The sequence below is a fragment of the Oncorhynchus masou genome, chromosome 8 (genome assembly GCF_036934945.1).
Source record: "Oncorhynchus masou masou isolate Uvic2021 chromosome 8, UVic_Omas_1.1, whole genome shotgun sequence".
NCBI classification, from domain to species: Eukaryota; Metazoa; Chordata; class Actinopteri; order Salmoniformes; family Salmonidae; genus Oncorhynchus; species Oncorhynchus masou.
In genome coordinates, this window is record NC_088219.1 from 36,945,292 (window position 1) to 37,088,657 (window position 143,366).

Genomic DNA, 143,366 nt, shown 5'->3' on the forward strand with positions numbered 1-143,366 from the left:
AATAGGAGAAACTCCCCACATCAAATCAAATCAAATGTTTATTTGTCACAGGTGTCGACATTACAGCTTACAAGCCTTTAACCATCAATGCCGTTTTAATAAAAATAAGTGTGAAGTAAAAAATAGAGAAGTAAACAATTCAAATAAAATAACAAATCATTAAAGAGCAGCAGTAGAAAAGCAGTACGAGTGTGCCAAGCTTGTAGCGTCATACCCAAGAAAACTCAAAGCTGATATCGCTGCCACAGGTGCTTCAACAAAGTACTGAATGAAGGGTCAGAATACTTATGTCAACTTGACATTTCAGTTTTATATGAAATAAATAAACTGTGCAAAAAATGTCTAAACCTGTTTTTGCTTTGTCATTATGTGGTATTGTGTGTTGATTGCTTTAACACTTAATCCATTTCAGAATACGGCTGTAAACGTGACAAAATGTGTAAAAAGTCAAGGGGTCTGAATACTTTCCCGAACGTTCTGCATATTAGAATGAGTTATGTGAAGAATGAAGTATGGACACACGGCGTGTAAACAGTATAAAAGAAGCGTTCCAGTGTTATCTCCATATACTGTACGTGGGATAGCAGAGTTCGCTGTGTGCGAGTTTTGTCTATGTACGTTTGTTTGTGAGTATGGACATAGGCGTGCGTGTGAGTGTATATGGGATTACAGGTGTGTGCATGTGTATGAGGTGTGTGTGTGAGCTTACAGTATGTGTGAGTGTATCTTTGTCTCTTAGTACAGTAGATTGTGCGATCGCTTGTACAACAGTCTGATGGTCTGGAAATAGAAACTGTTTTGCAGCCTTTCATTCCTTTGATGCACCTTTTCTGTCTCTGTCTGCTAGATGGTAGCAGAGTGAACAGACCGTGACTCGAATGGCTGAGGTCCTTGATGATTTTTGACACAGAGTGCTGTAAAATGTCCTGGAGGGCAGGCAGCATTTAGCCTCTGGAGAGCCATTCAGTTGAGGGCGGTGCAGTTACCATGCCAGGGCTTGATGCAGCCCGACCGAATGCTCTCAATGGTGCATCTGTAGAAGTTTGTGAGGGTCTTGAGGGCCATGCCGAACTTCTTCAGAGCCTGAGGTTGTAGAGGCGCTGTTGCTGTGTGTGTGCTTGTGTTTGTGTGTGCGTGTTTGTGTGTGTGTGTGTGTGTGTGTGTGTGTGTGTGTGTGTGTGTGTGTGTGTGTGTGTGTGTGTGTGTGTGTGTGTGTGTGTGTGTGTGTGTGTGTGTGTGTGTGTGTGTGTTAGTACCTATTATTTGATCCACATCACCTCAATTTACCCAAGGTGTCAGACAGGACTGTATGATCAATCATACTACGCTCATAACAATGTGTACGTATATCTCCATAGACATTAAATGCAAGCAGAGCATATTAGTATTCTTTGACATTGTGTTTTGGGTTGTTCTTCAGCCCAGCACAGTTACCTTATTATACACATTAATCAAGCATTTTGGGATTATTTTGGCGGTTATCTCTACTCTTCCTGTAGTCTGGAAGAGTAGCTGATTGATTATCAATCAATCTTGATTAGCTAAAGCAGGTGTGTTAGTGCTGGGCTGGAACTAAAGCCTGCATATCCTGAAGACCTACGCGCTGGATAGATTTCTTTTCGGCTCCCTCTTGAGCCACCCACGGCCCTCCTACAAAGCAGCACAGGAGCAGAACCATCTGTGTGTGTGTGTGTGTGTGTGTGTGTGTGTGTGTGTGTGTGTGTGTGTGTGTGTGTGTGTGTGTGTGTGTGTGTGTGTGTGTGTGTGTGTGTGTGTGTGTGTGTGTGTGTGTGTGTGTGTGTGTGTGTGTGTGTGTGTGTGTGTGTGTGTGTGTGTGTGTGTGTGTGTGTGCATATGGCTGAAAGAAGTAATCCATTAAAAGCCGCAGTTACACACAACACCACAGCTACTGTGTAACCTCACCAGTATCGTAATATAAGATTGCGTCGTACTGTATGGCGCCGTACTGTATTTGCTATTTTGGGATTATTTTGGCGTTATCTCTACTCTTTTTACACTACTTGTATTTGCTATAATTTCTTATGAACGACAAAAACTTTAAAACATCAGATTGGCAGTGACTAACCTACATTTCAGCTGCAACTTCGACCCATCCGCCCTGGGCTCTTTATGTACCTCTGATCCAATCTTTGGGCTAGCCAAGAGGAATCGCTGGTGAAAAAAAGATGCAAAAGATCTTCTGTTGATACTAATGCGATTGGAATACCGGCAAACACTTCCCTCCATTCTATTGGCCAATGTACAGTCACTTAATAACAAGATGGATGACCTCCCATCACAGATTTGCTACCAGCAGGAGTCTCGTAACAGCAACATGTTATTAACAAAATGTCTCTGTTACTCTGAAACACGGCTATCAGACAAGACACCCCCCATGGCTATCCAATTCAATGGATTCTCCATTCACTGAGTGGACAGGACATCGGATTCAAGGAAATACAGAGGGGTATGGGTATGTCTCTTTATCAACAACAGATGGTGTACAGACTGAAGCGCAGTGGAAGTCTCAACCTATTGTTCACCTGTCTTGGAATACCTGATGGTCAAATGCAGACCCTTCTACCTCCCGAGAGAGTTTTCATCTGTTATCGTGACTGCTGTATATATTCCAACTCAGGGCACACTCTATATATTCCTCAACAACAACAAGCTTGGCAAATCAGATCATGTCTCTATATACCTGCTTCCTGTAAATGAACAGAAGCTTCAACTTGTGACTCTATAGAGAAATGGTCCTCCGAAACAGAGGCTAAGTTACAGGACTGTTTGCTAGCTCTGACTGGAATATGTTTTGGGGACTCCACTGACAGCGTCGATGAGCTAACCACCTCGGGTTTCATCAGGAAAAGCATCGCTGGCTTTGTCCCCACAGTGAAGGTTCACTGCTTCCCCAATCAAAAGCCCTAGATTAACACTGAGGTATGCGCTAAGCTAAAGGACAGACACACATAGGGCCGTTGCAGCCAACTCCGAGGCGACAGCTGCGGACACGAACATGTACCAGAACTCTCGCTACGACCTCCGCAGATCCATCAAACAGGTAAAAGGACAGTATAGGAACAAGGTGGAATCCTATTACACTGGCTCCGACGCTTGACACGTGGAAGGGGATACAGTCCATTGTGGATTACAAAGGTAGCCGTGATCTATCCAACAATGGCTCTCTACTAGACGAACTCAATACATTTTATGAACACTTCGACAAAAACAACACAGAGCCGTGCACGAGGGCCCTCGCCATCTCAGAGGACTGAATAATCTCTCTCTCCGGGGCCAACGTAAGGTCAACACTCACAAGGCCACAGGGCCAGACGATATTCCAGGGGGAATTCTCAGAGCATGCAGACCAGCTGGCAGGCATCTTCACGGTCATTTTTGTGGGTGCACACCCCTTTCCACATCGACAGGGCCACAGTGGGTCAAGAGCTTCAAGTTCCACGGTGTCCACATCACTGAAGACTTAACATGGTCCTCTCACACCCCAGAATAGACCCCAGAAACCGAGACATGAACTATTCTCCATGCTCCCATTCTGCAGGCGGTACCGGTATATCAAGGCTCAGACAAACAGACTCCCAAACAGCTTCTATCCCCTTGCCATAAGACTGTTAAATGGCTAACAACCACTCCCTCTCCCACAGACTGTCCACAGTGAATCTATACCCATGCACAGGTCTCTACCCACTCAGACACAACCTACAATGCTGCTAAAATGATTATTGATTGCCATAACCATTAGTATTTATCTATTTATCCTGCTACTGGTGACCATTACTCCTGTTTACATATAGATTTCACCATTAGTATATTACCATAAATATTTATATATTCCAGCTACGAGTCTCTTTTCAGCCCTGTTTACATGTATTTCCTACTACTAGTCAATTGTCAGTCCCCCTGCACATTAAATAAGGTACTGGCACTGGCCTGCATTCTCGTGTTCTCATCGTAGTTCTTCTCTGGTTTAATTCGTACTTTAAAAGAATATACACTACCGTTCAAATGTTTGGGGTCACTTAGAAATGTCTTCATTTTTATAAGAAAACAGCTTTTTTTGTCCATTAAAATAACATAGAATTGATCAGAAATACAGTGTAGACATTGTTCATGTTGTAAATGACTATTGGAGCTGGAAACTACTGATTTGTAAAGGAATATCTATATAGACGTACAGAGGTCCATTATCAGCAACCATCACTCCTGTGTTCCAATGGCATGTTGTGTTAGCTAATCCAACTTTATCATTTTAAAAGGCTAGTTGTTCATTAGAAAACCATTTTTCAATTATGTTAGCACAGCTGAAAACTGTTGTCCTGATTAAAGAAGCAATACAATTGGCCTTCATTAGACTAGTTGAAACTGAAGATCTTGTATAACGCTGTGCACTACTCCCTTCACAGAACAGCGCAAACTGGCTCTAACCAGAATAGAAAGTGGGAGGCCCCGGTGCACAACTGAGCAAGAGGACAAGTACATTAGAGTGTCTAGTTTGAGAAACAGACGCCTCACAAGTCCTAAACTAGCAGCTTCGTTAAAAAGTACCCGCAAAACACCAGTCTCAACGTCAACAGTGAAGAAGGCGACTCCGGGATGCTGGCCTTCGAGGTAGAGTTGCAAATCAAGAGCCATATCTCAGACTGGCCAATAAAAATAAAAGATTAAGATGGGCAAAAGAACAGGAAGAGGAACTCTCTATATTTATGTATTCATAAATATATGAATAAATACATGAAACAGAAAACAAACAGCAAACGCGGTTTCTAACTTGACCGTGGTTAATCTCCTCCACACTTTTCTCTTGTTCCCATTGATTTGTTCTCTTGGCCCCTCTCTCTGCTTTGCCGGTAGTGGGTGAATGAGTGCGCGTGTGTACATGAGCATGCGTGCGTGTCAGGGCCTTAACTTCTCTCCCTTGCTTGGCCAGTGGTGTATCTGCTCCAGCTTCTTCACACAGATCTGTACAGAATTATCCTCATTAAACTGGATCCCATCCACATTAAACGTATTGATCTCCCCTGCACCATCTCCCAGCTCAAGACTTCCTCCTCCACCTCTCTCTCACTCTCTCTCTCCCTCTCTCTCTCTCTCTCTCTCTCTCACTCTCTCTCACCCCCCTCTCTCTCTCTCTCTCTCTCACACCCCCCTCCCTCTCTCTCTCTCTCTCTCTCTCTCTCTCTCACACCTCTCTCTCTCTCTCTCTCTCCCTCTCTCTCTCTCTCACCCCCTCTCTCTCTCTCTCTCTCTCACACCCCCCCTCTCTCCCTCTCTCTCACTCCCCTCTCCTCTCTCTCTCTCAGTCTCTCTCACACCCTCCTCTCCCCCCTCTCTCTCTCTCTCACTCTCTCTCACCCCCCTCCCTCTCTCTCTCTCTCACCTCTCTCTCTCTCTCTCCTCTCTCTCTCTCTCTCTCTCTCTCTCTCTCTCTCTCTCTCACCCTCTCTCCCTCTCTCACCCCCCCCCTCTCTCTCTCTCTCTCTCTGTGTGTCTCGCTCTGTGAAGCCAAGAGCCCACCTCACCTCCGCTCTGTGTTGTTTGCTCATTTATAGTCACGGTTCCCAAAATGCAATATCAACGCCCTCTACTCTGAACTGCGTGGTGCTAGCATCCCACAAGCTATAATTACGCACACACACATGCATTCAAAAACACACACACACACACACACTAATTACCCTCCTTTCTGGTACAAATGTACTCAGACACACAGGGGGACGGGAGGCATGTTTTAGATTCCATTCAATTCCAGGAAAACATTTTAATCACAGACCTTTAATTGTGGTGATGAGTGTGATGACTGAACCAGAGGAGGGAAACACAGACCTGATTGTTGAGTGTAACAACCTCACTCTCTCTTACAGGCAAACAAACGGTGAGCGTATGGATGGGTCCAAATGGCATCCTGTTCCCTATATAGTGCACTACTTTTGACCAGAGCCCTGGTCCCTGCATTTGGGAAGCATCCAATGAGTGGCCCCTGCGACAATCCTTCATCTGAATAACTGCAGTTATTCTAATGAAGCATAATTACAGCAGACACTGTTAATTAACAGGATCATCATGTGAGCACATTGTATCTGTTCATTAGCATTATCCACAGACATACACAAAGTGGAGGAGACCCTCTGGAAAATTAAACTCAATCAGCAACCCTTAGAAGGTGCTTAGTTTTCTCGGAAAACCAAACAACTTTCTTGGACAACCACAGAAACATTAACACAAACAAATTACCTTAACCTCTTTCGAGGAACAACACCTTGTGACCCCTACTCTCCCTCGTCATGTAGTTATAGCGAGAAAGAGAGAGAAGAGAGAAAGCAGGGAAAAGAACGAGAGAAACAGAAAGAGAGAGGGCGGGAGAGGAATATCTAGAGAGAGAGAGAGAGAGAGAGAGAGTAGTTCATATCATTATATCATTAGCATCAGTCTCAGGCACAGGAGGTCGGCGAGAAGGGTTTGTTGTAATGGCTGGAGCGGAATGAGTGGAATGGTATCAAAAACATCAAACACATAGTTTGATGCGATTCCATTTGTGCCATTCCAGACATTATTATGAGCTGTCCTCCCCCCAGCAGGCTCCACTGGTCCCAGAGCACCATCAACCTTAAGCCCAAAGGCCGGCAGATGGCGATATTGAGTCTTTTAATATTACCATCCAAATTGAATGCATGCAGTCGGCTATAAACTTGTATTCCCCGTGGACCAAATTGTACATTCAGGCTGCTCAGTGAGGGCTACCGAGTGGTTGTTATGTGGAAAGAGGAGCCGAGGTTTAGCCTTGTTTCGATGTGCTGGCGTTTTCTGTGTCTGATTATTTTTGTTTCTCTCTTGCTCCTCTTCTGGACTGCCCTCTCACTCCCTCTTTATAAACGGGTCATTTGAAAGCATGATTATTATCGAAAATAGTATTATGAGGTGATGTAATCTTCCAGTCTCCAACTGACAGTGGAGTACCTGTCCCTCCAGCGCAGCTCTCCACATGAGTCTACAGCGCCCTCTACAGCATGGCTATGGCAGCACACGTGTTACGTGTGCCTATGGCTCTTTTTAACCCTTCATCTTTCTCCCCTCGTGCGCTTTATTTGGAATGTAATTACAGTTTTTTTTCCCCTGAATGCTGAAACACCAGCGGTGATTCTTGAAGTCTCTGAAACCATTTACACTTGTCGCCAATGCGTTTTCCAGGTGTGCCAAACTGAATGCACGATCTCTGCTTTACACTCGGGCTGTAATTTTTAGAACTCACTTTTTTTTTGTTGCAAAACTGTAAACACAACTCACTGCTTTACAGTCAGTTTGCAATTTGATAACGCACTTCTAGCAAAACCGTAAACATGGGCCTCTACGTTGCTACGCTATTTCGCCACTTGCCTTTCCACATTGACACGTGAAAAGACTTCTAGATAATGAGTTCACTTACAAATCAGAGCTTGAGCACTATAAATAGGCCACAGGTAAACATTTGGTTTGGACAACAATGGAGGCCAATATTGGTCAGAGAGTAAGAGGGGTGAGAACTAGAGGAGGAGGATGAGGAGATGAAGAAGGAGGAGAAGGAAGGTGAAGTAGGACGGGGAAGAGGAAGGGGAGTCAGGAACACAATAACTGATTAATTCAGAGCGACTGTGGTTGACCATGTTGTCAAGCATGGGATGAGCATGAGGGAGGCTGGGCAACAGGACCACATAATGGCAGATAACACCATATTCCAAAACGTCGACAGAGTGAGTCTCTCTGCACTGTCTCGTCTACTGAAACACACTAGAATGAGGATGAAGCAGCTGTACAGAGTCCCTTTTGGAAAAAACTCAGACCGTGTAAAACAATTGAGATATTTGCAGGTAAGCTATACTATCCTATCATTGGTACTGGATCTGGAAGTGTATGGTGCTACATCGTATTGACTGATCCCTGTCTTTTCGTACTGTGCTACATTTGTTTTTTCTTGTCTCTTTCAGAGTGTCATGGAGCTAGAAGCAGATGCAGTGCATCATGAGATAATATATGTGGACGAGGCCGGTTTCAGCCTTGCAAAATCAACATCCCGGAACAACGTGGTGGCAACATAACAATGTGTGCAGCTATTAGTCAAAACACCCACTTCTACAGGCAATGGAGGAGGCTTTTGCAAGACATGCTGGTTTGGTGTAAGGTTTTGTGGTTAGTATGTAGAGTTTTGTAAAAAAAAATAGCCTATATTTTCAAAGCAATCAGGAAAAAAAAACCTGCACACTGCTCTTTAATAAGCTCATCGGCTCACGGCTTATTAAATTTCTGGACACCCTACACAACAAACTAATCCTAATGACCAAGAGCCAGAGTGTTATCATCTGGGACAATGTTAGTTTCCACCGGGCTTTGGTCTGGCAATGGAGGAGGCTTTTGCAAGACATGTAGTAGAGTTTTGTAAAAAAAAATAGCCTATATTTTCAAAGCAATCAGGAAAAAAGAAACCTGCACAGTGATACTATCAAATGTTTTCCTAGTGTGTTTTGGTTTATTTCAGTGATACTAACTCAGTGTTTGGCTCAGAAAGCAGTGATGAGCATTGGTTTCTTTTCCCCCTGATTTTATTCAACTGTTACCATGCACTTGCAAAAAAGATAGATGTACTCTAGCGTGTATGCGGTGTGAGTGTGCACGGGCCTGTCCTTGTTCTGCATTGCTTTTATCCTGTAACCACTTTTTTTCCCTCTTTCATAAATAATAATAAAAAGAACCATAAATGTACTGTCTGTTTGTGGTTCCGGGATTGTAATGAACCTTGGTTCACACCCCCAGAGGACTAGACGTGACTACGTTAACCAGATATTGAGTCCAAGACAACCCCAGAACAGTAATGACATCTCATTTTATATCGCTGATGTACAAACCTGTTTTCATTCTCATAATGAGCACCATGAACACTTGCTGTTCTCTTATCCCCCCCCCCTCCTGAGGGGGTAACACAGCCTCAGACCGGTAGGGGAGAATACAAGAGGAGAACCTGCAAAGGGATACATTAAACTAGATGAGATTCAAACTGACCTGGTCCCAGATGGCTGTCTTCTAAATTCATTACCTACAGCTGTTGGAATTGCAAGTGCATCTCTCTAAAGTTGATCTCCTATAATGTGTAAGGAGGTACAGCAGGCAACCATATTAGCAAAATGGTACAGTAGCTATTTGGCACATTGCAGTGGAACTGCAGTACATTAATACTAGGCAGAGAGGAGGCAAGCAGTTCATTTACATACCGCCCACCTTATATCCCTCACACTGTGGGCACAGCTAGGGAACAGAAGGGACTGCGTACGACACACACTTGGCTGGGTGTATTGTTCCTGAGGCTTTGCTTTGTCATCAAATTAGCTGTAATTACTAGACTGTACAGTATATTCTCACAGATCTAGGCACACTGCCTGCCAATGTTAGTTTCACCTTTTTAATATGGCCACTGCTGCCTATGTTGCTGTTTATGGGGCTTATTGTAAATACCGCACACACCACAACAGTCAACTTTTCATTGCCGAATTGGTTGAGAAGGTTTTCAAAAGCAAGACAAAACAGCAGCAGAGCAATAAAACTAGAATCTCATTTGGATTGGATTCCGTCAATGCCACGACCAGCTCAGTATGTGTGTGTGTATCTTCTAGTGCATTATGAAAACCTCACATTGAAGCTGTTTTGATTTGATGACAGCCATAAAGACAGAGGCGTTATGAAGCGAGGAGATAGGCTTTTTGAAACGAGGAGATATGCAGCAGGGATTTGGCCCGAACTCAGTGATTTGTTAACTTATTAATTCACCATGACTGACCGTGTTGCACCGATGTGGATTTGGTGGAATGTGAAGCTTTGAAGAGATGAACAATATCAACTTCGGGCCTATGGATGATTCCTCACGAGACTAGAACAACAAAAGGAACATTTTTGGATTTTCACAAAAAGTCATCTATAGACGGGTCCTTCGGACGAAGGATTTTTTAAACATTGTTTTGACATTTTAGTCTTACCTAGACCTTTAAGACTCCATAATGTTTCATCTGTGTGTGCTCTGTAGTATTTGGAATTCAATAAACATTTTCTTACATTAATATATTAGTATTGAAAAATATAAACATGAACATTGAAAATACAATTTTATATTTGGCTAATATTTCCATATACTGGCACAAATGTTCCAACTTCAATTAATGATTTCTGAATTATGCTTTAAGACAACAATCCTTCCTCTAAAACGACCCTTCTGTGGATACAATTTTGCGAAAATAAAAAAGAATCATTGCTTCATGAGGAATCACCCGTATCTAAGGCTATAGATCCCTGTAGTAGACACTTCTCTAATTCGTAAGTGTGTGTAACATGATCTCAAGTCAGTTCTTCTTTATAATGACGGCCTACACCGGCCAAACCCAGACCACGCTGGACCAATTGTGCGACGCCCTATGGGACTCCCAATCACAGTCGGTTGTAAAACAGCCTGGATTCGAACCAGGGTGTCTGTAGTGACACCTCTAGCACTGAGATGCAGTGCCTTAGACTGCTGCACCAATTGTGGTTGGTTCGGTTTCGGTAATTATTCTGAATAGGGTCAAGGTTTCGGATAGGGTTAAAACAAAACAAAATAAAACTAGTGCCTATCACTAGGATTCAACACAAGACCCTTGGAGCCGCCCCTGTCCACAACACACTAGCAAAACCCAAGCCTGCTTGATGGTAATAGCACTGACTGTTGCCCCCATTGGCCGGTTCTGAAAGCATCTCCCGACGTCCTGGGTACCTGAACAGACAGCAGAGTTGGAAGTGGATCTTGAGATACCTGACTGGTGTGTGTGTGTCTTTGATCTGTGTGGTCTATTGGTTCCCTTTCTCAGTGGGTCATCATAACAGGAGAGAGTGAGGGAGTGAAGGACAGGAAGGGGACTTCAAGGGACACGTAACTATTCCTTTCCTCCTCCTCCTCTTCTCAGACACCCTGGGAGAATCCCAAATGGTTTTGCTCTTTTCCTTTCTCCCGTCCTCTCCTTGCCTCTTTTTTGAAAAAGGTCAAAGGCTAACCGAGGAGCGGAGGCGAGGAGAGGAAACGTAGAAATAAATACTCTTGAAATGAGACTCTTCTTCTCCGCTCGCACGTCACCAGACAAATTACGTTTGCAGGGGTTGGAATCCCCAAATAAATGTGTAAAGTGATCAAAACAAATGTAGCTAGTTGTGGCAGACAACAGCATATGTTTTTAAATGTGTGCATGCTCTTCTCCATTGAGAAAACAACAGCTTGTGGTAGATGTAATTCATTGGACATGATTTGGAAAGGCACACACCTGTCCATATAAAGATCCCACAGTTGACAGTGGATGTCAGAGCAAAAACCAAGCCATGAGGTCGAAAGGAATTGTCCGTAGAGCACCGAGACAGGATTATGTCGAGGCACAGATCTGGGGAAGGACACCAAAACATTTTTGCAGAATTGATTGTCCGCAAGAACACAGTGGCTTCCATCATTCTTAAATGGAAGAAGTTTGGAACCACCAAGACTCTTCCTAGATTTGGCCGCCCGGGGAAACTGAGCAATCAGGGGAGAAGGGCCTTGGTCAGGGAGGTGACCAAGAACCCGATGGTCACTGACAGAGCTCCAGAATTCTGTGGAGATGGAAGAACCTTCCAGAATGACAACCATCTCTGCAGCACTCCACCAATCAGGCCTTCATGGTAGAGTGGCCAGGCGGAAGCCACTCCTCAGTAAAAGGCACATGACAGACTGCTTGTAGTTTGCCATAAAGCACCTAAAGGACTCAGACCATGAGAAACAAGATTCTCTGGTCTGATGAAACCCAGATTGAACTCTTTGGCCTGAATGCCAAGCATCACGTCTGGAGGAAACCTGGCACCATCCCTATGGTGACGCATGGTGGTAGCATCATGGCTGTGGGGATATTTTTCAGCGGCAGGGAATAGGTGACTAGTCAGGAGTGAGGGAAAGATGAATGGAGCAAAGTACAGAGAGATCCTTGATGAAAACCTGCTCCAGAGCACTCAGGACCTCAGACTGGGGCGAAGGTTCACCTTCCAACAGGACAACAACCCTAAGCACACAACTTAGACAATGCAGGAGTGGCTTCGGGACAAGTCTCTGAATGTCCTTGAGTGAACCAGCCAGAGCCCAGACTTGAACCCGATCTAACATCTCTGGAGAGACCTGAAAATAGCTGTGCACTGACGCTGCCCATCCAACCTGACAGAGTTTGAGAGGATCTGCAGAGAAGAATGGGAGAAACTCCACAAATACAGGTGTGTCAAGCTTGTAGCGTCATACCCAAGAAGACCCGAGACTGTTATCTCTGCCAAGGGTGTTTCAACCAATTACTGAGTAAAGGGTCTGAATACTTATTTAAAATGTGATATTTCCGTGTTTTTTTTGTGCAAAAATGTCAACAAATCGGTTTTTGCTTCGTCATTATGGGTTATTGTGTGTAGATTGATGGAGGGGGGGGGGAAGCAATTAAATCAATTTTAAAATAAGGCTGTAACGCAACAAAATGTGGAAAAGGTCAATGAGTGTGAATACTTTCTGAAGGCACTGCAGATTCCATGTCACAATAAGTTGACAAATTAGGTTGAAACAACGTTGATCAATCAGTTTGTGCCCTGTGGGTCCCTGCGGTCCAAAATCGTCTCTGGTTTGATCATCAGGGCAAGACTTGGAAGTCTCCTCCACACCTGTCGCCACAAGTACCTCATCCAGGTCAGGCTCAACTTCAGAGCAATCACTACTGCCGAACGACTCTTAAATTCTCAAGGTTCTCAAGAGAGCGATTAGATTCATAAGTAAGTTTACTTGATTTGTACTCAGGAGACAATGGTTTGTAGTTAGTGCCATTGTGTCGTCACACTTCTCTCTCCACAATACCTGTCAACCAGAGCTTCTTCTATGATATATTGACGATTGCACATTTTAATGTACTTCCTGCCACCTACTGTACGGGATGGAAACAGGATTTCCCCCAGAAACTTGAACAAACTACATCAAATAAAATACATCAAACAACTTTACTGTTAAAAAAATCCCTGCACAGGCTGAAGGGGAGCTTGGGAGGGCGGGCCGTTTTCCAGCCCCAGTACCCCTTGCAAGTCTTCAGATTTAAAATCCTTAAGTTCCAAAAACTTTTCTGCCACAGCCCCAATTTTCAGTTTCTTAGACTTCTTTGAGACTTGAGCCGTACAGTTTACAGCTGTGGCAATGAGTGCCACAAAATCCACCTTTTTAACACACAGGGTATCTTTTGACTGGCAGCAAACATGTACTACAGCCTGTGGTGCTTCCACTATCATATCTTCACTAGCATCACTTGTTTTCTCAATTCTTTTAATCGCCTTCGCCTCTGACATTAGATTGGCCGCTCTAACTTTTGCCACCTCAATCTCCTTCACAGGGCACTCCAGGAACTGATCCCCACCACAATTGCAACACCGTCATCCTTCCACGCACTGTTCTTTAGTATACTCCGTCCTTCTACACACGGTTCTTTAGTATACTCTGTCCTTCTACACACTGTTCTTTAGTATACTCCGTCCTTCTACACACTGTTGTTTAGTATACTCAGAGCAGACAAGCCTAAGCTGGTGACAAGTTTAGCCCCCCCCCGGCCCCACACACACACGCTTCGGGTTGCAACCATTTACCTACAGTTCTATTTTACTTCAGCACGCTAGGTGGCGGTATGATTCGTTTGTGGCGTGGAGACACGAAGTCAGAAACCGGAAACACGCGACCATCGTCATCTGCAGGAAAAATAACAACAAAACATTTCGTCACTGTGTAGCTTTGTTGGAGACATTTTAACAGTGTCGAGCGCTTTTAATCTTTAACTCGTGTTCTGCCCTCGCTTCATGGTAAGCTTTTAAACACCATATTCGTTGTTCAATAACATGATACAGCTGTTACGATGAAAAATAACTGCAGCAGATAGAGAGCCAAATTTGCTTGAGTTATTCACTGGCTGGGTTTGTTTACCAGGCTAGCTAACTTATTTTCGCTTGGGGGGGAAAAAACACGTTGACGGTGCCGCTTCTAAACCGTGGTCGGTGATGTTTCCTTTCTCTTTCTCTTTTGTTTCAATCAGGGTGCCTAGCCCTGGGTTTTCTTCTAAGCTATATCTACCTGGTAACATCAGCCTAACGTCACTCCTCCAACATGGCCCAACCGAGAGGAGTCAACAGTCTACAGTTCAACCAGGACCAGAGTAAGACGAGAGTAGTCTACTCTGTGAAGCCAGACAGAGATCTGTAGAGTACATTACTTGTGTCAGTCTTATTCTTGTTTCAGACAGTGTACATTGATCAGTGTACCTACCCCTCCCTCCCCAGGTTGTTTCTGTTGTGCCATGGAAACCGGTGTCAGGATCTACAATGTGGAGCCTCTTATAGAGAAGGGGCACCTTGGTGAGTGGAATTCAGACCTGTGGTACGAGCGATCTGTGTGTTCGCATACTGTGTGTGTGTGATCATCCTGTGCTTGTGTGTCAGACCATGAGCAGGTGGGTAGTGTGGCCCAGTGTTCAATGCTGCATCGCTCCAACCTGCTGGCTGTAGTAGGAGGTGGAGTCAACCCCAAGTTCTCTGAGATCTCAGGTGAGTGGATGAGCGGACCACATATTTGATTGAATTACTGATTAGACTTGATTTTCCAAACTACTAAGGGTGTTGAAGAGCAGAGATAAACTTTACACATGCTCAGATACTCCGTATGACTGTGAGAGCAAATTCCTGCATTGCGCTCATCTCAATGTCTGCAGTGCAGGTCATGGAAATGTCAAATTGCTGGGTCTCAGTTTAAATTATGGCAGTGACTGGGACTGATTGTATTTAGATTTTAGAACATGTTTGATAATGATTCCAATGTATTGTTTTCATTTAATTCAAAACCGAATATATTTTTTAAAATCCTAGTGTTGATCTGGGATGATGCTCGGGAGGGGAGGGACCCCAAGGACAAGCTAGTGCTGGAGTTTACCTTTACCAAGCCTGTTCTGGCCGTACGCATGAGACACGACAAGTGAGTTACTATCTGTTTAGTAACATTCTCCTGAACAAGCCCCAACTTTCCATAGAGCACCCTGTAGTGTGTTGTTTTACTACCCCTTTTCTCCCTCTGCTTTCTCACACTTCAACCCCTCCCCTCGCTTACTCGCTTTCTCTCTCTCTCTCTCTCAGGATCATCATTGTGTTAAAGAACAGGATCTATGTCTACAGTTTCCCTGACAACCCTGTGAAACTGTTTGAGTTTGACACCAGAGACAACCCTAAAGGTACAAACACATACACACATATACGCACATGCTCCTGGTTATGTTTATCTGATAGACGTGTAGATACCCCCCTCTCCCTCTCTGTAAGGACTGTGTGACCTGTGCCCCAGTCTGGAGAAACAGCTGCTGGTCTTCCCTGGACATAAGTGTGGAAGTCTACAGCTTGTGGTAATTAATCCATTTCATTTAAAAGTGTATTGCATGGTACTACACTAACTATGTTGGTTTATAAGCTGTTCATAAAGCACACCTTCACATGTCATTCCATCGACTGATGGATTCCTAGTGTTGAAGACTATCTGCCCTTTCGAAACTGCTCTGTGTGTGCTGATAATTTTTCACATTACACATGAGGTCCCAGTCAGTCAGTGTTGAACTCTCTCCCTCTCTACGCTCCAGGACCTTTCCAACACCAAGCCTGGCACATCGTCCGCCCCCTTTACCATCAACGCCCACCAGAGTGAGATCGCCTGCCTGGCGCTCAACCAGCCTGGCAGCGTCGCGGCCTCGGCCTCCCGCAAGGGTACCCTCATCAGACTGTTTGATACTACCACCAGAGACAAACTAGTGGAGCTGCGCAGAGGAACAGACCCTGCTACACTCTACTGGTACTGGGGGCGGAGAGAGAGAGGAAGGGGGGGGTGGGGTGGAAGTGATGCTGAGTGTCTCATCACTTCTCTTTCTTGCTCTCTCTTACCAGCATCAACTTCAGTCATGACTCTTCGTTCCTGTGTGCCTCCAGTGACAAGGGCACTGTTCACATCTTTGCTCTCAAAGATACTAAACTCAACAGACGCTCAGCGTAAGATGCACGCATGTGTGTGTTTGAGAGAGAGTTTCGTTGTGTGGTTTAGCATTCCATTTGAGATAATATTTCAATCCTTGTACTCAGTGTCATATGCCAATGACAGATGACACGGAATACAAGAAGTGGAATTTTAGCTAAAAAGACTGGCAACCAGGCTAGTGTTTGTGCGTACCTCAATTCCAAATTTGACAATTTACTGTTCATGGCATGTTTATGCCACTATCACCACTCTTCCCCTCTCTACAGGTTGGCTCGTGTGGGGAAGGTGGGCCCAGTGATTGGTCAGTATGTGGACAGCCAGTGGTCATTGGCCAGTTTCACCGTTCCGGCAGAGTGTGCCTGTATCTGTGCGTTTGGGAAGAACACCTCTAAAAACGTCAACTCTGTCATCGGTCAGTCCTCTAAGCAACTAGAGAGCAATGTTTCATATCTATCAATCAATATAGTTATTGTCCTACATGTAGTTGGAACATTCATTGTACTGTGGGTATTAACAGTATATTTATTTAATTTATACGATTAAAGCTGTGTCGTGTAAAATTGTAATAATAGTTTTAAATATGTTTTTTTTTCTCTGCATTCCTCCCGTTTCTAGCTATCTGTGTTGACGGGACGTTCCATAAATACGTGTTCACCCCTGATGGTAACTGTAACCGAGAAGCCTTTGACGTTTACCTGGACATCTGTGATGATGACGACTTCTAAGAGGATGGAGAGAGGGAAGAAGGAGAGAGGGGGGGGGGGGGGCATGGGAGAAGAGATCTGGTGATAAATGTGATAATGGTAGGTTGGATTTAGAATCAGACAGAGGTGAAGCAGATGTTGTACAGAACAAAATACAGGCGTGTGAAAAGGGTCTGTTTAACGTGATTGCATCGTGTTCTTATTGTAACCAAGTGTATTTAAAAATGTATGAAGATTAAAAACATTTTACGATGACTGATGGCTTGTCTGTGGTCCCCTTTTGAGTTAATAAATTAAGCCTGTTCAAATGTGGTGTAGTCACTTCCAGGACACGCACAGATACAGGGTGCAATTCATATTATAGGAAAATAATAAACAATTGAGGCGAATATTTTTAAAGGGCGTTCATTGGTTTCGACCTGGGGACACGTCAACCCCTCGTGACTGCCATGTTGAGCAACAGCGTAACAAAAAGCGGATGTTCTTAGCTAGGACAATATTTTATCAAGCTAGCTAACGTCAGTTGGTCAGATTTTTCCACTTTCACTTCTTGAAAAATAGTAAGTGATCCCGGAAAAACTGACATCGAGGGACTTAAGTTGTTAAAAAAAATTGTTCCGGTGCCGTAACATCGTCGCTTGACTATTGAACAGGTAACGTTAACTGGTCCACAATTTGTATTTATTTATATTCTTACACTAGCTAGCTCGCTAACGTTAGAACATTGTTTTCTGTGACAGTCCATATAACGTTAGCGAGCTAGCTAGTATTTCGATGATAAATGAGTAAAGTTAGCTAACGATTTTGTCGTATATCTGCGTACTTGGTTGGCATCAATCAACATGAGCCGTTAGCCTAGCTGTTTGACAGTTCTTGATAGTCGGCAGTGCAGCGTGACCAGTCAGCAGATGGCTAGTTCGCATACACTGCCTGCTAGCCAAAATAGATTCCGACCCTATTTTTGCTTACAATTGCACTGGGGTCTGACCGTTTTCCTGTTTAGATTAAGACACAGCGGAGCAAGTGCGAGATTAAGGCTCAGAAAATGTACCTCAATCCAGGGATGAGAAATGCATTATACTCCGAATTGTCTCATTATCCTAACCATTACAATAAGATTGAACTACTCATAGTTTTCTCGGAAAACTGCCCTTGTCATCATGCTAGGTAGCAGAAGCCATTTTGGGATGTCAGTGTTAGCCAATCAGCTCATTTGTTGTTAAATGCAACGTGCCATTCCATAATGGCTGCTGTGGCTACTGCTAGTTAGCATGAGGACAAATGGCAGTTTATTAAAAACTAGCAGTCTTTCCGGTGTAACAGTTGGAATAATGGGACAATTTGGAGAAAAACTAATTTCTCATCCCTGGATTGAGGTAGGTTTTCCGAGCCATACAATTGTGCTCACTCAGCTGTCTCTAATCAGGAAGTCTGTCTGACCCTAACTCAATTGTGGACAAAAAGAGGGTTACCTTAACGTAAACTCACTCACTTTTGTACATCGCCTTGGTCCGTACAACTGTCCTTATTTTAGCGCCCCAAAAACGTAATACTTCCAGGTCAACTGTAATGTCAATACCATTGTAAAGCACAATTTCTCCCCATTCCAACAGAATCAATTACATGACCTAAACGCTGCCCGTTTCTGCACGATTCAAGAAGGCAATGAGCCCCGTCGGGTCTTTAAAAAAATGGCGGGTGGGGAAGCGAAACTAATGCGTGGTAGTGAGAAGGAGCGATGTCGTGTGGGAAAACGGCTTTTTTTTCACTCGATCTGTCCAATTTATCACCTTATCGCCTCTAAAATGCAAATAAAACACTATAAAGAGTTTATATAATGTGTCATTTACATACCTATTTGTCGAATTTGAATCGGGTTTTTAGGGCTGTACTAAAGTGATCTTAGAAGTAAACAACGGCTTTGAGAATGATGATGCATGCAAAAAATGACTAGGTATCCCCCCTTAGGTCACTGTCCATTTCTTGTTTTTGTAAGGATGATAGAAGTGCTACAGCTGGTGGAGAGATTGTAAGACAGAAATAGTTGCTTTATGCGTGCTGTATGTTACGACATGACACGTTGGAGGGTCCGTTTTTAAAAACTTTTCTCCAATACTATAGAGCCATTACCATGTCGATCAAAGCTTGAATAGAAACCTAGTTCACACCCCCGATTTTGAAGTCAACACAGTCGCTACAGTCCCATTTAGTTTTCTTTGTAGCCTCATTTGAATGTTGCAGTTGTGCACATTTGTACAGAAGGGGGTGAGTTTACTTACCTTATACTCCAAAGACCTTGCAATTTCTGTTTAGAGATGAATTGGCTTTGGCAGCCAAACACTCCATCTAAGTGTGAATTAATTCTCAAGTGCGGTATGGTTCTGGGAACATAAAACCCTCTACTTTCATATCACATCAAAATAATTTCCCAAATGCAAAATATACACTTACTGTTTCAACTGGATTTATTTTTCAGTGACAACATGTTTGTGGCTTCAGTCTTATATTTAAACACAGGTGTTCGGAGACGCAGATGGCTAATTAGCACAGGTAGGCCTCTGTCTTCAGGCTGTTTTCCATAAACAAATGCTGTGACATGGAAATATGACTGTGTAGGAACCATAACCCAATAGACGGGTTGGTTGTTTAGCAACAAAACCGACGAGTGTGTGCAACTATGGGGCAAAACAAGCGGGCTTAGATTGACAACATGTAAACTATATTTTGTCTCCAGCGTTTATTGAAAGCATAAATACATTTGCACAATGAGCACTTGTTGTTTCTCAAATACCTCGTTACAGTTGTTGGTTAGCTGGCTAGTGAATTTTTGCCATATTAGCATAGGCGTGCCATCTGTCAAAACGGCTCAAAACAAAACCTTGGTATCCAGAACAAGATAAAACTCAAACGTGCCACCTACGATTCCCCGCGTGGCAGCTTCTTGCCATTTTGTTTCTCGCTGATGAGAGATATGTTTTTAACGTTCAGAACGAGCATTGGGGCTCTGAACAAAAAATCCCCCAGCTAGAAGATACTATCATCAATAGGTGCTAAAGGCAAAGATTTTTTATAACTTACCCAAGATGGACCACAGCCTCTCATTTCCAATGGAAGCAAATTTATTATAGTGGGCAGAACAAGCAAGGCGGTGGACAGAGCCAAGCATGAGCTAGTGAGATCCGTTCTTGCATTTATTTGCATATTTCTGTTAGGGAATGCCGACTCTGACGTGTGCGGGTGCAATAACTCAATTCGCCCTTGCACTCCTTCTAACCAACACAATTTTGTAAAACTTTGGCAAAGGGTAAAGTCTACAAATCTTGGTCTAGTCTGTTCGTAACAGATTCTAGTACAGAAAACAGTATTGAGATCAAATGTTTCATCAATGACAAAATTAGCAGAATGACAGCCAAAATCCACATCTTCTTCCACAGCTGGCAACTGTGCTTCCTCTCAACACTATATTTGGTGACTAGTGGTAATGCTAACCAGATGCTTCAGATTTATTCATTCGGTGAAACATCTGGCTCATTGTTCTCAGTGCTAAAGGTAGTTAGCGTCTGAATGAGTTAATCTGACCCCAGTGCAGCTGTAAGCAAGAGTAGGGTCAGAATCTATTCTGGCTATAGTGCCAGCCTGGTAACATTACGGTCATGTTTTTTAGCTATTAGCTACAGTTAATATGATCACAATTTTAGTTGGGCCTACTTAATTAGGTCTTAACTCGCTATTCCGTTTAACGGTTTCCAGATGGCCAGTCTATTGCATTTCAATTTAGCTTTGTACATATTTAGCTAGATGGTATGCTAATTTACTAAGGGTTCTTAGGAAAGGGGTGATGGGTTTTGGATTTCTGAACTTAACATGGTATTAATCATTTGTTATAATAGAGACCTGAGGGGTGCCATGAATGTATTCAACTGAAATGTTAGTTGGGTTAAATGCGGAAGACAAGTCTGTGTTCCGTGTAAATAAGGATGTTATTGCAATTAACCCAAAAGCCGACTGTTTCGTGATGACTGACTTCCCAGTTCCAGATCCAGCTAGTTCACTCAACAGTCCTGTCTGTCTCTTCTCAGAAGAGTCACATCCCCAGGGAAGGATGGCCTCCCGTAAGAAGGTGCTGCTGAAGGTGATCATCCTCGGAGACTCTGGGTGAGTGATCGGAAGATCGTCATGGTGTTTACACAACCAGATGTCACTCATTTTGGATATTCCCAACAGACGTGTATAGGTTCTGTAGCACCCTTGCATGCGAGTGTACAACAGCCTCTGTCAAGAAGTCAGGATCTTTCTGGCACATGTAGCTGTGCAGGTCGTCAGTGGTTTCGAAGCCCTTCTCTGGCTGTTACCCTCAATCGCTACAGTTCTATATGTGCAGCTAAGTGTTTGTGTGTGTGTGTGTGTGTGTTCCTTCCCAGGGTAGGGAAGACTTCTCTGATGAACCAGTATGTAAATAAGAAGTTCAGTAACCAGTACAAGGCCACTATAGGAGCGGACTTTCTCACCAAGGAGGTGATGGTGGATGACAGGCTGGTCACCATGCAGGTGCGTCTCGTGTGCGTGTGTGTGCTGGTATATTTAAGGCATGAGAGGGTGTGGTATATGTCCAATATACCACAGCTAAGGGCGGTTCTTATGCATGATGCAAAGTGGAGTGCCTGGATACAGCCCTTAGCCGTGGTATATTGGTCATATACCACAAACCCCCAAGGTTCGTTATTGCTATTATAAACTGGTAAGAAAGTGTAATTACAGTAGTAAAAAGACCGGATTTGTCATACCCGTGGTATACTGTCTGATATACCATGGCTGTAAGCCAATCAGCATCCAGGGCTCGAACCACCCAGTTTATAATATTAGCCTAGTCATGAGTGCTTACCTCTGCTGGCTTGTCATAGTGTGCTTAAGTCGGAGATTGGGCAACTCATTCTGTGACGAGTCATATGGTTTCATTCTCTCTTTCCTTCTCTTTATTACCTCTTATGCATCTCTCACCCTTTCCCTCTCCCGCTTTCCTCCCTCTCTCCCACCCTTAATCGCTGTTTCCCCCCCTTTCTCACCCTTTCTCTTTTTCCTCCTCACTCCGATCCTCTCCCTCTCTCTCCTTTTCTCTCCCTCTCTGTGTAATCACCTTTAAAAATGATACAACAAAATACTAAAATGCCAAAAACATGGTAATCATCGTCTCTTCTCTTCTGTCAGATCTGGGACACGGCGGGGCAGGAGCGTTTCCAGTCTCTGGGCGTGGCGTTCTACCGCGGCGCTGACTGCTGTGTGCTGGTCTACGATGTCACGGCGCCCAACACCTTCAAGACACTGGACAGCTGGAGGGATGAGTTCCTGATCCAGGCCAGCCCCAGAGACCCAGACAACTTCCCCTTTGTGGTGCTAGGCAACAAGATTGACCTCGAGAACAGACAGGTTGGTATGTCTGTGTCCGTCCATTGGAGAGCCAGAACAGGCAGGTGGTGGGGCGTAGGCAGTACAGAGTCAGACTTGGTCAAATGTTTGTTGTGATTTCTACATCCCTTAACCTTCTCATGCATGAGTTCCAAATATCTCTCTAACGGTCACCCTAGCGTGAGTTTAATTTTTATTTTTTTATTACATTTATTCAATTTTTATGTGCGTGAATGCACTGTTCCAAAATGTGATCGTTACGCAACAGGACCGGTCCAACCAAGGCACTCTGCCTGCTAAATATCTACAGGCTCTGTTTTGTCCATTTTAAAGTAATTTTCTAGCAAGTTTTATTTTGTAATAAGATTTTGAATTGAGACGTGTTCTGCCCGCTCATCAATTCACACAGATGTCTGCCCTTTCACTGTATATTGTGTTGTCGTTTCTACTGTAGCACACCGTATGGAGCATCATGTATTTAACTGTTATTCACATTTTCAAGCACTGGTGACAAATAATGCATTCCTGTTCTTGCATAGATTATAATGGACACATATAATGTGTGTAGTGGAGGTCAACCGATTATGATTTTTCAACGCCGATACCGATTTATTGGAGGACCAAAAAAGCCGATACCGATTAATCGGCCAATTTTAAAATAATAATAAATAAATAAAATATATATTTTATTTTTTAAATGTATTTATTTGTAATAATCACAATTACAACAATACTGAATGAACACTTATTTTAACTTAATATAATACAATCAATTTAGCCTAACGTAAATAATGAAACAACATGTTCAATTTGGTTTAAATAATGCAAAAGCAAAGTGTTGGAGAAGAAAGTACAGGTGCAATATGTGCCATGTAAGAAATCTAACGTTTCAGTTCCTTGCTCAGAACATGAGAACATATGAAAGCTGGTGGTTCCTTTTAACATGAGTCTTCAATATTCTCAGGTAAGAAGTTTTAGGTTGTAGTTATTATAGGAATTATAGGGCTATTTCCCTCTATCATTTGTGTTTCATTAACCTTTGACTATTGGATGTTCTTATAGGCACTTTAGTATTGCCAGTGTAACAGTATAGCTTCCGTCCCTCTCCTCGCTCCTCCCTGGGCTCGAACCAGCAACACAATGACAACAGCCACCATCGAAGCAGCTTTACCCATGCAGAGCAAGGGGAACAACAACTAGAAGGCTCAGAGCGAGTGACATTTGAAACGCTATTAGCGCTCACCCCGCTAACTAGCTAGCCATTTCACTTCGGTTACACCAGCCTCATCTCGGGAGTTGATAGGCTTGAAGTCATAAACAGCGCAATGCTTGACACACAACGAAGAGCTGCTGGCAAAACGCACGAAAGTGCTGTTTGAATGAATGTTTACGCGCCTGCTTCTGCCTACCACCGCTCAGTCAGATACTTAGATACTTGTATGCTTGTATGCTCAGTCAGATTATATGCAACGCAAGACACGCTAGATAATATCTAGTAATGTCATCAACCATGTGTAGTTAACTAGTGATTATGATTGTTTTTTATAAGATAAGTTTAATGCTAGCTAGCAAATTACCTTGGCTTACTGCATTCGCGTAACAGGCTACTTGTGGAGTGCAACGAGAGAGAGGCAGGTCGTTATTGCTTTGGACTCGTGTAAGGTTGCAAGAATGGATCCCCCGAGCTGACAAGGTGAACATCTGTCGGTCTGCCCCTGAACAAGGCAGTTAACCCACCATTCCTAGGCCGTCATTGCAAATAAGAATGTGTTCTTAACTGACTTGTCTAGTTAAATAAAGGTATAAAAATAAATGTCAAATCGGTGCCCCAAAATTCCAATTGTTATTAACACTTGATATCGGCCCTAATTAATCGGCCATTCCGATTAATCGGTCAGACCAAAGATGTTATAATAAAATGTGGTAAAGAGATGGTTCACTCATCTTTCGAGTAAACTTCCAGAAGTGATGGTAAATGGACGCAACTCATCTTGTAACCTTTTTAGAAATAATTGAGTAAAACACTTTCAATCACTGGTGAGGTTCCCCGTGGTGTGATGAATTGTAAATAGTAATCACTATTAGCTAATTCATATTACGGTTTCTGTCAGGGGAGAGTTGGCTAAATATGACTGCTTGTGTTGGGGTTACTCTTTCCTCAGTTAGCGCTACGACTAATGTAGCCAAAATGTTCCCGTTTTGGATGGAAATTGTGTTGTGCTGTCTTCTGTGAATGTCTGAGCATTGCATCCAACAACAAAAAAATGCTCACATTGAGGACATAACGCTGTAAAGACAAAATGCAAAATGTTTCTGTGAGAGAAAAAAAAACTGTGGCCAGCTCGAACGCTGACTGTTGCGTCAATCGTAACTAGGGCGTTCTAAATAAGTGTTCTAGTTTGAGCGTACGCCGTAGGAACCACTGTAGAATGATTACACACCCGTGTGTTCGTACGTGCTAAAAGGATGAGTATATGCCACAGGTAGTTCCATGTAAAATGAGGAAGTATGTATGAGACACAATGGCGTTAATAATCTTCTGTTGTGTAGGTGACGACAAAACGTGCCCAGGCCTGGTGTGCCAGTAAGAACAGCATCCCCTACTTTGAGACCAGTGCCAAGGAGGCCATCAACGTAGACCAAGCATTCCAGACCATTGCTCGCAATGCCCTTAAACAGGTACACACACGAAATATAGACTCAAGCAGCCACAGGTAAACCTGTAGGCAGAGTGCCTCCAGCTGTTCAGAAACCCCCTTTCTCTCCCTGGCTGGGAAACACCTGTTAGACTGGTTCACTGAGGTTGCTGTGGAACTCATGATGTCATAGTCAAACACTGTCATCCAAAGAGGAATATTGTTTTTTGGGGGGGGGGGGTAGAATTCTTGTATTCTTGATTTGTGCACACTGTTCGTGGCTGTGTGTAATCCCGTGCTTTGTGTGTCTGTAGGAGTCTGAGGTGGAGACATATGACTTCCCAGACCAGATCAAACTGAGAGACGACCGGCCCGCCGACCCCAGCGACGGCTGCTCCTGCTGAGACCAACCAACGACGGATGGATAGAGGGGACCAGGAAGACCATGGGGTGCAGCTCAACAATTCTCCTGGTCTCTTTTACCTCCTCTGCACTGGTGTGAAAGACTGGGACAGGTGAGGCTAATTCGGAGGCCGTCTCCCACACAGCCTTCCCGTGTTTTCACGTCAGTGCAGATGAAGATGAGTCGAGGGGAGATTGAGATGCACCCCGAGGAGAGAGCCCTGGGACACACCCCCAGTACTCTCCCCTCAGTCAGCTACAGAAGACTCCAGATGAAAAGAGAGGAAAAAAAGGAAACACTTATTTTTCTTAAGTCCCTGTCTCCAATGGCGACCTGGCCGACAGGAAGGAGAGAAAGCCCCTCTTGCACAGCATCACTTTTTAACAAGGTAGAAGAATCATTGCTACTATGGAAAATACAATCATGATGCTCCTATTATAATGATTTCTAATGATGTTTTCTTGTCTTTTTGTTCTGGTTTTAATTGTTCCTTTCTATAATACTGAGGTACAGACTGCTCATCTGTCTGTTTGTGATCCAGGTAGACATTCTCCTTAACTACAGATCTAGGATCAGATTCTTGTTTTCCACAGAACCTAACCTTCACCATTGGAGGGATTAGAAGCCTGTGTCAGTGTTAAGGAGAAATGTCTACCTACTCGACTCGCTCTGTGCCTTTCATCTCATGACAAGTATTACTGTGGCAGATCTCGTATGTATGTGTGTTATTTTTCTGCAGTTCTTATGTTGCCAAACTTTGTCAACCCTAGACCTTTTCTTTGACTTGTTTCTCGGTGAGCCAGTTCTCTTCAATTATTTAGTGTTTTAAATCGTTGTGTAGAGAGTGATAAGCTAACCAGATGCATTGAAAGTCAATCTGCAATTAGAATATTCGGTCAACCCAACAGCAACTCTCGGCAGTATCAGTTCTGCGTTTAGGTTCTGTTCTCCTTTTTTATCTTGTATTAAGTTCTGTACTTTTTTGTTTTTGTTGCCTTATCCATACTACACACGACTATGTCCCTGTACATTGGCTATAAATTCTTGAGTCCAAAGTCAAACCTAACCTCAAGGCCCCTAATAAATCTAAACATATCTGATTTGTGTAAGCAGTATAGTACTACAATAGTTTCTGCCATATTATTTTCCACCACTTGTCAGGTCTGGGCGGCTCTCTCCAAGTGTCTCGGGAAAGAAATGGGGTCGAAGTGTTGATTTGGGATGTCCTCTGCCCTAACAGTAGTCCCAGGCCAGACTTTCATTCCACTGTATCTTGAATCTGCCGATCTACACCAACTAGTGTTGCTCTATATTCATGTAACAGAAATGAACATGTTCTTAAACCAATTAACAAAAATCCTTAGTCCTATGTGGTGATTTTTTTTTTAGCACAACTCCTACTTCAACTGTCACCTTTTGTTGAATATGCTCTTTCTCCACTGTAAACAAATAAATGTTTACTTTATGGAAATATGTCAGTTGTCTTTCTTTAGTTATATTATTGGACCTGCAGGGCCCACTCCTCTAAATGTTATTTTAATCTGTGACAATGTTTGCAATGAACTACACAATGTACCAAACATTAGGAACAGCTTCCCTACTATTGAGTTGCACATTTTGCCCTCAGAACTGCCTCAATTAGTTGGGATGTGGACTCGACAAAGTGTAAAGCATTCCACGGGGTTGCTGGCCCATGTTGACTCCAATGCTTCCCACAGTTGTCAAGTTGGCTGGATGTCCTTCGGGTGGTGGACCATTCTTGATACAGAACCCAACAGCATTGCAGTACTTGACAAACTCAAACCAGTACACCTGGCACCTACTCCCCATACAAAGGCACTTATATTTAGTCTTGCCAATTCACCCTCTGAATGGCACACGTTCAAAATCCATATCTCAGTGGTCTCAAGGCTTAGAAATCCTCCTTTAACCGGTCTCCTCCCCTTCATCTACACTGAAGTGGCTTTAACAAGTGACATCGATAAAGGATCATAGCTTTCACCTGGTTAGTCTCATGGAAAGAGCAAGTGTTCCTAATGTTTTGTGCAATCACACTATCTGATTTTGAAAAATAGAAAGTTTATTCCACAATACAACCAAATGAATACATAGACTATTTCTTTGTTTAGATTTGTCTATCCATATGTCACTGAAATGAGGCAATTCCCATGTGTCTAAATAAATAGCACTTGTACTTCTGTTGTTTTTTGTTCCAGTTCCCTTATTTAAATAGAATGATGGAAATTGGGACACGGAGGTCCCTCTGTACTGGGGATCATTACAGCTCATCCTGGGTTTCTCTTTCCCTCTGGTCATCATGTCATCGTAGAGCTGACGGTGTGCGTTTGTGTGGTCACAGAGACCGGGGGTCCAAAGGCCTCCATGGTCTCCATCACAAGGGAGAGGTGGTCCATAAACGACCCCACAGAGACACGCAGAATACGGGCCTCATCGGCTCTCCACCTTCTAATGGAAAGAGGGAGATTCACATGGACGGTCAGCATGATACAACTTAACAACCTCATACAGTGGTACCACCATACACACTTACACCATTGATTACACTTGGTGGTAGTACACGCGAACACACAACAGACACTCACACAGACAGCGTGCAGCCGGACACCGTGAGCTCCTTGCTGATGCCTCCTTTCCGGGGCTCACGGTCTGGGGAGAGGGACTGGAGCGCGATGGACGCCTCGCGACTTGATGGGAACGGGACGTCTAGTACACTGCGGGACTGTCAAGGAAGTTTTCACTGATTCATGCAAAATTATCAAAATATGCATACAATATTAAAGAGGCAATTTACGACCAAGCGTTAATGTCAATAACCGTCATATTGACGTCTTATGTGGAGTACATAGGATACAATTCCAATTTGCCTTGCTTGTGATTGTTTTCCGTGCAGGGCGCCGCCATGATGGTTTTTCTTCTAAGTAAATCAAGATGTGGCGACCGCAGATTCGTCTGGATGCAACAAATATATATTTACAATCTGATGTGAAGATTCGTCACGGTTGATGAATAAAGTTGTTTTTACATATACAAAAAACGTAACGTGGATTTGTCTACATAAAAAAAGTTTTAAAAGTTGTTAACAATCTTATTAGCAATAGACCTATTCAACATATTGAGCTTGACACATCTCAGGCAAAACATGTGAATCCAATATGTATGTTGTTAAGGATATTATTTAAATGATGTAAACTAATCACCCATACGTTTATGTAAAAAAAAATATATCTACATTTGTATGCCAATGGACGCGCGCGCACAGCTCCGCGTATGGCTACATTGAATACTCTAGAAATTGTCATTTGAGCGATCGGCTCTTCACTCGAGCGCAACCGGCAAGGGGCGAGAATGTGTCTGGTTGGTATGTCTATCTTCATGATCTGAAGTGTCTTTATACACCTTTAAAACTTCCGTTTTTAATTAACATTCGTCGCAGTCTCATTTCGATTAGCCTGTCCTGTTTGATTTTCACATCAGCTATAAATCCATTCACACACGATGAGATCGGAGATCGGAACATAACTGTGAGTGCAGCATTAGCAGTCGGTACGCGCATCTTCTTCACTTACACCCAGACAAGCGCTTGGACAGGTAAGACAGCATGTTTTACATCTTCAAATATATTTTTACTGCATTAACGCGACATTCCCAAAGTATCAGTAAGTGATTTGTGTGTGTTAGATATTTCCGTTTTATAGTAACCTGCATATGTGCATATAGTTATTGTATTTCACTGTGTTTGTGAGGATTAAGCAATAATGAATTCAGCATGTGGTGGAGTCGCCAAAACTCACTAGTGAAACTCTTTATTCCCCATTCCTGTGGTGTGTGCCTCTGTCTGACTGCCTTTCCTCCTGCATGTAATGGGCATATCAGGGCTATGGGTACTTTGAGGGACTTGCAGTTTGCACTGCAGCTGAAGATCGAGGAGCTCCGCCAGAGAGACAGTCTGATAGATGAGCTGGAGTTGGAGCTGGACACCAAGGATGATCTCATCCGACAGCTGCAGACAGAACTGGACCGCCATCGCACCGCTCCTCAACACGCAGGGGCCACTGGGAGCACAGAGAACACAGGTAGGTTGCTACTCGTTACACCCTTCCATGACATGAACATGCACCTCTAATACAACACAGACCTAGGGGAAACGGAAAACAACACAGGGTACCAGACCAGTCATAATGCACCTGGAGGTGTTCAAGTGAATTCAAGGGTGGTTAGGCATGAACCTGTGAGCCATCACTCTCAAGGCTAATGTGACAGATTGGGGTTGAACGCGGTCTCCTAACTGCCACAAGACTGTGTTAGCTCGCTGAGGTAAAGCCTGACCAAAATGGGTGTCTGTCAGGACCCGGGCTGTCCCCACCAGTGCCTGATGAGCCGCAGAGGACTAAGAGACAGGCAATATCAGCAGAACCCACAGCCCTGGACCCTGCCCAACTCGCACACGTCACACTCACCAACTACAGCAAGAGTGAAGAGTGAGTATGCGCACACACACACTCACACGCACACGCACACACACACACACACACACACACACTGATCATGTCTCTGTACATGTGTACAGGTCTAGAGAGCTGATCCATAGAGCTCTGTTGGAGAATGAATTCATGAAACACCTGGAGCAGGGACAGGTACTAGTATTACTACAACGGTATAGTATTACTGTGGTACTACTGCTACTCTCACTGTCTATTCTTAGATATCCAATTATTTATTCCCCCCCCACTCTCTCTCTCACATACTCTCTCTTTCTCTCTCAATTTAATGAAACAAGTGCTATATTTTTATTAACGGGTCTCTTGCTTTGTCTCTCTCTCTCTTTGTCTCTTTCTCTATGTCTCTCTCTCTCTCTCACTCTCACTCTGTAGATTCAGACCATAGTTGACTGTATGCATCCCACTCGTCTGGCCCGGGGCTGCTGTGTCATACAGGAGGGAGACGACGGATCTCTGGTCTATGTGCTGGAGGGTGAGAGGCATGGAGGGGAGGTGGAGGGGTGGGGAGGAGGGAGGGATGAAGCGAAAGAGAGGACGGGGGAAAATAGGGCAATGACGAGGGATAGAGAGAAGGGGGAGGGAGGGTGAGAGGTGGAGGGAGGGAGGGAGGGAGGGTGAGAGATGGAGGGAGCGAGGGTGAAAGAGAGGAGGGCGAGACTGTGAGAGAGGAAGGGGGAGGGAAGTAGATAGGTGAGAAGTTATGACAGTCTAGGCGAAAGGGGAGGCAAAGGAGGGGCAGATAATACCACAATGAGACAGATATTTCATAGAATGTATAAATGTGAAGCATCCGGTTGGTGTTTCACTACCAAGTATGGTAGTGAGAGGAAGCCCAGTGGCCGGCAGTGGGAGATGATGGAACAAGATGGATTTTGCCAGACATTCTGCTAATTTACTCATCAAACATTTGATCTCAATACAGTTCTCTGTTCCCAAAACTACAATTTGTTACAAACAGAGTGGACTACATTCTTTAGACTTTACCCTTTGCCAAGATTTTTTAAATAGAAGGTGTGGAAATGTGAATTGAGTTACTGCACACGCGCACTTTAGTGTACGAGTTCCCCAAATGCTAGAAAACGCCAATAGGATCTCATTAGCTCGTGTTTGGCTCTGCCCACCTCCTTGCTTGTTCTGCCATCTATGGCTCATTTGCACCCATTTGAAACAACAGGCTGTGGTCTATCTTGGTTTAGTTATAAGAATCTTTGATTATACTATATATATCAGGTGATATCATACAGTGAGCTCACTGTAGCAGAGGCAGACAGGTCACACACACACACACACACACACACACACACACACACACACACACACACACACACACACACACACACTTCTTGCTCTCTCAGGCGCTTTGAAACATCTGTTCCTGACACCTTGACTCCTCTCCTCTGAAAAATATCTAATCTGTCCTCTCTCTTTTTACCACAGTCTCTTTGTCTCTCTCTGTTTCTCATTCACACACACACAGACACACACAATTAGACCATGTTGATTATACAGTCCATTCACTTTGTTAAACATCCATCTAGAGAGTATGGGTGTATTACCATGAAGAGATGATTAATATTAATGCAGTCCTTTACAGTTGAAGTCAGACGTTTACATACACCTCAGCCAAATACATTTTTCACAATTCCTGACATTTAATCCTAGTAAAAATTCCCAGTCTTAGGTCAGTTAGGACGACCACTTTATTTTTAGAATGTGAAATGTCAGAATAATATTAAAGATAATTATTTATTTCAGCTTTTATTTCTTTCATCGCATTCCGAGTGGGTCAGAAGTTTACATAGACTCAATTAGTATTTGGTAGCATTGCCTTTAAATTGTTTAACTTGGGTCAAACGTTTCGGGTAGCCTTCCACAAGCTTCCCACAATAAGTTGGGTAAATTTTGGCCCATTCCTCCTTACAGAGCTGGTGCAACTGAGTCAGGTTTGTAGGCCTCCTTGCTCGCACACGCTTTTTCAGTTCTTCCCACAAACTTTTTGTAGGATTGAGGTCAGGGCTTTGGGATGGCCACTCCAATAACTTGACTTTGTTGTCCTGAAGCCATTTTGCCACAACTTTGGAAGTATGCTTGGGGTCATTGTCCATTTGGAAGATCCATTTGCGACCAAGCTTTAACTTCCTGATTGATGTCTTGAGATCTTGCTTCAATATATCTAATACATAATTTTCCTGCCTCATGATGCCATAGATTTTGTGAAGCGCACCAGTCCCTCCTACAGCAAAGCACCCACACAACATGATGCTGCCACCCCCGTGCTTCATGTTTGCAATGGTGTTCTTTGGCTTGCAAGCCTCCCCCTTTTTCCTCCAAACATAACAATGGTCATTAAGGCCAAACAGTTCTATTTGTGTTACCAGAGGACATTTCTCCAAAAAGTACGATCTTTGTCCCCATGTGCAGTTGCGAACTGATACTTTTGTACCTGTTTCCTCCACCATCATCACAAGGTTCTTTGCTGTTGATCTGGGATTGATTTGCACTTTTCATAGCAAAGAACGTTAATCTCTAGGAGACAGAACGCGTCTCCTTCCTGAGCGGTATGACGGCTGCGTGGTCCCATGGTGTTTATACTTGCGTACTATTGTTTGGAAAGATGAACGTGGTACCTTCAGGCGTTTGGACATTGTTCCAAGGATGAACCAGACTTGTGGATGTCTACAATTTTTTTTCTGAGGTCTTGGCTGATTTCTTTTCATTTTTGCCATGATGTCAAGCAAAGAGGGACTGAGTTTGAAGGTAGGCCTGGAAATACATCCACAGGTGTTTCAGAAGCTTCTAAATCCATGGCATAATTTTCTGGAATTTTCCAAGCTGTTTAAAGGCACAGTCAACTTCGTGTATGTAAACATCTGACCCACTGGAATTGTGATACAGTCTGTTAACAATTGATGGAAAGATTACTTGTGTCATGCACAAAGTAGATGTCCTAACCGACTTGCCAAAAGTTTCTTAACAAGAAATTTGTGGAGTGGTTAAAAAAAAACGAGTTTTAATGACTCCAACCTAAATGTATGTAAACTTCCGACTTCAACTGTAAGTGTGAATGAGTGGGGAGTTGGGGAGTTCTGTTCAGGCAAGTTTGATGATGTAATGTTGTTTATGTGCGTGCCTGAGTGTGTGCGGTTGTGTGTGTGTGTAGAGGGAAAGGTGGAGGTGACTAAAGGGGAACAGAAGCTGTGCACCATCAATCCCGGGAAGGTCTTTGGAGAACTGGCCATCCTCTACAACTGTACCAGGACTGCTACTGTTACAGGTAACACACATACACATCGCTGCTATTTTAGGTAAGACACACAAACACTTATTTGATTGAGTTCAGGATTAGGAATTGTTTTTGCCTTCATCCTCCTCTCTGCCACTGACGTTTAGTCTGATGGATTGAGGTGAGATTTGGTGTCAAACTAGTGTGTGTGTGTGTGTGTGTGTGTGTGTGTGTGTGTGTGTGTGTGTGTGTGTGTGTGTGTGTGTGTGTGTGTGTGTGTGTGTGTGTGTGCGCGCGCGCGTGTGTTTAGGCTAAGTGATTGGGGTGAGGCGTGGTGTCAGATCTACGCTGTGCTAAAAGTATTTATTTAATTTCAGCAGAGAGATACAGTAATAATTGAACCCCCACACACACACACACACACACACACACTCTGTAGGCGGTGACTGTCTGATTTGGGCTGTAATATGCCAGTCCTGTCAGTCGGCTGCCTGCCTGTGTGTGTGTGTGTGTGTGTGTGTGTGTGTGTGTGTGTGTGTGTGTGTGTGTGTGTGTGTGTGTGTGTGTGTGTGTGTGTGTGTGTGTGTGTGTGTGTGCGCGCGTGAGTATGTGACCACCTCCGCAGTTCACAAATCATCCTCTGACATCTTCTACTCTTTCTTCTTTTTTTGTCTCTCTCTCTCTCACACTCCCTCTCTCTCTGAGTGGTGAAGTGTTTACTGTACAATGCTATTCAGGGTCAGGCAGGGTCAGGCAGTTATTGGTCTGCTGAGTGAGAGAAGGAGGGAGAGAGAGATGTGAACTCCTCTGACTACTTTCTCAGTCCCTCTCCTTTAGCATCTCTCCCCCATCCTTTCCCCTCCTCTGTCCTCTCCTCTACCCGCAAGTCTTTTGATTTGACAGCGTTCCGTTTTGTCCCTTCATTCTTCCTCATGTCTCTGTCTCTCTCCATCACCGGAGTTGATTGACAGGTAGTGAACATGTGGGCGGAGGGGGTGAGGACAGGGTCTGTGAGGGGCTGTAGGAGGAGGTGAAATGTGTGTGTATATATATATATATTTATATAAATATAAATATAATCTATATAATTACCCTCTTATTAGAATAGAGAGAAACAGTGTGTGTGTGTGTGTTATAGCAGATAATTAGAGTGGGAATGTGAAGGCTCTCATCTCTAGAAGGAGAACTGTTGAGATAATGGCATTTCCTATCAATTGCTATGTGTACTGTGCTGTCGCGTGTTGTTGCACATGTGACTGTGTGTACTTTTGTCCGTGTATTATTGTGTGTGTATGTTTTTCATAAAGTGTGCAGTACGTGTGGTTGTAAATGTGTGTGAGAGAGAAAGAGCGAGACCTTGAAACTGTGCCCTGTTCATTCCTTTAGCAACCACGCACACACACGCACGCAGGGCCTGCATCTCTCTGATTGTTTGTGTATGTAAGTCTTTCATTGAGATTCCCTCTACTGGCTACTTGCTAAAGGATTGAATCATATTAGCGTCTTTTTTTGTGTGTGTTGAACAGGATGGAGAGTGTTCCTGTGAGCAGTAGGTGTGAATATGGAGGCTTTGAAATTCATTGAAATTGTCCTGCTCTTCTTTCACCCCTCTCCACTTCCTCATATCTCTCTCTGAACCCTTCTTTCTGCCTTTCTGTCCCCCTCTCTTCTCTCTCTCTCTCTCTCCCCCTCTCTTTCTCCTCTCCCTCTTTCTCCCCCTCTCTTTCTCGCTCTCCATTTCTCCCTCCAGCTCTAACGGACATTAAGCTGTGGGCGATAGACAGACAGGGTTTCCAGACCATCATGATGAGGACTGGACTCATTAAACACTCCCAGTATATGGAGTTCCTCCGCAGGTAACACACACACAAACGCAGGCACGCACCCACACACACACACACACGCAGGCACGCACCCACACACACACACAAACGCAGGCACGCACCCACACACACGCAGGCACGCACCCACACACACACACACACACAGGCACGCACGCACGCACCCACACACACACACACAAACACAGGCCCGCACGCACCCACACACACACACACAAACACAGGCACGCACGCACCCACACACACACACACAAACGCAGGCACGCACCCACACACAAACGCAGGCACGCACCCACACACACACACACACAAACGCAGGCACGCACCCACACACACACAGACACAAACACAGGCACGCACGCACACACGCATGCACACACACACACACACACACACAAACACAGGCACGCACGCAGGCACCCACACACACAGGCACACACGCATGCACCCACACACACACACACACACAGGCACGCACGCACCCACACACACACACAATCACAGGCACGCACGCACCCACACACACACAGGCACGCACGCACCCACACACACACACAAACACAGGCACGCACGCACCCACACACACACACACACACACACAGGCACGCACCCACACACACACAAACGCAGGCACGCACGCACCCACACACACACACACAAACGCAGGCACGCACGCACACACGCATGCACACACACACACACACAGGCACGCACGCACCCACGCTCCCACACACACACACAAACACAGGCACGCACGCACCCACACACACACACACACACACACACACACACACACACACAGGCACGCACGCACCCACACACACACACAAACACAGCACGCACGCACCCACACACACACACACACACACACAGGCACGCACGCACCCACACACACACAAACACAGGCATGCACGCACACACACACACACACAAACACAGGCACGCACGCAGGCACCCACACACACAGGCACACACGCATGCACCCACACACACACACACACAGGCACGCACGCACCCACACACACACACAAACACAGGCATGCACGCACCCACACACACACACACACAGGCACGCACGCACCCACACACACACACAAACACAGGCACGCACCCACACACACACACAAACACAGGCACGCACGCACACACAAACACAGGCACGCACCCACACACACACACAAACACAGGCACGCACCCACACACACACACAAACACAGGCACGCACCCACACACACACACACACAGGCACGCACGCACCCACACACACACACAAACACAGGCACACACGCACACACACATACAAGCACAGTTCGCTTCTGCTTGGAACACACTCTTTATTATGCAGCTATGCAGACTTCTGTGAGCCTCGTTGGATAGACAGATGATTAAGATTCAGTTGCCACAGAACACAGAATGTTCGCTAGCTTCTGTCACGTCTATGGTTGCAAAGCTACAAGTCATTTACCAAAGTTACTGGAATACTCTGTCATTTTGGTATTTAACAGGTAATCTATGGTAATTTGGGAAATTTATACTAAAATAACTATTTTTTTAAATAAGTATTTATATTATTCATTTCTTATATCCGTGTCCTTATCGCGTGTAACTAACGTACGAGCGGATGGACGGATGGAGACAAGATACACATTCCTTTCCACGATTTCATCTGAGGGACAATAAAGTGCTGAAACTCTCATATTAAATGGTATTCACTAAGTTGATGGTTTATATTGAAAATAATGTATTACAGCTTCGTCACTCTATTTTTTATTTTAAAATCATCTTTTTTGATTATTTGATATATTCTACGTGTGATAAATCCACGCAGAGGGCCAGAGATAATTACAAACATCTGAGATAATCTGAAGTACCCACTAGATGTTGTGGCCACTAGATGTTTTGTAATAAATTACATTAAATTCTTAAAAGTTACCAAAATTCTAGTAGTTTACTGGTAAACTTAGAAAGTTTCAAGTAATATACCCTCCCTTTGCAACCCTTGTCACGTATTTTCAAATTATTATTCACACAATTGATTTTGGCAAGCATGTTATTGTTGTTCTCTCTCCATCTCTCTCTCTCTCTCTCTCCCTCTCTTTCTGTCAGTGTTCCCTCCTTTCAGTCGTTGCCTGAGGACGTTCTTAGTAAGGTAGCTGATGTTCTGGAGGAGGTGAGGAGTGCACACACACACACAAGCATGGTCAGATGGAGAGCAGCTGGTGGTGACAGTCAGTGTGGGTTTGTTTTAAGAGTTTGTGTGTTAGTGTGTGTGCATGAGGGCACTTGCGTGCATACTGCCATAGTCACATGCCTTCCAGCTTTTAGAGACACGCAGACTGTTTCTCCTTTCTGTGGTAAAGTGCTTCTGTCTGAGAGCCATGCCCCTCTCTCTCTTTTCCCTTGCTGTCCCCTCTCTCCATCTTTCACTCTCTCCCTTTGTCTCTCTGCCCTCCTCTCTCTCTCTCTCTCTCTCCTATTCTGCTGTCCTGTCTCTGTCCCTCTCCCTTGTCCTCTCCTGCTCCCCACCTCTCTCTCTCTCTCTCTCCTACTCTGCTGTCCTGTCTCTGTCCCTCTCCCTTGTCCTCTCCTGCTCCCCACCTCTCTCTCTCTCTCTCCTATTCTGCTGTCCTGTCTCTGTCCCTCTCCCTTGTCCTCTCCTGCTCCCCACCTCTCTCTCTCTCTCCTATTCTGCTGTCCTGTCTCTGTCCCTCTCCCTTGTCCTCTCCTGCTCCCCACCTCTCTCTCTCCTCCTCTGCTGTCCTCTGTCTCTCTCCCTCTCCCTTGTCCTCTCCTGCTCCCCACCTCTCTCTCTCCTCCTCTGCTGTCCTCTCTCTCTCCCTCTCCCTTGTCCTCTCCTGCTCCCCACCTCTCTCTCTCCTCCTCTGCTGTCCTCTGTCTCTCTCCCTCTCCCTTGTCCTCTCCTGCTCCCCACCTCTCTCTCTCCTCCCCTGCTGTCCTCTCTCTCTCCCTCTCCCTTATCCTCTCCCACTCCCTTTCCTCATCTCTCTTTCTCCCTCTCTCTATCTCTCTCCCTCTCGCTCAGACTCACTACAGTGAAGGTGATTACATCATCAGGCAGGGCGCCACAGGAGACACCTTCTTCATCATCAGCGAAGGACAGGTGAGGAAGAGGAGTTGGAGGAGAGAAGTGTATAAAAATCACAATCACACTGCCACCATGTGGACACAATCAGTAATGCAATTAAAACATACCAGTAATAATCATAATTTAAGTTCACAGACTTCCTCGCAAAAACTTCCTCTCTCTTCCCCTCTCCTCTCCCCCCCTTTTTTCTTGTCTCTCCTGTCTGCGATCAGGTAAAGGTCACGCAACAGAAATCATCCAATGAGGAGCCAGAGTTTCTGACCACACTCTCTAGGGGGGACTGGTTTGGAGAGCAGGCGCTAAAAGGGTGAGACAACAGCACCTCTAACAACCAAACAACAACAAGCAGCTTTAGATAACAACCAAACAACACCTCTAACAACCAAACAACACCTCTAACAACCAAACACTCCCCTCTAACAACCAAACAGCACCTCTAACAACCAAACAACACCTCTAACAACCAAACAACACCTCTAACAACCAAACACTCCCCTCTAACAACCAAACACTCCCCTCTAACAACCAAACAACACCTCTAACAACCAAATAACACCTCTGACAACCAAACAACAACAAGCAGCTTTAGAGAACAACCAAATACTCCCCTCTAACAACCAAACAGCACCTCTAACAACCAAACAACAACAAGCAGCTTTAGAGAACAACCAAACAACACCTCTAACAACCAAACAACACCTCTAACAACCAAACAACAACAAGCAGCTTTAGAGAACAACCAAACATCACCTCTATCAACCAAACAACACCTCTAACAACCAAACAACAACAAGCAGCTTTAGAGAACAACCAAACATCACCTCTATCAACCAAACAACACCTCTAACAACCAAACAACACCTCTAACAACCAAACAACAACCAAACACTGCCCTCTAACAACCAAACACACCTCTAACAACCAAACAACACCTCTAATAACCAAACACATCTAACAACCAAACAACACCTCTAACAACCAAACAGCACCTCTAACAACCAAACAACAACAAGCAGCTTTAGAGAACAACCAAACATCACCTCTATCAACCAAACAACACCTCTAACAACCAAACAACACCTCTAACAACCAAACAACAACCAGCAGCTTTAGAGAACAACCAAAAACACACCTCTAACAACCAAACAACAACAAGACGCTTCAGAGAACAACCAAACACACCTCTAACAACCAAACAACAACAAGCAGCTTTAGAGAACAACCAAACACACCTCTAACAACCAAACAACAACAAGCAGCTCTAGAGAACAACCAAACACACCTCTAACAACCAAACAACATCAAGCAACCAAACACACCTCTAACAACCAAACAACAACAAGCAGCTTTAGAGAACAAACAAACACACCTCTAACAACCAAACAACAACAAGCAGCTCTAGAGAACAACCAAACACACCTCTAACAACCAAACAACAACAAGCAGCTTTTGATAACAACCAAACAACACCTCTAACAACCAAACAACAACAAGCAGCTTTAGATAACAACCAAACAACACCTCTAACAACCAAACAACACCTCTAACAACCAAACAACACCTCTAACAACCAAACAACAACCAAACACTGCCCTCTAACAACCAAACACACCTCTAACAACCAAACAACACCTCTAACAACCAAACAGCACCTCTAACAACCAAACAAAACCTCTAACAGCCAAACAACAACAAACAGCTTTAGAGAACAACCAAACACTCCCCTCTAACAACCAAACAACACCTCTAACAAACAAACAACAACCAGCAGCTTTAGAGAACAACCAAACACACCAACCAATTGCCTAAGTAAACATATAGTCTCATAGGATTAGAGTAGAGTTGTGTTTTGCAAAGGAAGATAATAAAGATGACTGCTTATTTATGTTTATAATGAATGAATGAATGAATAAATATTTCTCTCTCTCCCCAGGGAGGATGTTCGTACGGCCAGTGTCACAGCAGTAGGGGGAGTGACCTGTCTGGTCGTGGACAGAGAGTGAGAGACCCCTGGGGGGAGAAAGCAAGAGTGTGTGTGTGTGTGTGTGTGCCACAGGAGGCTGCTGAGGGGAGGATGGCTCAAAATAATGGCTGGAATGGAGTAAATGAGACCGTGTCAAACACATGGAAACCACGTGTTCAATGAGTTCAATGACCATTCCACTCCGGCCATTACTATGAGCCCGTCCTCCCTAATTAAGGCGCCACCAACCTCCTGTGGTGCGTGTGTGTGTGTAACTGAACCCTTCTTCATTTGTAGATGCGGGGTTGTGTAACCCTAACCCCTCCCCTGTTCCAGGTCGTTCATGCAGCTGATAGGAGGGCTTGATGACGACAGCAGCAGACACAACGAGAGTGACGAGCTCAAGGCCAAGTAAGTGTCGCTACACCTCTGAATTCTCTTCTTTCGCTCCTCCTTTCTCTTGTTTCATCCAAACTAAGTTTAGTACATTTAGTTTGGGATATATCCAACCACACAGACTCGCTAGTTTCAGTGAAAAGATATTGGGCAATTGATTGACCCCCCTCCATCTCCAGGTTGGAGGCAGAGGCAGTGTTTTTCTCCAGCGTGTCTCTCAACGATTTCCACGTCATCTGCACCCTCGGAATTGGAGGCTTCAGTCGCGTTGAACTGGTGGGTGCGAGTGTGTGTATAACGTGTGTGCGCTAACAGGACTGTGTGTGTGTGCAACGCCTGTGTGTGTGTTTAATATGTGTGTGTGTGTGTGTGTGTGTGTGTTCAGGTGCAGCTGAAGAGTGACACCAGCAGGTCGTTTGCTATGAAGGTTCTGAAGAAGCGTCACATTCTGGACACCAGCCAACAGGGCCACATCCTCTCAGAGAGACGCATCATGATGGACGCACACGGCCCCTTCACCGTCCGGTACAAACACACACACACACCACACAGCCACTTCACTGACAATTACGCACACACACACACATACACTGACGCTGTGTGTCCTTGTCCAGGTTGTATCGGACGTTTAGGGACTCTAAGTATCTGTACATGCTGCAGGAGGCCTGTCTGGGAGGAGAACTGTGGACTCTACTGAGTGCCAGGTGTGTGTGTAGGTCTAGAACGACTGCAAATGAAACCTGACTGTACACAAACTGATCAGCTAGCTCTCCACTAACCCTCAACCACAACCCACAACCTAACCCTAGCGTCATGCCCACATCTCGGTTCAACTCTAACCCTCAACCACAACCCACAACCTAACCCTAGCGTCATGCCCACATCTCGGTTCAACTCTAACCCTCAACCACAACCTAACCCTAGCGTCATGCCCACATCTCGGTTCAACTCTAACCCTCAACCACAACCCACAACCTAACCCTAGCGTCATGCCCACATCTCGGTTCAACTCTAACCCTCAACCACAACCCACAACCTAACCCTAGCGTCATGCCCACATCTCGGTTCAACTCTAACCCTCAACCACAACCTAACCCTAGCGTCATGCCCACATCTCGGTTCAACTCTAACCCTCAACCACAACCCACAACCTAACCCTAGCGTCATGCCCACATCTCGGTTCAACTCTAACCCTCAACCACAACCCACAACCTAACCCTAGCGTCATGCCCACATCTCGGTTCAACTCTAACCCTCAACCACAACCCACAACCTAACCCTAGCGTCATGCCCACATCTCGGTTCAACTCTAACCCTCAATCACAACCCACAACCTAACCTTAGCGTCATGCCCACATCTCGGTTCAACTCTAACCCTCAACCACAACCCACAACCTAACCCTAGCGTCATGCCCACATCTCGGTTCAACTCTAACCCTCAACCACAACCCACAACCTAACCCTAGCGTCATGCCCACATCTCGGTTCAACTCTAACCCTCAACCACAACCCACAACCTAACCCTAGCGTCATGCCCACATCTCGGTTCAACTCTAACCCTCAACCACAACCCACAACCTAACCCTAGCGTCATGCCCACATCTCGGTTCAACTCTAACCCTCAACCACAACCCACAACCTAACCCTAGCGTCATGCCCACATCTCGGTTCAACTCTAACCCTCAACCACAACCCACAACCTAACCCTAGCCTCATGCCCACATCTCAGTTCAACTCTAACCCTCAACCACAACCCACAACCTAACCCTAGCCTCATGCCCACATCTCAGTTCAACTCTAACCCTCAACCACAACCCACAACCTAACCCTTGCGTCATGCCCACATCTCGGTTCAACTCTAACCCTCAACCACAACCCACAACCTAACCCTAGCGTCATGCCCACATCTCGGTTCAACTCTAACCCTCAACCACAACCCACAACCTAACCCTAGCGTCATGCCCACATCTCGGTTCAACTCTAACCCTCAACCACAACCCACAACCTAACCCTAGCGTCATGCCCACATCTCGGTTCAACTCTAACCCTCAACCACAACCCACAACCTGACCCGAGCTTCACGTCCACCTCCCAGTTCAACCCGAACCAGAACCCTCACCCTGGCAAATTGTTACATATCAATAGTCGCGGTTGATAGTCTGAGCACCCCTGGATCATCTATGGGCCTAAACATGTTCATCTGACTCTTCTAGGGGTTCGTTTGAGGACGGCACCACACGGTTCTATACAGGCTGTGTTGTAGAGGCTCTGGCCTTCCTCCATGTTCGAGGCATCATCTACAGAGACCTCAAACCTGAGAACATCATACTGGACCAACGAGGATACGCCAAACTGGTACTAGTGCACGCACAAACACCTCCGATGCGTCATAGAGGTTTCGGGAATAAGCAGGCAGTGTGGTTTTTCCTTCGTCTTCAGTTGATTGAATCTCGGGGAGCGCAGACACACAGAACAAAAAGCACCATATTTAAGTGTGCGTGTTTATCTATCAGGTGGACTTTGGCTTTGCTAAGAAGGTGGGTCTGGGTCAGAAGACGTGGACGTTCTGTGGGACTCCAGAATACGTGGCCCCAGAGATCATCCTGAACAAGGGACACGACATCTCTGCAGACTGCTGGTCCCTGGGGATACTCATCTATGAACTGCTCAGCGGCAGGTACACCATGTGTGTGTGTGTGTGTGTGTGTGTGTGCGCTCAGAGATGGGATCTTCTTATTGGTCTCAATACCGAGATTGTCTTTCTCTATCTCTCTCTCCCTCCCTCCCCACCTCCTCTCCAGTCCTCCGTTCTCTGGTTCTGACCCTATGAACACCTATAACATCATCCTGAGAGGAATCGATATGGTGGAGTTCCCCAAGAAGATCTCCAAGAGTGCTGCCAACCTCATCAAACGCCTCTGCAGGTTACACGCCCACACAAACAAACACCCACACACACCACGCACAAACACAGAGCGTAGAGACCTCATCAAATGGTGCTTGCTGCAGAGTGTGTATATGTGACTGTGTGTGTGTGTTTGTGTGTGTGATTGTGTGTGTGTGTGTGTGTGTGTGTGTGTGTGTGTGTGTGTGTGTGTGTGTGTGTGTGTGTGTGTGTGTGTGTGTGTGTGTGTGTGTGTGTGTGTGTGTGTGTGTGTGTGTGTGTGTGTGTGTTGCCCAGGGACAACCCATCTGAGAGGGTGGGGAACCAGAAGAATGGGGTGAAGGACATCCAGAAACACAAGTAAGAGTTACCGTGGTGACGAGGACTGCTGGACCTACTAGCCAATAGGACTGCATGGAACAGAAATAGCTATATTCTCTGAAAGGACGTTTTGTTCTTCAGCTCCCATGCAGATTATTTTGCCTCAATTAGGGTGCCATTTTTGGACACAGCCACGGTTATCTTGATACAACAAGGAGAGCTGAGTTGTCCTAGCTGTGATTCTTTTTTTATTTGTCTTCAGGTGGTTTGAAGGTTTCAATTGGGAGGGCCTCCGACAGACAACTCTGGTCCCTCCTTTCACTCCTACTGTGAGTATACACGTTAATACACACACACACATATATACACACACACACACACACACTCAGTCGTGTCTCCTTTTTCCCAGGTGGAGGGTCCACTGGACACCAGAAACTTTGACTGCTTCCCCGATGACAGCGAGGCCCCGCCCCCAGACGAGGAGTCCGGCTGGGACCTGGAGTTCTGATTGGACAACATACATTATGTAGAACAGACATGCCCTTTCTGACATGTAGATTAAGGCATCGCGTCAGCTCCAATAATGGCATTTCTGTCTGCGCCCTCCCCAATGCGAACCTGGTTGTGCTAGGTTTAAAGTGTTGGGTTTACCAGGTGAGTTAGGAGTATCTGACAGGTTACCAGGTAAGCTAAGTATGTCAGGTTGTGGCTCTGCCAAAGTGCGCTGGGGGAGTCATAGAACCCCTCAGGTAGCAGTGGCCAATCAGCTGCTGCTGTCACCGACTCCTCCTCATGAACAGTTTTCTACAATATAATAAGAGTTTTTGGATTTGTTTGTGTTCATCTGTTTTGACTGGGGAGATTGTTAGTTCCCGCAGTATTTGGTCGTAAAATATATAACCAAAATAAAAAACATCTATCAAAAAACATTCAACTTTGTAGCAAATGTCTGAATAACTCGACAGAGCGGCGTCGTGCAAGAGCACCCAGAGGGAGAGAGATGTGACTGTGCATGTCAAGGGAAGAATAAGGGGAAGAGTGTGAGAATGAATGAGGGGAAAGTTAATGAAAGCTAAAACAGAACCATTTCCTCTCTCACATGTCACAGCTCTGAGACCCTTAACAGCCATTTGAACCTCTAATGAGCGTTGACATGTTATCAGATCCAAAATAGGTCGTCGACTGTTACTCCATGGCAACACAGGTCATCATGGAGACCCTGCCACCTCCACGAACCCCCCCCCCCCCCCCTGATAACACACACACACACCAACACGCATGCCTTTCACAATGACTGATCGGCCTTTCTACATGACTGAACCACATGAACATGAAACATGACTGGAAAACAACTCATTACAGTTTCCTAGGCCTAATTTAACTAGGGAGGTCACCTATTCTAAATCAAAACTTGAGCCAATCGTAGTCGTATTACAATGCTGAAAGGTTTCTGATTTTGCAGACAAGTCAATTTTCCTACAACCACACCTGAACAGCTGCTTCTCACATGAGCAGACCCACTGTAACCTCGCCCGATGCATTTTGAAATAAAATAATCACTTTGGTTTCAATTTCCACAATGAACGTTCTTACATGAATAAATACGAGCAGACGCACGGAAAGTTCCAAAGCGCTCAGTGGAAACATTTGATAAATTAGCCTAACGCACGCACCGCGACCCCCACTGGAGATGCCGCTCGCTGATTGGACAAACCCGCTGGGGGTCCAGTGATTTGTGTAACAAACGGCTATAAAAAACAGCTCGTCAACGTAACACTAACCAGGGAACAAACAGAGAGCTACATCCCAAGTGTTCTCCACCAAAAACGAAGCCGACCTCTTCTACCTCTTGCACCCGATGAACATCACCATATTTCAACAAGATGCTAGCTAAATTCGGCCTGTTTGCGATCTTCCTCGTCCTGGGGACCTCCGCCTTCGATGCCGAACCGGAGGAATCCTCTCCTGGCCGTGCACGCTTCTCCTCCAATAGCCCCTGTGAGTACCGTTGATTAGCCTAAAGTGCAAAAGACGATGCAAACTGCAGTTCTTATCCTAAAAAGGCTGTAGATACAGAGTGCGTTGGGTTCATGCACAAGAGTTGCCTCCTGTAATCAGACCTTGCTAAAATAGTTGCATTCCCATGAATAGAGACAGGCACTTCCTTAATAAATGTATGTGAGTGTAGCCCACTACAGCCTCTGTCAATTGCTGAAGTTTGATGTAACCCCCCCCCCCCCTCTCTCTCCAGCGGATGTGGCTGGGTGTTTGAATGGTGCTCCAGCTGTGGGATGTGGGACATTTGCCTGCCTGGAGAATTCTACCTGTGACACGGATGGCATGCACGATATCTGCCAACTGTTCCTCCACACCGCAGCTACCTTCAACACACAAGTAATCTGTACACACACACACACACACACTTTTTTGACGACCCACCGCAGTGTCTCTAACCCTGTGTGTGTGTGTGTGTGTGTGTGTGTGAGCGCAGGGTAAGACATTTGTAAAGGACAGTCTGAGATGTATTGCCAACGGCGTCACATCTAATGTGTTCCAGACCATCAGACGCTGTGGAATGTTCCAGAGGATGATCTCTGAGGTCAGTCCCTGGCTTTATTAGAGATTCACTCAGTGTCAGCCGTCATGTCTTCCTATCGGCGCCAAAGTGATCCCAAATAACCTCTACTGTGTGGTAGGATGCTAGTTTCTGAGAGTTAAAAGGGTTGTGTGTGTGTGTGTGTGTGTGTAGGTCCAGGAGGAGTGTTACAGTAGACTGGACATCTGTGGTGTGGCTCGCTCCAACCCTGAGGCCATTGGAGAGGTGGTACAGGTACCTGCACACTTCCCCAACAGGTGAGGCAAACTGTGCGCGCGCGTGACTAACCCGGTGTATTTGTCTAATACGACGTGTTTGTTCCAGGTACTACAGCACTCTGCTTCAGTCCCTGCTAGCCTGTGATCAGGAGACAGTGGCGGTTGTCAGGGCGGAGTTTGTTTCTAGGCTGGGGCCAGACATGGAGACCCTCTTCCAGCTGCTGCAGAACAAGCCTTGCCCCCAGGAGTCTAACCAAGGTGCTAACGCCGCCCCCGTCGGCTGGCACTGGCCAATGGGGTTTCCCCCCTCCTTCAAGATCCAGCCCAGCATGAGAGGAAGAGACCCCACCCACCTGTTCGCTAGGAAACGCTCTCTGGAGGTGTCGGATAGAGAGATGGAGTAAAGAGGAGACAAACACTACCGGTCAAATGTTTTAGAACACCTGCTCATTCCAGGGTTTTTCTTTATTTCTACTATTTTCTCCATTGTAGAATAATAGTGAAGACATCCAAACTAGGAAGTAACATATGGAATCATGTAGTAACCAAAAAAGTGTTATATTTTAATTTGAGATTCTTCATAGTAGCCACCCTTTGCCTTGATGACAGCTTTGCACACTCTTGGCATTCTCTCAACCAGATTCATGAGGGAGTCACCTGGAATGCATTTCAATTAACAGGTGTGCCTTAAATGATAATTTGTGGAATTTCTTTCCTTAATGTGTTTGAGCCAATCTGTTGTGTTGTGACATGGTGGTGGGGGGATACAGAAGATAGCCCTATTTAGTAAAATACCAAGTCCATATTATGGCAAGAACAGCTCAAATAAGCAAAGAAAAACGACAGTCCATCATTAGTTTAGACATGATGGTCAGTCCATACGGAAAATGTGAAGGACTTTGAAAGTTTCTTCAAGTGCAATTGCAAGAACCATCAAGCACTATGATAGAACTGGCTCTCATGAAGACTGCCACAGGAATGGAAGACCCAGAGTTAACTCTGCTGCAGAGGATACGTTCATTAGAGTTACCAGCCTCAGAAATTGTTGACCAAATAAATGCTTCACAGAGTTCAAGTAACAGACACATCTCAACTTCAACTGTTCAGAGGAGACTGTGAATCAGGCCTTCATGGTTGAATTGCTGTGAAGAAACCACTACTAAAGGACACCAATAATAAGAAGAGACTTGCTTTGGGCAAGAAACACGAGCAATGGACATTAGACCCGTGGAAATTGTGAGATTTTTGGTTCCAAACAGCCTTGTCTTTGTGAGACGCAGTGTGGGTGAACGGATGATGTCTCTGCATGTGTATTTCCCACCGTAAAGCATGGAGGAGGAGGTGTTAGTGTGTGAGGTGTTAGTGTGTGGGGGTGCTTTGCTGGTGACACTGTCTGATTTATTTAGAATTCAAGGCACACAACCAGCATGGCTACCACAGCATTCTGCAGCGATACGCCATCCCATCTGTTTTGCTCTTAGTGGGACTACCATTTGATTTTCACACCTCAACACTGTGTAAGGGCTATTTTACCAAGAAAGAGAGTGATTGAGTGCTGCATCAGATGACCTAGCGTCCACAATCCCCCAACCTCAACCAAATTGAGATGGTTTGGGATGAGTCGGACCACAGAGTGAAGGAAAAGCAGCCAACAAGTGCTCAGCATATGTGGGAACTCCTTCAAGACTTTTGGAAAAGCATTCCAGGTGAAGCTGGTTGAGAGAATGCCAAGAGTGTGCAAAGCTGTTGTCAAAGCAAAGAGTGTCTATTTGAAGAATTTTGATTTGTTTAACACTTTTTTGCTTACTACATGATTCCATGTGTAATGTCATAGTTTTGATGTATTCACTATTATTCTACAATGTAGAAAATAGTTTTTAAAAAATAAAGAAAAACCCTTGAATGAGTAGGCGTGTCCAAACTTTTGACCGGTAGTGTACATGCACACCGCTCATACCTTATACACACAAACACACCACAGCTACCTTAAACACACAAACAGACAGTCATGAATGCTTCAACTCTCCATGCATGCTGACACGCACATCCGTGCACATGCACGCACACACACAGGTTTCCCCTCAAATGATTAAGGCTAAATGATTAAGGCCATATGATTAAGGGAAGTTTGGAGCTGCTGTAATGTAGTAGTTGATTTGGGGAAGTGTCGATCTCTAACTGCCATTGAAAGCGTTTCTGTGCCGGCTGACGCTTGATGAGAGGGGGATGAAACTTGTTAGCTGGACGTTGAATGTGGAGGATGACATCCACTTAACCCAGAGAGCTGTTGAAAAGTCTCTGATAATTTCATGTGAACCGAATGAAACATTTCAAAGGCTATCTAAGAAGACGAACCTTCTGATTTCAACATGGCACAGCAGCCATAACGTCCCAGTTTTGACCAGCGATTACCAAGAGAAGCCTATTTAAAAAGACCCCTGGATATATTACCATAATATTATTATTGATATTTATTTTCTCACTAAATGTTTATTTATGATGTTGTGATTGGTTTGAGTTGTCGGCAGCGGGCGGAGCTTGACATCTAGATGGAACGTCAAATTCTGATGCCGTGCTGTTATGCCGCTCTACGACGATGTCACCACCCCTTCACAGGGACATGATGTCAACGCGCTGGTCGTGGGGCTCACCACGTCCTTCTCTGTCACTGTCTGTGTTAATGTATGATCCTATACTCTGTAAGAACATGACAATAGTATGCTGTGGAAGATGTGGCTAAATCGTGTATGATTTGAGATCCTGTGTGTGTGTTAGTTATAGTGTAGTCGAGTCTGGTACTCTACACTATGGGGGCTTGGGGGTAATTCTCTCTGCTACAAATAAATGTTGTGATCTGCATCATATTGACTACAGAGATTTCAAATCAAATGTTATTTGTCACATGCGCTGATTGCAACAGGTGTACAGTAGACCTTACAGTGAAATGCTCACTTGCAAGCCCTTAACCAACAATGCAGTTTTTAGAAAAATACGTGTTAAGAAAGTATTTACTAAAATAAGCAAGTTAAAAATAAATAAATAGAAAATAAGAAAATAAATAATTAAAGAGCAACAACAAAATAACAGCGAGACTATATACAGGGGGGGGCACAGGTTAGTTGAGGTAATATGTACATGTAGGTAGAGGTAAAATAACTGCATAGACAATAAACAGAGAGTAGAAGCAGTGTAAAAATGTGGGGAGGGGACAATGAAAATAGTCAGCGTAGGTAAAAAAAATGTTTAACTAGACAATTCAGTTAAGAACAAATTCTTATTTACAATGACGGCCTACCCCGGCCACACCCTAATCCGGACAACGCTGAGCCAATTGTGTGCCACCCTACGGGACTCTCAATCACGGCCGGTTGTGATACAGCTTGGAATCAAATCAGGGTCTCTAGTGAAGCAAATGTATTTATATAGCCCTTCATACATCAGCTGATATCTCAAAGTGCTGTACAGAAACCCAGCCTAAAACCCCAAACAGCAAGCAATGCAGGTGTAGAAGTACGGTGGCTAGGAAAAACTCCCTAGAAAGGCCAGAACCTAGGAAGAAACCTAGAGAGGAACCAGGCTATGAGGGGTGGCCAGTCCTCTTCTGGCTGTGCCGGATGGAGATTATAACAGAACATGGCCAAGATGTTCAAATGTTCATAAATGACCAGCATGGTCCAATAATAATAAGGCATAACAGTTGTAACTGGAGCAGCAGCATGGCCAGGTGGACTGGGGACAGCAAGGAGTCATCATGTCAGGTAGTCCTGAGGCATGGTCCTAGGGCTCAGGTCCCCCGAGAGAGAGAAAGAAAGAGAGAAAGAGAGAATTAGAGAGAGCACACTTAAATTCACACAGGACACCGAATAGGACAGGAGAAGTACTCCAGATATAACAAACTGACCCTAGCCCCACGACACAAACTACTGCAGCACAAATACTGGAGGCTGAGACAGGAGGGGTCAGGAGACACTGTGGCCCCATCCGAGGACACCCCCGGACAGGGCCAAACAGGAAGGATATAACCCCACCCACTTTGCCTATCCTCCTCGTGAAGCCCCTAGTACCGCAATGCAGTGCCTTAGATCGCTGTGCCACTCGGGATCATTTTATTTGCTGTTTAGGAGTCTTATGGCTTGGGTGTAGAAGCTGTTTAGAAGCCTTTTGGACCTAGACTTGGAGCTCAGGTACCACTTGCCGTGCGTTAGCAGAGAGAACAGTCTATGACTAGGGTGGCTGGAGTCTTTGGCAATTTTTAGGGCCTTCCTCTGACACTGCCTGGTATAGAGATCCTGGATAGCAGGAAGCTTGTTCCCAGTGATGTACTGGGTTTCCATACGCACTACCCTCTGTCATGCCTTGCGGTCGGAGGCCAAGCAGTTGTCATACCAGACTAGTGATTGAGCGATCCTAGTTTCACACATTGGTGATCTTTAATCGTTTGCATTGGTGTTAGATTTGGGCTCCTGAGTAGCTCAGCGGTCTAAGGAACTGCATCCTCAGTGCAAGAGGGGTCACTACAGTCCCTGGTTTGAATCCAGGCTGTATCACATCCGGCCGTGATTGGAAGTCCCATAGGGCAGCGCACAATAGGCCCAGTGTCGTCCGGGGTAGGCCGTCATTGTGAATAAGAATTTGTTCTTAACTGACTTGCCTAGTTTAATAAAGGTTAAATAAATAAAAAATATAGAGTGTGAGGTTAATGTATTTTCAAAGTTTATTCTGTCATTTCTATCCACTGGGTGGCAGTATACTCCTGTCGTTGATGTGGCTGGGCGTCTTTAGGACAGTCTATCCTCCAACGAGATTATCTCTGGTACAAATCTCCAGTCACAGCCAAACTCCCCAGGCCTATGACTTTACCAGACCTCTGTACATACAGCCAGAACCAGCATTCTAAATCACAGGCCTGTAAGCCCTCCTACATCCTTCTTACCACTTTCTCAGTCAGTTTCTCTGCTTTGCAAACTCGTCTGTTAGATGACTTAGGGCTGGTTTACCAAACGGGTTTGTATCTGGCAGACCAGCCCTAAGTGTACAGCAGTGGTTTAAAACATGCCGAAACATGCCGAATTTTTCTAATTGAGGCAACGATAATAAGTCTCCCCAATCAATCCGTGTGATCAGTTAGGAGGTTGTTGGCCCAGACAGTTTGAAACGGAGGGGAGGTGTACCAGAGGAAAGGATCTGCTAATGGCCCCCTAAGTGTTCCGTAATGACATAGAAGACTTTATTTCTCTCGCTCTCTCTCTCTCTGTCTCTCTCTCAGGAGTACATGCGGTAACACTTACCTGTTTCAACTGCTTCAGAAAGAAACTATGTTATACTAGAGAGTTGCGTTTCTAAAATGGCGGTTTGGGTCACAGCTGATCCCATTCCCTCTGGGTCGTTATTGGGGCCAGAAACGGAAACCGTGGTGGTTGTGGTTATTGGGTCGCAGCAGGGAATTTTGGAAGGCTTTAGATGGGTCACAGTACAAAACAGCCTGACTTGAGGGAAACTTGAACTCTCTGTCTGTCTCTCATGCAAGCTCACACACACACGCACGCACACACACACACACAATAGGAAGTCTGGGGGGACAGGGGGAGCAGGTAGCTGACTAGTGGTGGCTGTTCAGTAGCCTGATGATCTGTGTGTAGAAGCTACTGACCAGTCTTTCAGCTTTTGCCACAATGCTCCTTTGCCACAATGCTCCTATACTTAGTGAAGGAAGTGGGGAGAACAGGGCGTGGCTGGGGTCCCCGATGATCTTGTCCTTCCTGTGACACAGACAGTGTGCACCTGTCATGCATAGCTGTAATAGGTGGCAGGGAAGTCAGGCGCAGGAGAGTCAAACTGAGTGTAAAATGGAGTCTTTTAATAAAGTTCCAAGAGTATGCTCCATAACAATAAATGTACAAACCAACCAAACATGGGTACGAGGACCCGACGCGCACCTATACAACAATCACACTATACTGACAATAAAACAATCTCTGACAAAGACATGAGGGGAAACAGAGGGTTAAATACACAACAGGTAATGAATGGGATTGAAAACAGGTGTGTGGGAAGACAAGACAAAACCAATGGAAAATGAAAAAAGGATCAACGATGGCTAGAAGACCGGTGACGTCGAACGCCGAGCAACGCCCGAACAAGGAGAGGCAACGACTTCGGCAGAAGTCGTGACAGCACCCAATCGTGCATTCGGCTGAGCGTACCACCCTCTATAGCACCTTGCGGTCAGCGGCGGTGGAGTTGCCGTACCAGGCTGTGACGCAGCCCGACAGTAGGCTCTCGATGGAGCTCCTGTAGAGCACTGTGAGGGCCCTCGGGGACAGGCTGAACTTCTTCAGCATCCTGAGGTTGAAGAGTCGCTCTCGTGCCATATGCACCATGGTGTCCGTGTGGTTTGACCATTTCAGCTCCTCTGACGTGTGTACGCTGAGGAACTTTGCACAGTTAATAGCCACCCTGTCAATAAATCTCCAGCGTTTTTTTTTTTTTTTTTACAAAAGCCTGATAACCCTGACAGCCTCTGTGGTTCCCAAGGCTGATCCTCCGCTAGCTCCGACAGGTGTCGATAACAGCACCATACTGGATGCCAGTGACTCTGATGCCCCTCTGAACCATCTGTCTCGGGTGGAAACTGCAGCCCCATTATGGCTCCTCACACCCAGTAACGGCAGCTCACGGCCCATAAACCCCAATAGAGCCCACATACAGCCAGGAGAGCACTTAATGGAGAAGGGTGGCAGGGGTGGGGTGTTTGCATTAACACCTTGGTGGGGGACATTGATTGCCGTCATTGTGTGCGTTTGTGTGTGTGTGTGTGTGTGTGGTGGTCAACATATAGGGCAATAGGGCAGATGGCTGTGCTAACAGCCCTCATTTCCAGGAATACGAGCAACCCTGAGAAAACACAATCCTCAACACGTTTAGACAAGCCCATATTTACACAGTGACACAGGAAGAGCCCAGGGAATATATCCCTATTCAGGGTAATCAGGTTAGAATAGGCTACTTCAAATTCTAGAGTGAATGGATTTATCCTTACGTCTCCGGAGAAGTTTCTGGAAAATTCCTATCTGAAACAATAGGGATAGGATCCGTATGAAGTGTTTTTGAATTCAACACATAGTTAGCTATGAGCTGTGGCATAGAACACAGAAACAGCTGACATCTCAGCAGAGAGAGAGAGAACGCAGCCAGAAGTTTAACCCAATGTCTCCTCTCCGAGGAAGACATGCTCTCCAGACCCTGGACCTCAGCCAAACAAGCTGCCAGCTATGTGTGCGCGTGCGTCTGGCAGGAAGCTGCTGTCTGTGCTATAAGGTCCAGATCTCAGGGTGATTGATAGAGCGAAGTTACCAGCCAATACTCTCTTCCCACCATTAAATCACACACACACACACTTACCATTTTCTGGAGAGAATGCTTCCTCTGCAGTCAGCAGCAGAACCTCTCCTCCCTCTCTCCCATCACACACTCTTTCACCAGTCCTTTATTCGACCCCTGAAGTCCTGGAGCACGACAACATTTGGCAGACTGATCACTTCAGCATGCGCTCTCTCTCTCTCCCCCTGATTTTCTCTCTCATTCAAAAAGACTTCGGTGAAGTTTTGTAACACTGTTGTCTTTTATTTACAGTCCTTCAAATAAAGGCATCCTCTGTAAAGGAAGGTAGACCTCCATTGGCAATAAGTGCATTTGCCACTGTTTTAAAACCATTTACATTACCATTAACATTATCCTCAGCAACATCATCATTACCTTCAACGTAACACTGGTGTCCATAGAGTCGAGACTAGAGGGTGATACGGTAACTGTAGCCCTGACTAACACTGCTGGTATGATATTAGCTTATTAAAACACATAGCATCTTTACCTACTTCTTTCCTCTGATTCGAACACATAGCATCATATCCACGCCACTCTGTCATTGACAGGGATAAAAACAAGCAACCATCTCAACAAAAAAAGTAACCCTGGAAATATATTTTCAGATGACACAATTCAGAATATATTTATATAAAAGAGCCCCCATCCCCGCAGGAGGCCTTTTGGTAGGCCGTCATTGTAAATAAGAATTTGTTCCTAACTGACTTGCCTAGTTAAATAAAGGTTAAATAAAAAATAAGTGAATTATTTGTTTTCCCTTGGTAAGATTTCCTTTTTAATAGCCTGTATGGAGTTATGGTATAATATGGAGATGAAAATCATGTTTAGCAGCCTCCTCCTCTTGCTCCTGTGTGAGTATCCCCATATTAATAGGGAGGAGAACAGAAGAGCCCTGTCTTTGTGAAAAGTCTATTACATGTCTTATGACTCTGTTATATGACCCTCTGTCTGTCTATCTTTGCCATTGTCTTCATCTTTGTTAATGAGCCTCTCCCCAGAAATGCCAAGCAGGTCAAATGAACCCCGCTCCGGGGCAGACTGGAGAACAAGGGGCTCAAGCACTCAGGTAGTGTCCTCCCCTCTGGTAGGTAGGCCTCCCAGTCACCAAGGAGGGGCTGGGGGTAGAAGTCAGGGGGTAGGAGGGGCTCCGGGGCAGACTGGAGAACAAGGGGCTCAAGCACTCAGGTAGTGTCCTCCCCTCTGGTAGGCCTCCCAGTCACCACTGAGGGGCTGGGGGTAGAAGTCAGGGGGTAGGAGGGGCTCCGGGGCAGACTGGAGAACAAGGGGTTCAAGCACTCAGGTAGTGTCCTCCCCTCTGGTAGGCCTCCCAGTCACCAAGGAGGGGCTGGGGGTAGAAGTCAGGGGGTAGGAGGGGCTGGGGCCAGACTGGAGAACAATGGGTTCAAGCACTCAGGTAGTGTCCTCCCCTCTGGTAGGCCTCCCAGTCACCACGGAGGGGCTGGGGGTAGAAGTCAGGGGGTAGGAGGGGCTGGGGGCAGACTGAGGAAACAAGGGGTTCAAGCACTCAGGTAGTGTCCTTCCCTCTGGTAGGCCTCCCAGTCACCAAGGAGGGGCTGGGGGTAGAAGTCAGGGGGTAGGAGGGGCTGGGGGCAGAGCTCATGGTAGGGACTGACTAAAAGGGAGGTGGATAGGTTAAGGTGTGTGGCAAGGGTTTGGTAGATCAACGTTGGCTGTGTCCCCGGGTGGTGGTGTGCCGGGTTGGTATGGTGTAGGTCAGGGTGGACATCCGGGAGGGAATATGGTGGTCGTAGGCCAGGGTAGAGGCCCGAGAAGGGGTCCTAGGGGGGGTGTGCTGGTTGTAGAGCAGGGTGGAGGTCCGGGACGGGCTCCGGGAAGAGTACTCTGCTCCGTGGGTCGGCTCCCTGGAGAAGACCGAGTCAGAGGAGCTGCTGGTGTCTGGACCCACTAGGGAATACTGGACCGCAGGGATGGACAGATCCAAATACTCCTAGAGAGAGAGCAGAGACAGAGAGGACATGTTCAGGGGAACAATTCAAATTATACGACAATGACACTGTGTGTGTGTGTTTTTACCTGGTTGGCCATGAGTGAGAGCATGCGATCCAGATCCTCTACCAGTTGCTTGAAGGTTGGCCTGTGAGACTGAACAGCATGCCAGCAGTCTCTCATCATCATGTACCTGGGAACAAACACCACAGGGTCAGAACAGACAGTGCATTTGCATTGCTATACGTGCAAGGACATTGTACTGTCTGTGTGTGTGTTTCGGCGCGTACTCACAGCTCCTCTGTGCAGGCGGCTGGTCTGTCCATACGATGTCCCTCCTTCAACAGTTTGAACAGCTCCTCCACGGGGACACCAGGGTAGGGAGAGCCTCCTAGAGTGAAGATCTCCCAGAGCAACACACCAAACGACCACCTGCAACACACACACACAAACACACACACACAGAATTCAATACAGTGAACTATCACTTTATCAGGGACAGTTATTGCTGGGCTTGAAAAGAAACCTACAGGTATATAACATGATGGATCAGCGCAAAGCCACGGCGCAACAGAACGTAATGTCTATGACATGTTAGGAGGGCGAGACTTACACGTCACTCTGGTGTGTGTAGATGCGGTCGAACAGAGCCTCCGGTGCCATCCATTTCACTGGCAGACGACCCTGGGAGGAAAACGAGGGGTTAAACCACCTATATGTCCGTCTGTCTGTGTTTAAGTCACACCTGCTCCATTTTGACCAAGTCACTCACGTTGGTGGTCTTCTTGTAGTAGTCTATGTGATGGATGTCTCTGGCCAGCCCAAAGTCTGCGATTTTCATCACATTGTCCTCTGTCACCAACACATTCCTGGCTGCCAAGTCCCTGTGGATACACTACAAAACAAACAATTGATTGATTAATTGATTGACAGGCACAAATGTCCACACTTCAAGGAGAAAGAGGGAAGTAGAGTAACAGAAGAGAATAGATGCAGATGAAGAGAGAGTGAGAGAGAGAGAGACAATAACACTAGTCTCTTCTCTGACCTTCTGTGAGGCGAGGTAAGCCATGCCCCTTGCCACCTGATAGGCAGCAGACACCAGCTCCCTGACCTCCAGGGTGTCCAAGGGGGCCTGGGTAGGCCCAGACCAATACTCCAGACCCACAGGCCTCCGACACCGCAGGTACTCTCTCAGGTTGCCCTGAGATGCATACTCTACCACCACGTGGAGAGGACCTGGAGAGAGAAGAGGGTTATAATTAGGCTCGGGCGGTATACCGTATGTAGCGTATACATAGGTATTCTGAAAAAGACAAGATAAATTAAGAATATTTGTAGCTACTTTTAAAAACCTGCAGTCAACTCGCTCAATAATCTAGGAGATAAAGCAGATTGCGTTCTTCATTTCACCTGTCGCATTGTTTTACATTATGAAGTTTACCGTAGTTCCCCAGAAATGTTCAGCCAGTCATGTGTTTGTTTGTAAATAGCACAATGGGAGAATACAGGAGCTGGTGAGTCCAGCTGTGTATTTGGTTTAATTGGCTAATTAGCTCAGTAAGTGGCTGAGTTAATAAAGAGACACGTTCTGTCATGTTTGAGAAGTCAAAGTGCTTTGGATGAGTTATCTGTAAAGCTGGCACTGCTGCCATCTTGATTTCTTTGCGTTTATTTTTTCTCCCCTCCATTCGCAGCAGAGCAGGCAGGCCATTTACCATAGCAACCCCAAACTCCACACAGACACAGCGTGGACACATACTGCTCCAGAGCCAGTTCGGTTCTTCCTTCAGACAAGCATGCGTCAAAACTTTGCTCATTTTCACAACGTCTCTATTTCACATGCGTGTGGACTTTTACAAGCGAAACAGAAATTACATTCAGTAGCTACTACCTATACTTGTATAGCGGTATAAGCTGGATTGCATGTCTTTGCAATTAGTTTATTTTGTTTGAGCTCATTAGCATATTTATTAGCTAACAGCCTCTATTGAAATACGCTATTAGTTTGTACTATTTTTGTTAGCATTCTGGTAATGGATGCAAAATGGCCTTTTTTAGCTCTAAGACGGTACTAAGACGGTAATACCATAAATCCAGAGATGAGAGAAGGCCGGTATGACGATATTCAAATCTGGATACCGCCAAACCCTACTTGTAATGTAACATTTGGGTGTTCACCAAGGTTCAGTGCTTGGACCTCTGTTGTTATCTTTATCCCTTTGTACTGTGCCTCTTTGTACTTATGGTTTGCCATTCTGCTCGTACGCATGCACACACTCACACATGCACGCACACACACATGCATGCACACACACAGCACCAATCTTACCGTCCTGTGTGCAGGCTCCAAGCAGGTTGATGATATTCTTGTGTTTCCCGATCATCTTCATCATCTCCATCTCAGAGATCAGATCACTCAGGTCCTTCTCTGTGGCATCCGCTACACAGGAAATAGGACGTGACATCACATCAATATCAAACAATACGCACACTGTTTTCAAGGTTAGAAATGATGATACCAAAATCTACGTTTATTCTAATATATCTAATATATTTCAAGAAGTAGTCAGCAGTAGTCTCACGAACATTTAAGCATCTTCACTGCGACCATGGTGAGACGGGAGGGTTTTTCTCTGTCCAGACCTGCAGCCTCTGCTAGCACCACCTGACCAAAACATCCTTCACCCAGTGGCTTCCCCAGAGACAGCCTACAACACAGACACACATGGCATATTGTTATTTGTATTTTTTGCTCCTTTGCACTCAAGTATCTCTACTTGCACATTCATCTTCTGCACATCTATCACTCCCGTGTTTAATTGCTAAATTGTAATTACTTCGCCACTACGGCCTATTTATTGCCTTACCTCCCTAATCTTACCTCATTTGCACACACTGTATATAGACTTTTTCTATTGTGTTGTTGACTGTACCTTTGTTTATCCCATGTGTAACGCTGTGTTGTTGTTTGTGTCGCACTGCTTTGCTCTATCTTGGCCAGGTTGCAGTTGTAAATGAGAACTTGTTCTCAACCGGGTTAAATAAAGGTGAAAAATAAATAAAATGAATGTCTTGTTCATGGAGGTTATGAATCCCCTTGGTTAAGTTATAAGCACCTTATGCAGATGATGTATGCCATATGCAGGGTAATGTATTCCCTAAACTATAGGCTGTGTATTCTCTATGCAGGGATATAAACCTTCTAGTACCTGTCTCGTGACAGCTCCCAGAGCGGGTCCGCAGGCAGCTCATATTCTGACACGCCGGCCAGGTTGGGCGTGGCTCCGCTGGAGAGGCGGTAGGGTCTGACCAGACACACCCCGGACTGCAGAGAGGAAGAGGAGTCTACTGACACCTAGAGGAAGAGAGGGGGAGGCTGTGAGAGAGGACATGGTAAGCGGTCCGCCTGCTGAACTAAACCCAGGGATTAGTTCTCAGGCAAATTTTACTCATCATACGGTCGTGGTTTACGGGCATGTGTGTATATGTGTGTGTGCGCTACCTGTCTGCGTAGGGGAATGCTCTTCGCCAGTTTATGAACAGCCAGCTGGCTACTAAAGTCGCTCTTCTTCGGGGAGCAGCGTAATCGGCAGGCGGTCGCTATGGCGACTAGGAGCATGATGACGAAGAAGCCGACACAGTAGATGAAAATCTGCAGGTAGGCCTGAGACGGTACGGGGGAGGGCGGCACGTCTGCAGAGGAGGAAGTCAATGGTTTTTATGTTATTGTCATTTTTGTTTGTTTCTTCTCTTCCATTTTGAGTGCACATTTGTAAAGCACATTGGTCTGCAAAGGTTTAGAATAATCGAGTACATTTATGTGTGCGTACCTTTGATCACGCTGAGCCAGGCAGAGTGGTGAGACATTCCTATAGAGTTTCCGGCCAGACAGGTGTACTCTCCCTCATCCTCCACAGACACGTTCCTCAGAGTAAACACCTCCATCTCCCTGTCTGTGGTGTTAAACCCTGCAGTCTGAGGGCGATAGAGAGATGTTTATGTGGGGTAGCCCTCGTGGGTACAGTGTGTGTTAACCTTCAGAATTTGTACGTAGATATGTGTGTGTGTGTGTGTGTGTGTACCTTCAGTACACGTACGTAGGGTAGTCCGTCTGTCCCCACTTTGCTGCCGTTAATGGTGATGCGTTTGAGCCACTGGATGTGGGGCTGAGGGTCGCTGAACACTCTACAGACAAACTCTACGTCACTACCCACCACTGCCGTACGATTAGCTGGCAGGCCTGCCTGGAGGATGGGCCTGTGAGGGGAACGTTCTAGAACACACAAACACACATGCAACATGAGTGACGCAAACACACACATATACGTACACATCTCTCCATGTACGCATATCAGAAGTAAACACACACACACACATACTGACCCACTACGTCCAGCTGGTAGGTGTGTGTGAGGCTGCCATGCTTGTTCTCCACCAGACATGTGTAGTTGCCTTTATCAGACGGAACCACTGACTCCATTATTATAGTCCACATGTGGTCTCGGAGCTGAAAGAGGGAGGGGGTGAGAGAGAAAGTCAGGGAGTGAAAACACAAGAATAACCAAGAAAAATACACATTTGGTGTGGTGTTTGTGATTGAAATTTGGTAAAGTAGAAATAAGTGACATTTGTAATTCCCCAAGGTTCAGTGCTTGGACCTCTGCTGTTATTTTTTATACATTCTACCCCTTGGCACTGTAATCTAATCTTTACTTTTAAGGTATGCTATTTACCTGCTGACTTTACTGATGATGCACTATACAGACAACACACTATGTAGCAGAGGGCTGTACAAACATACATACCTTGAAGCCTCCAATCCGCTGGTCTCTCCTGAACTCTTTTCCATTCCTGTACCACCGCAAAGTTGGAGTGGGATTACCAGTCGCCTGGCAACGGAATTTAACAGTCTTACTGGCAGGAACGGCATGGAGCCTCTTTTCCATCTTGTCTGGAGTCACCCACTGAGGAGCCACCGCTAGAGAGAGAGAGGTATTTATATTTCTAACTTTGGATTCAATATAAAAAAATTTGGGCTCCTACTTTTTCATACTAATCAAGTTAGAGGGAGCGACGGGTGAGTGACAGGCAAGGTTTGGGGGAAAGAGGTGAGAGGAAGGGGCTTACGTTGGAGCTTCTGGTTGTTGTACAGTTTATTTTCCTCTGAGGAAGACTCTTCATCATCATCTTCATCCTCCGACGATGTAAGCATGTCAGCTATGGAGAGAGAGAGGAACCAGAAGTCCCCACAAGAATAGCGAGAATAATTTTTTTTGACCAACTGGAGACATTTTGTTGGTCATGACAAGATCAAATGCTATTTTTAGGAAGTTTAGGGTTAAGCTTAGAATTAGTGTTAGTATTGCATTAAGGGTTAGGAGCTATGGTTAGTTTTAGGGTTAGGAGCTAGGGTAAGGTTTCAAATCAAAATCTAATTTTGTTGGTCACATACACGTTTAGCAGATGTTATTGCAGGTGTAGTGAAATGCTTGTGTTTCTAGCTCCGGCAATGCAGTAGTATATAACAAGTAATATCTAACAATTCCACAACATATACCCAATATACACAAATCTAAGTAAATGAATGGAATTAAGAATATATAAATATGGATGAGCAATGTCAGAGACATGGACTAAGATATAGCAGAATAGAACAGAATACAGTATATACAAGGCAGTTAACCCACTGTTCCTAGACCGTCATTGAAAATAAGAATTTGTTCTTAACTGACTTGCCTAGTTAAATAAAGGTTAAATAAAATTTAAAAAATAAAAATAATACATATGAGAAGAGTAATGCAAAATATGTTAACATTATTAAAGTGACTAGTGTTCCATTTATTAAAGTGGCCATGTATATATGTATCTATGCATCTATGCATCTATGTATATATGTATATATGTATCTATGTATATATGTATCTATGTATCTATGTATATATGTATCTATGTATCTATGTATCTATGTATATATGTATCTATGTATCTATGTATCTATGTATATACAGTATGTATCTATGTATCTATGTATCTATGTATATATGTGTGTATATACAGTATGTATATATGTATATATGTATCTATGTATCTATGTATATAGGCAGCGGGCTCGAATGTGCTGGTGATGGCAAAATAACAATACATAAATAATACATTTAGAGTCAAGGTTAGGGTAAGAGTACGGGTTAGGTTTAGGGAAAATAGGATTTTGGATGGGACTGAATTGTGTTTCCCCACAAGGTTAGCTGTACAAGACTGTGTGTGTGTGTGCAAACAGGAAGGGCTGAGACAAGGTTACTCTGTGGGGGTCTGCTGAGTGGGAATGGAAACGGCATAAAGATTAACCTTTCACCCCTTTTTAAGGTGCCTCGACTGTCGCCACAGCGCACGCACCACCGCTCCTTCAGAGTTCCCACGTAGCTCCCTAACCCCAAGCTCAGAGATAAACAAACACACTAATCGTCAGCACCTTCATCCTGACAAATGGCTGCAAACAAAAGGGCAAGGATGGGTGTGAGGGTGAGTTGAGGGGCTCCAGAGCTTTAATAATGGGTCCTGTTTGAATATGTTGAATTAAAAAAAAGCCATTTTCCTTCTCCCATTAGACACAGTCTGATAGGGTTCCAGTCCACAGCATTCACAGATCCAGCCACGTCAGATCAGTGATTACTATAAGCAGGGATATATTCTACCACACATCCCTTTCCATCTCCCAGCAGAATGTATATATTGATTACTATACAATATAGAACTACAACATTACTAAGGGCATTTTCTGCCGCAGATCCCTTCCCTCCCCACATCTCAGCAGGACTGCGACCAGAGAAAGCAGGACTCATCATCATATCTACTGTAATCTAGAGAGATTAGGTCCATAATCATCACCACCACAGAGTGACATAGACCATCCCAGAATCCCAGCTCCCAGCCTCACCACAGCAGGTCTGTAATCTACAGGAACTGCATTATGGGAAGTCCTGAATACGGTCTGCTTATGGCAGGGGGAACATTCCTAATGAAAGGTTGTCAAAGATAGACAGAGAGAGAGAGAGTTGGAGAGAGAGAAGAGATACAAACAAACAAGGATAAAATAACTGAAAAGAAGAACGGAATCCACGAAACAAGAGCAGAGCAGGGGGAGGTGGTTGAAATCCAAAGACCAACAGCTTTATTTGAAAGAAGCAGCGAGACAGAGATAGAAAATTGTTTGCAGCCTTCGTGTATTATGGCAAAATAGTTTCCAGCCGAAGTGACATTTTTGGTGTTTTTGACTGAGAGAAAAACAAGAATTGATGCGTTCCAAAACAACAGTATCAAACACACATTCGCAAGAACGCACACACACACACACACACACACACCATGGTGTTAGGGCTGGTTTAGGATGGCCGATGGTTACACGACTCGCCAATAGAGGGAAAAAAACACCTCCTTTCAGACAGCATTCATCCTCTCCTACCAAACACAGCCTTTCTGTTCCACATCCAACCGACTGTGTGCATGTGCGTGCGTGGACAGGATATGTAAACCATAGCCAGTGGTAGAGAAGCTGAACCGTGGTTGCGCCATGAAAGAATCCCTGTAAACATCCTCAGTTTTTTTAACTAAATGGACAAACCTTGAAGACTGAGGTCCTTTCTAGACCAATAAAGAGCCTCCACATCCCCAAATTGAAGAGTGTGTTCTGTCCTCTGTCTCAGAATAAAGACCCACTGCTAACTGAGCAGGTCCAGACAGCGGAACAGAGTCAGTGGGATTGAACCACCATGGAAGCAGCCTGAACCCAGAGCCCTCAGCCTGGCATGAAAGGGATCAAATAAGAAAGAGGGAGAGAAAGCAGACGTTAAAACGCACACAAGCGAGCAAAGTGGAAGCGCACGCACACACAGAAGGCTAATGAGACGCAGCCCTGCCGAAAGAGAGAGAGAGAGAGAATTTAAGATATTTTATGTGGTCCATGTCTCTTACCTGTGTCACTGTCAGTGTCACTGAGGGAAGCAGCTGGTCTGGACTGGGAAGCAGCTGGTCTGGACTGGGTTAGGGGGGACAGGACCAGTAGAACCAGTAGAGACCAGAGTAGCAGCAGAGACCAGCGAGACAACAACATAATGGCACTGGTATAGCTTAACTGGTGCAGTACTGGAATGGCAAGGGCTACTGGTACAGGGCTGGCTGTAGAGGGCGCTCCAATGGATCAACCCACAACCATCAACTCTTCAGGTGGGGAACTGTAAGAGGGGAAAAAAGAGAGGGTCAAGAGGAACAATAGTGGTTATGTAAAAAAAATAAACAATTATGAAAAGAAAAGGTGAGAAAAGGTTGCGTCACCACTACCCTGTAAGCCCATGCTGTCGCGAGCAGATGGGTGGAGACACATGCTCTAGTGTCTCTTTTCACAGGTCTGAGATGGGAACTCAGCTTCCCACACTCCTCAGCCCCTTTAGCTCCTGTCCCCGAGGGGAGGTGAGAGAGGCGCACCTACCACACACACACACAGACACACACCTTTGACGCCTGTCCCCTGTCAGATCACCGGTCACACCTTAAATGCCCATCGAACGTCACAGAACAAAAACGGTGTTATGTCACAGTTACGCCATACATCCTCTTCGCAGGGTCTTGCCCCGCACCCGAATGGACAAGTGTAGTGTCTCACGTCAGAGATCACATTTATTCTGGGACAATGCAAAATATGACCTTTTTATTCAAGAGAGAATAAATATATTGTTTCAGGTGATAATAAAGCATGTTTTGCTAAGTTGCTTTTTCCTCAACTTGTTTCTCTAACTTTATAGCAAGTCAAGCTTGACATGAAATGTTTTGAAGAAATTCGTCAAAAACAAATTCTTTCTGGTCTCTCATCCCAAATAGATCCAAACCAATTCGCCTACCGTGCCTTCAGGGGTGTTGATGATGAGTTACTGGTCATGCTGAACAATATCTACGAACATTTAGAAAAGGCAAATAGCCCGAGTGAAAATTGTATTCGCTGACTTCAGTAGCACGTTTAACACCATCCAACCCCACCTACTGGTGGATAAGCTGCTGAATTTGGGTGTCAACTCTCTACTGATCAAACGGATTAATAGTTTCCTTGTGAACCGTACCCAACAGGTGAAGTTCAACTCCACAATCCGGGAGCCCCTCAAGGCTGCGTAAAAAGACCAAGTCAAGATTCAGCGCTTGATTAAGACAGTGGGAAGGATAATTGGTAGACTGTTTGATAGATAGTCTGTTGGGTATACCGTGTACTTTCACTATAAATGTGTAGCTGTGGCACTTTTAATGAATTCTATTGTGTAGTTTCTGTGTTTTTGTGTTTTCATGTTTTATGTACCATCTTTTTTAAGCACATGAAAAAATGAATTTCCCTCTGGTTGTAACGTCTGCTTCCAACTCACACACTCAAACACATAGATCCCCTGAACGCAGCCCACTTTCCAGCTCACACTCTCAAACTCATATATCCCCTGAACGCAGCCCACTCTCCAGATCCCAATCACCTGACTTCTAATCACCTGTTCACACACCTCTATGTCATTATCACACACTATTTAGTTCAGTTCTTTGCACCCCATCACTGTGAAGGATTGTTTGTTTTGTGACACTTCTTTCTTTCTGGTTTTCCTGTGGTTTACTCCTGTGTATGCTAGTGAGGCAGGCAAAAACTAATGACGCCTTTTGCCTATTCCCTGCCTGTACTTTAGCCTATCGGATTTCCTGTTATCAACCTATTGCCTGATCTCCCGGATGACGTTACTAGCCTTTTCCCTGCCTGTACTGTTGCCCTTTTGGACCCCCTGCCTGCCCCTGGACCCAGCTACCTGCCTCCTCCTGTGGTCCTGTACAATAAACAGCTGCTGTGCCCTGCGCTTGAAACCAGCTCTCTGTCTCCCCTCGTGTTCATTACACTGGTGGGATACTAATGTTAATCTGAATCATCAAAAACAAATGTAATTATCAGCACAATAAACTTAAACGGGAGGGAACAGTCATATAATGTAATAGGCTCAACAGCCAATGTGTATGATTTAACATTACTATTTAAATAGTACTCACTTATAAGAATGGGTAATTGCTTACAAGTTGCTAACTATCCCATAAAGCCATCAATATTTTCATCTTCTGTGGTTCGGTAACTTCCTGTTCTTTGATGGACTCTGGCTGGACTGAGGAAGAGGGCAAATGTGAAACATGTCAAAGTATGTGGCGTCCGTCTCGCAACGGAGCCTTTAACCGCATTGCGTTTCCACTCTGTTGTGGACATCCACATTGAAATGCATGACAGCTTTCATAACGTAGTGCTCATGGGTAATGTGAGTCGGTTTTGGGGGGGCAGCAGACACCATGGTTAGATGTGGGCGCATTCGGTCGGGAGGGAGATGCGGGAATTTCCCTCACGACGCAAGTTTGGCTCTCAACTCCTTGCAGGCCAGCTGCTGCTACCAAGGCCAGAGTTGCTTGCCTGGCGACCCAAACACAGAGCCCATATGTCTTCGTGGGAGACGAGGCGCTTCCTCTGAAAGTCAACATGTGACCATGTCCGGGTAAGATACTGTAAATGGATGCGACTTATGATATTATGATGTGAAAATTACACCAAAGTAAATAGAAGTTGTAATGATATGCCTCACACAAAAGTGCTTTGGCATCCCAGTAGCAGGATGGGGACCTATGTCCAACGTATAGACTACACAGCTGTTACAGTACATTTTTGATAGCCTTCATGTTGGGGCTCACGAGTGGCGCAGCGGTCTAAGGCACTGCATCTCAGTGCTAGATGCATCACTACAGACCCTGTTTCGATTCCAGGCTGTATGTATCACAACCGGTCGTGATTGGGAGCCAATAGGGTGGCGCACAATTGGCCCAGCGTCGTCTGGGTTTGGATTTGGCCGGGGTAGGCAGTCATTGTGAATAAGAATTTATTCTTAACTGACTTGCCTCGTTAAATAAAATAACAATGTTCCAGTTCAACACTAATGCCATGCTTCTTTTATTCAAAGGTTCTTCTGGTGGTTCTTCTGACGGTGCCAAGAAGACCTTCACCACCTGGAGGCGGCCCGTCAGGATGTCCAGGACCCAGTTGCACATGGTGGAGTAAAGACCCAGGGTCTCAAGCTTAATGATGAGTTTGGAGGGTACTATGGTGTTGAATGCTGAGCTGTAGTCAATGAACTGCATTCTTACACAGGTATTCCTCTTGTTCCGATGGGATAGGGCAGTGTGGTGGCGATTGCATCGTCTGTGGACCTATGGGGCAGTAACCAAATTGAAGTGGGTCTGGGGTGACAGGTAGGGTGGAGGTGATATGATCCTTGACTAGTCTCTCAAAGCTCTTCATGATGACAGAAGTGAATGCTATGGAGCGATTGTCATTTAGTTCAGTTACCTTAGCTTTCTTGGGAACAGAACAATGGTGGACATCTTAAAAAAAGTGGGGACAGCAGACTGGGATAGGCATTGATTGAATATGTCCGTAAACACACCAGCCAGCTGGTCTGCGCAAGCTCTGAGGACGCGGCTAGGGCTGCCATCTGGGCTGGCAGCCTTGCGAGGGTTAGCACGTTTAAATATTTTACTCACATCGGCCATGGAGAAGGAGAGCCCACAGTCTTTGGTAGTGGGCCGCATCGATGGCACTATATTGTCCTCAAAGCGAACAAAGAAGTTGTTTAATTTGTCTGGAAGCAAGACGTCAATGTCCGCGACAAGGCTGGTTTTCTTTTTTCTTTTTGTAATTTGTGATCGTCTGTAGACCCTGCCACATACGTCTCGTTTTTGAGCCGTTGAATTGCAACTCCACTTAGTCGCTATACTAGAGGTCTTCATAACAACTAGAAGTTTTCATAACAATCGGAAATCTGTATTTTTGGGCGCTGATGTGCCGATGTATTTTTTTATACCTTTATTTAACTAGGCAAGTCAGTTAAGAACACATTCTTATTTTCAATGACGGCCTAGGAACGGTGGGTTAACAACCTCGTTCAGGGGCAGACCGACAGATGTTCATATTGTCAGCTCGGGGGTCCAATCTTGCAGCCTTACAGTTAACGAGTCCAATGCAATAACGACCTGCCTCTCGTTGCACTCCACAAGTAGCCTGTTACGCGAATGCAGTAAGCCAAGGTAAGTTGCTAGCTAGCATTAAACTTATCTTATAAAAAACAATCAATCATAATCACTAGTTAACTACACATGGTTGATGATATTACTAGATATTATCTAGCGTGTCCTGCGCTGCAAATAATCTGACTGGGCATACAAGCATACTAAGTATCTGACTGAGCAGTGGTAGGCAGAAGCAGGTGCGTAAACATTCATTCAAACAGCACTTTTGTGCGTTTTTGCCAGCAGCTCTTCGTTATGCGTCAAGCATTGCGCTGTTTATGACTTCAAGCCTATCAACTCCCGAGATGAGGCTGGTGTAACCAAAGTGAAATGGCTAACTAGTTAGCGCGCGCTAATAGAGTTTCAAACGTCACTCGCTCTGAGCCTTCTAGTTGTTGTTCCCCTTGCTCTGCATGGGTAAAGCTGCTTCGATGGTGGCTGTTGTCATTGTGTTGCTGGTTCGAGCCCAGGGAGGAGCGAGGAGAGGGCCGGAAGCTATACTGTTACACTGGCAATACTAAAGTGCCTATAAGAACATCCAATAGTCAAAGGTTAATGAAACACAAATGGTATAGAGGGAAATAGTCCTATAATTCCTATACTAACTATAACCTAAAACTTCTTACCTGGGAATATTGAAGACTCATGTTAACCAACAGCTTTCATATGTTCTCATGTTCTGGGCAAGGAACTGAAATGTTAGCTTTCTTACATAGCACATATTGCAATTTTACTTTCTTCTCCAACACTTTGTTTTTGCATTATTTAAACCAAATTGAACATGTTTCATTATTTACTTGAGGCTAAATTATTTTATTGATGTATTATATTAAGTTAAAATAAGTGTTTGTTCAGTATTGTTGTAATTGTCATTATTACAAATTAAAAAACAATCGGCCAATTAATCAGTATCGGCTTTTTTGGTCCTCCTATAATCGGTATTGGTATCGGCGTTGAAAAATCAGAATTGGTCGACCTCTACTCTATACTGAAATTTTGCTTGTTTAATTGCCTTACGGAGGGAATAACTACACTGTTTGTATACTGCCATATTTCCAGTCGCCTTGCCATAATTAAATGTGGTGGTACATGCTTTCAGTTTTGTGCGAATGCTGCCATCTATCCACGGTTTCTGGTTAGGGAAGGTTTTAATAGTCACAGTGGGTACTACATCTCCTATACACCTCCTTATAAACTCAGTCACCGAGTCAGCGTATTGTCATTGTTATTATCTGAGGCTAACCAGAACATATCTTGAAGTGTGGAATCCGATTGGTCAGACCAGCATTGGATAGACCTAAGCACAGGCGCTTCCTGTTTTAGTTTCTGCCTATAGGAGGGGAGCAACAAGATGGGAGTCATGGTCAGATTTGCCAAAAGGAAAGCGGGGGAGGGCCTTGTATGCATCGGGGAAGTTAGAGTAGCAATGGTCGAACATGTTACTCGCTCGTGTACAGCAATCGATATGCTGATGGAATGTACAGTGAGGGAAAAAAGTATTTGATGCCCTGCTGATTTTGTACGTGTGCCCACTGACAAAGAAATGATCAGTCTATAATTTTAATGGTAGGTTTATTTGAACAGTGAGAGACAGAATAACAACAACAAAAAATCAAGACAAACGTGTGTCAAAAATGTAATAAATTGATTTGCATTTTCATGGGGGAAATAAGTATTTGACCCCCTCTCAATCAGAAAGATTTCTGGCTCCCAGGTGTCTTTTATACAGGTAACGAGCTGAGATTAGGAGCACACTCTTAAAGGGAGTGCTCCTACTCTCAGTTTGTTACCTGTATAAAAGACACCTTTCCACAGAAGCAATCAATCAGATTCCAAATTCGTCACTATGGCCAAGACCAAAGAGCTCTCCAAGGATGTCAGGGACAAGATTGTAGACCTACACAAGGCTGGAATGTGCTATAAGACCATCGCTAAGCAGCTTGGTTAGAAGGTGACAACAGTTGGTGTGATTATTCGCAAATGGAACAAATTCAAAATAACTGTCAATCTCCCTCAGCCTGGGGCTCCATGCAAGATCTCACCTCTTGGAGTGGCAATGATCATGAGAACGGTGAGAAATCAGCCCAGAACTACACGGGAGGATCTTGCCAATGATCTCAAGGCAGCTGGGACCATAGTAACCAAGAAAACAATTGGTAACACACTACGCCGTGAAGGACTGAAATCCTGTAGCACCCGCAAGGTCCCCCTGCTCAAGAAAGCACATATACATGCCCGTCTGAAGTTTGCCAATGAACATCTGAATGACTCAGAGGACAACTGGGTGAAAGTGTTGTGGTCAGATGAGACCAAAATGAAGCTCTTTGGCATCAACTCAACTCGCCGTGTTTGGAGGAGGAGGAATGCTTCCTATGACCCCATGAACACCATCCCCACAGTCAAACATGGAGGTGGAAACATTATGCTTTGGGGGTGTTTTCCTGCTAAGGGGACAGGACAATTTCACCGCATCAAAGGGTCGATGGACGGGGCCATGTACCGTCACATCTTGGGTGAGAACCTCCTTCCCTCAGTCAGGACATTGAAAATGGGTCTTGGATGGGTATTCCAGCATGACAATGACCCAAAACACACGGCCAAGGCAACAAAGGAGTGGCTCAAGAAAAAGCACATTAAGGTCCTGGAGTGGCGTAGCCAGTCTCCAGACCTTAATCCCATAGAAAATCTGTTGAGGGAGCTGAAGGTTTGAGTTGCCAAACGTCAGCCTCGAAACCTTAATGACTTGGAGAAGATCTGCAAAGAGGAGTGGGACAAAATCCCTCCTGAGATGTGTGCAAACCTGGTGGCCAACTACAAGAAACGTCTGACCTCTGTGATTGCCAACAAGGGTTTTGCCACCAAGTACTAAGTCATGTTTTGCCGAGGAGTCAAATACTTATTTCCCCCATTAAAATGCCAATCAATTCATAACATTTTTGACATGCGTTTTTCTGGATTTTTTTGTTGTTATTCTGTCTCTCACTGTTCAAATAAACCTACCATTACAATTATAGACGGATCATTTCTTTGTCAGTGGGCAAACGTACAAAATCAGCAGGGGATCAAATACTGTTTTCCCTCACTGTAGGTAGTCACGCCTGCTCCCACTCTCCCTCTCTGGTACTCGAGGATGCCAGACTGCCTTCACCATTGTTATGCGTATCTGAGCTTCATCACTGGTCACCATCACACGCAGCAGCGCATCATTGGACGGCATTTGATTGTGAGGAATTCTAGGTCAGGTGAACAAAAGGACTTGAATTCCTGTACGGTGTTACAATTACACCATGAGTAATTAATCATGAAACATACACCCCCGCCCTTCTTCTTACCGGAGAGATGTTTATTCCTGTCGGTGCAATGGCATCCTTGCTGTGATATGGAGGATACTGAGAGGAGCCTTTGAGGTTGCCCCAGAGAAAGCTGAGACCATTGTGAAGGCCTGTGTGACCCTACACAACTACCTACACACCACAAACATTGACAACACTGATTAATCAACACAGTACATCTACCCTGTTTGATGACTATTCCACAACTACCGCGGACCTGCGTCTAGGAGAGTGGAGACGGGTGGTACCAGAGGACACCGGCTTCTTGGACGCAAGAAAAATGTTGGCGGACATGGCAACTAGAGTTGCTATAGACTTGCAACCTCAAGGACTACTTCCTCACACCAACTGGTCTGGTGTCTTTCCAGGATGCTGCTATCATTCATGGCACCCTATGGTAAATGTTGGAGTGTTGTTTGGAAAACATATGCAAATATGTTATTTTCCTCTGGGTGATGACTTTGTCATAGTAGGATCCCCAATCAAATGAACTTGAGAGCCTCACACTTTTTGTAAATATCTTGGTTTTCACTGGTTTTGCTATTCACAATGAAGACTACATTTTGTTTTGTTTTTCACTTTAGCAGACACTTATCCAGAGTGACCTACAGTAATGAGTGTATAAATTTTCATACTGGCCCCCATGGGAATCAAACCCCCAAACCTTGCATCGCAAACGTCATAGTATACCGACTGAGCCACACGGGACCTCGTTTTGTTTGTCATATTTTTTTTGATAACTCAGCCAAAAACCTATTTAGTGTTATCAATGGCTCTAGTCTGAAAAATGGGCCAACAGTTATAGTATTCGTACACTAATTACGAGAGAAACTTAGTTTCCTATCAATTTACATTTCACAATAAAGACATCCATAAAAGATAGACACTTCATTCTCACGTTGTTTTTGTCGTATATTTTTCCTAAGGCGAGTACAGACGACGTGGCTTAGCATGATTCTGTAACATGTACTGTCTGACATTAAGGACAGGCCCCCTTCAAGACATTAATCTCATCTACATGGCCATGTATAACCTTCTGTTACGTAAACCTTTAAATGGGACTTTCCTGCTTTGGTACATTGGTGAGAATGTCTGTCCAGATGTAAACAATAGCCTAATCTAAATGGCCATGAAAACGTTCTGTTACGTGTCGTGGCCTTTCAACCATTTCAACGAGGATGTTGTCACTGGCCTACACACAATACCCTATAATGTCAAAGTGGAATTACGTTTTTAGAAATGTTGACAAACTAATTAAAAATCCAAATCTGAAATGTCTTGAGTAAATATTCAACCCCCTTGTTATGGCAAGCCTAAATAATTTAGTTCAGTAGTAACACTGTGCTTAACAAGTCTCATAATAAGTTGTGTGGACTGCAATAATAGTGTTCAACATGATTTCTGAATGACTACCTCGTCTCTGTACCCCACACATACATTTATCTGTAAGGTCCATCAGTCGAGCAGTGAATGTCAAACACAGATTCTACCACAAAGACCGGGGAGTTTTTCCAATGCATAGCAAAGAAGGGAACCTATTGGTAGATGGGTAAAAGAAGCAGATACTGAATATCCATGAGCATGGTGAAGTTATAAATTACACTTTGGATGGTGTATCAGTACACCCAGTCACTACAAAGATACAGGCCTCCTTCCTAACTCAGTTGCGGGAGAGGAAGGAAACCTATGGTGACTCACAGCTGTAATCGTTGCCAAAGAGGATTCGGACTTATATTGACTCAGGGGTGTGAATACTTACGGAAATGAGATACTGCATTTCATTTTCAATAAATACGCAAACATTTATAAAAACGCGTTGTCACTTTGTCATTACGGGTTACAGTAACAAAATGTAAGAAGGGGAAAATAGCGCAATGTAAAAAACAAGGTGCAAATAAGACGACCATCGTGACAAACAAAAGGTGTAGTCGGAATATTGTGCATAAGACATGGGGGAATAAGACAAGATCCACAAAGGCAAACCACCAGTAAATTAACCTACACCTTGACACGTGAATGATAAAACACGCACCATATCCCCAGTAAATGACCTACCAACATAACTTGTAAATTAGAAGGGGAAAAAACTATACAGAAAAAACATGTCAAACGCCAACATCTTTACAAATGTCTTGAGCACACAACTTGTTTTAGGTCACAAACACGCACAAACACAACCGTGCATATTGTATCTGGTATATTGGTGTCTGTCGGACAATGTTTTACATAAACAGGAAGCCAACCCAGTTGTTGGACAATCGGCGCAGTCCCATTCCTGGTCTCTTCCCCCTTTATCAGACTGTGAACATACCGGGTCCCGAATCTGTCTCCATGTTGATGCTCCCGAGTGGCGCAGCATTTTAAGGCACTTTATCTCAGTGCAAGAGGTGTCACTACAGTCCCTAGTTCGAATCCAGGCTGTATCACATCTGGCTGTGATCGGTAGGGCGTTCGCACAATTAGCCCAGCGTCGTCCGGGTTTGATCGGGGTAGGCCGTCATTGTAAATAAGAATTTGTTCTTAACCGACTTGCCTAGTTAAATAAAGGAACATTTTTAAAATGTTGTGCTATCTCACCCCAGCTGTTGACTTTGCGTTATGGTCCGTATACAACCGCACCAAGTAATTTTACAGAGGGGCTCGTAAGCGTCTCACCTCCTCGGACAGACGATCCTCAAAATTGGACAGAGATTTCATTTTGCATAAGGAATGTCGAAATCAAAGCAAACATGCAAGTAGAATAGCAGTAGCAGCATGTCCATTGCTTCCATGTTTATAAATACCAGAAAGCATGTGAAGTCGACACAGGGGCAGGACTTCCACTGCAAAGCTTTCTCAATACTGCCCATCAATTGTATACGTTGTATTGCCAATTTCTTGTGGCGCACTTGTTCGTAGTAGGTTTGTGCGCACAACAAGGAGCTACCCATTTTGTGACGTAAAACGACACTGCAACACTCTGCCGGCTCCGACTGCGTAGCGTCCTGGCCTTAACCTGTTTGTCGCTGTACATGTGTAGTCGGAACTTGGAAACTCTTAAATGTCGACTAGCTAACTGGTTAAAGTTATACACGTGCCGCGGTCAACAAATCAGCGAGTCAGACATGTCAGTTTCCTAGTTCCGACTAGCACGTGAATGCAGCATAACCCCATACCCATATCCATATCACCTCCTGGCCATGGAACAGAACACCATTTGCTTCCAGCCTGCCGGTCAGTGTCACAGTGTTAAAGTCTCATTGGGAAGATGGATCTTGTGTTTAGGTGTGATGAGATCGTTCCAACCCACAAACACACACCGTGAGAGACTAACAAAAAGGAGAGCTGTAAAAATTACTCTGTAACACATAACCTCCGTTCTTTATGGCAGAACAACCTGACGATACATTAGACCTGGACATTACTGTCGATGGCAGTGAGGAAAGGTGCGTGTGTGGACATTACTCAGGGTCTGACTCCATAATGAGATCTGTCCTTCGGAGCTGGCAGCCAGTGTGTGTGTGAGAGTGAGAGAATGGTGACCCAGAGAGGGAGGTATGTAACGGTGAAGAGTAGAGCGGGAGGTTTATGAAGACATCATTAATGCCCTTCATTAATGCCTCCCATAACTCAACCCCACACAAACATTAAAGACTCTCTTAAACGAATGAGTCTGTTTGCAGATTTATGAGTTTTATGGTGTAGCGTCTCCATCATACTGCTGGCTCGCTGACAGGAGAGCCCAGCACAGAGACACCCAAGCTGAGACAGAGTGAGGGAGTAAGTGAGAGAGATATAGAACATTCTGAGTATGCAGGCTTTTGCTCCAGCACTACCCCAGAGCATGGTAGGCGTAAAAACATGCAAATCCCCGCCATAGTGCTTCAGCGGGAGGGTTGATTAGCCCTGCCATAGAAGCTAAAAGCTAGTTAACAGCTAACACACCCAGCTCTGTAAACCTCACTGTGGTAGTTATCACACCACCACCACCACAAAATCACCAGAGACACAATTAGAACAAAAATAAGAGTGATTTCTCCCCGCTCTAGCCATGCTGTGTGGCTTCTTTAAATTCGAAAGGAACATTTCAGCAATTTAACAGACACTCTTATACGAAGGGACTTGCTTTCAACTAGAGTAGGGAAGACAACAGCCATAAATTATGATCTTCACAAGTTAAAAAATAACTTTAAGAGCAGTGATAATTATTCTGCAGATGCTGTTGAACTAAACTTCATTGGCTCAGCATGTTGGTACTGTGTATAGCTTAGCGATGGACTGTTACAATGACTCCGGAGGTTTGATATGATTCTAAATTGATGGTCTGAGAGTAGCTACACACACACCCAGGGTGGTGTATAGTCGCTAGGCCAGGAATAGAGCATCACACTAGAGCTCTATCGAGGAGAGGGCCTCTACCTATTGGAAACTTCTCCCCACTCCCATCTATCTCCCATGCCTTCCCCACACACACACACACACACACACACACACACACACACACACACACATTCGCTCTAATATCTTCCCTCCCGCTTCCTCCCCCATACACCCCCCTCTTTCCCTCATCTGTTCTTCATCTCCTCCTCACCCCTAACCCACCCCCCCCACTCTCTTTCCCCTCTCATCCCTTTAGTTCGATACAGTCTAGTTCTCGTAAGAATATATTTTTATTCTCCCTCTCTTTCTAGCAGATGTGACCTCTCCAGATTTCCCATTCCGGAAGCCCTCACCTACACACCACATTTTGCCTCAGATCCGGCCTGTTCCACCCGTCAACGTAACGCTGTCATAGTAACTATGTCATAGTAACACACCATTTCTCGGTAGAGGCCCATGCCACCAGCAGACTGGAAAACAGATGACGGTGTGTATGTGGAAAGGGGAGCCATGACTAAGGATATGCTTCCATTATCAAATCTGTTTTATTTTCCCCAAATTCTGTTTTCTCCGTTTAGTTTTTCCAGGTTTTGTTGCTATGTTTTTTTCTTCAGGTTTTCGCTCTCAAAATTACACTTTTTTATTATTATAAAAAAAAAACTCAATTTTATGTTTTAAGTCCACAACAACCACATCAAGAGACCACTTTATGTAGATGTTTAGTGTGTAGTTACTCTTTAGTTCCAGTGTACCTAGCAAGGGGCAGGTGTTTTTCTGGCGCACGTGTGGTGGTAGCATAGCAGTGGGAAGTAGGCAGTATAAAGCTCTCTCATCCATTTATATGCAGATGATACGGTCTTATACTCAGCTGTACGCCTCCCCGGATTTTGTGTTAAATGCTCTACAACAAAAGTTTTCTTAGTGTCCAGCAATCTTTCTCTACCTCTAACCTTGTTCTTAACACCTCCAAACCATGTGGTTCAGTAAGAAGAATGCCCCTCTTCCCACAGTTGTTATTACTACCTCTGAGGGTTTAGAGCTTGAGGTAGTCACCTCATACAAGTACTTGGGAGTGTGGCTAGATGGCGCACTGTCCTTCTCTCAGCACATATCAAAGCTGCAGGCTAAAGTTAAATCTAGGCTTGGTTTCCTCTATCATAATTGCTCCTCTTTCACCCCAGCTGCCCAACTAACCCTGATTCAGATGACCATCCTACCCATGTTAGATTACGGAGACAAAATATATAGATCTGGAGGTAATGGTGCTCTCGAGCGGCTAGATGTTCTTTACCATTCGGCCATCAGATTTCCCACCAATGCTCCTTATAGGACACATCACTGCACTCTATACTCCTCGGTAAACTGGTCATCTCTGTATACCCGTCGCAAGACCCACTGGTTGATGCTTATTTATAAAACCCTCTTAGGCCTCACTCCCCCCTATCTGAGATATCCACTGCAGCCCTCATCCTCTACATTCAACACCCAGTCTGCCAGTCACATTCTGTTAACTTCTTATGGCTTGGGGGCAGTACTTCGACGTTTGGATGAGAAGCATGCCCAAAGTAAACTGCCTGTTACTCAGGCCCAGAAGCTAGGATATGCATATACTTGGTAGCATTAGATAGAAAACACTGAAGTTTCTAAAACTGTAATTGGTAGATTTTGATAGAAAACAAAACTGTTAAAATAATGTCTGTGAGTATAACAGAACTGACATGACAGGCGAAAACCTGAGGAAAATTCATCCAGGAAGTGGGATTTTTTTGATAGGGGTATTTTCAATTGAATGCCTGTAGAGTATCTAATGGTTAGGACCCAGAATGCAGTTCCTATGGCTTCCACTAGATGTCAACAGTCTTTAGACATTGTTTCAGGCTTGTTTTCTGAAAAATGAAGAAGAATGAGACCTTTCTCTCAGTGGACTGTAGAATCATGGAGTGCTGGTTTACGTGTGTGACCGAGTGCGCGCCATTTGTTGTTTTTTCTTTCTATTGAATACGCTATTGTCTGGTTGAAATATTATCTATTATTTAGACAATTGACAACCCAAGGATTAATTATAAACATTGTTTGACATGTTTCAACAAACTTTACCGGTACTATTAGGATGTATTCCTCTGCATGTTTTGACACTCTTTGATTCAGTGGATTACTGAACAAAACGCACCAACAAAACTTAGTTTTTGGGATATAAAGAGGGACATTATCGAGCAAAACAAACAATTATTGTGTAGCTGAGACTCTTGTGACTGCAACTATATGAAGAGCTTCAAAGGTAAGTGATTAATTTTATCTCTATTTTTGACTTTTGTAATTCCTTTACTTGGATGTAAAATGTTTGTATGCTTTTGTAAGTGGGGCGCTGTCCTCAGATAATCGCATGGTATGCTTTCCCCCGTAAAGCCTTTTTGAAATCTGACAAAGCGGCTGGATTAAAACCTCTCTGGGATATGTGGGACGATAGCGTCCCACCTCGCCAACAGCCAGTTAAATTGCAGGGCGCCAAATACAAAAAAAAACAGAAATCCCATAATTAAAGTTCCTCAAACATACAAGTATTTTACACCATTTTAAAGATAAACTTGCTGTAAATCCAGCCACCGTGTCCAATTTCAAAAAGGCTTTACGATGAAAGCACACCAAACGATTATGTTAGGTCAGTACCTAGTCAGAAAAACACAGCCATTTTTCCAGCCAAAGAGAGGAGTCACAAAAAGCAGAAATAGAGATAAAATGAATCACTAACCTTTGATGATCTTCATCAGCTGACACTCATAGGACTTCATGTTACACAATACATGTATGTTGAAGTCAGAAATAGCATTATAAATATTAACTTACCTTTGATGATCTTCTACATAATGCACTCCCAGGAATCCCAGTTCCACAATAAATGTTTGATTTGTTCGATAAAGTCCATCATTTATGTCCAAATACCTCCTTTTTGTTTGCGCGTTTAGCACACAATCCAAACTCACAAGAAATGGGCACGTCCAGGCGAAAGTTCAGACAAAAAGTCATGTTACAGTTCGTAGAAACATGTCAAAAGAAGTATAGAATCAATCTTTAGGATGTTTTTATCATAAAACTTCAATAATATTTCAACCGGAGAATTCCTTTGTCTGTAGAAATGTGAAGGAACACAGCTAACGCTCACGTGAGCGCGCATGATCAGCCCATGGCACTCTGCCAGACCCCTGACTCAATCAGTTCTCATTCCCCCCTCCTTCACAGTAGAAGCCTCAAACAACGTTCTAAAGACTCTTGACATCTAGTGGAAGCCTTAGGAAGTGCAATATGACCCCATAGACACTGTATATCGATAGGCAATGACTTGAAAAACCACAAATCTCAGATTTCCCACTCCCTGGTTGGATTTTTTCTCAGGTTTTTGCCTGCCATATGAGTTCTGTTATACTCACAGACATCATTTCTGTATTTTGAATTTGGCGCTCTGCAATTTCACAGGATGTTGTCGAGGTGGGTCGCTAACGGAACGCCTGCGCCATAAAGGTTAATGGTCCCCAAATCAAACACATCCCTGAGTCGCTCCTCTTTTCAGTTCGCTGCAGCTAGCAACTGGAACGAACTGCAACAAACACACAAACTGGACAGTTTCATCTCAATCATTCATTCAAAGACTCAAAAGACTCCTGGCCCAGGTTATCCAGGAAGGATATTGACCTCATCCCGTCAGTAGAGGATGCCTGGTTGTTCTTTAATAGTGCTTTTCTCACCATCTTAAATAAGCAAGCCCTGTTCAAAAATGTAAAACTAAGAACAGATATAGCCCCTGGTTCACTCCTGACTTGACTGCCCTTGACCAGCACAAAAAGATCCTGTGGAGTACTGCATTAGCATCGAATAGCCCCCGGGATATGCAACTTTTCAGGGAGGTCAGGAACCAATATAGACAGTCAGTTAGGAAAGCAAAGGCTAGCTTTTCAAACAGAAAGTTGTATCCTGTAGCACTAATTCCAAAATGTTTTGGGACACTGTAAAGTCCATGGAGAATAAGAGTACCTCCTTCCAGCTTCCCACTGCACTGAGACTAGGAAACACTGTCAACACCGATAAATCCACGATAATCGAGAATTTCAATAAGCATTTTTCAACGGCCGCCCATACTTTCCACCTGGCTACCCCTACCCCAGCCAACATGCACCCCACGAAGCAACTTGCCCAACCCCCGCCCCCATTCTCCTTCACCCAAATCCAGATAGCTGATGTTCTGAAAGAGCTGCAAAATCTAGACCCCTACGAATCAGCTGGGCTAGACAATCTGGACGCTCTCTTTCTAAAATTATCCGCCGCAATTGTTGCAACCCCTATTACTAGCCTGTTCAAACTTTCTTTCGTATCGTCTGAAATCCCAAAAGATTGAAAAGCTGCCGTGGTCACCCCCCTCTTCAAAGGGAGAGACACTCTAGACCCAAACTTTTAAATACCTATATCCATCCTGCCCTGCCTGTCTAAAGTCTTCAAAAGTCAAGTTAACAAACAGATCACCGACCATTTCAAATCCCACCGTACCTTCTCCACTATGCAATCGGGTTTCTGAGCTGGTCATGGGTGCACCTCAGCCACGCTCAAGGTCCTAAACAACATCATAACCGCCATCGTTAAAAGATAGTACTTTGCAGCCGTCTTCATCGACCTGGCCAAGGCCTTAGACTCTGTCTATCACCGTATTCTTATTGGCAGACTCAATAGCCTTGGTTTCTCAAATGACTGCCTCGCCTGGTTCACCAATTACTGTCAAATCTGAGGGCCTGTCGTCCGGACCTCTGGCAGTCTCTATGGGAGTGCCACAGGGTTCAATTCTCGGGCCGACACTTTTCTCTGTATACACCAACGATGACGCTCTTGCTGCTGGTGATTGCGTAGAGGTGGATCAGAGAGACGACACCATTCTGTATACATCTGGCCCTTCTTTGGACACTGTGTTAACAAACCTCCAAACGAGCTTCAAAGCCATACAACACTCCTTCCGTGGCCTCCAACTGCACTTAAATGCTAGTAAAACTAAATGCATGCTCTTCAACCGATCACTGCCCGCACCAACCCACCCGACTAGCATCTACTCTGGACGGTTCTGACTTAGAATATGTGGACAACTACAAATACCTGGGTGTCTGGTTAGACTGTAAACTCTCCTTCCAGACTCACATTAAGCATCTCCAATCCAAAATTAAATCTAGAATCGTCTTCCTATGTCGCAACAAAGCCTCCTTCACTCATGCTGCCAAACATACCCTCGTAAAACTGACTATCCCACCGATCCTTGACTTTGGCGATGTTATTTACAAAATAGCCTCCAACACTCTACTCAGCAAATTGGATGTAGTCTATCACAGTGCCATCCGTTTTGTCACTAAAGCCCCATATAATACCCACCACTGCAACCTGTATGCTCTCATTGGCTGGCCCTCGCTACATATCCATCGCCAATCCCACTGGCTCCAGATCATCTATAAGTCTTTGCTAGGTAAAGGACCTTATCTTAGCTCACTGGTCACCATAGCAACACCCACCTGTAGCACATGCTCCAGCAGGTATATTTCACTTGTCATCCCCAAAGCCAACACTTCCTTTGCCCTCTGCTGCAAATTACTGGAATGAATTGCAAAAGTCACTGAAGCTGGAGACTCATATCTCCCTCAATAACTATAAGCATCAGTTGTCAGAGCAGCTTACCGATCTCTGCACCTGTACATAACCCATCTGTTAATCGCCCACCCAACTACCTCATCCCCATATTATTTTTTTGCTCTTTTGCACCCCAGTATCTCTACTTGCACATCATCATCTGCACATATATGACTCCAATGTTAATGCTAAATTGTAATTATTTCGCCACTATGGCCTATTTATTGCCTTACCTCCCTAATCTTACTACATTTGTACACACTGTATATAGATTTTTCTATTGTGTTATTGACTATACGTTTGTTTATCCCATGTGTAACTCTGTGTTGTTGTTTTTGTCGCACTGCTTTGCATTAACTTGGCCAGGTCGCAGTTGTAAATGATAACTTGTTCTCAACTAGCCTACCCAGTTAAATAAAGGTGAAAAAATAAATAAATAAAAACACATTTACACTCTTACTGACAGTTGTGGCTGTTTTGTGTGATGTATTGTTGTCTCTACCTTCTTGCCCTTTGTGCTGTTGTCTGTGCCCAATAATGTTTGTACCATGTTTTGTGATGCTACCATGTTGTGTTGCTAACATGTTGTTGTTATGTTGTGTTGCTACCATGCTGTGTTTTCATGTGTTGCTGCCATGCTATCTTAGGTCTCTCTTTATGTAGTGTTGTCTCTCGATGTGATGTGTGTTTTGTCCTATATTTATATTGTATTTGTTTTTTTTGTTTTAATCCCAGGCCCCTGTCCCCGCAGGAGGCCTTTTGCTAGTTAAATAAAGCTTTAAAAAAAGTATTTTTATAGCTTCTACCAAATAGCTGTAGGCTTGGTTTTATCACAAGCACTTACTGCTGGGAAGGCTGCAGTTTGGACAGCAACCCTGGCACTCTAACTGTTAAACTCATTAGTATACTAACAATGGCTGCCAGTCCTGACTTGAATGGGAACTGCCCATCTATGGATCATATATCTATGGTTGTTTGCAGCTGTCAGTTTGCCTTTCACAAATGTATAAAAACAATTGTGAGAAAAACACAGGCCTCCAATTTCGAAAGCAAATGCTTAATGCTGAAAAGAGTGAACTAATCTGTCTGTAGAAGCAAACTATTTTTTTCTCAGCAACTTTCAGCGATTCTGAGCAAACAGCACTTGAGATATTGGCACGAGCGCATCGGGCATTACTGGTGAGTGGCCTATGAATCATTTTCATCATTGGGTGAGTCAGTGTCACTGGAAAGTTTATTTTGTAGCTTAATGTAGCCTACAGTGCATTTGGAAAGTATTCAGAAATCTTGACTTTTTTGTTATGTTTCAGCACTATTCTAAATGTTTTCCCCCACCAATCTACACACAATATCCCATAATATCAAAGCAAAAACATGTTTTTAGAAATTTGTGGAAATGTATAACAAAATTTAAAGCTGAAATATTACATTTACATAAGTATTCAGACCCTGTACTCAGTACTTTGTTGAAGCACCTTCGGCAGCGATTACAGCCTCGAGTCGTCTTGGGTATGACTCTACAAGCTTGGCACACCTATATTTGGGGAGTTTCTCCCATTCTTCTCTGCAGATCCTCTTAAGCTCTGTCAGGTTGGATGGGGAGCATCGCTGCACAGCTATTTTTAGGTCTCTCCTGAGATGTTCGATCGTGTTCAAGTCCGGGCTCTGGCTGGGCCACTCAAGGACATTCAGAGATTTGTCCCGAAGCCACTCCTGCATTGTCTTGGCTGTGTGCTTAGGGTCATTGTGTTGGAAGGTGTACGTTCGCCCCCCCCCCCAGTCAGGTCCTGAGCGCTCTGGAGCAGGTTTTCATCAAGGACCTCTGTACATTTCTCCGTTCATTTTTCCCTCGATCATGACAAGTCTCCCACTCCCTGCTGCTGAAAAACATCACCACAGCATGATACTGCCACCATGCTTCACCATAGGGATGGTGCCAGGTTTCCTCCAGACATGATGATTGGCATTCAGGCCAAAGAGTTCAATCTTGGTTTTATCAGAGCAGTGGATCTTGTTTCCCTTTAGAAAACTTAAACCGGGCTGTCATGTGCCTTTTACTGAGGAGTGGCTTCCGTCTGGCCACTCTACCATAATGTCCTGATTGGTGGAGTGCTGCAGTGATGGTTGTCCTTCTGGAAGGTTCTCACATCTCCACATAGGAACTCTCAAGCTCTGTCAGAGTGACCATCGGGTTCTTGGTCACCTCGCTGACCAAGACACTTCTCCCCTGATTGCTCAGTTTGGCCGGGCGGCCAGCTCTAGGAAGAGTCTTGGTGGTTCCAAACATCTTCCATTTAAGAATAATGGAGGCCACTGTTTTGGGGACCTTCAATGCTGCAGAAATGTTTTGGTACCCTTCCCCAGATCTGTGCCTCGACACAATCCTGCCTCGGCGCTACGGGCAATTCCTTTGACCTCATGGCTTGGTTTTTGCTTTGACATGCACTGTCAACTGTGGGACCTTAGATAGACAGGTGTGTGTCTTTCCAGATCATGTCGAATCAATTGAATTTACCACTGGTGGACTCCAATCAAGTTGCAGAGACATCTCAAGGATGATCAATGGAAACAGGATGCACCTGAGCTCAATGTTAATTCTCATAGCAAAAAAGTCTGAATGCTTATGTAAGTAAGGTATTTCTGTTTTTGCTCAAATTTCAACATTATAGGGTATTGATGAGGAAAAATAGAATTTAAACGATTGTAGAATAAAGGCTGTGACAGAATGTGAAAAAGTCAGAGGGTATTTTCTGAAGGGTCTGTATATAGAGGGGATTCTGGTTGCCTCTTCAGAATGTTGCAATAAATACGAATCCCTCATGCATTCTGTTCATGTCTTATGATAAACTTGGACGAATGAATAAACGTTCAAACATTTAGTTGAATCCTTGCTAAGTTAGTCCCGTGTAGCTCAGTTGGTGGAACATGGCACTTGCAGCGCTAGGTTTTGTCGGTCCAATTCCCAAAGGGGACCATTCTGAAAGTGTATGGACTCAATACTGAAATCACTCTGGATAAGAGTGTCTGCTAAATGACTAAAATGTTCAACATATTGTTAAATTCCATTATAATGTCTGGATTCAGTGTTTTGAAGCCATGGTCTCCACATCACATCATTTATAGGGCCCTATACCATGAAATGTCCATGGTCCCAAAGTGGGCTACGTGAATCATTTGATTGTACAACTATTCAACCCAGCTGAAGTACGGCAACATACAGAGGTTGGGCTGAATGTCTGGAGACAGATAAGAGGACATGTTGAGAGTGGCACTGGATAACAGCTCACTCTTACCATACACTTCTATTTACCTTTCCCCTCTCTCTCTCTCTATATATATATATATATATTATCTCATTATCTCTCTCTCTACTCTTCACCCATCTGTCTCTCTTTCTCTTGCTCCTCCCTGAATGAGGCATCTGATATAGAACAGCAATTACAAATTCGCTCCATTCACAAATGAGTCAGGAGGTCTAACACACACATTCACCGTCTCCCACTGTTACCCCGTTGAGTAAGATTTCCAATGTATTCATTCTGCAAATACACTTGAAACTGAACTCTCACACCATGACATGATTATCATTATCGCGTGTGTGTGTGGCTATATTACCCTATATGTGCAGATATGAACATCCAAAGTTGTCCTCTGAACATAATGGTCCGGTTTCCCAGACAGAGATTAAGCCTCGTCCTGGCCTAACAATGCTCTGACGGAGGATCTCGATTGAAAGTGCTTTTTAGTCGGGGACTAGCTTTAATCTCTGTCCAGGAAACAGGTCCAATAACTTTTTCAATGCCAACGGATCATGTGGCAATAGAACTAATTCAATTCCATTCTATTCGTCAGCCGGTGCCCATTGGTTCCGGGAGTGAGTCACCGGTCAAGCGCGGTGAGTCAACAAAGATTGCACGCATCAGCCAGGTCTCATCAGACGTGACACGAGCGTCATTTACCGCACACCGACACATTTACAGTCACGTCTGTCGGACACAATGTCCCCGCGTTAGCAGTGACCTGTGACTGACTGCTTGTGCTGTGTTCCTCAGAGAGAGACGCGGGTCAAGTCTTACCAACGCGACCCTCTGGTTTGTAAATGTGGTCACCTTTGTGTATATCTTATACATTATTAATGGCGCCTTCATAAACCCTTTATAAGACATTATAAGGCTATAAAGGGTGCATGCCATAGGATATGTGGATTAATGGTTGTAAGTCATTTGAAGCAGTGTAGTTCGTGAAGGGTTCGTTCGTTTAACTGATAAATCAAGAGGAAACCCTCGGATATCCAACTCATTCCAAACAAACCTTTGGCTATTGCAGTTACATAGTTATTCAATAGGCTCCCTACCACATGCAGGGGCTCCTACGTTCCATAGGCAAGTTTTCTTATATAGGCTATGCATTTAAAATCTATATGATATCTACATGCTTGACTAGGTACCCTACACCTACTTAATTTAAACGTAGCATTGTTTTTATCAAAAGAGCAATGATTCTGAAAAATAATGATCCAATGTTTACAGCCCACTGCATGCAACATTGTGTGACTACAGTCTTGATATTTATTGGCATGCATTGGTGTCTCACCTGCGTTTCGGATCCTTGTGCAACTACCCTCGAGGAGGTAGGATAGGAATTAAATGTCCGATTCCTTTGATGCCTTCAAGTTACAACTCCCGAAAAAAAACATCGGTTTTTTCCGAGTTCAAATAGAGTGGCGCGGCGAAGCCACGCGTAATGGACGTTGACTGCGGAGTATGGTGCGGTCTCTCTTTCTACCTTCCAACAAGTTTTAAAACTAAAACTTTCTGTTCGAATACAACAGCATTTAGTTGTTTATCCGTTTCAGTAAACCAGCAAATCTCGAAGCATTTTAGTTGAGTCCAAATGTGCCTATTCCTGCCCGGAGAAAACGTCGGAACTTCGAACGTTTTCTGTATTGTCTTGGAACAATCGGAAAAAATCGCGAAAAAAAAACGTTTGCACAAGCCTGCAACCTAATATTTTGTTGAAATTATATATATATATTTTTTTTTAAGTCAACAACGCAGAGATGTTCTGTATTTTGTGAATAGCATGTGAGGTGAAGTGGCTGGCAACTTCAATTAATATATTTCAGAGCAGCGAATTCTAACTCCCTGCAGGCTGCGTCTGTGACCTCCCCGAAAAACTTCTCACCGCGCAGTGTGTGCGTTGTGTGCGCGTGTTTTGGAGGGTGGGGGGTTACAGATCTGGGAGATTCTGAAGGAGACCTCCCCCTTCCCTGCTTGCCTCTGTCGCCCCACCCTCCGTCTCAATTGCAGGAACTCCAAATTATTTTAGCCTACACTGTGAACCTGTAGGTCTGTCCCAAATTAAACAAAGAGTTCTCTACTGACTTGACTGACCAAAACACGGCATGATTTGGAAATAGACAGTAACCTATGTTTGTTTGTGTTTTGGCAACATTCTCATAGGCATTGATTACTCATCGTTGTTGTCCACTGCATTTTTAACTATGACCTAACAGGGAAATTGCTTTCATATCTTGTTGGGAGGGAGAGCCCTGCTGTGTGAGTTTGTGAGTTGTGGGAGGAAGGGGGCTGACTGGCTAAGCAGTGATGTAACTGGGCCTGGTCTAAGTAGGTTGTACAGTTGATTAAAATAAGGAGAAAGCAATGCAGAGAAAGAAACACACACTTTTATGTTTTGTCTGCGTCCATTTACAGGAAACCTTGGGATGGGATACTGTATGTTGGCTGGCTACAGTAGGATTGGCTGTTTTATAATTAGCTGTAAATGCTATTAGGCTGTGATGAATGGACTGTAAGGGGGGGTAGAGATGTGATACAGACAGTCAACGGGGTCCTTACATTCAGTACATTGTGTGTGTGTGTGTGTGTGTGTGTGTGTGTGTGTGTGTGTGTGTGTGTGTGTGTGTGTGTGTGTGTGTGTGTGTGTGTGTGTGTGTGTGTGTGTGTGTGTGTGTGTGTGTGTGTGTGTGTGTGTGTGTGTGTGTGATGGATGAACTGTGAATGGTGTTACAAGCTGTGCTTCCTAGTGTTGTCAATAATGTCCAAATTTGAACTACTTTCCTAGCATACATTAGAGATCCCAAAGTGGGAAATAACCCAATAACATGTATTTATGGGGTACCTCATACAATCTATTCTATCTATCTGACTGTCTATCAGTCTGTCCGATAGTGTGCAAACTCCACTGAAGACAGGTTAGTATGGTGCTATATAAGGAATACGCGTTGTATGCGCTGTGTAGTGCTATATAAGGAATATGCGCTGTCTACAAATGCTTAATAAAATGCAAGCAAACGAATAAAAGGCCCCTAAATTCAATAAATAAGCCTGCAGTTATATTTGTATACATAGGCTATCTCAGTTGGATGGATTGACACCATACAGTCACAGATCGCTAACCTAGATCACATCGCTAAATGCCACACATGTTGCACTACAAAGCAGAACTCCTCACATTGTTCTGGTTAATCTGCTGTTAATGCAGACACAGAGTCTGCGCCCTGAGTGTGTGACACACACACACACACACACACACACACACACACACACACACACACACACACACACACACACACACACACACACACACACACACACACACACACACACACACACACACACACACACACACACACACACACACACACAGGGCCTGGTCCACACTATGGCTTTTCTAAAAACACCTCATAAACCGAGAGCTTCTTTTCTCCTCTGGTGACTGTGTGTGTGCAGAAGCAAGTGTGTATGCATGTGTGAGTTTGTGTGTGTGTCTGTGTAAGGTGGGGCATAGGCAGGGTAGGCAGGCAGCATGGCGCCCAGACCACATCACATGTGTGAGCGGGGGGCACATATGGAGCTGGTTGCTGCTGACGCCATATTGGGGGGGGTGTGTGTGGGAGTGGGAGGGGGGACTGGACGATGAGAGATGAGAATGAGGAGGGGAACAGGAGGTCCTAAACCAGTGGTTTATTTTTTTAAGCACAATTGTTTCTAGTTCCACCCCAGCCAGCACTGTCTCTAGCCCCAGAGACAATCAGCTTCACGTACCATTAAGGAAACACTAACCCTAACACTAACACCGTGTGTTTATCCTCTGGATTAGAGAATAAACAGCTCTGATTGCCTCGTTATTGCAGAGCCCCAACCAACCCTTTACTATATTTAAAAGGTGACCAGAGATCTGCCTAATACACACACACACACACACACACACACACACACACACACACACACACACACACACACACACACACACACACACACACACACACACACACACACACACACACACACACACACACACACACGCACACACACACACACACACAAGTAGCGTAGCCTGAAATGTAGACATTTTGCAATGCAGTAAAGAGAAAAATGTGCCGTTTATAGCTAATCTCATGCTATTCTACACATTTTGCCATGAGGCTGAGAGAACATTTAGCATTTTTTAAGCTAACTCAAGCACAAATATAGGTGTGTTGACTTTGATAAAGGCGTTGGATTATGACCTGTCTTGTTGGCTAAATGAACAAATGAAGAAGGCAGTGGCATGGTGCATATACAGCCAGGCCATCCGCCATATAAATCAGTATTGTCCCAGTCCGAGGACGGCGGGAGGCGATGTGGAAACCGGCCACTCGGGGCAACAGTGAGTGCTGTTACCTTCTAGTAGGGTTTTTGTTTTGGTAGTTCATTGGGGGTGGAGATGGCATATGGTTGTAAGCCTATGGTTGTAAGCATGTACCTCTGGTCCAAGGTTGCAAGTTTAAATCCAGCAACAACAAAAAATTCCCACCTTTATTTAACCAGGTAGGCTAGTTGAGAACAAGTTCTCATTTGCAACTGCGACCTGGCCAAGATAAAGCATAGCAGTGTGAACAGACAACACAGAGTTACACATGGAGTTAACAATAAACAAGTCAATAACATAGTAGGGAAAAAAAGAGTCTATATACATTGTGTGCAAAAGGCATGAGGAGGTAGGCAAATAATTACAATTTTGCAGATTAACACTGGAGTGATAAATGATCAGATGGTCATGTACAGGTAGAGATACTGGTGTGCAAAAGAGCGGAAAAGTAAATAAATAAAAACAGTATGGGGATGAGGTAGGTGAAAATGGGTGGGCTATTTACCAATAGACTATGTACAGCTGCAGCAATCGGTTAGCTGCTCAGATAACAGATGTTTGAAGTTGGTGAGGGAGATAAAAGTCTCCAACTTCAGCGATTTTTGCAATTCGTTCCAGTCACAGGCAGCAGAGAACTGGAACGAAAGGCGGCCAAATGAGGTGTTGGCTTTAGGGATGATCAGTGAGATACACCTGCTGGAGCGCGTGCTACGGGTGGGTGTTGCCATCGTGACCAGTGAACTGAGATAAGGCGGAGCTTTACCTAGCATGGACTTGTAGATGACCTGGAACCAGTGGGTCTGGCGACGAATATGTAGCGAGGGCCAGCCGACTAGAGCATACAAGTCGCAGTGGTGGGTGGTATAAGGTGCTTTAGTGACAAAACGGATGGCACTGTGATAAACTGCATACAGTTTGCTGAGTAGAGTGTTGGAAGCTATTTTGTAGATGACGTCGCCGAAGTCGAGGATCGGTAGGATAGTCAGTTTTATTAGGGTAAGTTTGGCGGCGTGAGTGAAGGAGGCTTTGTTGCGGAATAAAAAGCCGACTCTGGATTTGATTTTCGATTGGAGATGTTTGATATGAGTCTGGAAGGAGAGTTTACAGTCTAGCCAGACACCTAGGTACTTATAGATGTCCACATATTCAAGGAAAGTTGTTTTTGAGATGTTATTTTAAGCCTATCCCAAACCTTATCTCGTACCTTAACCATCAAGAGTTAATGCCTAAATGTAACCTTAAACACGTTGAAATTTGATGTTTGGAAGAAATTTGACATTTGAGAAACTTGGATGAGTGTCTAATTCTGACGTGAGACTGTGAGAGCTAGTTCTGCATATAGCCTTAGAAGCACAATGACATATGCCTCAATGCGGTCATATTCGAGCAGTGGAGGCTCCGAAGGGGAGGACCATCCTCTTCAGTGAATTTCATAAAAATAGCAAAACACTTAAAAAGTTATAATAAAATAATAAAACTACAGTAAATATATTCACGTCACCAAATAATAATACAGCAGTCTGTATGGTAGCACCATGGTGTTGCCGGGGACAGCTCGCTTCCATCCTCCTCTGTGTACATTGACTTCAAGACAAAACCTAGGAGGCTCATGGTTCTCACCCCCTTCCATAGACTTACACAACTTCCGGAGGATGTCCTCCAACCTATCACAGCTCTTGCAGCATGCTGAAATGTTGTCCACCCAATGAATGATCAGAAAATTAATCTAGTACTGAAAGCATAAGCTACAGCTAGCTAGCGCTGCAGTGCATAAAATGTGGTGAGTAGTTGACTCAAAGAGATAGAAAGACAACAGTTAAACTGTTTCGAAAAATTAATTTATTCAAAATTCAAGGAGAAGCAAGAGAGATGTTTTGTCTTTTTTTTCACTTTCAATTTCTTAGCTAGCAAATTCAGCTAGCTGGTTTAGCCTACTCAAACACCTGGCTATGACTATCCAACATAACACTGGTGTAACGGCTGTTGGAAGGAGAGGACCAAGGTGCAGCGTGGTATGTGTCCATATTTATTTAATGAACACTGAAATCACAAAAATAACAAAGCGAACGACAGAGACAGTTCTGGCTGGTACAGACACACAACACAGAAAACAACTACCCATGATGATTGTAGTGGTTTTCGTGCAAGGCGCTATTGAATGTGTCACTGTCCATGTGTCACTGTATGTCACCTCAAATTTTTCTCTCAACCTGTTTGCATCTACGTTGTAAACTTTCATTCATAGGCTCGGTTGTAGCAACCTCATGATGTGGGTATGGGGAACATTTGACTATCATATAGTAGCATACACCCATCAATGCTGCGTGAATGGAATATGAATGACAGTCATCGAATATTCTATAATAGAAATAAGGCCATGCTCATGAAAACAAATAATCGTCTTCCCTCATTTTAAACAGCACCGACCGCCACTGTATTTGTGTCTTATTGGGGATGTGGCTTTCAGTTAGTTATTTTTGGCCACCCATCCCATGAGAGTCAATGTCATTCCAGTTCATCTGAATGTCATTCCAGTGCACTGCTTGCTATGAAAACAATCTGATGGTTTTTGCATGCTTAAGTAAAAATAATAATGTCCCGTTTGGAACACTGACAAGTAGAGAGCATAAAAAAGTATTACAATAAAACACTGTTTTTGTTATTGCTCAATCTGATTGGGTGGACCTCTCTCCCCAGTGGGTGGGCCCGGGACCCAGGCCAACCCGGCCTACACAGCTGACACACACACATACACACCAGGACACATAAGGACGTTACCAACTGTAGCAGGCTCAGTCCAGTCCAGCCCCAATCCTCTCCCCAGACCCTAACCCGGCCTTGTCAAGTCACACCAGTCCTCTCCCTCTAGCACAGTAAATACTGTGAGACCCTTGTTCTCAGCCCTGACCATGCCACTGATCTCAGGCCTGTCTAAGTCACTGTAACCCCAACACACAAATACTGTACATACGCTCAAGCACACGCAGGAGCACACAAGGACATCAAGTCATGACCACTACTGCTTAGTATGCACATTTTTTTCAGGCCTGCCAAGCTGTGTGTGTGTGTGCCTTCTGGCCCTGTGTGGTCAGGCTGACCTCAGAAGAGCAGTGAAATATGTGTTTGTATATGTACGTGTGTGTGTGTATGTGTTTGTATGTGGCTTTATATGAGGCTGTTTTATTGGGCGTCGCCCGGGACGACCTCGGAACACAGAGGGTGACATGACATGAGGAACCAAAATGGTTGCCAAGAGAGAAAGAGGAGGGCAGAGGTAGAAAGGGGGGATGGGGGGGAAGCAAAGAGAGGAGGGTGGAGAAGGAGAGGGAGGAGGATGGGGGAGACTCCCAAACCCTCGAAACCACAGTTCTTATGTGAGGCACATAACATCCTAGAACAGGGTTTAGAATGTGAAACATTCCCACGAACCAACAGCAACATCCTGGAAGGAGCCTTCTGAAAGACATTCATGGTCTGTAGTCGTCACTACGTCTGTGTGTCGAAGGAGAGGACACTTGGTGCATTTATCCACCTCCTCCAGTAGTCCTAGATTCGCTCCACAGGCAGGGTGAGCCAAGATGGGCATGAGTGATGACCATGCCTGCCTCTCTGTGTCTGGTCAGGTCCCCACCTCTTCACTCTCACTTAAATAGGCACAGAATCAGCTAACATTAACTAAACCATACACACAGCTCAAGAAGAGCTCAAGAAGTGAAATAAACACACAACCCTCAAGCAGTCAAACCCTAACCTCTCATTACACACACCCACTCGATCACCTCATCTTATCTTTATCAGCTATCCTCTCCACATCTCTGCCTTCTCTCTCTCTCCTTCCCTCTCTTCTGTCTGTCTCCAGTGACAGTATGCCAGCTCAACTAAGGACCTGGTCCTTAGATGAGCTCATCTAAGGACCAGCTGCTGGAGGGAAAAATGGTTGCTGTTGCTGAGTCACCAACTGCCCACAGGGCACACACTGGTTGAGTCAATGTTGTTTCAACGTAATGTGTCAACGTATTGTGACGTGGAATCAACGTGGAAAATACATTCGATTCTTTTTAAAGTAATCAACCAGTACTGTTTTCATCTCATCTTATTAACAAGCGTTTGTAAACACTGCAATTAGGGTAAAACGTCAACTTAAATACGTTGACTTAACCTGACTAGCAAGTTGTTACATCATTCTAGTTTCAACATAATCATCAGATCTATGTATACGTTGAAATTGCGTTGAGAATTCTACATATAAACGTTAAAAAAAATATTTTTCATATTTATCCAGGCAAGAACAAATTCTTATTTTCAATGATGGCCTAGGAACAGTGGGTGAACTGCCTGTTCGGGGGCAGAATGACAGATTTGCACCTTGTCAGCTCAGGGGTTTGAACTCGCAACCTTCTGGTTACTAGTCCAACGCTCTAACCACTAGACTACACTGGCACCCCATATTGGGTTGTTCAAATTCTGTTGCATTTTTAGATGTGATTAAACATATTTCAGTCGACCTTGTTCCAATGTTGATAGTAAAAATGGCATGTTTGAATAAACATTATTGTTTCACCATCATGCTATGAACCCTTAATAAAGAGGTACATTGAAATAATATGTGAAGCCAAAAGATCCAACAGGTGCTTCTACACCTGCATTGCTTGTTGTTTGGGGTTTTAGGCTGGGTTTCTGTACAGCACTTTGAGATATCAGCTGATGTACGAAGGGCTATATAAATAAATTTGATTTGATTTGATTCCTGCCTGAACAGTGACCCCTACTGGTATATGAGTGGTAATGCACTTCAGTGAGGACAAGTCTATCATCTAGATCAGGGGTGTCAAAGTCAAATGGACGGAGGGCCAAATAAAAAATTTTGCTACAAGCCGAGGGCCGGACTGTTCGAATGTTCATTGAAAATTTTTTAAATGACGCATATAGTCTAGTGAACCTAATTGAACCTACTGAAAACCTAACAAATATATTCCAATATGATCAGATAAATAAAGCAATATTTTCTTATGGCTCTGTCAGTAATCTTTAATTTTCAACAGACACAAAAGACAAATTTCCTTTATATAAAAATCCCCATAACATGAACATTAAATGAAAGAAACCGGTATTCAAGGCACCATCAGTAGCCTATATTTTCTATTTTAGCAAAAGTGGGCTAAATTTACTTCAAAGAAAAAAACAATAATAGCAATTTTCTATCATCCACTCAACTGAAATATTTTTAAAATATAATTGGATTGAAATACAATAAAATAAAGTGCAAAAATCTATTAATCAAAAACAACACTTTGTTTAAGGAGAAGTAACATGCAGTGAAAACAAATATTAAACTTTAACTTTTAAACTTGAACTGAGTAAAAACTCTAAATATGTGATTGCACAGTAATGTTCACTTGTTTGAGGTTGAGGGTGATACTTGGTGGTGTCCCATCTTTTCCACAAGTTCATCAATGTTCGGGGTAAGGCTCTGAGCTGAGGAAATCCTCAGAATTGAGTGGAGGTGTTCAGCAGTAAGTCGACTTCTGTGTGATGTTTTGTTCAGGTTCATCAAAGAAAAAAGTTGTTCACACAGGTATGTGCTGCCAAACATAGACAACGTTTGAGCAGCCTGGATGCGCAGCTGGGGCATTGTGTCGGGGAGGAAACGGGCGAACTCCGCAGCACCCACTGCCGCATATTTTGCCCTCAGTGCATCATTGCATTGGAGGTCAATCAACTCCATTTGGAGGTTTGGTGGTGAGCTTTCCACGTCAACAGCAAATGGGTTACCGAGCAGTTCCAACCTGCTTTTTTGTGCTTCAAAGTCAGCAAATCGGCGTCGAAAGTCAGCGGCAAGCATACCTATTTTATCAGCCAACTGTGCGCTCGGGAACGCACTGGTAGAGAGCTTCTCTTCCATGTCCATATTCTTGTTTTTGTCCGCGTGTTTCGTTTCATAATGTCGTCTCAGATTATACTCTTTCAGTACCGCCACACTTTCTCCACACAGAAGACACACAGGTTTTCCAGCTACCTCCGTGAACATATACTCCGACTCCCACCTTGTTTGAAACCCCGGTTCTCAGTGTCCACCTTCCGTTTTGCCATTTTTGATGGGTATCTGAAAGTTAATTTTACTGTGATGCTGACGACTGCTGTGCCAATAAATATTGAAATGAAGCAGCCTACTGCTCGGTGCGTCACCGTTGCATTGTGGGAAATGTAGTATTGGTGCGTGTAAAAGATCTGCGGGCTGCCGGCTTGCTGCGGTCTGCGGGCCGGTTCTAATAATAAATCAAGATCATCCCAGGGGCCGTAAAAAACCTTCTCGCGGGCCGGATGTGGCCCGCGGGCCTTGACTCTGACATATGTGATCTAGATGCTTTCCTCTATGTACCCTGTTTCGCGTTGGAAACAAGACATGCTCGTTTCAGCTGAGCTACCATGTCAACACATTCACATTGATCAGCATCCATGCTCATTTGCGTAGACTACCTAAAACACATTGAACAGTTGAAAGTGACTCCAACTGTTCTTACACAAGCAGTATATGAAAGTAAATTCGGAGGGAGGTTGGCTCTGATTTGTCCAACAAAGGACACCATCATGTGGCTAGGTATATTATCATTCCTCTATGGTTGATTGGATCTTTGGAAGAATAGAAGTACACTGCCTGACCTAAACTATGTGGATACGTGCTCGTCAAACATCTCATTCCAAAATCATGGAATGAGATGGTCCCCCCCCCCCCTTGCTGCTATAACAGCCTCCACTCTTTTGGGAAGGCTTTCTAATAGTTGATGAATTGACTTGTTGGAAAGGCTGCATCCTCTGACGGTGCCACGTTGAAAGTCTCTGAGCTCTTCATTAAGGCCATTCTATCGCCAATGTTTGTCTATGGAGATTGCATGGTTGTGTGCTCAATTTTATCCATCTGTCAGCAACGGGTGTGGCTGAAATTGCCGATTCCACTAATTTGAAGGAGTGTCCACATACTTTTATATATATATAGGGTAGTTACCATTAGCCCTATAAATAGGATGCCAAATTAATGATATTAACAATACACGTTTACCTCTACCTTTACACGTTTACCTTCACGTTTACCTGGATACATTTCGACCTCAATGTATTAAGTTTTACCCTAATTGTATTGTTTACAATGCTGGTTGAAATGAGATGAAAACAATACTGGTTGATGACTTTTTTCAAATCCAGTTTATGTTCCACGTTGACAAATTATGTTAAAAATCTTCAACCAGTGTGTGCACACTGGGTGTGTTCAGACTGGCACGCTGATCTGTGAGTGTGTGTATGTGTATATATGTGTACATGTGAGTGTGTGCATGCGGATGTGTGCATGTGTTTGCGTGAGCATGCACGGGGGTGTGTGTGTGTGTTTATGTCAGTCCATGTGTGTGTGTGAGTGAGTGTGAACTTGTTCGTCTTCTTTGAGCTTTACAGCTATGTCTGAGCTTAGCGGAGAGAGGAGAGTGTCTTTAGGAAGGAAGTGAGTTCTGGGCTGACTGAAGGGACATCCTCTGTTCTCCAATTAAAACCGCCTGGCCATGTAAACGCCACGTTCCAGAGCTGGTGGTCTGTCAGTCTCTCTGAAAAGGAAGGACCGGGGCCAAGACTATATTCATGCTCTTCAACCTGTTGAATAAGTATGCTTTAGAAATAAGAAATAATTGCTTCCAAAGATAGATCAAGACCTTGCTCATGCCTGCCTGCACCATAAGTGTATGTGTGTTGTCCTCCCATAAGCCCAGGAGAGGAAGAGGCTTGTGGAGTTTAGGAATGGAAACCTCTTAGATGTTAAATCTCCTAGGGGGACGTTGAGCGGTTCTGGATCGGTTCAGACTAACATGTTGGTGTACAAAGCGCTCTGTTAACGCCTTATAGTCCCAGAAAGCCCCACCTGTCTGCTCTGCACTACCGCTCTCTCAACGGAGCTGACTTGAAGTGTTAGGTTACCCCAGGTTTATGTAGGGAGTGACGTGACATAGGGTGTGACATGACATTTCTGGCATATCCAGACAAAATCATTGATTTGCAGAGCGACAGAGACGGCATATGAAAGGTGACAGTCCAGCGACTCACACGGTTGTGGTTTCAACTCGCTGTGATATTCTCAGACGGATTTACCGCTCTCAACAGGACAAAAAGACTAAATCATTTAATAGAATTGAAACAAGACCACTTTCTCTTGGTCATAGACGGACTAAATCACGCCGTGCTTAAAGCTGAAGTTGTCACGAGTCTGCATACGTTCGATTGGTGTCTCTGCGCCATTCAGTGGACGTTTCGGAGAAAATTCTTTGTTATATGAAATTGTCACTAAGTATGATCATAGTTATTCTACAGTTCTAAGAAAGGTGACATCGTATAGTAAGTCCTTTATAATTTGATTGGTATTCAGAAAGCATTCCAGTCATTTCAAGCCCTATGACCCTTTCATTGAATAGGAATAAAAACATACGGTACGATTTTTCATATTTTCATCAATTTTGTGCTATGTACTTGAGCTTGTGTCCTCAGAAGTGAGTACATCTCAGAAATGTATAGCCATTTTTTCCCCCAGAAAGGTGAGTTCCAGACCTTTCTAAAACGATACAACATGACCAGTTATGGTTTATGGCCATCTCATGAAAACTAATTATGCTTGTTATGTCTATTTAGGCGGAAATAAAACGGTTGCCCTATCATTCAAGAGGATTTACACTGAGGACTTGAGCCCACACCACAACAGACACACCCTCTCTCGCGTTCTCTCACCCTCTCTCTCTCTCTCACACACACACACGCACGCACACACACACACACACACACACACACACACACACACACACACACACACACACACACACACACACACACACACACACACACACACACACACACACACACACACACACACCACACAGACACACACACCACACACACACACCACACACACACACACACCACGCCATTACCCACAATGCATACCAGGGGTTACCCAGCAATCCCTCCGTGAATGGCCTTGCTGACCCTCAGTTCTGCTTTGTTGGGAGAGGAGGGGCACATACGAACACTCGCGCAAATTAAGGCCACACACAGAGCTGGATCATCTGTGAGGTCATATGAATTCAAGCTTCTCCACCATACGCAAGGCTGCACTATAAATACAATGCATTACCATGCATATTATACACACCCATTTGCACACGCATGTGCAGTGAGCACACACACACACACAAGTGCTCACACACGCTGTCCAAGCCCGCACACACACAATCTAGCCCAGTATCAAGACTCTGTCGTTATTTTAGAGTTCACTGGGTCTGACCATTTGAAACTCACCAAAAGAACAGTTACACAGCCCACATTCATGATCCACTGAGAGAGAGAGAGAGAGAGAGAGAGAGAGAGGGGGGAGAGAGAGACATAGAGAGAGAGAGAGAGAGAGAGAGAGAGAGAGAGACATAGAGAGCAAGAGAGAGAGAGAGAGAAAGAGAGAGTTACCAAATTACCGTACAACAGACCATGTATTCACCCTGCACACCCTAATTGACAACCAAACAAACCAAAACAAAGGCAAAGTCTTCTCATGCTTTGTTGATTTCAAAAAAGCCTTTGACTCAATTTGGCATGAGGGTCTGCTATACAAACTGATGGAAAGTGGTGTTGGGGGTAAAACATACGACATTGTAAAATCCATGTACACAAACAACAAGTGTGCGATTAAAATTGGCAAAAAACACACACATTTCTTCACACAGGGTCGTGGGGTGAGACAGGGATGCAGCTTAAGCCCCACCCTCTTCAACATATATATCAACGAATTGGCGCGGGCACTAGAAAAGTCTGCAGCACCCGGCCTCACCCTACTAGAATCCGAAGTCAAATGTCTGCTGTTTGCTGATGATCTGGTGCTTCTGTCACCAACCAAGGAGGGCCTACAGCAGCACCTAGATCTTATGCACAGATTCTGTCAGACCTGGGCCTTGACAGTAAATCTCAGTAAGACCAAAATAATGGTGTTCCAAAAAAGGTCCAGTCACCAGGACCACAAATACAAACTCCATCTAGACACTGTTGCCCTAGAGCACACAAAAAAACTATACATACCTTGGCCTAAATATCAGCGCCACAGGTAACTTCCACAAAGCTGTGAACGATCTGAGAGACAAGGCAAGAAGGGCATTCCATGCCATCAAAAGGAACATAAATTTCAACATACCAATTAGGATTTGGCTAAAAATACTTGAATCAGTCATAGAGCCCATTGCCCTTTATGGTTGTGAGGTCTGGGGTCCGCTCACCAACCAAGACTTCACAAAATGGGACAAACACCAAATTGAGACCCTGCACACAGAATTCTGCAAAAATATCCTTTGTGTACAATGTAGAACACCAAATAATGCATGCAGAGCAGAATTAGGCCGATACCCACTAATGATCAAAATCCAGAAAAGAGCCGTTAAATTCTATAACCACTTAAAAGGAAGCGATTCCCAAACCTTCCACAACAAAGCCATCACCTACAGAGAGATGAACCTGGAGAAGAGTCCCCTAAGCAAGCTGGTCCTGGGGCTCTGTTCACAAACACACCCTACAGAGCACCAGGACAGCAGCACAATTAGACCCAACCAAATCATGAAAAAACAAATAGATAATTACTTGACACATTGGAAAGAATTAACAAAAAAACAGAGCAAACTAGAATGCTATTTGGCCCTACACAGAGAGTACACAGCGGTAGAATACCTGACCACTGTGACTGACCCAAAATTAAGGAAAGCTTTAACTATGTACAGACTCAGTGAGCATAACCTTGCTATTGAGAAAGGCCGCCGTAGGCAGACATGGCTCTCAAGAGAAGACAGGCTATGTGCTCACTGCCCACAAAATGAGGTGGAAACTGAGCTGCACTTCCTAACCTCCTGCCCAATGTATGACCATATTAGAGAGACATACTTCCCTCAGATTACACAGATCCACAAAGAATTCGAAAATAAATCCAATTTTGATAAACTCCCATATCTACTGGGTGAAATACCACAGTGTGCCATCACAGCAGCAATATTTGTAACCTGTTGCCACGAGAAAAGGGCAACCAGTGAAGAACACACACCATTGTAAATACAACCCATATTTATGCTTATTTATTTTACCCTGTGTCCTTTACCATTTGTACATTGTTAAAACACTGTATATATATATATATAATATGACATTTGTAATGTCTTTATTGTTTTGAAACTTCTGTATGTGTAATGTTTACTGTCAATTTTTATTGTTTCTTTCACTTTATATATTCACTTTATATATTATCTACCTCACTTGCTTTGGCAATGTTAACACATGTTTCCCATGCCAATAAAGCCCTTGAATTGAATTGAATTGAATTGAGAGAGAGAGAGAGAGAGAGAGAGGGAGAGAGAGAGAGGGAGAGAGAGGGAGAGAGAGAGAGACAGAGAGAAAGAGAGAGGGAGAGAGAGAGAGAGACAGAGAGAGAGAGAGAGAGAGAGAGAGAGAGAGAGAGAGAGGGAGAGAAACTTTGTGTCTCTGACCCAAAAATAGATATTAAGTTGTTTTGGTATGTCTGGCTTCGTGTAAACGAGTGGGAGCCATTTTCACTTGTACTGAAAGATAGGGAGAAAACAAATAGTAAGAGTTGATGCTCAGTAATAACATGAGAGTTCTTGCTGAAGTAAACACTCGTGAACAGTCATTCTACCTGTGATGTGTACCTCATCGCTCTCTCTGATTGGACCACTGTCCACCCCCCCCCCCCCGCCTCTCCCGTGGTCCCGCCCCCACAACCTCAAACATCCAAACAGGGCCCCCTACCCACAACCCCATTTAACCACCTTCTTCGACACACGCAGGCATGCACACACGCTTCCCCATCAGTCACAGCTTGTTAGTGAAAGCCACATCCATCCAATCAGCCCTGTGGTTTGTCTAAAGAAACAAGGAAAAGGAGATTGACAGCTGACTGTTTATCGCCATCATTTTGGCTGCAAGGATTTTTTTTAAAGCCACGCTCATTGAGTTTTTTAAAGAGAGGTGGAATTCTTCTCTGTCCTGGGACCCCAATGGTGGAATAAGCTTCCTCCTAAAGTCAGGACAGCGGAGTCCCTGTCTATCTTCTGAAAACGTCTGAAACCCTACCTCTTCAAAGACTTAAATAAATCCTGGCATGTGCAGTAGTCTCACCTAGCCATCTTAAGATGAAGGGACCAACTGTTACGTGACTGCTAAGTGACTAAAAGGTTGGATGCAAATGTGATGGATCGTCTTTCATTCTTTCCAATGAATTTATACCTGGAAAACAGGGTCTGCAGACCAAGCTAATGAATGACCTTGATTGATCGATTATACAAAAAAGTCCGTAAAATTCCAAAAGGAAAACCCACAGTAATCACCCAGGGAAAATCACTGCACTCTTTTCAACAACTTCTGAAGTAATGCTGTATGATGTTTATATATATATATATATATATATATGGGCAGGCATCTGACATGTGTTTAGGCTTAGCACTTGATACCAAGCCTGGCCACTGGTACTGAGACACCACTAATGAGACACCACTGCCCTCATCTGGATATAGAGGGAATTACAGCCAGCACCAGTAGTAGGAAACTGTTTCTCAAATCCAGTAGCTACTTGGTTAACCATTTAGTAGTCTTATGGCTTGGGAGGGTAGAAGCTGATCAGGGTCCTGTTGGGTTCAGACGGTGCATCGGTACCGCTTGCCGTGCGATAGCAGAGAGAACAGTCTATGACTTGGGTGGCTGGAGTCGTTGACAATTTTTCGGGCCTTCCTCTGACATCGCCTGGTATAAAGATCATGGATGACAGGGAGTTCAGCCCCAGTGGTGTACTGGGCTGTAGGCACTGCTCACTGTAGAGACTTGCGGTCGGATGCCAAGCAACTGCCATAACAAGCAATGATGCAGCCAGTCAAGATGCTCTCAACAGTGCAGCTGTAGAACTATTAGAGGATCTGAGGGCCCCATGCCAAGTCTTTTCAGCCTCGTGAGGGGGAAGAGACATTGTCATACCTTCTTCACGACTGTGTTGGTGTGTGTGGACCATGTTAATTCCTTAGTGTTGTGCCAAATTTCAAACCAAAACCCTCACAGTGTGGTGCATTCCTGTTTGCGGATCACTAAGGAGGGGCCTTTTGACATAATAACACAACTACACTGAACTGAAATATAAACGCAACATGTAAAATGTTGTTCCCATTGTTTCATGAGCTGAAATAAAAGATCCCAGAAATGTTGCATATGCACAAAAACATATTTCTCGCTAATTTTGTGCACAAACTTGTTTACATCGCTCTTAGTGAACATTTCTCCTTTGCCAAGATAATCCATCCACCTGACAGGTGTTGCATATCAAGAAGCTGATTAAACAGCATGTCCATTACACAGGTGCACCTTGTGCCGGGGACAATAAGAGGCCGTTTAAAATGTGCGGTTTTCACACAACACAATGCCACAAATGTCTCAAGTTTTGAGGGAGCGTGCAATTGGCATGCTGACTGCAGGAATGTCCACCAGAGCTGTTGTTAGAGAATTCAATGTTAATTTCTCTACCATAATGCCGTTTTAGAGAATTTGGCAGTACATCTAACCATCCTCACAACCGCAGACCACGTGTATGGTGTCGTATGGACAAGCGGTTTGATGATGTCAACGTTGTGAACAGAGTGCCCCATGGTGGCAGTGGGGTTATAATATGGGCAGGCATAAGCGCCGGACAAAGAAAATAGCATTTTATCGATGGCAATTTGAATGCAGAGAACCGAGTAGATCCTAATGAATTGATTTCAAACTAACTCAGTAGAACCGTTCAAATTGTATTTAGATGTGGTCAGTATATGTGGTCAGGCTAGACTTACTGTAAAGAACTACATGATAAAATAGTAGTTATCCAGATGATGAGATAATCAGATACAGTGTAGCAGCACCATGTGATGGGAATCCAACACCAGCCATGACATGGAGAACATGGCCCGTGTTGACCAGTGTACATGGCCACGAGCAGCAGAATGAACCGCAGATAAGAACAAGGCAAGATGGTGCACTCACAGAGTATCTGCGCATGTGAACGGGTGCATTTCATGTTGCTTCGACGTGAGAGCTGCGGGACCAAAACAGCAGAGAAATTTAGCCTCTTGCCTCATATTCTTAGTTGTAGCGGAAGTCGGCCCTCCTCGGTTGCTTACTTTGTGCACCGCCGAATCTACTTTTAAAAATACATATAGCATTTTAAATACACGTGGAACCTTTTTTCAACATTACAAACGTTTGATACATTCCTGTGTGTCTGAGACCAACCTGGTACTCATTTCTATCAAGGCATAAGGCGAAACCTAGATGCAGACACAGGAGGCAGATGGTTGGAGTCTTACAATGTTTATTAATCCAAAAAGGGGTAGGCAGGAGAATGGGCGTGTACAGGCAAAAGGTCAAAACCAGTAGGTCCAATAGGTACCGAAGGGCAGGTAGATTCGAGGGCAGACAGGCAGGCAGGCAGGAAAGTAGTCCAGACAAACTGGCACAGAGAGACAGGAAACACAGGGATAAATACACGGGGGAAAACAAGCAACACCTGGAGGGGGCGGAGACAATCACAGGGACAGGTGAAACAGATCAGGGCGTGACAATTTCACATTCTCTGCTCATCAATCGCTGCTCTCAGACAAGGCCAGGGAAACCAACATACTGTCTAGGAGTGGTAACTAAGTACAGCAACAACAAAAAAGTATGTTCATAACTGACTTGCCTAGTTAAATAAAATACCAACATAGTGTCTTAATAGGGTGTTGGACCATCACGAGCTAGAACAGCGCCAATGCACCTTGGCATAGATTCTCAAGTGTCTGGCACTTCAGTGGAGGGATACAACACCATTCTGCCACAATAATTTCTGAATCTACCTTTACAAATACATCAAGTATTTGAAATACACGTGGGACCTTTCTTCAACATTACAAACGTGTGTACAGTAGATCCTAGATCTGATACATTCCTGTGTGTTGGAGACCAACTCATGTCACATTCTCTGCTCATCAACCGCTGCTCTCAGACCAGGGAAGAGCACTTTTTGATAGTCTTGTCTGGTCCAGTGATGGTGGGTTTGTGCCCATAAGCGACTTTGTAGCTGGTGATGCCTGGTGAGGACCTGCCTTACAACAGGCCTACAAGCCCTCTGTCCAGACTCTCCCAGCCTATTGCGGACAGTCTGAGCACTGATGGAGGGATTGAGGGATTGAGGGATTGTGCGTTCCTGGTGTATGTCGGGCAGTTGTTTCCATCCTGTACCTGTCCCGCAGGTGTGATGTTCGGGTGTACCAATCCTGTGCAGGTGTTGTTACACGTGGTCCGCCACAGCGAGGACGATCAGCTGTCTGTCCTGTCTCTCTGTAGCGCTGTCTTAGGCATCTCACAGTACGGACATTGCAATATATTGCCCTGGCCACATCTGGAGTCCTCGTGCCTCTTACAGCATGCCTCAGGCACATTCACGCAGATGAGTATCTTTCTTTTGGTGTTTTTCAGAGTCAGTAGAAAGGCCTCTTTAGTGTCCTAAGTTTTTATAACTGTGACCTTTAATTGCCTACCGTCTGCAAGCTGTTAGTGTCTCAACGACTGTTCCACGGGTGCATGTTCATTAATTGTTTATGGTTCATTGAACAAGCATGGGAAACAGTGTTTAAACTCTTTACAATGAAGATCTCTGAAATTATTTTGATTTTTATGAATTATCTTTGAAAGACAGGGTCCTGAAAAAGGGACGTTTCTTTTTTGCTGAGTTTCTAACTCTGGCAGGATACAAAGGGCGGAATTTTGGATGTCTACCCTTACTAAGGATATAAACTTCGCGATGACGTAGTGTCCCCATGAGTGACAGAACACTTTGCCAAACATGGCGCAATGCTCCTATTTTCTGCTGGCTCGCCCCACCACCACAGAAAGCACTGAGCTGGGCTGAAACACCTGCATTTTGGAGCTGCCTTACTCAAGAAACCAAAAATGAGACCATGTGTGTATGATATATGTTTTTTACATTGTTTGCAAACCTATATGTGACACGTATTAATGCCAAAATAACACGCAAAACAGGCAAGTCAATGCCTGTAAAAATGTGGGGCTCGGATTTAGCTTATTCAGAATTAATTCATCATTCACGTTTGGTTCATGCATGTGACCGACCAATACCTCACAAGGTTTCTTCTCTCCAAGCTGAGACCTTGAAACGGAGATATCCCTTGGTTCTGGGCGTGCTGCCAAATTGCTTCGACTGATAGTGAAGATTCCTCCCAGGCACGATCAATCAGTCACTTGCATGAACCCAGTCAAATTGGTTATTAGAAAAGCACAAACATAAAATGTTCCTTCACTAGGTGTTGCAATAATGTCAGCCAATCAGCAATCAATTAGTAAATGTTGTCCAATTGCAATGGAGGCAGTAACTCACATGGACTTACCGAGATGGCATTGGTCATCATTTGTTCCACTTCTTTCCTCACTTAGAGTTCTACACCACCCCTACTATCAAACGTAGTGCCTCATCAGCCAGGGGTAGGTAAGGGAAAGTAGAAGTCATCCCACGTCAATATTAACAGAGAGAATGTAGTATTTAACAATCAAATCACTTTATTAGCTAATTCATTCTTACAAGCAAATAAAATAGCAAGGGTTCTTCAACGTAGACCAGGGGTGTTTGGTCTTCAACGTAGACCAGCGGTGTTTGGTCTTCAACGTAGACCAGGGGTGTTTGGTCTTCAACGTAGACCAGGGGTGTTTGGTCTTCAACGAGGTCCAAAGGGCAGCACTAAAAATTGGTTGCAAAATATTGTTCTTATATATATACTCAAACCACCCAGGGGCTGGATTCGACACCCCAGGAGTAGACACACACACACACACAGACACACGCACGCACGCACGCACACACACACACACGATTGGGTGGATATCTTACAATGAAATACCAGAGCATGGTTGAGTTCAGGAGACACCAATGGGAGAAAACACTTTCAAAGGAAAAAACTCACAACTGCATTTCTATTTGACAAGATATCTGTTTGGAAACGTAACACACCTCTTAAACACACCCCTTGTCTGAGTAAAATAAAACTACATTGTGCTTGATTGCAGGTTTCTCTTTGTGTGAGGTCAGGGAACAGAGAGGATTCTGGGAGGATGTCAATCGTTTCTGCTCCAACTAATTATATCTCCGCTCTACCTCTCCGTCCCTCCTTCGCCATCTAGGGTTAGGGGGAGTGTTGTGTTCACTCGTTTCCACTATCCTCTGTGTCGTCCTCTCCTCCCTCACTCCGCCCCTCTCCATCCATGTCCCTCTCTCTCTCTGGGTAATTGAGGATGTGGCGGTTGGCCTGGGTGAGGTACTGTTGCTGTTTGAAATACACCTTCAACACTCCCTTCATCACCACAAACGCTATACCACCCTACAACACAGAGGGAGAGAGAGAGAGAGAGAGGGAGGAAAAGAGAAGCATAAAACACCTGCCACCCCAGACATTCTGTACACCACACACACACACACACACACACACACACACACACACACACACACACACACACACACACACACACTCACCAGAACGGTGCGTTGTAGGGATGAAGGTACCCTGCTGAAGATCAGCCGTCCCACCAGGTTGGCCACGGAGGGGAAGATGAGAGCTCCACACAAAGTACGAGATACTGACAGGTGGTCCCCTCCATTACTCCCATCAGCTGGCACACGGGGCAACGGACGCCCTATACCTGTGTGGGATGGGTGTTAGGGGAGGAGAGAGACAAAAAGGAGAGTTTAAAAAAAAAATGTATCAAGTGAATTTCATTTGCAGGAATGTACCACAGCGCCTTTGGACACCTTGGACACCTTTGGACACCTTGGACACCTTTGGACACCTTGGACACCTTTGGACACCTTGGACACCTTGGACACCTTGGACACCTTTGGACACCTTGGATTGTTCCACATTTTGTTAGGTTACAGCCTTATTCTAAAATTGATCAAATGTTTTTCTTCCCCCTCATCAATCTGCACACAATACCCCATAATGACCAAGCAAAAACAGTTTTTTGTAGCATTGAAGGTCCCCAAGAACACGATGGTCACTCAAACAGGGCTCCAAAGTTCCTCTGCGGAGATGGGAGAACCTTCCAGAAAGACAACCATCTCTGCAGCACTCCATAAATGACACCTTTATGGTATAGTGGCCAGACGGAAGCAACTCCTCAGTAAAAGGCACACCTGACAGCACTCTTGGAGTTTGCCAAAAGGCACCTAAAGAGTCACTGGTGTGATGAAACCAAGATTGAACTCTTTGGCCTGAATGCCAAGTGTCACGTCTGGAGGAAACCTGGCACCATCTCAATGGTAAAGCAAGGTGGCGGTAGCAGCATCATCATCATCATGCTGTGGTGATGTTTTTCAGCGGCAGGGACTGGGAGACTAGTCAGGATCGAGGGAAAGATGAAAAGAGCAAAATAAAGCGAGATCCTTGATGAAAACCTGCTCCAGAGCGCTCATGACCTCAGACTTGGACGAAGGTTCACCTTCCAACAGGACAACGACCCTAAGCACACAGCCAAGACAACGCAGGAGTGGCTTCGGGACAAGTTCTTTAGTGGACCATCCAGAGCCCGGACTATAACCCGATCGAACATCTCTGGAGAGACCTGAAAATAGCTGTGCAGCGACGCTCCCCATCCAACCTGACAGAGCTTGAGAGGATCTGCAGAGAAGAATGAGAGAAACTACCCAAATACAGGTGTGCCAATCTTGTAAAGTCATACCCAAGAAGACGCTGTAATCGCTGCCAAAGATGCTTCAACAAAGTTATGAGTAAAGGGTCTGAATATTTGTATATATTTGCTAAAAATCTGTTTTTTGCTTTTGTCATTATGAGGTATTGTGGGTAGATTGATGAGGTAAAAAAAACATTTGATCCATTTTAGAATAAGGCTGTAACGTAACAAAATGTGGAAAAAGTCAAGGCGTCTGAATATGTTCCCGACTGCACTGTGTGTATGTACCTGGAACTAGCAGCTGTAGTTTAGAGGAGTGTCTCTGCCACAGCCTCAGTATGTAGTCCTCCCAGCGTATCATCTTGCCCAGGACCAGCATCACAGGGATGGTAGGTAGACCCATCAGGAGAAACAGAGGATCTGCTCTCTCCATCACATCCAAGCCCTTCTTATGACCCACCACCTGGAGAAATAGGGGGAGGAGGGAGAGGGAGGGAGGTAAGGAGGGAGCAAATTGTGAATCTCGTGTTCTGTGTTGCATTTGGCGTTCGCAATGGATTCACTGAACTCGTTAGTAAGTTAGTGTTAGTTATGGTCAAAGGTTATGGGGTCTAGGGCAAGGGTATAATGGTTTGAGGTTCAGGGGTCAGGAGTAGAGGGTCTTGTACCTGCATGACAGTCACAGCTCCATAGGTGACAGCTGACCAATAGACTGTCCCCACCACCACCCCAGCAGCAGCGAACGGACTGGCCCGCGACAGAGCCCTGTCCACCTGCTGGAGGAAGTACACCAATGGCCCTGGAGGGGGGGACAGACCGACATATACACAGTCAGTAAAATACACACACCTGGACAGAAGACACTAGAGTAGAACTACCTTGTGTGTGTGCGTGTGTGCTGCAAGTTGCCCATATTGGGAAAGACGATACTCTGTGTGTGTCAGTTACCCATCTTGGGGAAGACGATGCTGTACTCTGTGCCACACTGAGGGCAGCTGACAGCTCCTCCACTGTTTCCTTTCTGCTTCTCATCGAGCCAGCGCTGCAGGCAGGCCTGGTGGATCCACTTCGTACAGCCTTTACACCTGCAGGGGCTCACCCACTCTGCCACGCGGTCCTCTCTCTCTGTCGCAAAACACACCCAGCAGTGCCTGGACATTCACACACAGTGGGAGACACAGGTGAATACACACAGACAAAGGACACACACACAGACAAAGGACACACACACAGAGACAAAGGACACACACACAGAGACAAAGGACACACACACACACACACACAGACAAAGGACACACACACACTTCTCAGGGGGCTCCTCTACACAGGCCATGTTGAGTCCGTTCAGTTCCTCTAGGTCCCTGTCTCAGCATGGGCCAGCCAGGAAGGACCTACACACAAACAGTCATTTTCACTTTCTCTACATACTGAATCTGGTTAAATTACAGACAACATTTACCAACTGTTTGTATTAGCTTGCTTCTTCTACATTCAACTAACTCACTTTTGTTTTGGCCAAACTTATAATTAATTTAGCTGTCTCGGCCATGCCAAACTGATATGGGCGGTAGGGTAGCCTAGTGGTCAGAGCGTTGGACTAGTAACCGGAAGGTTGCAAGTTCAAACCCCGGAGCTGACAAGGTACAAATCTGTCGTCATGCAGGCAAGTTGACCCACTGTTCCTAGGCTGTCATTGAAAATAAAAATAACTGACTTGCCTAGTTAAATAAAGGGAAATAAATGCCCCAGTCAGTGAACAACTGCAAGCTTACCTGAGATAACGCTAGCTGGTTTTCTGTGTTTTAGTTAGATCATAAAATTACATACAATTTGCCATTAAAACGTTTTAATCGCTTTGTGATTTTTGTTAAGGCCGAGATTGCGTCAAGTGTATAACGTTACCGTAAATAGACTAGAAAAATAGTTTAGTAGCTATGGAGGAATTCATAACTTCTAGTTGTTGTTGAACAATGACAGTGGTTTCTTACCTCAATAATGCCTCTATATAAATAACCCGAAGTACCTCACAGTCAGTTTTAGGCTAGAGAATGACAAGAGAAGAGTTTTGATCGCTAAATAATCTTCGTCAACTGCTTTATGTCACCACCATAAAGCAGACAAGAATAATAAAGTACTTCCGGGTTACGGATTTTTGGAATCCTTCAGAATAAGAGTTAGGTCCTGTATAGTTCATAGCTGAATTAATAATTAGAGAGAAATTGTGCAGAATTATATAAATTATATATATATATATATATATATATTATACTAGCTATCATACAAATAATACTTTCAGGTATTTCTATGACATATATTTATTTTATAAATATTGAGCCTAAATGGTGAACAATATTTTTGGTGCATGCACAGTGCACTCCTATCATTTAGAGAACCATACACAATTTCCTGTAGGTTGTCTTGCAGTAAATGGAGGTTCCATTCTACTTAGGAGCACTTCTAGTTTCCAAATCCACAGAGTTACACCCAGGGGAGCTTCACTGCTTGTTTTCCGGCCCTTCGAGAGAGTCCAATGAGCTGAAATCCAGTTGTTTTTTCATATCGGACTGAAATATTGCACTGTACGTAATCTATTGTGTGTCCATAAAACCAGAGCCCTAATTACTAGAGTCCCTAATATACAAAACAGATGAGTTTCAACCAAAAATTTGCGTAGGGCCCCTGAACACTATATGGTACAAACATAGCACTGTAAAGGAAAAACTATTGTTTGTGTTCATCAAACCAGGGTCCAGTCTACACTTTGTACAATCAATTTAACTCTCCGCTGACCGACTAATTCAGAACGATATCTTATTTACAAAGGAACAAATAAACTACTTTAGCTTACTCTTTGTTTGCTTCCAGTGTGAAATAAAACACCAATCCATATCTTGCGCTCTTGACTTACGCTATAATGGTGGTGCCAAATTCCGACAATTAGCAGGTGGTTAGGTGAGAAACAATGGAAACAGTGTGATCAGTAGATGGAGTGTTAACTGACTGGCATTCCTGTAAATTACTTACTTTTTCTAATGATGATGAGCAGACCTTAAATCAAACTTTAAATCGTTGCAAGGCCAGCCTTTTGTAACAAAATATGCCTCAGGGTCAAGTGTTTTGGCTGGACAAATAAAAAATATTATCCTAGTAAGATCATGTGAATAGGTTAGTAATCACATTGACATCATTTGAGTCAAATGTAGGTGTACCTATGGATGTATTTCAAGGCCTACCATCAAATTCACTGCCTCTTTGCTTGGCATCATGAGAAAATTAAAAGAAATCAGCCAAGACCTCAGACAAAAAATTGTAGACAAATCTGGTTCATCCTTGGGAGCAATTTTGAAATGCCCGAAGGTACCACGTTCATCTGTACAAACAATAGTATGCAAGTATAAACACCATGGGACCATGTAGCCGTCATACCTCTCAGGAAGGAGACGCGTTCTCTCCTAGAGATGAACGTACTGTGGTGGGAAAAGTGAAAATCAATCCCAGAACAACAGCAAAGGACCTTGTGAAGATACTGGAGGAAACCGGTACAAAAGTATCTATATCCACAGTATATCGATACAACCTGAAAGGCCGCTCAGCAAGGAAGAAGCCACTGCTCCAAAACCGCCATAAAAAAGCCAGACAACGGTTTGCAACTGCTCATGGGAACAAATATTGTATTTTTTTGGAGAAATCATGTTGTGGGGGTGCTTTGCTGCAGGAGAGACTAGTGCACTTCACAAAATAGATGGCATCATGAGGAAGCAAAATTATGTGGATATATTGAAGCAACATCTCACGACATTAGTCAGGAAGTTAAACCTTGGTCGCGAATGGGTCTTCCAAATGGACAATGACCACAAGCATACTTCCAAAGTTGTGGCAATTTTGCTTAAGGACAACAAAGTCAATATATTGGAGTGGCCATCACAAAGCCCTGACCTCAATCCCATAAAAATGTTGTGTGCAGAACTTAAAAAGCATGTGCGAGCAAGGAGGCCTACAAACCTGACTCCGCTACACCAGCTTTGTAAGGAGGAACGGGACAAAATTCACCCAACTTATTGTGGAAGCTTGTGGAAGGCTACCTGAAATGTTTGATCCCAAGTCAAACAATTTAAAGGCAATTCTATCAAATATTAGTGTATGTAAATGTCTCACCCACTGGGAATGTGATGAAAGAAATAAAAGCTGAAATAAATAATTCTCTCTACTATAATTCTGACATTTCACATTCTTAAAATAAAGTGGTGATCCTAACTGACCTAAAACAGGGCATTTTTACTGGAATTAAATGTCAGGAATTGTGAAGAACTGAGTTTAAATGCATTTGGCTAAGGTGTATGTAAACTTCTGACTTCAACTGACTTCTGACTTTAATTTCAAGCCTTATTCATACAGTTTGGTTGAATAGAAATACATCATATTTCATATTTCATAATTGTATTATATTTGTATTGTGTATTTCAGCTATTTTTACTTTATTGGAGTATACAACTATTACTAGTTGTTTTTTGCCCTCTCATGATAATTACTTTTGGGTATAATGTTGATTACATTTTCGATGACATTTAGTTTAATGTAACTGGTTAAACAAAATTGTAAGTGCTAACATTTCCTCACAAAATCTTACGATTTTTTTCCATTTGTATAATTTTTTACCGTCTTCATTATAATACTTTTATTTTGAAGGGAAATCGCCAAAGTCATCGCGTTATTCTTTCTAGGTCTTGCTTTTTCTTGCTTTGCTTCTCAGAGGTCTGACTGTCCTACTGACCGCCAAAAATCCATACCTCAGTGCCCAAAATACACAACAGTCCTTCTGATTACAGATACTTTATTCTTAAAGGGAAAGAAACACTGTCTTTTTGTAAAAATCTAAGCATTTTGGGGTGTTCTGGAATTTACGATAGATATACTACACATAACTTATATTCAGTAATAGCTCATTACCAATGCTAATTAACCATGATTTCAAAAACATGCACATAAATATAACTTCTCTAATGCTCATCTAGTCATCTTCTAAAGGGAGCAAAGTTGATTTAGCTGAAGATAAACGTATTCATCTGGAAAAGCCAGCCAGCCAAAGACGGTGCGGTGCACACACTGACAAGCCTGAATAGAGGGTTTAACAGTGAGCACGTAAACTCCAGCTGGCAGCATTGCGATTGGCTGTTGCCAGTGTCCGTCGAGACAACCAGACACCATGTTCGGTTGTGATCAAAGCAAGCATCCGCAGCGAGTCGCATGAGCCCAGAGTGACAGGGCGTTATTTACATGATTAAAATATCCAATAGGCCACATTTTATTGAAGGAATTATTGAAACATATCTTAAACAATCAGTTCGTCATGGAGTCCTATGACATTATAGCTAACCAGCCGGTTGTGATCGATAATGTAAGTATGATGTCACTCACCCACACCCTGACTTGCCCGCTAAATGACTAGCCAGGAAGGTTAGCTAGCTTATTGTGTCGGATGCTTTGTTTGCTGACAGTATTGAATACTGTGTACTAGCTTGCTATTCATCAATATATTCCAGTTGCACCTAGCTAGTTAGCTCTTCCCATGTGCATGGCGTGTAGAATGTCTCTTTGTCGATTAAGTTTTGTTGCATTGCATAGCTTGCTAGCCAACTTGTGTGCTGTAGAACCAGCTTGCGAGTGCTAGCTATCCAGCTTACGTTACGTGGTTTTTCATTTAAACGCTGTATAACGCTAACTACATCTCACATCTCCATCATATTTTCTGTGCTGGAAGAATAACAAGCTGCATATGATAAAATTATAGTCGCATCAGCTACTAGGTAACTAGCTGCAACACCGGCTAGACACATTATTTCGCCGGGAGACGAACCCCACCTTGGCTTGCTAACGGCTAGCCATCTATGCTGAGTCGTTCCATGTCATTTCAGCAAGCCATGACACCCACATCTCCGATTGTTCTGATATTTTTTTGCAGTAGTTAGAAACCGATAGGATTGACATTCTTGAAACATTATTTTCATAAAATGTCATTTTGTCCTGGAGAAATTAAGCTATTTGATTGCACCCTAATTGGACATTTTTGTTAGACCATTCCTGGTGAACAAGCAAACTATTCGACTGGAGGAGTTCTAATGGTTTCAATGTTATGGTCTCTGATGGTCTTTAATGGTGAAAGTCCCAAACACACACTGTATAGAGTTTTTGCAATTGGTGTTTTTTGTTGTTGTTGGTAAATGTCACTAATCACATACATATAGAGCTGTTTCCTGATAAATAAATAAAAATGGGAAACATAAGACTGCCATACAATTCATTATTTTAGTAGGGTTGTCACAACATTTTTGCACCATTTGTGTTTTATTTTAGGCCATTTTATCCATCAACATTTTGGGCTTGTCGGAAAAAGTATTCATATGGGAATTGAATAGGGATAGCCCTCTCAGAGAGCTGCCACTTGTTGGACTATTCAAGGAGAGTTGGGTTGAAGTATTAGGTTGCTAAGAGATGGGCAAACTGAATGGCTTTCATGGCGGACTGGCTTGAATTGAGCTAAATCGATTGGTTTACCATCTAAAGTTGCAAAGGAAATGTTGTGATATATTTAATACACACAAGGGTCCAGCCAAATGGATAGTGTGGTGGTATAGCAGAAACAATGACCTCTAGTGATAAACTTGGTATAATGGTAAATATTGCAAGCGACTTCAATTACACATTCTCCGAACAGGAGGAAAAACATCACCAGATTTACAGGGAATACATTACATAGTATGGAGAAGCAATACTCCAAGTCACAGCTTCATACTAATTGTCTAACATACATAACTTATACTTTTTACCGGTTGTTGGAGTGGAATTGGTGTGGGGAGTATGTGGATTGATTTTGACAATTTTGGGGGGATTTTTAGGGAATGCTAATTGTATCTGTTAGTTGCCACATCAGCATTTTAAGAGCAATCTGAGATGGTGGGTGTCAATCTGTTTTCTTATGCTTTTTGAAGTGGAACGACCCTGATGCTAGCCCTGCATTGCCAGAGAAATTTGCTAGCTAGCAGCATTAGCAAGCGCTAACTATCGCCATCAGTCTCTGATCATGCGCCTTAGGGCATACCAGTCTAAAAATGAACAACTTCAATCCAAAAAAGACCTACTTGAAAGTGCATTTTCAATTTTATTTGCTAGAATATTTATCCTGACTGAGTGTACTCGACCTTGCAGGTTGTTGTCACCGTAGTACTACCTGTGTCATCTGTTGCCCTGATTAGCTCCGAGGCCTGTCATGGGCTCTGTTTTTAAAGCTATACAAGTAGCATACTGTTTTACTAGAATGGTACTCAAACCCTTATGAAAAGTTTAATTATAAAGAAGGGACTGTGATGCTGCCATGACCCAGTAGACAAAGGCTGCAAAGTGTAATATCTCATCCAGAGAGGGATGATGCCTTCTTCAGCTTCAGGCGGTGTCTTGTGAGACACACACACACATGAGGAGTGCTAATTGCATTGGATGGGGACAGACAACACAAGCCGTTTTTAGCTCAATATGGACCCATTTCTCTCCTCTCTGTTTTAATTTCTACTCCTATTTACCTATATCGTTCTTTCTCTCTCCAGGGTTCAGGCGTTGTCAAAGCGGGCTTTGCTGGAGACCAGATCCCCAAATACTGCTTCCCCAACTAGTAAGATCTCCATTTTTACTTATCCTACACCAACAACACACTGCTGATATTCAGTCAGATAGCATCCAAGGGATTTGTGTTGTGTTTATGACTCTGTTGTGTTCCACTGTGTGCGTGATCCAGTGTGGGCCGTCCCAAGCATGTGCGTGTAATGGCAGGAGCCCTGGAGGGGGACCTCTTCATCGGACCCAAAGCAGAGGTAGGCTTCACACCATAGGCTTACACTCACACACACTATGAGTGGGCCTGTCTCAACAAGCCTCTATCTAACCCTTCTCTTACCCCCTCCCCTCTCAAGGAGCACAGAGGGTTGCTGTCAGTGAGGTATCCCATGGAGCACGGCATAGTGAAGGACTGGAACGACATGGAGAGGATCTGGCAGTACGTCTACTCCAAGGAACAGCTGCAGACCTTCTCAGAGGAGGTGAGCTCTCCTCTCTTCACAACCTCATTCCTTGTTTTGGTGGTCATTGCTGAACAGTCGACCACACGCTTCCTTCAGTAGCCACGGTCACTGGCTTTAGTCACAGACGATAAAACTGTCCTTCTCTCTCCTTCCCTCCAGCACCCTGTCCTGTTGACTGAAGCTCCCCTGAACCCCAGTAAGAACAGGGAGAAGGCGGCTGAGGTTTTCTTCGAGACCTTCAATGTCCCTGCCCTCTTTATCTCCATGCAGGCAGTCCTCAGTCTGTGAGTGTGTTTCACTGTGTGTTTGTGTGTGGTAGTGTCTCAATCACGCTTTTGTGTGTATGTTATACTCTCATACCTCTCTTGCTCAGCTATGCGACAGGGCGCACCACGGGAGTGGTGTTAGATGCGGGCGACGGGGTGACCCACGCGGTGCCCATCTACGAGGGCTTTGCCATCCCCCACTCCATCATGAGGGTGGACATCGCTGGCAGGGACGTGTCCCGCTACCTCCGACTGCTGCTACGCAAGGAGGGCTACGACTTTCACACCTCCGCCGAGTTTGAGGTGGTTCGCACCATCAAAGAGGTACGGGACGGACTGTGTGCGTGTGTGACCCACACTCTGTCTCTCACACACACACACACACACACGTGTCACCAAACAAAAAGAAACACAGGGCTTTATAGCTGTCTATAGGAATGTGTCGATAATGTGTGTTTCTGTCCTCAGAGAGCCTGCTACCTGTCCCTGAACCCCCAGAAGGATGAGACTCTGGAGACAGATAAGGCCCAGTACACCCTCCCCGACGGCAGCACGCTGGATGTTAGTGTTTAACACACACATACCTTTTTTGTTTTCTTTTGAAGGATTACAAACATCAACCACATAATAATCACCATGATGACCCTGAGCCTAATCTCTGACACCCAGTTGACCCTAACTTTGACTTTTGACCTCTGCCCCCCTGTCCAGATTGGTCCAGCCCGGTTCCGAGCACCAGAGCTACTGTTCAGGCCAGACTTGATCGGAGACGAGAGCGAGGGGATCCATGAGGTGCTGGCCTTCGCTATCCAGAAGTCTGACATGGACCTCCGACGCACACTCTTCTCCAACATCGTACTGTCTGGAGGATCCACACTGCTCAAAGGTTACACACACACACGCACACAAACTGACTGTTCACCATCAACTAATACCAGTATGTTGTGAATGGGAAGTGGTTGTTTTCTCATGTGGTTTAAGGCTCCTTAGCTCAGCATTGCACAGAAACACACACACCCTGTTAGCTAACATAGTCTTTTCTGCTGTAGGCTTCGGTGACAGGCTACTAAGCGAAGTGAAGAAGCTCGCTCCCAAAGATGTGAAAATCAAGGTATAGTAGCTAACAAGTTCATGCCCAGGGGCCTCTTCTTGGCCAGAGCTCAGCATGTTAGTATATACGCCTGATGTTTTTTACCATATGTTGGCAGGATGTTGTCACATGAGTAAACCCCTGCTGACTTCCTGTCTCCCTTGCTCTGTTTCATGTCTAGATCTCCGCCCCTCAGGAGAGGTTGTACTCCACGTGGATTGGGTAAGAGATCACCACACACACACACACACCAGGGATGCAAACTCGTCGCTTATTGGCGCTGTTCGCCGTTTTTGATCTCAGAATAGGCTGTCCATGTAGATCCGAAGAGGGGAAAAAAGTATGGAAATCATTGACTGAGCACAGAATGCATCCTTACGCATTCTAATAAGGGAATAGCATGACGTCAGATCAGGATCAGTGCTCCATTCAAAATCACGTGTGTCCGCTGTGATCAGCCAGCTGCATCCTCTACCAACCATTACTCACCTGCTTGCACTTTTTACATCGCTGAAAACCGTATGTCTCTAGCCTAAACCATTCAAAAGTTATGCTCCATTTACTGGAGCTACCTTTCTACCACGAATTCCTGCGCGTTTTATATCATTTTATGAACCATGGCGCGAGCTGTTTTTAAAGGTTTTAGAAACATGAAATCGTATTAAAATCTGTTCACATTTTTACATTTTCTGACAAGCGACAAATTGAAAATTACCATATCTTAAGTGTTCATACTTTCATAGAATGCTTGGGAATGACGTAGAGTGAGGCATTTGTGAAAATTCTATAGCAATATAGAGTGGGAAAGCGACCGTGTGTTTGGAAAATTGATAGACGCCAAGGTAAATGAAAACCTAATAAAAACATCTGTCTTGTCCAGGACCGGACTCTACACAGACCGGTGCGCCTTAGCCAATCAGAGCCACAGTAGTCCTATATGCAAATAAGCCATATGCAACACAGGCCTGTCATCATTCACTTTGAACTGGACTGTGTGATTACAGGCAGTTGGAACAGCGTTAGATCATTACAACACATTCACCAAAAGCCACAAAATACACCTGAAAATATGTAAACACCACAGGAGTCCTCTTACTTTTGGGAACTTTACAGTCTTTTTGCTCAAACAACTCTGAAAAAGTTAGGCTCCCTCTCCCTCAGTTTCCTATCCACATCAGCAAGATGAACAACTAATGTTAGCCAGAGCCGAGATGAGCTAAAATCTAACGAGTGAACAGTAGATAAACCTCTCTCAAACTTTTTCCGCTCGAGGTTGGCCGTCAAAATAGCACTGATAAACGATGGGGAATGGTAGCCTGCTCGCCATTCTGCAGCTTGCCTGCCAACGCATGCTTGTCACCCAATGCATGCTGGTCCCAACCCACATTTGAATAACTGAATGGGAACCTGCCTGCCTCCCTGCCCATTTTGACCGATGCCAAATACATTGGATGGACAACTAAGACATATGCTAACTGCGGATAACAGTCATTTGAGTTCAGCATAGCTAGCTAGCAAAGTGCTTCATATGTCTTGCTAGCTAACCATATGACACCTGCATCACTAGCTGTAGCCGCAGAAAAATGACATGGGGGGGAGTCGGCCACTCACCCATTCGTCCAATGACATGACATCGTTCCAGAAGATGGCTAGCGGACATTAGTCTCTGTGTTTGTAGCTCGCTAAATAAATGGCCACAAAAATAGACGTTATGACTAATTTGTGATCGTTGCCCTTTTGCTAGTTTAAACGTGTTGATGTTTTGTCCAAAATATTGAGTCATTGAGACTGAATCCCTAATGGCTGGAGGCAGCAAGCAATGTTCCAGGCCATCTGTGATTTACGACCTGATGGCACTCACTCACCTCTCATCCCTCTTATGTTCTGTGTAGTGGCTCCATCCTGGCGTCGTTGGACACCTTTAAGAAGATGTGGGTCAGTAAGAAGGAGTATGAGGAGGACAGAGCACGGGCCATCCACAGGAAGACCTTCTAACACCGCGGCCCTTAAGCTGCTCTCAACGTTAGCTATCTGTCCCCAACCTTCCCTCACACTACCATCCAATGCTCCTGTATCAGCCCTCAGTTGCTCCACATTACCAATTTGCCCCAGATAATTCCAACTTCCCCCATATTGCCCTCCATTACCACGCCATACAGCCCAGTGTCTGCCCCACCCCCTGCTGGCTCCCCGCCCCTTTGCTACCCCCATCCTCTGGCCAGGGGAGTTTCTATATACACCCTCCCTCAGTTCAGCATGCCTTTTGTTGCCACCCATCGCACCCATAGGTGTAGGGAGAGAGCAGGGTGCCCCTTCAGGTAAACCTGTGACTCCATCACCTCCTCCCTCCACACACACCCCTCGAACCCTAAAGATAACCCTCACACACACACACACCCAGGGCTGTGTGGCCATCTGTCAATACTGTGGAGTATCTGTTTTTCTGTTCTTAAGGGGGCAATGCTATACTCTACCCAACCCTGAAGTATTTATGACTTTCCTATACCCTGCCCTGTACGATACCTAGCATCATATCATTCAGTGACAAGGAAGGTGAATGTTTTTGTTTTTTTCTCGATACTGTAAGAATTTCATTCCAAACCGAAGAGATTGACTTTTGCTTTTTACAATTATTTTTTAATATTTCGGTCATCACGGTTACAAATGTTGAAGTCACCGTTGTTTTAGTTTCCATCTGTTGAATGAGTTCGTATTGGAATAGGTCATGCTGCTCTGTGTGGTCTGGGGTTTGACATGGGCTCATAAAACATTAAAGGAACTTCTCTCTCCGCCATCCCTCCTACAGGTGTTTAACAACAATGACTACTGGACATGTTTAGACGGCAGCGATGTTTAACGCTTCCTTATATTGATGTGGCAAAATATAAAGTATCTCCATTCAGTTAGCTGTGTTTGTGAAATGGTTTGACAACAGAGGAGTGATGAGATGTACCCTCCTCACTCAGTACAAAACCCAATATGGGGATTTACACATTTGACTATTACTATTTCTAATTGACCGTTTAAAGATATGAAAGCTAAACTTGAATGGCTTATAGAAAATGTGTCTGACAAAGTGCTGTCTGATAAAGTTTGCATTTAGGCCAACATCAGATGTGTTCCAGTTATTAGTGCTCTGTGTTGGACAGAGAGACTGGTCTGAGAGCTGTGTACCTGGACAGGTTACATTTTGAGGTCTTAATTCTCCCCTAACCCCTGAAGCAGGGTCAGATTTATTCATCACCCAACTGGTTAACCTTCAGATTGTTTGATTGTTTATCTGATCCTAAACCTGGGTTGAACTCTCATCTCAGTGTTAGCAGTCAAGGGAAGGCCACTGAGATCCTCCTCCGACAAAACATTTTAGTTTTTCATCTCCAAAGGCTCCATTTAAACCATGGTGGGGATTAACTGTTAAATATGCGACTGTTATTTTAAGTGTATGTATGGGATAGAAACATTGAGCGATGTTTAGTTGCTATAGACTGTAGTAAGACCATTCTCATAATAAGCATGTAGAAGCACAAGATGGCAGAGTATTATCAGTTGGTTTCTACCATCTATTCCCCCTCATGTACCAGTAGGAGTCTGGGTGTTATTATGGCTAAGCTGGGTTCCCTGCATCTCATTGGCAGTAAAGAGGGTGTGTCCGAACCTGTGTCCGCCTTCCTTCCGTGCCCCGACACCGGGAAAGTCCACTTTATCTTCTGGGTGTTTTTAAAAAGGTTCTAAACTTCATCAGCCTTGTGTACAGTGGAACACTTTTCAAAAAAGTCAACGACTAAAGAAGATCATTAAAATACAGGAATAAAAATGTACAATACTGTTTATTCAAGTCTTTTACTTTTCATTTTGTAAATTCAGTATAATAAATAAGTTAATGACTGCTGTTGGAGGTGTCTGTGTTTTATATAGAATTAATTAGAACCATAACCAACAGGCTGCTATGAAGTCTTTTCGACATTGTGACCCAGTTCAGTTACACCTGTAAGCTAAACTCCTCAGTGGGTCACAGTTTATGAAACAAACAGACATAAAAAGGCGTTATAAGGCATTCATTCGTAAGCTCTACACAAATGCTTTACAAAGTCATACCACACTTATAAGCGTCCTACTAAACTCTGCATCTTTTCTCACTTACTAAAAGGTCATCCAATGGAGAACAGAAGGCGGCTGCAGTGGGTTTATCGGTCAGAGATAAGTGCTGTGTAAGTGCGGTACACTACAGTACATGCTTATGAACATCTAAACGACAACGTCTGTTTCCTTGTACAGCACACTTCTACCTTCTCATGCACAGTAGTTAGGATTAATAGACAATATTAATTCTGAATATGAACTAGTTATAATGCATATTACAATCACTCTTGGCTTGATGTCCCGAAGCATTTGATTCTCATTAGTAATACATGTGATGAACGCTCATGCCCCTCTGATGCATATTACATCTCACTGGCATTTAATTGGATGACGTGCCAGGTAGTGATTTGAAGGTAGTGAGTGATAACTCAACTATTTTGTTTTAAATGATAATGATCATTATTCATGACTCTCCGTCGTAGATAATGGATGATCAGGAGGGATATTGGGTGGGTAAATACTTATGTCTGTTTTGTACCAATGACACTAATACTATAAAGAAGTAGAGGCGTTGTGAACAGCAGTGTGTCTTCAAGGCTCAAAGTATATCCGCTTGTTTACATTTAACAATACGCTCCCCAAACGCTCACGGAGTAGGTTGCATTATCGTGTGTTTGTCTTTCAACTGCCGGCCCATTGACAGACAAGCAAAACCATCAGTAAATGTGAATTACATTTGTCAAAACTATGTACTGAAGTGCACAGAACTTGAAACATATAGTGAATTCGGGAGGTAGCCCCGACCGGGACTCAAGCCCAGATCTAGTGACTGTGAAGCCAACACCGTACCCGTTATGCCAAGACGTCCAAATCTCTTGACGAGGTCACTAGGTGTTGGCTTAATATACTGTAACTACTATATGTTTATGTTGAGGACAAATATTGCATTTTTTTTTTATGTTTGTTTTCCTGTAGCTAGTGCAAGCACGACGATGCCAACGTTATTGCAGTTAGCATTCCCATAGAGATGGCATGGATGTTTAGCTTGCTAGCGCATTTTGACTGTATCTAATGGTCGTTATCCACACAGGCTATTTCCCTTGTTGCAAGGCTAGATATGTTCACCTTATGTATCCCGACAAGGGCACATTTATTGCAATTGTTTTTCAACTTCCGGCACATTGACAAACAGGGAGGAGATGTCCTGAAAATAAACTACATTTATCAAAATATTAAATCAAATGCACATAATCTGAAAGATAATGTTTATTCTCTGTTGAGGAAAAATTCTTAGATGATGTCTAATGTTGACACCAAATAAGATCCAACATTATTTAACAACCATCTTAAATGGGTCTCTGATGAGTCAATATGTTGACCAGTGTCCCGTGGTATGTTGCAGTGGGAGAAGTGACCCCAAACCTCCACTGAAGAGAAGAAAGAGCATGTAGGGACCTCCACTTAGTGAGTTATGTTGGGCTGGGTCAGGAGAAACTCATTAAGTTGGCTTCTTCACAATCTGATAGGATTCACCATCACAGTCCATGTGTAGAACCAGATCAGATCTACTGTCCACTGAACCGTGGTGTGTGTCATGGTGAACATGGGGAATACCGGTCGGCGTCTGGTCCTGTCTACTGGGTCTACAGAAGGAGGGGGAGGGACGTCTGTAAAGGTCTTGATTAAATTTAGAAGAAAATTCCAAACCAAGGTAGATTAGTGACCTTGCCCTGCACACTTTATTCCAAACCAAGGTAGGTTAGTGACCTTGCCCTGCACACTTTATTCCAAACCAAGGTAGGTTAGTGACCTTGCCCTGCACACTTTATTCCAAACCAAGGTAGATTAGTGACCTTGCCCTGCACACTTTATTCCAAACCAAGGTAGGTTAGTGATCTTGCCCTGCACACTTTATTCCAAACCAAGGTAGATTAGTGACCTTGCCCTGCACACTTTTAGGATGGATAGGCTTGTTAGGGGTGTTGTGTCAGGTAGGCTGGAGGACCTGGGAGAGACAGAGACGGAGAACTCTAAAGATGAGTGACACTTTTACTCAGTGTTGGAGAAGGCTTACTATTGGCAGAGGGAGAACGACACTGTATTTACCCCACAATATTGATATGTGTTAATCAATCCAAGTGCACAGACTGTATGTTTCATGTTTAAACTTGAAACATATCTCTACAGTGAAGGAATGATGAGTGATGCATGTGTTTATTGTTCAATGCTTGTTACTTGAACAGTACTTATGAAGTTAGTAAAACGTACTGTATATCAATAAATTAATGTAAAATAAATACAAAAAAAGGCTATTACTTTTCCTGTGCGCACCCATCTCTTATCTACAGGGAGTGGCACTAGGGGGTGGTAACATCAAGATTAGAGTGGTGGGCCAGTAACCAGGGGTTTGCTGGGTGAATGGCAGGGCTGACGGGGTTAATCTAGCTGGAGTGGTTACTGGCATCAGAATCACCAACATGCAGTAAAGTTTATTGCCAGCAGGTAACAGTAAAGTATGTAATGTGATCTATGATCAAAGTTTCTTCTCATTTGAGTTGGTGATTTTGTCATTGTCACTGATCTTTGGAACTAGAATGTTCAGAGCCAATCAGACTTTATTATCTGACGGCAATAAACTGGACTGAATGTTGCTGATTATCTCACGCTTTTCCTACACATATCTTTGACAACAATACGTACATAATTATGTGGATGACGCTTACTGCGTGTTTTAAAGTGGTCCAACCCTAAAACCACAACATTATGGAACAATCCTTGTATAGAATTTCAGAATTCACTGATAATTCGGTCCACGTGGAAAACTAAAGGCATAGAAACCGTGAATTACTTGGTGACAGAAAATACATTTATTTCCATGACAGAGTTAAGAAGTGATTTTGGACTGAGATAGTAGTAAGTTTCAGATTTTTAAGTTGCATATCACAAAATGTTGATTTAAAATCTTTTGGACATCAGAGCAACCTTGAGGGAACCCTATTTGAGTCAGAACATTTTGTTCATATGACAGGGAAGATATAAAAAACCTTGAAGAGAGAATATCCAACTGACAATCTCTTAGAAAAAAATATAAACTATTGGAACCAAGACTTAAAAATAACTGATGTTGGCACAAGATGGAGGAAAAGTTGGAGCGTAACTAATTAAATGACAGTTCATGAAAATGTACACTTATTCCAGTATAAAGTTAAGTCAAATTCACACATTTTACAGCACAACAGCAGTGTAAAACAAATAATGACTCAATAATCAATTCTTTTTGGGAATGCTACAAAATCCGGAATTTGTGGGAAGAACTAGAAAGTTGGTTATCAGAAGCATTACAAACTTTTACTTTGAATCCGCATGTCTGCATTTTTCAAGACATTGCATATGAGGGTGTAGTGAGATACACAATGGCCTGGACAATACACTTCTCTACACTTCTCTCTCACTCATCTTGAAAAAATGTATACTAAAAACTGGCAAGTCAATCAATCCGCCATCATTGACACAATTGGAAAATCAAATGATTTCATATTAAACATTGAAAGTGCGTGCGGAGAGAAACAAAAAATGGTGCAGTTTCAGGACATGTGGTGGAATGTGATTCGGGTTCTGGAGACAGGGGTGTGTGCTAGTGGGTGATGTGGTTGATGTTTGTATGATGTTGTCATTTGTATGTGTATGTGCTTGTATTGTTTATAAAATATCAAATACAATCTTGCAACAACAAAAAATAAAAGTGGTCCAACCTCCAGAGAGTCAATGTGTTGAGCAGTGCTGTGTGTTGTGTTCCAGTGGGAGGAGACAGCAGCAGTCCAGACTCCCCAGTGTCTCCCAGTGTGTCTGAGCTGAGACTGGTGCTGCTGTGGAGGACTGAGGGTGGGAGGAGTGCAGCAGGAAACACCGTCCTGGTAAGAGAGGAGTTTTGGGCCCAGGCCAGCCCCTCTGCAGTGACCCAGAGGAGTGTGAGGAGAGGCCGGACGTGTGTGGGACACGGTTGGTGCTGATGGATAACGACGTTATTGCAGTTAGAATTCCCATAGAGATTAAGTGGATGATTGGCTAGCTAGCGCAATTTGACTGTATCTAATGATCGTTATCCACACAGGCTATTTCCATTGTTGCTGGTGCTACAAAAAGAGATTAGACATTCTTCAAATTCTACTAAATGTATTCACCTTATGTATCTTGACAACACGGACCTGGACATATTCATTGCAATCATTTTTCAACTTCAACAAACAGGGAGGAGATGTCCTGAATATAAATTAAATGTATCAAAAGAATTCAATAAAATGCACATAATCTGAAAGATATGTTTATTCTGTGTTGAGGAATTTCAACGTTTGTTTTAATCCTGTATAAGCAAAATTACGCAGACGTTAGCGCAGGTAGCATTCCTATAAAGATGTAGAGTCCTGTGTGGCTCAGTCGGTAGAGCATGGCGCTTGCAACGCCAAGCGTCGTGGGTTCGTTTCCCACTGGGGCCACCCATATGTAAAATAGTGGCCCCAGCCGACTTGTAAGTCGCTTTGGACAAAAGCGTCTGCTAAATGGGATATATTATTATAACATTGATGGTTAGCTAGCTAGCAAAATGTGGCACAACAGTTATCCACATAAACAATATTTCCATTGCTTTGGTCCTTTGTTAATCGTATTCTGTCTCTAGCAACATTGTCCTTTCAAGCATTACTCTTTGATTGAAAAGGGAAATAGATACACTAGATACAGTCTTAATGCGCTAGCTAACTAACCATCCATGTTTTCTCTATGGGAATGCTAACTGTGCTAATGTCTTAACCTCTTGAAACTCTAGGGGCGCAATTTCATTTTTGGATGAAAAACGTTCCCGTTTTAAACAAGATATTTTGTCACAAAAAGATGCTCGACTATGCATATAATTGATAGCTTTGGAAAGAAAACACTCTGAATGTTCCAGAACTGCAAATATATTGTCTGTGGGTGCCCTAGAACGGGAGCTACAGGCAAAACCAAGATGAAACGGCAACCAGGAAACCAGCAGGATTTTTGAGGCTCCGTTTTCCATTGTCTCCTTATATGGCTGTGAATGCGAGAGGAATGAGCCTGCCCTTTCTGTCGTTTCCCCAAGGTGTCTGCAGCATTGTGACGTATTTGTAGGCATATCATTGGAAGATTGACCATAAGAGACTACATTTTCCAGGTGTCCGCCCGGTGTCCTCCGTCGAAATTAGTGCGTCTTTTTCAGCTGCTGGTATTTTTCCATGCGATTCTGAGGGGAAAGCAGGTTTCCACGAACTGCATATCAATGAAGAGATATGTGAAAAAACACCTTGAGGATTGATTCTAAACAACGTTTGCCATGTTTCGGTCGATATTATGGAGTTAATTCGGAAAAAGTTTGACGTTTTGGTGACTGAATTTTCGGTTCGTTTCGGTAGCCAAATGTGATGTACAAAACGGAGCGATTTCTCCTACACAAAGATTCTTTCAGGAAAAACTGAACATTTGCTATGTAACTGAGAGTCTCCTCATTGAAAACGTCCGAAGCTCTTCAAAGGTAAATGATTTTATTTATTTGGTTATCTGGTTTTTGTGAAAATGTTGCATGCTAAATGCTACTCAAAATGCTAAGCTAGCTTAGCATACTCTTACACAAATTAGTGATTTGCTATGGTTCAAAAGCATATTTTGAAAATCTGAGATGACAGTGTTGTTAAGAAAAGGCTAAGCTTGAGAGCAGGCGCATTATTTTCATTTTATTTGCGATTTTCAGAAATCGTTAACGTTGCGTTATGCTAATGAGCCTGAGGCTTTATTCACGATCCCGGATCCGGGATGGGGAGTATCAAGAGGTTTAAGGCAGTTAACTCACTGTTCCTCGGGCGCCGAAGACGTGGATGTCGATTATGGCAGCCCCCTGCACCTCTGGGTTAAATGTGGAAGACACATTTCAGTTGAAGGCATTCAGTTGTACAACTGACTACGTAACCTCCATTACATTGATTTACATTGACTAAGATGGCACCGGAGAAGATGGTTGCCGTTTCATGGGCTCTTAACCAACCATGCTATTTTGCTTGCTTTTTTGGCATTTTTTGCAACTTATTTTGTACATAATGTTGCTGCTACCGTCTCTTTTGACTGAAAAGAGCTTCTGGAAATCAGAACAGCGATTACTCACCTTGAACTGGACGAAGAATTTCTCTTTAATGAGTCGGACGAGAGGGATTTACTCCAGGCACCTGAACAGGCCCTCATCCCCATCATTCGCAGGATAAAACGACAGAAAATATATCTCGAAAAGAGATCAGGTGCCTTGTGAGGATTCGCCGACAAGTGGCTAATCTGTTCTTGCCATTTGTACTACTGGCCAACGTACAATCGCCGGAAAATAAATTGGGCGAGCTAAAAGTGTCACACCCTGATCTGTTTCACCTGTCCTTGTTATTGTCCCCACCCCCTCCAGGTGTCGCTTGTTTTCTCCAGTGTATTTATCCGTGTTTTCTGTCTCTCTGAGCCAGTTCGTCGTGTATGTGACAAGTCAACCAGCATTTTTTCTCATTCACCTGCCTTTGCTATTCACCTTTTTCTAGTCCTCCCGGTTTTGGCCCTTGCCTGATTCTGGACTCTGTACACACCTGCCTGACCATTCTGCCTGCCCTGACCTCGATCTTGTCTGCCACTCTGTACCTCCTGGACTCTGAACTGGTTTTGACCGTTGCCTGTCCACGACCATTCTCTTGCCTACTCCTCTTTGGATTATTGAATTTATACTCCATCTGCCTCCTGTTTCTGCATCTGGGTCTCACCTTTTGTCATGATAGTACGAACTGGCCATGACAGACAAAGCAGACATGGACCAGCTTCACCACGCTGTCTCCCTGCAGGGAACCACCATTGGGAGACATGAGGAGCTGTTACAGGATCTTCTGGAAGTGCTTTGTTCCCTGACAGAACGCCACGACCAAGGGTTTAAGGCTACTATGGAGCTAATTAAGGAGTTAACTCATAGGCTATCTGCCATCACTGAGAGACCCCATTTTTTTGCTTTTAGTGGTGAGTTGGTACAGCCTACCCCGGTTCCCCGAGAACTCTGCTTACCTCCTCCGGAGCGATATTCTGGAGATCCTGGTACCTGTCGAGCTTTATTTTTCAGTGCTTGCTTATTTTTGAGCTACAGCCATCTTCTTTCCCTTCGGACCGATCGAAGATAACGTATATATTATTACGCTAATGTCAGGAAGGGCGCTCTCCTGGGCCATGGCTGTTTGGGAGCAACAATCCACCCTTTGTTGTCATCTGGAGGAATTCATGGCGGAGGTGAGGAAGGTATTCGAGAATCCAGTATCCGGGAGAGAGGCGGCCAGTAAACTTCTTGATTTACGTCAAAACTCCTGTAGTGTAGCAGACAACGTGGTTGATTTTCGCACGTTGGCCACCGAGAGACTCCGGATTCCAGGCACTCTCTTCGATACCTTTCTTCACAGATTATCTGAGGTGGTAAAATAATTGGCGTGGATCTCGACTCCCTCATTGCCCTAACCATTAAAATTGATGGACACTTAAGGGAACGCAGGAATGAGATGTTTTTGTTCCCTGGCCTCGGGCACACTCGTTCACCCGTTTTGTCTCGCTCACCTTTGAAGGAATCCAGAAGTTCCCGAAGGCAGATTCCCAGAGAGGATCTGAAGCCACGCGAGCTCCCTCGTGAATTATCAATGATGGGTGAGTTGGATTCTCCTGAGCCTATGCAATTGGGAAGAGCTAGTTTATCGGTTGAGGGACGCTCACGTAGGTTGAATTGCAACTGTTGTCTGTACTGTAGAGGGGCAGGACATTACATAGCTACCTGCCCTGTTAGAAAACCCCATGTCTCTGGTGGGTACAAGTAATTTGGTGAGTCAGATTGGGAGTTCCCTAATTCCCATCACCCGCACACCTTTTTGTGCTTGTGCTGTGGGGAGACCAATCTAAGTCTCTCCGAGGGCTTATTGACTCTGGGGCAGATGAAAGCTTTATGGATGCTACTGTTGCTTCTGAGCTAGGTATTCCCATTCAATCTCTCTCGTTTCCCAGGGATGCTAGGGCACTGGACGGTGCTAGGGCACTGAACAGTCACTCATTGTACTGTGCCCATTCAAATACGGATTTCCGGTAACCACAGTGAGACCATACAGTTCCTCCTCATTGCATCTCCCCATGTTCCTGTTGTCTTGGGGTTTTCCTGGCTCCAAAAACTTTACCCTGTTATTCACTGGACCACAAGCTCCATCATGGGTTGGAGCCCATTTTGCCACTTCCATTCTTCAAGCAGCACAGCCTTCCCCCAGACGTCTTCCTCAGGACGCCAGCAAGGCTTTGGATGTTTCTGTCATTCCCACTGAATACCATGATCTACTTGAAGTTTTCAGTAAGGCTCATGCTACTTCCCTACCCCTGCACTCTCCTTATGATTGTGCCATTGATCTTCTCCCAGGCACCACACCACCTCGGGGTCGGCTATATTCTTTATGCGGGCCAGAGACCAAGGCTATGAAGTAGTACATAGAGGAGTCTCTGGCAACTGGGGCTGTCCGTCTGTCTGCATCTCCTGCCGGCGCAGGGTTTTCCTTTGTGTGTACGTGCATTGACTACCAGGGACTGAATGACATTACTATCAAAAATCATTACCCCCACCACTCCTCTCCTCAGCTTTTGAACCTCTCCAGGGGGCCACCATTTTTTCCAAGTTGGACCTTCCGAATGCCTACCACCTGGTTTGGTTACATGAATGGGGTGAGTGGAAGACAGCCCTCAACACAGCCAGCGGACATTATGAGTATCAGGTCATGCTGTTTGAAATTTGTGGTTGAGGTGGATGGCCAACCTGTCCCAACGATCTGCCCTGGACCAAAAGATTCATCCCTGTGCCTTCCTGTACCATCGTCTCAATTCTGCAGAGAGGAACTACGATGTAGGCAACCGAGAACTCCTGGCAGTCAAGAGTGGGCGTTGGAAGAGTGGAGGCACTGGCTGGAAGGAGCAGAACAGCCGTTCTTAGTCTGGACCGACCATAAAAATCTGGAATATCTCCCTACAGCCAAGCGCCTTAGCTCCAGGCAGGCCCGGTGGGCTCTGTTGTTTATTTGTTTGTTGTTTGTTCGCAAGGCACAACGCTCCCAGACTGGACCTGAAAGGGGCCCGGGTAACTGGCTGTTTGTCCCCAACTCAGTCCGGTCCCGGGTCCTGGAATGGGCTCATTCCTCCAGGCTAACCTGTCACCCTGGTTCCCACCGGACCCTAGCCTTCCCTCAACAACGTTTCTGGTGGCCCACAATGGTTCCTGACGTCTCTGCCTTTGTCGCCGCATGCACGTCTGCGCTCAGAACAAGACTTCACGGCAAGCTCCTTCTGGCCTTCTTCAGCATCTACCGGTCCCTCATCGTCCCTGGTCCCATATCTCTCTGGACTTTGTCACTGGGCGTCCCCTGTCTGATGGCAACACCGTCATTCTGACAGTGGTGGATTGGTTTTCTAAGGCCGCTCATTTCATCCCTCTCCATAAACTACCGTCTGCCAAGGAGATGACCCAGCTCATGGTGCAGCACGTCTTCCGGATCCATGGTCTCCCGGTGGATATGGTGCCCGACCGGGGTCCTCAATTCTCATCTCAGTTTTGGAAGGCGTTCTGCACCCTTATTGGGGCATCGGCCAGTCTATCCTCCAGATTCCATCCCCAATCTGATGGCCAGTTGGAGAGAGCTAATCAGGACATGGAGACCACCTTAAGATGCCTGATCTCAACCAACCCCATTACCTGGAGCCGTCAACTGTTCTGGGTGGAGTATGCCCAGAACACCCTTCCCTGTTCTGCCACGGGACTCTCCCCTTTCGAGTGCTCAATGGGGTATCAGCCTCCACTCTTCCCGGAACAAGAGCAGGAGGTCAGCGTACCCTCAGAGCCAGGGCGGCTATTCTCAAGACCAACTCCAGGTATCGTTGACAAGCGGACCGTCGCCGGACCCCAGCTCCCTGCTACTGCATTGGGTAGAGGGTATGGCTTTTCACTCTTGATCTGCCCCTTCGGGTGGAGTCCCGCAAGCTGTCTCCCTGTTTCATTGGTCCTTTTCCCATCTCTAGAGTCCTGAGGCATGATAAGAAGCACATATATCCTACCAATGGAACATTCAAAACTGTAATATCTTATGTTTCACCGAGTCGCGGCTGAACGACGACATGAATAACATACAACTGGTGGGTTATACAATGCTTTGGCAGAATAGAACAGCAGCCTCTGGTAAGACAAGGGGTGACGGTCTATGTATATTTGTAAACAACAGCTGGTGCACGATATCTAAGGAAGTCTCGAGGTTTTGCTCGCTTGAGGTTGAGTATCTCATGATAAGCTGTAGACCACACTATCTACCTAGACAGATTTCATCTGTATTTTTCGTAGCCATCTACATACCACCACAGATGGATACTGGCACTAAGACCGCACTCAATGAGCTGTATACATCCATAAGCAAACAGTTAAATTTTCATCCAGAGGCAGCGTTCCTAGTGGTCGGGGACTTTAATGCAGGGAAACTGAAATCCATTTTTACCAAATTTCTATCAGTATTTTAAACGTGCAACCAGAGGGAAAAAAATCTAGACCACCTTTACTCCACATACAGAGACTCGTACAAAGCTCTCCCTCGCCCTCCATTTGGCAAATCTGACCATAATACTATCCTCCTGATTCCTGCTTACAAGCATAAATTAAAGCAGGAAGCACCAGTGACTCAATAAAAAAGTGGTCAGATGAAGCAGACGAGGGACTGTTTCACTAGTACAGACTCCAATATATTCTGGGATTCCTCCAATGGCATTGAGGAGTACACCACATCAGTCACTGGCTTCATCAATAAGTGCATCAATGATGTCGTCCCCACAGTGACTGTACGTACATACCCCAACCAGAAGCCATGGATTACAGGCAACATCCGCACTGAGCTAAAGGCAGGAGCTGTCGCTTTCAAGGAGTGGGACTTATAAGAAGCTTATAAGAAATGCACTCCCATGAACCATCAAGCAGGCCTTCACAAGGTCCTTTGCTGTTGTTCTGGGATTGATTTGAACTTTTCCCACCAAAGTATGTGAATCTCTAGGAGACAGAACGCGTCTCCTTCCTGAGTGGTATGACGGCTGCATGGTCCCGTGGTGTTTATACTTGCGCACTATTGTTTGTACAGATGAACGTGGCACCTTCAGGCGTTTGGAAATTGCAACCCAAGGATGAACCAGACTTGTGGAGGTAAATAATATTTTTTCTGAGATCTTGGCTGATTTTTTTGATTTTCCCATGATGTCAAGCAAAGAGGCACTGAGTTTGAAGGAAGGCCTTGAAATACATCCACAGATACACCTCCAATTGACTAAAATGATGTCAATTAGCCTATCAGAAGCTTCTAAAGCCATTACATAATTTTCTGGTTTAAAGGCACAGCAAACTCAGTGTATGTAAACTTCTGACCCACTGGAATTGTGATTCAGTGAATGATAAGGGAAATAATCTGTCTGTAAACAATTGTTGTAAAAATTACTTGTGCCATGCAACCTAGGTGTAAGTAAACTTCCGACTTCAACTGTACATATTACTTCAATCTCCTTGACGAACTGGTGCCCCCGCACACTGACACTGTACCGGTAACCCATGTGTACATAGTCTCACTATTGTTATTTTACTGCTGCGCTTCAACTACTTGTTACTTTAATTTCTTATTTTTATTCATATTTTTTCAACTGCATTATTGCTTGTAAGTAAGCATTTCACTGTAAGGTCTACCTGTTGTATTCAGCATTTCACTGTAAGGTCTACCTGTTGTATTCAGCATTTCACTGTAAGGTCTACCTGTTGTATTCAGCATTTCACTGTAAGGTCTACCTGTTGTATTCAGCATTTCACTGTAAGGTCTACCTGTTGTATTCAGCATTTCACTGTAAGGTCTACCTGTTGTATTCAGCATTTCACTGTAAGGTCTACCTGTTGTATTCGGCGCATGTGGCTAATAACATTTGATTTGATTTGATAACTGGGGCCAAGCTTCCTGCAATCCAGGACCTATATAATAGGCGGTGTCAGAGGAAAGCCCATAAAATTGTCAGAGACTCCAGTCACCCAAGTCATAGACTGTTTTCTCTGCTACCCCACGGCAAGCGATGCTGGAGCGCCAAGTCTAGGACCAAAAGGCTCCTTAACAGCTTCCACCCCCAAGCCATAAGACTGCTGAACAACTAATCAAATGGCCACCGGACAATTACATTGACCCCCCTCCAGTTGTTTTGTACATTGCTGCAACTCACTGTTTATTATCTATGCACTTCACCCCTACCTACATGTACAAATTACCCTCAACTAACCTGTACCCCCTCACAGTGACTCAGTATATAGCTGTATCCCCTGTATATAGCCTCATTATTGTTATGTTATTGTGTTACTTTACATGTTTTATATATTTTTTTACTTTAGATTAATTGTTAAATATCTTTTTGAACTACACTGTTGGTTAAGGGCTTGTAAGCACGCATTTCACGGTAAGGTCTATACTTCTTGTATTCGGCGCATGTGACAAATAAAGTTTGATTTGAATTATTGTTAACGCTGTCTTTGATGTGCTCATCAATGCACACGCACCTTTTTCTCACTCGATCCTTCTGGAACAGCTTGTTTTGTTGTGGGCCATAAACATACTGTATAACCCATTGAAGGGTTTTGGAACCTCTAACCCTGGCAATCTGACTGTTATTAAACTCATGGGTACACTAACAAAGGCTACCAGTCTTGACTTGAATGGAAACTGCCATCTATGGATTATGTGCCTATGATTGGTATTCGGCTGTGAGTTTGCCTTTCACAACAATCAAAATACAATCACGCTAAAAACATACAGTTTGGGAAAGCAAATGTTGTCCTAACTCAATGTGTTTTGTGATAGATATTTTAACATGATCATTTTTTGATTAATAAAATATTGAATCACTTGTTTTCCTCAAACGAAGGGGATGATGACACAATCCTTTCCGAAAGGGAGGGAGGGTGTTTGATTTCATTAGTCCTCAACTCGTGGCTCAGACACTTTATTCAGGATAAATGGAGTTGGGACTTAAGCTTGCCTGCCCTGGAGCAAGTTAGTTCTGAAGAATTTGTTGCCATACAAATTTACCTGGCTACAAGGTGAGCCACTTTCATGGTAACGGTTATCCCAAGTTGAACTCAGAGCTGACTAGAGTTACCTCGCTTACTCCTTCAACCTGATTTGTAGTATAGGGCTCATGACAAAGCCCTCTCTGTTGCCATCTCCTTGGTCCCACCAAGCACTGTGCTCCCAGTTCACCCCCCAACAAGCTGATCGCTGTGTCTGTGAATGCATCCACACACACAACACTACCGCTATCTACAAACAATTAACAAACCAATCAGTAATTAGGAATTGATGATTCATCAAAATGAGATGGTAATTGAGTACTGAATGACTCCAACTACTTAATCAGCTTATTGATATGCCATACCTGTCAGGTGGATGGACTATTTGAGAGAAATAAGCTTTTAGTGCGTATAGAACATTTCTGGGATCTGTTATTTTAGCTCATGAAACATGGGACCAACACTTTACATGTGGAGTTTATATTTTTGTTCTGTGTAGCTTCCCTGTATGTGAGGACACTATAAACCCTGACCTTTATAGCCCAGGAGTTAGATTGGCTGCCCTAATCATAAATGTAAGTAGAGTTCCTGTCTACCATGAGTAATTGGGAATCAGTGTACGTGTGTCAGTGCTCAACAGGCCTCTACTCTCTCTTTGAGGTGTCTGTATGGACATGATGCCACACGTCTCTATGGGGCCAAATCATTTGGGGGGGGGGGATCATTGCTAATGTTCTTTAGAAACTTCAGGGAAGTTGCATTCACTGTGCAATCTGAGTTCACACATTGTTCAGAATAACTGCTGCCGACTGTGAAAAAAAGCCCCTTTAGGAGAAATGAAACAAGCAGATTGTAGAGCTGCCTTTGTTCACAATTGTTCGCAATTTACTTTGATAATGAGTTCCTGATTCTCAGAGATGGATTGCATACTGAGAGAGAAATACAGAGAGGGAGGGAGAAAGTAGAAAGAGAGACAGGGAGGGAGAGAGGGACACAAAGATCCCAGCTAGCAACAAACGTTCTGAAAGCTTGAGAGAATGCTCTGAATATGTTTGTTTCCAACATAAGGGCCATTTTCCTCAAGAAGTTAATTAAGTTTGCTTTGTGTTTTGTTTCCTTGCCATGACTCTAACAAGTATCTTGATACTGGTATCGTCCCGGCCCTAACGCTTATACGCGAGTGAAGTGAGTTTGGAAAAACTGAAAGTAGGCCTATGTATCTTAGAAATCGTTTTTTTACTTACAAGCGTCATATGTCCGAATTCAGAATCCAATAGCCTTACCCAAAACAACATGGTCGCTGTGGTAGAACTTTATTTGTGAATTTATCAAAATCCTTTCAGGTAGCCTGATTACAGATGTGTCATGTAAACAAGATTATTGGGGAAATCGTTCTTCTTGCACAGCATGGTAAATGTTTATATCAAACTATTATATTAACATAACTTCACAATGATCTCATTATTGTGAGCATACTCAGTGCTGATTGTGTTCCTATTGGTCAGTCACCGCGATCGGCTTGTAACACCAGCCACGCTACACTACACGATAAAGGACACTACCAGAACTTTGTGTTCCTATTGGTCAGTCACCGCGATCGGCTTGTAACACCAGCCACGCTACACTACACGATAAAGGACACTACCAGAACTTTGTCTGAGCCTACGACCACACATAGTGGTACTTAATCGGCAGGCCTCGACCCTAACACACTGAGGAGCAAAGATGTCAGACAATTGTTTACGACCATTTTTCCCACAACTTAAATGTTGTACGGCAAAATTGTGGCATAAGACGGTTAAAATCGTACAGGCTGCTAAGCTTCCTAAGCTTCCTAAGCTTCCTAAGGCCTTAACGTCTTGACGCTACCCATCCCTTAAGCGGGATAATTGTCATCAGCAACTGCTGAATAGCATAGCGCCACAGTCAAATAATATTACTAAAAATATTCATATTCATGAAATCACAAGTGCAATATTGCAAAACACAGCTTAGCCTTTTGTTAATCCCCCTGTCGTTTCAGATTTTGAAATGATGCTTTACAGCGAAAGCAATCCAAGCGTTTGGGTAAGTTTATCGATCGCATGACAAAACATTAAGTACACTTAGCATCAGGTAGCTTGGTCACGAAAATCAGAAAAGCAATCAAATTAATCGTTTACCTTTGATGATCTTCGGATGTTTTCACTCACGAGACTCCCAGTTACACAACAAATGTTCCTTTTGTTCCATAAAGATTATTTTTATATCCAAAATACCTCTGTTTGTTTGGCGCATTATGTTCAGAAATCCACAGGAAAGAGTGGTCACGACAACGCAGACAAATACCAAATAATATACATAATGTCCACAGAAAAAGTCAAATGTTTTTTATAATCAATCCTCAGGTTGTTTTTAAGATATATAATCGATAATATATCAACCGCAATGTCTTTATCAGTAGGAGAGGGAAAAACAATAGCTGTCCAAACTCTGTTGCGCGAGCTAAACTCATGTGACCACCTGACACGATGTGATCTTTCTGGCTCATTTTTCAACATAAAAGCCTGAAACTATGTCTGAAGACTGTTGACACCTTGAGGAAGGGATTGGAAAAGGAATCTAGTTGATATCCCTTTAAATGGAGCAATGGGAAGCGTTTTCAAAATAGAAGCCACTTCCTGGTTTGATTTTTCTCAGGGTTTCGCCTGCATATCAGTTCTGTTATACTCACAGACAATATTTTGACAGTTTTGGAAACTTTAGAGTGTGTTCTATCCGAATCTGTCAATTATATGAATATTCAAGCATCTGGTCTTGAGAAATAGGCCGTTTACTTTGGAAACGTTATTTTTCCAAACATAAAAATAGTGCCCCCGAGCTTCAAGATTAAACAGCATGGTCATTACACAGGTGTACCTTGTGCTGGGGAAAATAAAAGGCCATTCTAAAATGTGCGGTTTTGTCACACAACACAATGCCACTGATGTCTCAAGTTTTGTTAATTTCTCTACCATAAGCCGCCTCCAACGTTGTTTTAGAGAATTTGGCAGTACGTCCAACCGGCCTCACAAACGCAGACCACGTGTATGGCGTCGCGCTGCATGAGACAAATGGGGGTCACAGCAGATACTGACTGGTTTTCTGATCCATTCACAGATTTTCTTATATGAACTGTTAATGAGTCAAATATTTTAAATGGTTACGTGTTGCCTTTATAGTTTTGTTCAATATACATTACAAAAATCTATCTATGTGAGAGAGTCGCTAGTTGACAGATTACCAAGCGAATGTGTCCCACAGGAGATGATTGATCTGAGAGGAGAGGTGAGGGACGTTCTGTCCTTTTACACTTGATAAATATGGACCTACCAGCTCCTTTTACTGACAGAAAACATCAATGGTACAGCTCAATGAGCTAACATGAACATCTCATTTAGCTTTACCTCTCCTACCTCCTTGCCTCTTCATCTCAATGGTCTTGGCTGGCTTCCTCTCCTCAACTTCCTTGTCTCCTCTCCTCTTCTCCACTCCTTCCCTTTCTCATCCCCTTTGTTTCCTCTCCTGTAGTCTTTCTGCACTGATCTGAAAATGTAGGGAAGGAGAAAGTATTATTGGTGATGCTAACTAATTTACTTTCACCCCACCTGAATTTAATTTGACCTGTACTGTTCTTTCACACCAGTGTAGTTAAAGGAAAGGAGAGAAGGAGAGGAAGCTATCAACACAGTAGCCTATCAGATTGAAACCAACTAATTAAACCATAAGACAAATCCATTATTTTATAAATGTGAGATTATCTCCAGCCTATTCTCTTCTGGAATACGCCAGGCGGTGCCGATTGTGCAGGTATCAGATTATGTTTGGACCTGGCGAAATGTGGACGCTATACCAGCCACTAGGGACAGGAGCACCTATTAGCATCTAGTAGACTTGTCAGGTCATAGAGTACCACTGTATGAGTCATAACACCCACAAAACCTAGTGGTCAAACAGTTCCAATTGTTTTTCCATCATTAAATTTTCCGCATTTTTATTTTATTTTTTAGAAACACTTAAAATAAGGGCTGTGCTTCGTGTGGGTTTACGCTGGCTTGACATTTCGATAACCATGCAAATCCTTCTAGGACAAGGTGACTTATCAATATATTTGCCTGTATTTACCCCCCAAAAATGAAATGCTAATTAGCTGCTAATGTGGCTATCATAAAGAACTACAAAATGCCATGATGATCTGGGCGAGACTGATGAATCGAGGCAAAGGCACGCTCGTCGATCAAGGCGCAACGTGAATAGAGTTCCACATAATTTTAATAAACTGAAACTCACCAAAACAAAAAAAAGTACAACCAAAACAAAAAAAGTACAACCAAAACAAAAAAAAGTATAGCCAAAACAAAAAACAAAAAAGTCCAGCCAAAACAAAAAAGTCCAGCCAAACCGTGACGCTACTGGTGTGCACTCAGGAAACTCAATGTAGACAAAATCCCACGAATAACCATGGAGGAAATGGCTACCTAAATATGATTCCCAATCAGAGTCAACGATAAACAGCTGTCTCTGATTGGGAACCATATCAGGCCACCATAGAAATACAAAACACCTAGATGACCCACCCAAGTCACTATCACACCCCAACCAACACAGAGAACAAACAGCTCACTATGTTCAGTGAGAATCTCTGGATTAACGATCTAATGTTAGCTAAATTGAGTAATTAACAAATTGGCTACATTTCTTTAAATTGACAATTCTATGAACTTTAAATTTACACAATACCTGCTAGCAAAGGTGTTAGCTAGAGATGACATGCAGGAGCTTACAAGGATTTGTAGTCTTGCGTGATGTTTACTTTGATGCTAATTGTCATTTTAGAATCTGAACGGAAATAGAGTGGAATATATGGATAAAAGTCACCTTGTCCAAGAGATATCTCCATGGTTATCAAAACGTCATGCCAGGGTGAGCCTACACAAAACATAGCCCTTATATGAAGTGTTTTTTTGGAACCACTAAGTCTCTTCCAAAAGCTGGCCACCTGGCCAAACTGAGCAACTCTTTGGCCTGAATGCCAAGCGTCACGTCTGGAGGAAACCTGGCACCATTTCTACGGTGAAGCATGGTGGTGGCAGCATCATGCTGTGGGGATGTTTTTCAACGGCAGAGACTGGGAGACTAGTCAGGATCGAAGGTTCACCTTCCAACAGGTCAACGCTCCTAAGCACATAGCCAAGACAACAGGGGAGTGGCTTCGAATGTCCTTGAGTGGCCCAGCCAGAGACTTAAACCTGATTGAACATCTCTGGAGAGACATCTTCCATTTAAGAATGATGGCCACTGTGTTCATGGGGACCGTCAATGCTGCAGAAATGTTTTGGTACCCTTCCCCAGATCTGTGCCTTGTCATAATCTGGGCTCGGAGCAATACGGACAATTCCTTCGACCTCATGGCTTTTGGTTTGAATAAATGTAAAGAAATGTCTAAAAACCTGTTTTCGCTATGTCATTATGGGGTATTGTGTGTAGATTACTGAAGAGTTTTTATTTATTTATTCGATTTTAGAACAAGGCTGTAACGTAACAAAATGTGGACAAAGTCAAGGGGTCTGAATACTTTCCGAATGCACCTTATATGTACTGCAACCGCTAACCACAGAAGGAATCTGGAGCCCGCTCTCAATGAGTGTAGACCGCCTGCTGCTCTGCTAGTCGTCAGATGGGGGAGGGGAGGAGGTAGGGGCCCACGTGGGTAACTGGGGGGCCCTGCCTTGATTGGGTAACTGATTAACACAAAATAAAAAAGTTAACTGCATAAAAACAAATATGACTGGTCAATTGCGTGAGTCGGGGGCCCAACCACAGGAGCCCGCTCTCAAAGTTCAAAATACACCAGAGAGCATAATTTAGCAACAGAGGATCAATAGTTTCACAAATATAACTGTGGATAAAATGCTATCTCAAGAGCATACGGATAACTGCCAAAATAAAGGAAACACCAACATAACGTTTTTTTTTAAGATGTTGGTCTGTCAGAACACCTTCAGTGTGTCTTGGCATAGATTCTACAAGTGGAACTAAACCATGTCAGGAAAATACAGCCCGCAAACATATTGCCACGGTCTGTGCCTTGCTGAAACTTTCCCTCCTCTAGATCTGCAATAATTGGATGGCGAAACTTGCGTCCACCCAACCAGAATAGCAAGGTGAAGCATTTCAGGCAACATTGAAAGTCAGGATAATCCTTGTCCTGCAAAGAAACATTTTGTATTTGAAAAAATAGATGCAGTAGGCATTTAGAATACATTGTGGAGTGGAGCTTTATAGTTACAGTATGTGACGACATCACGTGCCCCGGGTACCTGACTCAAACTGACTCAGCAATCATCATTTATTTGAAAAACACTGTCTCGAAAGAAAGTTTGACAAAAGAAAAATCCACCCCTGTCGAACATATACAAATGTTCTTTATGTTTAGAACATTTCTCCTTATAGCTGCCATTTCCATTACACATGTCCCAATGTTGTTGTTTTTTGAGACATTGTTTTTGTCAAATAAACCTGGGTCAATGAAAACCTGCCTAATGACTTCACTGAGAACTTAGGTAGCTTTTTCCCACCTGTGTTTTGTGAGTAGTTGTTTTCTGTTTTTGTGTCTGCACCAGACAGAACTGTTTCGGTTTGGTTCGTTCTCTTTGGTGTTTTGTTAGTCAGTGTTCAGTTCTATTAATAAATCAGGAACACTTACCACGCTGCACTTTGGTCCACTTCTTCAAACAGCCGTTACAGACAGGTCAAAACATTTATGGCAATTTAACTAGCTAGAATTGCTGTTGCTAGCTAATTTGTCCTGGGACATCAACATTGGGTTGTAATTTTATCTGAAATGCACAAGGTCCTCTACTCAGACAATTCATCCACAGATAAAAGGGTTTGTTTCTAGTAATCTCTCCTCCTACAGGTTTCTTCTCCTTTTTTGGACTTTATATCGTGGTTGGCAACCAACTTTGAGGTGCATTACCACAACCGACTGGAGTGTGGACCTCAGTTCATCTTTCAATCACCCATGTGGGTATATGCTTCTAAAGACCAATAAGGAGATGGGAGAGGCGGGACTTGCAGCACGTCATGCGTCACAAATAGAACCAAGTTCTATTTTAGCGCCTGGCTACGCAGATGCTCGCTAGCAAAGTGGGTGCAATGATTGAATAACATGTAAGTGCAGTGGCGGCTCTAGGTTGTAAGGCTCCCTGGGCGAACTCCCCTTTCTACACTACCTCATTTTTATTCAGACATTTGGAACAACACATAAATAATCATAACATTTAGAAATATATACATATAAAAACAAGACTCATAAATATAAAAAAGAAGTTCCAAATAGAAACAAATTGTAGTACATTTTTTAAAAAAGAGAATGGAATTATTACACTATTACCCTATTGCTAACTAACACACATACAACTAAATTGCACTAATAGAATAAAACACTTATAAAGAAGAGAACCTGATTATTACACTATTGCACTTCAAACAAGAAACACACACACTAAATTGCACAACTGCCATCTAACCCTTTCTTGCCTTCCTTGATGCAAAGTCATCAATTACATCATAAGAAATCTGCCCAGGAATTGTACGGTTTATACTGATGACAGCAAGGCCACTAAGGTGTTCCTGTGACATTGTGGACCTCAGGTAAGATTTGATGAGCTCCAGCCATGAAAAGCTCCTCTCTGCTTCAGCTACGGTCCCTGGAAGAGTAAGACTAATTCTGAGAGCAGTCCACACATTTGAATGCATCTCTGAGAGCTCCCTTTTCGTGTATAAATATCAGCATCTCAAGCAGGGTCATGGTCTTCGATGGCAAGTCAGGCAAGTTCTTCATTTCCTGTGCAAGTTCTCGGCCATACAAGTCTGAGTGTTATTTATTGTGCAGTGTCATACTAAGGGCCTCACATTGTTCTGTCAGCTCCTCATTTTAGAGACTTTGGAAAATCGACAGCACTCAACTTCTCTCCCACATTTCCAAATGTGGAAAATCTTTCCTGAAGGGCTGAGGTTGCAGCATCAACGACGACATTAAAAAATGTCACCTCCAGCTTTTTCAGGGCATCACTCAAAGGCTCATCAAATGATTTGTATGAAAAGTGCAGCTTTGTGGACCTCAGTCATTTTTTGTTGAAGAACGGCCTCTACATTCATACCCTGACTGACATTTGTGCGGTCATAAAGTCTGTAGCCCTGTAGTTTCTGAGCCCTCTCTCTCTCTCTGTCTTTCTGATAAGACTGACTGCAACATCCACATGCATCCTGGGAGACTGCATCAGCTTTCTCACGTGTAGGATCTGGCTCAAGATGTCATACCACACCGCGGTACAGATGCTGAAGCGGTATGATCCCACCTCCTCTGACAAGGACAGGGCCTCAAGCTCTATCATAAAGTCTTTGGTTTGATTCCTCACCTCAATCAGTGCCTCTCTCACCGCTGCTGCCTGATACATCAGTGCCTCTCTCACCTCTGCTGCCTGATACCGTGTCTCTCTCACCGCTGCTGCCTGATACATCAGTGACTCGACACTCTTAACTTTACTCTTCCACCATGTCTCAGTTCACATCTTCAAAGTGATGACCACATTTTTTTTCAGGATGGCCCATTGCTGTGCTGAGGCTGAAAACAAGGTGTACAGTTTGTGTAAGATGCCAAAGTAACCTGCAACCGGCATCGACAGAACTTTTAGCAGAATCAGCCACGACCAGGTTCAATGTGTGAGCGCCACATGGCACAAATAGAGCTCTTGGATTCATTTCCAGGAGTCTGGCATGGACACCTTTGTTTTTGCCTCTCATATTGGCCCCATTGTCATAAGACTGTCCTCTGCAGTCCTCAAAAGGAATCGGGGATGCCAAATGAGAATCGGGGATGCCAAATGAGAATCGGGGATGCCAAATGAGAATCGGGGATGCCAAATGAAAATCGGGGATGCCAAATGAGAATCCTTTATGTGGGGCTCCTCCTTCATGCCAAATGAGAATCGGGTTCATGCCAAATGAGAATCGGGGATGCCAAATGAGAAATGACGGGGATGCCAAATGAGAATCGGGGATGCCAAATGAGAATCGGGGATGCCAAATGAGAATCGGGGATGCCAAATGAGAATCGGGTCCCCTTATGCAGGAAATGTCTGAGACG

The 143,366-nt window shown here is 44.2% G+C and overlaps 8 protein-coding genes across 13 annotated transcripts; 5 read left to right on the forward strand and 3 right to left on the reverse strand.

Moving 5' to 3' along the window:
• Positions 1 to 13,775: 13,775 nt before the first annotated feature.
• Positions 13,776 to 17,052, forward strand: wdr45 (WD repeat domain 45). Its single transcript, XM_064972350.1, has 11 exons — positions 13,776 to 13,890; positions 14,121 to 14,240; positions 14,365 to 14,439; positions 14,524 to 14,628; positions 14,947 to 15,052; positions 15,211 to 15,305; positions 15,394 to 15,473; positions 15,705 to 15,913; positions 16,006 to 16,107; positions 16,360 to 16,505; positions 16,709 to 17,052. Exons 2-11 carry the CDS (start codon positions 14,192 to 14,194, stop codon positions 16,816 to 16,818), a joined length of 1,077 nt encoding a protein of 358 aa, XP_064828422.1. The 5' UTR covers positions 13,776 to 13,890; positions 14,121 to 14,191; the 3' UTR covers positions 16,819 to 17,052.
• Positions 17,053 to 17,249: 197 nt separating this feature from the next.
• On the forward strand, positions 17,250 to 26,710 carry zgc:100918 (Ras-related protein rab7-like). Of its 2 annotated transcripts, none has more exons than XM_064972357.1 (6): positions 17,250 to 17,450; positions 20,835 to 20,952; positions 21,219 to 21,345; positions 22,003 to 22,221; positions 24,751 to 24,879; positions 25,151 to 26,710. In XM_064972357.1, the coding sequence occupies exons 2-6, from the start codon at positions 20,900 to 20,902 to the stop codon at positions 25,238 to 25,240; spliced, it is 618 nt and encodes a 205-aa protein (XP_064828429.1). In that variant the 5' UTR covers positions 17,250 to 17,450; positions 20,835 to 20,899; the 3' UTR covers positions 25,241 to 26,710. The 2 variants fall into 2 exon arrangements, with proteins under 2 accessions (XP_064828429.1, XP_064828428.1); XM_064972356.1 differs by having other exon boundaries at positions 20,877 to 20,952.
• A 608-nt stretch (positions 26,711 to 27,318) lies between these two features.
• LOC135544611 (EKC/KEOPS complex subunit Lage3) lies at positions 27,319 to 29,142 on the reverse strand. Of its 2 annotated transcripts, none has more exons than XM_064972358.1 (4): positions 29,052 to 29,142; positions 28,112 to 28,209; positions 27,843 to 27,971; positions 27,319 to 27,705 (listed from the first exon to the last, which is right to left on the reverse strand). In XM_064972358.1, the coding sequence occupies exons 2-4, from the start codon at positions 28,159 to 28,161 to the stop codon at positions 27,555 to 27,557; spliced, it is 330 nt and encodes a 109-aa protein (XP_064828430.1). In that variant the 5' UTR covers positions 28,162 to 28,209; positions 29,052 to 29,142; the 3' UTR covers positions 27,319 to 27,554. The 2 variants fall into 2 exon arrangements, with proteins under 2 accessions (XP_064828430.1, XP_064828431.1); XM_064972359.1 differs by lacking the exon at positions 29,052 to 29,142 and adding an exon at positions 28,490 to 28,579.
• On the forward strand, positions 28,546 to 44,428 carry LOC135544609 (cGMP-dependent protein kinase 1-like). Of its 4 annotated transcripts, XM_064972353.1 has the most exons (22): positions 28,546 to 28,618; positions 28,735 to 28,848; positions 29,134 to 29,333; positions 29,606 to 29,738; positions 29,828 to 29,894; positions 30,132 to 30,231; positions 32,920 to 33,033; positions 34,733 to 34,838; positions 36,930 to 36,993; positions 37,867 to 37,944; positions 38,142 to 38,236; positions 39,863 to 39,928; positions 40,229 to 40,303; positions 40,468 to 40,564; positions 40,674 to 40,813; positions 40,903 to 40,992; positions 42,502 to 42,643; positions 42,802 to 42,965; positions 43,090 to 43,212; positions 43,470 to 43,532; positions 43,756 to 43,822; positions 43,903 to 44,428. In XM_064972353.1, the coding sequence occupies exons 3-22, from the start codon at positions 29,138 to 29,140 to the stop codon at positions 43,999 to 44,001; spliced, it is 2,079 nt and encodes a 692-aa protein (XP_064828425.1). In that variant the 5' UTR covers positions 28,546 to 28,618; positions 28,735 to 28,848; positions 29,134 to 29,137; the 3' UTR covers positions 44,002 to 44,428. The 4 variants fall into 4 exon arrangements, with proteins under 4 accessions (XP_064828425.1, XP_064828424.1, XP_064828426.1 ...); XM_064972352.1 differs by lacking the exon at positions 28,546 to 28,618 and having other exon boundaries at positions 28,619 to 28,848; XM_064972354.1 differs by lacking the exons at positions 28,546 to 28,618; positions 28,735 to 28,848 and having other exon boundaries at positions 29,043 to 29,308; positions 29,566 to 29,738.
• A 378-nt stretch (positions 44,429 to 44,806) lies between these two features.
• Positions 44,807 to 49,178, forward strand: stc1l (stanniocalcin 1, like). Its single transcript, XM_064972360.1, has 5 exons — positions 44,807 to 45,491; positions 45,745 to 45,887; positions 45,985 to 46,092; positions 46,243 to 46,346; positions 46,414 to 49,178. The coding sequence occupies exons 1-5, from the start codon at positions 45,377 to 45,379 to the stop codon at positions 46,709 to 46,711; spliced, it is 768 nt and encodes a 255-aa protein (XP_064828432.1). The 5' UTR covers positions 44,807 to 45,376; the 3' UTR covers positions 46,712 to 49,178.
• A 4,731-nt stretch (positions 49,179 to 53,909) lies between these two features.
• On the reverse strand, positions 53,910 to 86,325 carry fgfr1b (fibroblast growth factor receptor 1b). Its single transcript, XM_064972361.1, has 17 exons — positions 85,709 to 86,325; positions 63,630 to 63,889; positions 60,789 to 60,878; positions 60,467 to 60,639; positions 60,045 to 60,168; positions 59,744 to 59,934; positions 59,492 to 59,636; positions 59,164 to 59,354; positions 58,871 to 59,016; positions 58,248 to 58,369; positions 57,991 to 58,101; positions 56,707 to 56,897; positions 56,431 to 56,553; positions 56,272 to 56,342; positions 55,953 to 56,090; positions 55,746 to 55,851; positions 53,910 to 55,659 (listed from the first exon to the last, which is right to left on the reverse strand). Exons 2-17 carry the CDS (start codon positions 63,766 to 63,768, stop codon positions 55,372 to 55,374), a joined length of 2,349 nt encoding a protein of 782 aa, XP_064828433.1. The 5' UTR covers positions 63,769 to 63,889; positions 85,709 to 86,325; the 3' UTR covers positions 53,910 to 55,371.
• Positions 86,326 to 105,389: 19,064 nt separating this feature from the next.
• marchf5l (membrane-associated ring finger (C3HC4) 5, like) lies at positions 105,390 to 109,670 on the reverse strand. Its single transcript, XM_064972362.1, has 7 exons — positions 109,525 to 109,670; positions 108,841 to 108,927; positions 108,485 to 108,687; positions 108,205 to 108,335; positions 107,825 to 107,999; positions 106,380 to 106,546; positions 105,390 to 106,227 (listed from the first exon to the last, which is right to left on the reverse strand). Exons 2-7 carry the CDS (start codon positions 108,867 to 108,869, stop codon positions 106,051 to 106,053), a joined length of 882 nt encoding a protein of 293 aa, XP_064828434.1. The 5' UTR covers positions 108,870 to 108,927; positions 109,525 to 109,670; the 3' UTR covers positions 105,390 to 106,050.
• A 3,054-nt stretch (positions 109,671 to 112,724) lies between these two features.
• actr1b (actin related protein 1B) lies at positions 112,725 to 120,851 on the forward strand. The gene is made up of 11 exons (XM_064972363.1): positions 112,725 to 112,931; positions 115,135 to 115,199; positions 115,323 to 115,398; positions 115,498 to 115,623; positions 115,765 to 115,889; positions 115,979 to 116,195; positions 116,340 to 116,432; positions 116,583 to 116,757; positions 116,921 to 116,982; positions 117,143 to 117,183; positions 118,854 to 120,851. Exons 1-11 carry the CDS (start codon positions 112,884 to 112,886, stop codon positions 118,954 to 118,956), a joined length of 1,131 nt encoding a protein of 376 aa, XP_064828435.1. The 5' UTR covers positions 112,725 to 112,883; the 3' UTR covers positions 118,957 to 120,851.
• The last annotated feature ends 22,515 nt before the right edge of the window (positions 120,852 to 143,366 follow it).

Bases quoted from the DNA above. Each gene is read 5' to 3' on its own strand.
- LOC135544609 (XM_064972354.1), top strand. From the start codon at position 29,138: ATGGGTACTTTGAGGGACTTGCAGTTTGCACTGCAGCTGAAGATCGAG. The intron at 29,309-29,565 runs GCCACTGGGAGC...AGACTGTGTTAG, and splicing joins CCGCTCCTCAACACGCAGGG to CTCGCTGAGGTAAAGCCTGA. The intron at 38,237-39,862 runs GTGAGACAACAG...CTCTCTCCCCAG, and splicing joins GGAGAGCAGGCGCTAAAAGG to GGAGGATGTTCGTACGGCCA.
- stc1l (XM_064972360.1), top strand. From the start codon at position 45,377: ATGCTAGCTAAATTCGGCCTGTTTGCGATCTTCCTCGTCCTGGGGACC. The intron at 45,492-45,744 runs GTGAGTACCGTT...CTCTCTCTCCAG, and splicing joins CTTCTCCTCCAATAGCCCCT to CGGATGTGGCTGGGTGTTTG. The intron at 46,347-46,413 runs GTGAGGCAAACT...TGTTTGTTCCAG, and splicing joins CCTGCACACTTCCCCAACAG to GTACTACAGCACTCTGCTTC.
- actr1b (XM_064972363.1), top strand. From the start codon at position 112,884: ATGGAGTCCTATGACATTATAGCTAACCAGCCGGTTGTGATCGATAAT. The intron at 115,890-115,978 runs GTGAGTGTGTTT...TCTCTTGCTCAG, and splicing joins ATGCAGGCAGTCCTCAGTCT to CTATGCGACAGGGCGCACCA. The intron at 116,433-116,582 runs GTTAGTGTTTAA...CCCCCTGTCCAG, and splicing joins CCGACGGCAGCACGCTGGAT to ATTGGTCCAGCCCGGTTCCG.
- fgfr1b (XM_064972361.1), bottom strand. From the start codon at position 63,768: ATGTTGTTGTCTCGCTGGTCTCTGCTGCTACTCTGGTCTCTACTGGTT. The intron at 59,935-60,044 runs GTCAGTATGTGT...TGTGTGTTCTAG, and splicing joins CTACCAGCTGGACGTAGTGG to AACGTTCCCCTCACAGGCCC. The intron at 58,370-58,870 runs GTACTAGAAGGT...TCTGTGTTGTAG, and splicing joins TGGGAGCTGTCACGAGACAG to GCTGTCTCTGGGGAAGCCAC.
- wdr45 (XM_064972350.1), top strand. From the start codon at position 14,192: ATGGCCCAACCGAGAGGAGTCAACAGTCTACAGTTCAACCAGGACCAG. The intron at 14,629-14,946 runs GTGAGTGGATGA...TTAAAATCCTAG, and splicing joins CAAGTTCTCTGAGATCTCAG to TGTTGATCTGGGATGATGCT. The intron at 16,108-16,359 runs GTAAGATGCACG...CCCTCTCTACAG, and splicing joins AAACTCAACAGACGCTCAGC to GTTGGCTCGTGTGGGGAAGG.
- LOC135544611 (XM_064972358.1), bottom strand. From the start codon at position 28,161: ATGGCGGCGCCCTGCACGGAAAACAATCACAAGCAAGGCAAATTGGAA. The intron at 27,972-28,111 runs GTATCCTATGTA...ACAGTCCCGCAG, and splicing joins AAGCAAGGCAAATTGGAATT to TGTACTAGACGTCCCGTTCC. The intron at 27,706-27,842 runs GTGAGTGTCTGT...TCTTTCCATTAG, and splicing joins TCCGGCTGCACGCTGTCTGT to AAGGTGGAGAGCCGATGAGG.
- marchf5l (XM_064972362.1), bottom strand. From the start codon at position 108,869: ATGGCCTGTGTAGAGGAGCCCCCTGAGAA. The intron at 108,000-108,204 runs GTACAAGACCCT...CTATTTCTCCAG, and splicing joins GAGCTGTGACTGTCATGCAG to GTGGTGGGTCATAAGAAGGG. The intron at 106,547-107,824 runs GTACATACACAC...CATCCCACACAG, and splicing joins ACTACAGCTGCTAGTTCCAG to GTATAGGGCGTCCGTTGCCC.
- zgc:100918 (XM_064972357.1), top strand. From the start codon at position 20,900: ATGGCCTCCCGTAAGAAGGTGCTGCTGAAGGTGATCATCCTCGGAGAC. The intron at 21,346-22,002 runs GTGCGTCTCGTG...CTCTTCTGTCAG, and splicing joins ACAGGCTGGTCACCATGCAG to ATCTGGGACACGGCGGGGCA. The intron at 22,222-24,750 runs GTTGGTATGTCT...TCTGTTGTGTAG, and splicing joins TTGACCTCGAGAACAGACAG to GTGACGACAAAACGTGCCCA.